This window comes from Monodelphis domestica, chromosome 3, assembly GCF_027887165.1.
Source record: "Monodelphis domestica isolate mMonDom1 chromosome 3, mMonDom1.pri, whole genome shotgun sequence".
Classification (NCBI taxonomy): Eukaryota; Metazoa; Chordata; class Mammalia; order Didelphimorphia; family Didelphidae; genus Monodelphis; species Monodelphis domestica.
The window spans coordinates 241,484,608-241,606,503 of record NC_077229.1 but is presented as its reverse complement, the minus strand read 5'-3'; the positions used below and the strand labels follow the sequence as shown (position 1 = coordinate 241,606,503).

At 36.4% G+C, this 121,896-nt stretch overlaps 2 protein-coding genes across 2 annotated transcripts; one reads left to right on the top strand and one right to left on the bottom strand.

Annotated features, from left to right (window-relative positions):
- Positions 1-5,387: 5,387 nt before the first annotated feature.
- LOC130458097 (WAS/WASL-interacting protein family member 1-like) lies at positions 5,388-35,109 on the bottom strand. Its single transcript, XM_056821063.1, has 4 exons — positions 35,038-35,109; positions 34,618-34,658; positions 33,232-34,215; positions 5,388-5,521 (listed from the first exon to the last, which is right to left on the bottom strand). The coding sequence occupies exons 1-3, from the start codon at positions 35,107-35,109 to the stop codon at positions 33,234-33,236; spliced, it is 1,095 nt and encodes a 364-aa protein (XP_056677041.1). The 3' UTR covers positions 5,388-5,521; positions 33,232-33,233.
- Positions 33,499-103,429, top strand: SOCS6 (suppressor of cytokine signaling 6). Its single transcript, XM_007487784.3, has 2 exons — positions 33,499-33,635; positions 97,634-103,429. The coding sequence occupies exon 2, from the start codon at positions 97,751-97,753 to the stop codon at positions 99,356-99,358; it is 1,608 nt and encodes a 535-aa protein (XP_007487846.1). The 5' UTR covers positions 33,499-33,635; positions 97,634-97,750; the 3' UTR covers positions 99,359-103,429.
- Positions 103,430-121,896: the final 18,467 nt, after the last annotated feature.

The window sequence follows — 121,896 nt, the reverse complement described above, 5'->3', positions numbered from 1 at the left end:
GATTTAGAACACTTTTTCATGTGCTTGTTAATAGTTTTGATTTCTTTGGCTGAGAACTGCCTGTTCATGTCCCTTCTGATTCCTTTTGTATATCATCTCTATGACAAGGAAATCACTTTAAAAGACTGATATATATTAATTTAAGGTCGCCAAGGAATTCAGCTATGTAATTCCTAAATGAAAACTCAAGTCAGCAGTCAACCTTTTATGGAGTTTTTAATTACAAACAGGAGGAAGAAAGGTATTAGAGAGAGAGAGAGAGAGAGAGAGAGAGAGAGAGAGAGAGAGAGAGAGAGAGAGAGAGAAAGGGGAGAGAAGGTAATAGGGCTTAAATACCCCTCTGTTTAGGCTGGGCCAAAAGGCCCAAGCCCTTAGATAGCTGAGGCAAAGAAAAGAAATCAGTCCCTATCACTCACGTGACCAAAATGGAGAAACAGTCTCAGGGGCCTCTACCTCCAACCTCCTTCAGAGCAAGCCCTCCTCTCAGACCTCTCCAGGAGCTCTCCCTCCAGGACCTCTCTCCTCTCAGACTCCTTCAGAGCAAAACTTCTCAGAGCACAACCTCTCAGAGCAAAACCTCTCAAACCCCCTAGTCCTCAGACCCCGCTATCTTTAAGGAAACCATCTAAGTTCCCTCCCCTCAGTTCTCACATCTACCAATCACTGTCCATGTCTTCCCTGTGCCAATGGTGGCTCTAGCTTAACCCAGGACCACCCAGAGGTCTGCCCCTTTGCACATGTCTGTTGAAGGTCATATTCTCAAATAATTAAATCTTGATCCTTTGCTGCAGCCCTTCCTAAATCCTGTTCCCTGAGTAGGGTGGAGATTGGAAGTTCCAAGACCTGGTTCTGTCATTCCAAGTATCTCTATTGTATCAATTCTAAAATCAATCATGACTCAAAGAACTTCCTGTTCTATGCTTAAGCATAGGTCAAAGCCCTTTCCATTGTTTAGCAAAAGGTTTCTGTCCTAAAGTAGTCTTAGGTAGGGAGGAGAAAGATCCTCCCATGCCAAGGGGGTTCACATTCCAATAGAGTTCTTACTATCAGTAGGAAATTTTTTCCAAGTATGAAATTTCCCAATGGTGAAATTTTCAACATTCATAAGTCTAAGAAATTTTAAGGTTTACATCTCCCATCCCTTCCCTCTTTCCAAGTCTTATAAGTAGCCAGTGCTCTTATGCTTCCCTACAACTCCAGTGCATCAACTGATCTAGACCATTATTACCCCCAAAGTGTTCAGAGCTCTAAAATTATGTTTCTCTCCTCCCTTAATTAGACTCCCATTTTTCTTTAGGGCCATTGATCTCAACTAAGTGTTCAAAGAAAAGCAATCTTAGCGAATTAATTTATGCAAAGTAATGTCTTCACCGAAGGCTTCCTCTGATCCCTTATCATAGTGCAGAGTTGGTCCTATATTGCTAGAGACTTCATCACTTGAGCACAGACTCCTATCAAGACCTTGCCCAACAGGATGAAGGACTTTGAATGCTGGCCCAGTGACGGAGCAGTCTAGCTAAGGTCAGAGAGACTTACTGCTACAAGGAAGGTTGGCCACTAAGTGAAGGCCTTTTTTAGTTACACCAACACAGGAAAAATAATACTGCTTAGGTTTGCATGAACCTAGGGAGTCCCCAAGGCACTCAGTCATGGATCTTTTGAAATGCTTAAGAAGTCTTGAAAAGCCTCTTTACCTTTGCAGAAGCATTTGCATTTTTAAAAGGGGATTCCCCTCCAAAAAATGAAATGAATAATTGGTATAATGAACTCTCATAAAAACTCAATGCTCTCATATAGTCCTAATACCCCAATGTATCAGCTGATCTGGACCATTATTATCCCCAAAGTATTCAATCCTCTAAAATTTTGTTTCTCTTTCTCTTTAACTGGAATTCCCATTATTTGTCAGTGTAATTAATCTCAGCTAAATGTAATGTGGGTAGTGGTATGCAAGGTTTAGGGGAAGGGGCAAATGGGAACCCTTTGTAAGTAACCTAAGAGCCTTTCACAGGCTACTACGAAGGTAGCCAGAATCTTTCCTGGGACTTAATTTCTGTTTTCCACAGTTTCCTCCTTTCTGCAATTCTGAGCTCATAGATCTCAAGTTCAAGCTTATTTATAACTTATATTTATTTATAATTTATTTTATTTTTTATTTATAATTTATAAAGTTCAAGTTTATTTATAACTGTTACCATGTGAGGGGCAGTGGAGGTACTGTAGGAGAAAGGTAGGTGAGTGGACACTTTCGTGCCTAAATTATGTGTAATTCAGGGGTTACCCTTGGAATTAGAACACATACTTCTATAGTTCAACTTTTATGGTGTGTTGGAATTTGGGATCATAACTCTAAAACAGTATACAAAATGCTCTCCCCATCCATGAAGAGGGGATTAATCGGATTACTCTGAAAGAGATTTTGTTTTCCAAAAGAAGGCTACATTGCTCTTTGTATTTTATTCTATTTAGCTTATCTCTTTTGACCCCAATCTCAGTCTGACTGCATAACAGGGGCTCCATGTCTCATTATAACTTTACAATTATGAAGTCTTTGAAGATATAAATGACTATAAAACTGAGACTCTACAAAAAACAGTAACTAAAGCCAGTGAGAAGCAGGTACAGCAGCCAAGACAGAAGTGCCACAGACTAACGTAAGAGGATAGAAGATTAGAGGACATAGAGTTTCTCTACTCATTTGACTTGCCATTGTATATATTCCATTTCCCCGTAAATGATAGTCTAAGAGTAGTTAGAAGCAGTGAGGAGTCCCGGTCAATGACAAGATATCAAATGGGAAAGTATAAACTGTTTAAGGAAAGTCTGTCTTTATTAGGATTCATTAGATTCTATACCTGAGCCATAATGAAGATCCAAGACCTGACTCTAGAGTTCTCTCTAGCCTTTCATCTAAAAACTGAATCTACTGGATGCCATGTGTCAAAAATCAGTTGGTAATTGTGTTTTCTTTTCTACACTCTTTTGCTGGCTCACAGGAGCTCCTCTATGGGAAGGAGAAAGAAGAATTAAACTCAGTTGAACTGAACTATGTCTTTATTGTAACTTTGGAGTTTGAAGAATACCGATGTATGCTTTTGTTAAGATTGAAATTCTCTGGAGATTATATTAATTTATAATTATTTATTAAATAATAAAAAGCAGGTTGAAGAAAGAAAAGGTATACAGCCACCTGGCCAGTCTCACATCATCTTTCCTAGCTAATAATCTGAGCTCTCTGCTTATCTTGCATCTCCATTCCCTCTCACTGTTTGGCCAGAAATACTTCTCATGAGAAGAAAAGCAACTGCTTGATCACATGGATCGATGGGGATATGATTGGGGACACAGACCCTAAATGATCACCCTAGTGCAATTATCAATAATATGGAAATAAGTCTTGATCAATGACACGTGTAAAATCCAGTGGAATTGAGCATCAACTTAGGGGGTTAGGGAAGGAGGAGGGGAGGGTAAGAACAAGAATCATGTAACCATGGAAAAATATTCTAAATTGATTAATTAAACAAAAATTTCCCATTAAAAATAAATTTAATTTAATTAAAAAAAAAGAACTACCTCCCATGCTTCCTCAATTTCACTAATTACAACCCCACCACACACACTTTTTGTGAGTCTCCCTGATTAAACTGACTTGACCTAAGTCCAGTTGAAAGTTCAGTCTTCCAGACTCCAGGAGTCATGTGGGGCAAGAGGCAAGCATCTTCCTGGACACCAGGGAGCCACTTTGAGAAAAGCTGTCCTCCCAGAGTGCACATGCATCTCTCTTATCCAGATAAGCCTCAGACCTTGTTTTAAATCCAATCAAAGGGTGAGGGTGAGACCAAATTGGATTTTCAAATTCAAAATGAAACTTTCCTTTTAAGAAGGAAAGAGAGATACAGATTTAGGTTAAATTTTCATACTTTCTGATAACAGCCTGGGTCTAAGAGATGCTAAACTATGAAGCTGTCCAGTAGACATTCTATTATTATCCCTTTATTAATTCTATACAAAAAGAACAAAACACTGAATATAATTTGATAGATCTGTTCATAAGGAGACTCATTCCTTTACACCAAGGTCTATGTTACTAGATTTATGTTACTAGACTCAGGGAGGATGAAGAGATATATGATAGGCCAGAGTTCAGGACTAATTCTAATTGGATAAATCCATACTAAATACTCTTTTTAGACTAAAGAAGACAATATGACCATTCAGAAAGAGGTAGATCTTGGGAAAGAAGATTGTCCATGCTCTGAGAATAGTAGAAGATTTGACTTTTACCCAATGCTTCCTTTCAGTGAGGGTGGAATGCTGGACTTGCCAGAGAATTACCTTTTTTTTGTAAATAGAATTAGGTTAATGATTAGTAGTATCACTGAGTAGTTAAAACTTCAGTATAGGAAGATGATAATGTCCATTTAAGCTGCAAATTCCAAATTAGGTGTCCCAACTCTCAGCCCTCAACTTCCCAGGAAATGAAAAACATAGAGTTGGATCTGATAATAAAAAAGACCCTTGGTAAAGTGTCAATTTATTGTTGATATATTTTCAGTTTATTTCTCCTCCTGCCACTCAGGTTTTTGAAGTTCAATTCTAGGATTGTTGGATATTGCCTGAGTTTTAAAAAATTACTAAACTAATTGGAATTAGCAATGTCTGACCAGGTGCAAATATTGGGTATATCCCCAAAGTCCTTGTGTATTTAAAGCTATTAAAACATTTTATACTTACATGTTTTAATTTTTTTTTAATATTTTCTCATTTTCCCAGTCTTTTTCTTAACTTTCACTTTTATCTTAAAGATGGGCACTGTTTTTAGAGTAGAGAAGGCACCCTCTTAAACTTCAGTTTTTCTTGCTATGACCCTCAGCTTTAGTTCTTGGTTTCTGCAAGTTGCAAGTTTCAGGTCTTCCAAAGTGGTATGACAGCCTGTGAGCTGAGGATGCTGAAAGTCACCTGTGACTGCTGAATCAGTCTTCTATAGGGTCTGCTTATGGCTTATAGGCCTCAGAGTACTGGGGGCTACCTTGTGCTGGGGCTCAGGGCCTCACCTCAGGCTTGGGCAGGGACTTTAAGCCTCAGTGTGGGCTTACACTGGCTGACTCCTGTGAGGTGTGAATTTTAGATTTTCTATGCCCTGATTAGTTTAAAAAATCCTAACAAACAGGAATGTAAACACCCCTACTTAAGGATTAAGTGTTGAGGAAGATGGCCTATGACAAACGTGCTAGCAAGTGACAAATAAGAAACAACTGACAGACCCCCTGGACTATCCTAAGTCAAGCTTAAGCTACAATTGGTACATGTGAGATGTAGGAAGTGATATTATAAAAAAGTCTATATATTCGCGTCACTTGCTCTTACCAGTCTCTCTTTGACAGCTGAGGCATTGAGCTCTGGATCATTCTCTGGTGGAGACCTTGGGTTCAACAGTGGTGTGACTCATGGCAGCATGCTGGGCTTCTTGGCTTTTTGGTGTGCTTGCAGCTCTTGTCTGGGTTTGGCGGTGAGTGTCCTTGGTGAAAAAAGTGGGAGAAACTCAGTACCGTGGGTCATGTAAGGCGTCTTCCCTGAGCTCTCTCTCAGAGTTTAGGCTGATTCCTTTTTCCTTTACCTCCTAAAAGCACTATCCTCTTAGGAGGCCCCTCGTCTCAGAGTAGACCTCATGGCTAAGTTCTCTGAACTTCCCTTGGCTTAGGCTAGACGAGAGAAATCTTATACCTCTTTCCCTCTCTCTTCTTAATTCCTTCCCTCTCTATTAATTAAACCACCATAAAATTCCCAATCTGACTTGAGTAGTTTTATAGGGATTGAATTACATCCCTGGCAACCTTTAGTATAATATTTTAGTCAAAACTCCAAAATTTACCCCTTACAGTCTGGCTAATCCATGAAGGTTGTGACCTGGTCTAACTCAGCAGGTCAAAATACAGCTACGAGATCAGGTGAGGATAAAACATTTTTTTTTCTCTTTTCTCCTTAATTTGAATTGAACACAGCCAGTTTTTTTTTGTTGTTTTTTGTTTTTGTTTTTAACTAAAAGGACAGGACCTTAAGGGGTCTTAACTGGGAAGCTGTTTCAAAATCTCCCTTCCCTTAGTGAACAAACAACCCAATTAGGCAACCCTTACTGACAATACTAGCTGGAGTACTCTTAACTAGTGGTGAGAAACCTGGAGAAAGTCCTGCTTCTGGAGGTCTACTTTAATTTTTTTTTTCCTTTCTTTTTCCAAGCCCCCACATGTCTCTAATTTTAAAATTAAATGATAAGTAAAAAACCTGGTGAGGCTGGCTTTTCCTAGCCAAAGCCTTTGAGGCTTTGCTCAAAGACAGAAATGGTTTTACCCTAAAGAGGAAGTAGAGGAGGCTTGTGACCCCTCTCAAATAAAACAAAAACTCAGCCTTAGCCTCAGGCAAAAGGCTTTGTTTTCTGTCTCCTTTTGGCCTAGGGGACTTGATTGAATTAAAAGGCTCTAAAAACAAAGTACACTACACCCACATTTTTTGTTTTCACTCCCTAACTTTAACCCCTAGCCAGTAGTGACATCTACTGACTAAAACCAAAATTATAAATAATTTATATATATATATATACATATATATAAATGAATACTACATTCTACAAAATTTGTATGACGTTTGATAAATTAAGGACATTAAAGATTTCAGAATATCTCTAATGTCTTATGTTCTTAGGTCATTTCACTTTTATACTCCTAAATACTGTGATGAGAAATGCTACCTTGAAAATTTTTGAAGATAAAATTCAGGAAAACATGTAAAACCAATTGGATAATTTTAAATACTTCTTACAAGATCAAGTGGCAAATACTGATCCCACCCAAAACATGTCTGACCCTGCTTCTAAACCTCTAAATGAGGAAATTCCTTCCCCCAAAATGGAGATGGAAAACACCTCTCCTATAGCTCAACCTCTGGACTCTCTTGTAGTCTGCAAATCTTGGCTGAACTTACTTCCCAAGACCCTTCTCCTGAAATCCCAACTTCTGAAATCCCAATTTCTCCTGTTCCTTCTCCTACCCAAAAACCAATTCCAGCCCCAAGGAAATCTTGTCCTTCTAAAAAAACTCTAATTAAGCTGACTCACAGGTACCAAATTCAACTAGAGGCATTTTTCCTCTAAGAGAAGTACCTGAAATAGGACGCAATAGGGATGTAGTGACTCTAAGGCACAATATACCATTTACTCCCCAAGAAATAAATGAATGAATTCACATGAAATGTTCCCACATATGAACAAGATCCCTTTCTAGTAATGAAAAAGATGACAGACATATTTTTTTCAGTATAATTCATCTCACAAAGATGTTGAAAACTTGCTACAGGCTTTTTTAACTGAACATGAGAAAAAATAAAATAATTTCTCATGTCAATAAAGCCTGGGGGCACAATGCAGCACACTGGCCATCTCAGGATCCTGAATGGGACTATAACAACTCTGAGGATTATTTACAACTATACAACTATATGTAGGGAGGCCATCTTAACTACCATGAAAAAGTGCGCTGACAGCATGGATAAGTGGACAGAATTTTAAAGAATTAAGCAAAATGATGAGAAGACACCCTCCAGATTCAAGGACAGAATAATTGAGTTTGGGGGTCAATACCTAGATTTTGACCTTTCTAAAGAAAATTGCATAAGACAAATTAGAAGGCACTTTGTCAAGAACTCTTACAAAGTGATCAGGGATTATTTTAGAACTCTTTGCCCAAGATGGTCTCAAATGGATCTTGAAGAATTAAGAAAAACTGCTCTATATGGTTCAAAGGGAAACAAAGAAAAAGAAGAGACTAATGATCTCATACAGAAAATTGAGAAACAATTGAAATATTTAAAGATAAGATTGATAAATTGGAAAAGGGGCATGATACTCAACCAATGGCACTTGTCCCTCTCCAAGAATCTAACTATCAATCCAATACCTGCCAATTCTGTGAGAAAAAGGGCCACAGAATGATAGAGTATAGAACTTTATTCAACGTAATCAGAAATAATATGCAGTTTAATAACAACTACAGAAATAATAATTATAGAAATAACTATAATAATGATAATGGAAACCACAACTTTAGGAATGATAACTATAAGAATAGAAATTGGGAAAATGATAACTCAAACCAAATGACTCCACAATAATATAACTTAAGTGGAACTCATCCAAAAAATACTCGGGGTGCTAATGCCCCTCAGGGGGTGCCCAAGGAACTTCCCAAATGGGGCACAAGAATCAGAGGATACAACCTTTGATTTTCTGGACCCTGATGTCCTACTACCCATTGTCCCTATTCACTGCCCCCCCCCATACTGATGAGCCCCATGTTACCTTTAAGGTGGGTAACATCTATTATAATTGTCTTTTGGACACTTGGAGCTTCTAGGTCTGTATAAAAGAGTATACCTGATTTACATTGCTATTCTATTGGCTCAGAGAATGTAATGGGAGTATCAGGGATATCCCAAAGAGTTAAAAAGCTTTTCCCTAGGATAGTGTCTGTAGGACCCCTAGAAGTACAACATTCTTTCCTCTTGATGTCTGACTCCCCTTTAAATTTGCTGGGGAGGGACCTTCTATGCAAACTCAGAGCCACAATAACTTGCTCCCCAGATGGTTCCTTATCATTGGAAGTACCTGAGGAATCTTTAAAATTACTCCCTATACTTCTTTCATAGAGCCAGGAGGGGAAAGAGCATCCCACCTTTGCAATACTTGCAGATATACCGGAATCTCTTTGGGCCACATCTTCTGCTGATGTAGGCTTACTTAAGTTAGCTGTTCCTGTGCATATAAAAACTAAATCTGGCCCACCTCCTTCCATTCCTCAGTATCCCCTCTTGAAAGAGGCAATTGAGGGTATTACCCCAGTAATAAACCCATTAATTGACCAGGAAATAATAATCCCTTGTAAATCTGAAAACAATTTGCCTATCCTGCCCATTAAAAAACCAAAAATAGGGTCCGATGGCAAGCACCTCTATAGATTTATACAGGATTTGAGTACTGTGTCCAATCACATTATAAAGAGATACTCAGTAGTTTCCAACATACATATGATCATTTCTTCTATTCCTACCATAGCTACATACTTTCTAGTAGTGGATTTGTGCTCAGCCTTCTTTTCCATACCCATTCATGAGGATTCCAGGCGTATCTTTGCTTTCACCTGGAAGGGCTCCCAGAGTTATCTGGGGAGTTATCTGCCCCAGGGTTACATGGAAAACCCAAGTTTATTCACACAAATTTTGAGCCAAGACAGATAATATAACATTTACAAGCAGTAAATTAAATATGTAGATGGTCTACTCTTGACTTCAACAGATACAGAAGCATGTCAGGAAGATAGTAAACACCTTCTTTTGGAACTACACAATAGAGGGCATAAGATCTCAAAGAATAAAGTTCAATGGTGTCTCCCCAAAATAGAATATTTGGGATTCATCCTGACTGCGGATACCCATTCTATTACTCCCAAACGAACTGAAAATATTCAAAAATTAAGCACTCTTACCACTAAGAAACTGTTAAGAGCAATTTTAGGAGCAACAGATTTTTTTAAACAATGGATTCCTTGCTATGGGGAAATTACTAAACCTCTCATGGCACTAACAAGGGATTCATCACTAAACCCTTCAAATTAGAGCCAGAACACCTGTCAGCTCTGTCAGATCTAAAACAGGCTATCCTGTCTGCCCCTGCTCTAGGCATCCCAGATTACAACAAGCCATTACTTTGTATGTATATGAGTGAAGAGGGGTAGCTTTAGGTGTTTTAACTCAGACTTTGGGACCTTCTCAGCATCCAATTGCTTATTAATCAGCCCAACTGGACCTAGTAACTGGACCTAGTAACACCATGCTACAGCTTTACTAGTGACAGAAACTGTTGATCTAGTATTGGGATGCCCATTAACAAGTATGTGCCCACATGATGTAGAAACATTGTTGCTAAGGCATAGAACACAGGCATTCTCTGATCAGCGAATTACCATGGTATGAAATAACCCTGTTAAATAACAAAAATATTATTCTGAAATGCTGTACAACCCTTAACCCTGCCACCTTGCTTTCAGATTTACCAGCTTCAGGAGAACCATTACACAGTTGGGAAACACTAATGTCCGTGGCTGAAAAGCCTTGAGATAATCTCTTGGACACTCCCTCAGACAATCCAGATCTGGTCTTATTTACTGATGGTTCTTCTTTTATGAGGGATGGCATATGCTACACTGGAGCTGCTGTAGTCACAGAACTTACCACTGAGTGGTCAGCTTCACTGCCCTCTAATATTAGTGCTCAAGGTGCAGAACTCATACAGGTCACTCTGACCCTGTCTCTCGGGGAAATGCCTGAGCAGATACTACTACAAAGCTAGCAGCCATAGAAGGGCTTGAATTAATTTTATCATTGTCAACCACTGATGACTTAAATTCATCACTTTCCTATAATGAAAAGGAAGTGGGAAAATGGAAGCAAAAATTTAAAGCAAAACAGATTAATGGATTACGGGTGTCATCTAAAGGAAAACCCCTTCTCCCTAGAAGTTTCTATCACCAAATTTGCCATTCTGTTCATAAGAATGGTCACTTTGGTACCCAGGGCATCGTGGACTATGTTAAAAGAGTATGGATAGCCCCTGACATAACTACTATAGCCTCTAAAGTGTGTATAGCCTGCTCTACCTGCCAAGCATATAGCCAATATGCCTTTCATGGCAAAGCCTCTGGTGGATGTCCTCTGGTTTACACACCTTTTGAGCACCTACAGATAGATTTCATAACAATGCCAAAGGCCAGACATTATAAATATTGTCTAGTCATAGTAGATCAACTGACCATATGTCCGAAAGCACTTCCTGTAGTCTGAGCCACAGCATCTTTTGTTGCTAAGGTGCTTTTAAAAGAGATTATTCCTCGCTTTGGCCTGACAGCACATATTAATTCAGATAGAGGAAGTCCTTTTACTGATTCTGTCCTAAATCAGATATATTCTTGCTTGGGGATAACTCCCAAATTCCATGTTCCCTATTGTAAGGAGTAAATTTAGGGGGTTTTGACTGAAATGTAAATTTAGTTGGTTTCCAGGGTTTAAATTCAATCCCAATAAAAATACTCAAGTCAGTTTAGGAAATTTATAGTGGTTTAATTAATATAGAGGGAAGGAATTAAGAAGAAGAGAAAGGGAAAGGGGTATAAGATTTCTCCAGCCTAGCCTAAGCCAAGGGAAGTTCAGGGAACTCAGGCATGAGGCCTCCTCAGAAGACTAAAACTAGCTCAGCTTCCTAAGAGGATAGTGTTTTTGGAAAGGTAAAGGAAAAGGGAATCAGCCTAAACTCCGAGAGATCTCAGGGAAGAAGCCTCACCTGAGCCATGCTACTGAGCTTCTCCCAGGACTGTATCAAGGAAGCTCACCGCCAAACCCGGACAATAGCTGCAACCACACCAAGATGCCTCCACCTCCCCACAAAAGCCAGAGCCACCTCTCTGCAAAAAGAGCCTGGAGAGAGGATGTGGCGTGAAATATATAGACCATTTTTTACATCACTCCCTGTGTCTCACATGTACCAATGGTAGCTTAAGCTTGACTTAAGATAGCCCAGGGAATCTGTCAGGTATTTCTGATTTGTCATTTGCTAGTACATGTCTGTCATAGGCCATCCTTCTCAACACTTAATCTTTAAGTAGGGGTGTAGACATTCCTGTTTGTTAGACTAAATAGGGTGGAATGAATCTAAAATTCACAATCCTCCCTGATGATGATTGGGAGACTAGTCTCCCCAAATAATCCCTAAACATAATCATCCTGAACCTCTAAATTTTTCTAACTACAGGTACATACAAAATTTCACCTTCTAAGAGGAAACTACAATAGTTAGATAAAAGAGGGGTATATAAGAGAGAGAAACAGCAAAACCAATGTTTGCTGGGAGCATTGATAAAAACTAATTAGGGGGCAATCCCCTTTTGGCATAAGAGTATACATTCAAAAAATGTTCAATCCAACTTTAGTTCAATCAACCACATCCAAAGTTCATTCTGGATCTTCTTGATGTAGTGCAGGTTTTCTGGCATCCTTCTGCAACAGTTCATTCTCTGGATTTAGAAGTTAGTAAGCTTCTTTCCTTGAAGATCTTTCTCAAACAAAATTTTAAATCTTGGATTTTTATTAAAATACAATATCATCCCCAGAGCTTGGGTCAAGTTGAAAGAATGAACAGAGGACTTAAAACTATTATTCGTAAATTATGCACTAAGACATTTAAAATGGCCTGAAATTTTCCCTCTAGCCCTATTTTATCTTAGAGGCAGGCCCAGAAGAGACCTACATATCTCACCATTTGAGATGCTTTTTGGACATCCACCTATACAGGCTCAGCCTTTCTCTTCTGCATATATATCATTATTAGGGGGAAATATTACTATTGCTTCCTAAATACAGGAATTGTAGCACAAACTGCGTGAACTCCATGAATCCGGAGCTGCAGTTTGCAAGTTGCCTGACCTTCATAGGTACTTAGCACCTTCCTAAAAATAGACTTAGCTTAAGGATTTTGCTTCACTATAAGTATGAGTTAAGTACTTTTTCATTGTTCAGTAAAGAGTTTACAACTTTATCTTCCCCTAAAGTATGCTAAGTATGGGTGGAGTAGAGTTCTCACATTCCTGACTAAGTCCCTTCATTCATGGGGAATGGTCTTAACCAAGTGTTCTGAAGTAGAGTCTGAGAATTTTTAAGATTCACACTATACTGTTGAAATCATAGGACCAGACCAAAAAGTGTTATCCAAGAATTATTTAATACATAATTTAAAATAATAAATATTTCAAAAGTGTTAAAGACATACATATTATCTTTTAGTGAATTAGTTCATGTTTGAAAACATTGGTATATAGAATAACATTAATTCATTTTAATCAAAGTAAATAAATTTTCAATAATGCTTTGAGATTACATTCAAGGAGACAGCACAAATTTTTATAGTTTAAGACTTTATTTTCTAAATAAATTTTATAACACTCAAACCAATGATAAATTTTAACTCATTATGGGAGAAACACCCTTAATAGGATTTCATTAGTAATTAAGGAAATTTTTTCTTACTTTCTATTTACTGGACTCAATTGTAATTTCATAGGATTTAGTCTTTTATTTTGGATAAGTTATAGTAAAGGTTGATTATAATTAGCAAAGCCTAAAGAGTACACATTTAATTATAGAGTAGCCAAGGTTTTCTATTTAATTGTTAGCACATTTAAAATATGTCTTGGAGTTATGACTGGCTTTATGGCTTAAGAATGTATCTGAATAGTGAATTGTGAAAGGTTGTTCTAAGATAATCTTTGCTTAGTTACTCATCTACCAAAAAAACAAAACAAAAAAAAAAACATCATGGTGGGGTGGGGCATATTGAGGAGAAAGAATAGAGAATTGAAATGAGGAAGGAGAATTAATTATTTTTTCCTTAAAGCATAAACCTTGGCCCAAGAGCCCTTTCTAATCTGAAGTTTTATTTATATATTAGAAACCTAAATGAGATTCCTTATAGATAAGTAAGAAACAAATAGTTTACTAGGAAAGCCTTTTGGTTCAATGTATAAAAATAATGGACTAAATAGCAAGCAATTTAAAAGCTGGTAATTTTAATGTCTTCTATACCACCAATTATTTGAATGACCTTCCAACAATCACTTATCTGAGGTTTTCAAATGAAAAATGATGATAACTTTACTTAAAAAGCTTTCTCAAGGGGTTATTGTAAGCAATAATATTCCTTCATTCATTTTTTTCATTCATGCCATCAATTTAATAAATACTTACTGAACATTTACTATGTATAAGTCAGTATGCTAGGAAAATAACTGAAAATATTTTTGAATAAAATTAATTTTAACAAAATTAAAATGAGGGAATTATGTATGGCTTTAAAAAACCATTTTTCTTATAGTTAAGAGAATATAGTTGAAGAAGTAGCTGTGGCATAATCAAAAGAATCTTTGGACTTAGAGTCAGACTTTGTTTAAACCCTGACTCAGCCATTTACTGTCCTTGTTGTTAGAGCTTCAGCTTCCTCATTTCTAAAATAGGGATAATAATATTTGTATTATATATTTCAAAGTATTTCTGTAAGTAAAGAAATTTGAAAGCTATATGTAAGGATAGAGTTAACAGAAATTTATTCAATCAAATTATCACACACACACACCCCCCTTCACCTGAAGCAAAAATTAATTCCATTTACTAATTGAGGGCTTGGAGTGATAATGATCAGACTCTCAAATTTTTGTTTAACTTCTTAAAACTCCCTAAAACATCAGAAGAACAAACCACGAGGCCCTGATGGCATTCCCTAGGCTTTAAAAAAGCAAATTATTATAATGTTGTCCTATGAAGGCAAGAGAATTATGTGTTGTGATTATATGAAGGAAAGAAGGAGAAAGGAAGAGAAAGATGAGAGTGAGGGGATCAAGGAAGGAAGAAGGAGAAAAGCACAATTAATAAAGAAATATTACAATGAGATAAATTTGATGGAATGTTCTCTGTAGAAGTGGGAAGTTAAAAGTCAGGACTATCCTGAATAAATTACTGTCTAAATAGAATAAATTGACTTTATTCCAGCTTTCAGGAAATAGTAAAAAAAAAATAGTTTTCTAGAAAGCACCATGTTTGTTCATTTCGTTATTTTTTGTTAATTCAGTTAATTCAGTTGATGCATGTTATTTCAATTAATTCAGAAATTTTCTTGTGTAGGAATAATGCTTTCGGGTTCTAATTTTGTTAGAGAGAGTATTCCCTTCAAAAATTCATTTGCAAGGAGGCAGCTAGGTGGTTCAGTGAATTGAGAGCCAGGTCTAAAGACAGGAGGTTCTGAGTTAAAATCTGGCCTCAGACACTCCTAACTGTGTGACCCTGGACAAGTCACTTAATCCCCATTGCCTAGCCATTACCACTCTCCTGCCTTAGAACCAATAGACAGAAGATAAGAGTTTAAAAAAAAAAAATCAGATGCAAATCCTCTGCCACTTTGTAGAGAGAATTCATGATTTGCTGTAATTAAAAAGCAGTTCATCACTTAGGAACTGTTTTTCTGGCATGAACCTCAGAAGACAGACAGGGTATTTTAGGGCTCTTAATGGAAGCCTTTTTAGCACAGTTACACATGTAAGAGTTTGCACTCTCCTGCCATATTCTTCAGGAATCCAGGGTCAATTCAATTCCATGACACATCAGAGTAAGACTTTGCTCAAGTTTCAAAAATAAACATAATGAAAATCAAATAAACCCACACCTTGCTCTATGCACTATAAGAAGAATTTAAGTAAAAGAACTTCTTTTGTGTGTATAGAAATAAAGTATTATTTCTCCAAAAAATGGCTTCATTCTTCATTATATATTTAGAAATATAAGAATGCCAAAAGAAAGAGCATCAGTGAAACATTTTTTAAAAATACACACAAAAGAGAGAAGGAAGTTTGCTTTGTTACTACCATGTTTAAATTGATATATACTTTAAAAACTCATATAAGTTCACAGTTTCACATACAATCTTCTTTTCTGTCATCCTTTGTAAATTCAAATAATATTGTATATGTGAAAAAGGAAAGCAATGTTTTCAGAATAACAAACGTTATTTATATTCTTCAGAGTGTAGTTGGTTTTGTCTAGCTACTCTTCCCAAATTCATCTTCTTGAGTGACATTTCCATATCCATATTAGCTAATGAGATGTTACAAATGTGATAGTTTCATGAGTCTCAATTATAAAATAAATTACTATGGAAATATTCTAAGGTCAATCTTATATATTTTTTTAATCCTTACCTTCCATCTTAGAATTAATATTATGTATTGGTTTGAAAGCAGAAGAGTGATAAGGGCTAGGCAATGTGGGTTAAGTGACTTGCCCAGGATCACATAGCTAGGAAGTATTTGAGGCCAGATTTGAATCTAGAACCTCCTGTCTCTGGGCCAGTTCTAAAACCACTGAGCCACACAGCTGTCCCCAATCAGTCTTATTTTTTAATTCCATTTTTTTAATTTTCCATTTCATCTGTGATACTCTTGGAATGACCTGGTTTACTTGTGGCTCATATTAATCTTTCTTCTTATTTTCCTCTATAATATTTTTACTATTTTGTGAAATGATGCTACTTATAATCTTCCATCATTCTCCTCCAAAATATTTTGTCAACTAATTTTTGAACTGGTGTTGTGGTTGGTTGTCATATCTCTATCTGGATAGGAGAACAAATATTTGTTAATTGAGGTGATTTCTCTGAATCTTTGGTCTCTTTGTTATGATGATTAATTAATATTATATTGGTTAACTTCTGTAAAAAATTGTGAGAATTCCTTTTATTTCTCACTTATTTAAATTAGCTAGTTTGGAACTATTATCAGTCAAATCAATAAACATTTATTAAGTTTCTACTGTGTACCAGATGGGTTACAAAGATAAGTAAAAGACAATTCTTGCTCTCTAGGAACTGACAGTATGAGAGACAACATGAACATAACTAAGTACAAACAAGTTATATACAGGACAAATCGAAAATATTCATCAGAGGGAAAGGCAATAAGAATTAAGAAGGATGAGGAAAAAGCTTCCTTTAGAACATAGGATTTTAGCTAGAACTTGAAGGAAGCATGAAATGTCAATCATTTCTTTCCATTTTCACAGATGTTGATCTTTTCTCTAATTAGTTGATGGTCTGATCAGAAATGTAATATGTAATGTTATATATGTATGTAATGTAATGTAATGTATGTAATGAAATGTAATATGTAAAATGTAATAATAAAGTCTTTTAGACTTTAGTTTTCTTCATTTTTAAAATTAAAAGTTTTGAACTAAGTGATTCCTAAATTCCCTTTCAGCATTACCAATCATGTCTGATTTCTATATTTTACATAAAAATGAACTTCTTACTTTAATAATAGCTGATATTGCAAAGGAAAGTAAAAAATGCTGGAGGGGATGTGGCAAAATTGGGACATTAATGCATTGCTGGTAGAGCTGTGAATTGATCCAACCATTCTGGAGGGCAATTTGGAACTATGCCCAAAGGGCGACAAAAGAATGTCTACCTTTTGATCCAGCCATAGCACTACTGGGCTTGTACCCCAAAGAGATAATAAGGAAAAAGACTTGTACAAGAATATTCATAGCAGCACTTTTTGTGGTGGCAAAAAATTGGAAAATGAGGGGATGCCCTTCCATTGGAGAATGGCTAAACAAATTGTGGTATATGTTGGTGATGGAATACTATTGTGCTCAAAGGAATAATAAAGTGGAGGAATTCCATGTGAACAGGAACAACCACCAGGAAGTGATGCAGAGCGAAAGGAGCAGAACCAGGAGAACATTGTACACAGACACTAATACACTGTGGTATAATCGAACGTAATGGACTTCTCCATTAGTGGCGGTTTAATGTCCCTGAACAATCTGCAGGGATCTAGGAGAAAAACACTATTCATAAGCAGAGGACAAACTGTGGGAGTAGAAACACAGAAGAAAAACAACTGCTTGATTACATGGATCAAGGGGGATATGATTGGGGATGTCGACCCTAAATGAACATCCTAGTGCAAACATCAACAACATGGAAATAGGTTCTGATCAAAGACACATGTAACACCCAGTGGAATTGCAAGTTGGCTATGGGAAGGGGTGGGGGAGGGGAAGTAAAGAATATGATTCTTGTAACCAATGAATAATGTTCTAAATTGACTAATTAAATAAAATTTTCTTAAAAAGAAATAAAAATACTTAAAGAAAACCAAAAAAGGGGAAAAAAAGAAAGAAATTGAATGTAAGAAGGCAAAACTAATTCTTGAAATTGGAATGTGGAACAAGTGGTCAAACTGATTAGAAAAGATATTTATTTATTTATTCAGCAAATATATATGAACTACCTGCTATGTGAAAAGCAAGATACTTGGCATCTGGGGTTTCAGAATTAGATAAAGGCATATTTCCTGAGTTGATGGGGTTTGTTCTCTAGTAGGGGGACAGGACTTGTAGGTAAATAACTATATCGTAGTATGTAAATGTACATAATAGAAGTACAAAGTAGTCCAAAGGAGGAAGCTATCTCTTCCCCCTGGGAAAATAGGGGAAAGCTTCTTGGGAAAGAAAACTTTTGTACTGGGTCTTAAAGAAAGGCATGACATGGATAGGTGGACTTGATTTTAAAATGAAGGACTGCCTGAACCCTACTTGGCTCCATGCCCATAGTAAATGCCTGGGTACATAAAGCTCTGATTAAAGCTGCTCCTTCTCTGCTTTAAATATAGTCACAAATTTCTCTAATGCAATAGTGACATTATGCCTGGACCATGACCATGGATTTTAAATAATAATAATGATAATAGTAATTTAGTTATACAGTATGTTAAGGTTTACAAAATACTTGTTAAAAAGGTGAAGTAAGTTCTAAAACTAGGTTTAATTTTAAGATATAGTGTTCAGGATCTGACAATCTTTTAAAAATTACAAGTAGACTGATGTACTACTCTTGATGAATTGAGATACTACTCTGATGTATATGAAAGCTTTTTTAAAAAATTTAATCTGACAGATCAAGAGTATGCTCAGGAGTGTCAGACTTAGGACAAGTCATTTGTTCATTTAAGTCTGACTTGAAAGTCACACCTCATCCCCCCACTTTTGACTATTAGATCTAATATATATTATTGTCTCTGAAACAGATACAATTTGATATGATTAATTCCAGTATGTCATGGGAGATAGTATTACCTAGAATTAAAAATATGTGTATGCATTAAAAGTAATATTAGGGGGCAGCTGGGTAGCTCAGTGGATTGAGAGCCAGGCCTAGAGACGGGAGGTCCTAGGTTCAAATCTGGCCTCAGACACTTCCCAACTGTGTGACCCTGGACAAGTCACTTAACCCCTTACCTAGCCTTTACCACTCTTCTGCCTTGGAGCCAATACACAGTATTGACTCCAAGATGGAAGGTAAGGGTTTAAAAAAAAAAAGTAACGTTAAATGTTTTGCATGACTACACATGCATAATCTATATCAAATTATTTGCCTTTTAAAGGAATGGAGGGAGGAGGAAGGAGGGGGAGAATTTGGGGTTCAATTTTTGCAAAAATGAATGTTAAAAATTTTGTATAATTGGAAAAAATTAAAAAGTAATATTAAAAATTATCACTTAATCCACTCAAGGTGACTATCTATCTTGCTTGCTCAATACTTGTAATTTATATCACTTGGATTCATAGTAGTAGATTCCAATTGCTATTTTTTCTTTGTAAGTTAGATAATGTCTTTTGTATTATTAAGCAGGGCAAACACTTACTGAAACCAGAAATGTTTCTAGCTATGCTTATATCTGTGGCACTCAGTCTTGTTCTGTTCAATATTTTTTTTTTCATTGCAATAATGAATATATGAAGGTCATTTTTTCTAAATCTATGGATGACACAAAAATGCTATGGACAGTTAAAGACTGGATAACAGAATTGGCACCCAAAAAATTGTTGACAGGCTGCAACAATAGGTCAAATCTAAGAAGCAATGCAAAGGACAGGAGCTGAATTTACCAGATGGAAATAGAGAGGTGATTAATAGTGAGAAAATGTGTAAATGGGAGGAGAGAGAATTTTTCTTGTCATCTATTTTGCTATTCTGTTTAAATATCTTTTGATCTGAATTGTTCATAGAATGAATGACCTGTGCAAGGACAGATAGCTAGAAAGTGTATGGGGCAGGATTTGATTTGATGTCTGCCTGATTTCACCTCTAGCATGGGATCTAATAGTCATGGATACCAGTCTATCTTGTAAAAGAATTACATCAGTAGGGTCCCATGAACTATGGTTTTAAGTGGATATTGATGACTTAAACCAATGCAATTGCATTACTGAAACAGAATATCTTTAGATGTACCTATGTGAGGGGAGCCCCAGTACTATATAAAGATGAAGAGGCTCAGAAAGTTTAAATGATTTACTCAAAGGGACAGAGTTAATATGTAGCACACATAGAATGTCAAGTGCCATAAGATAATAAATGACTAATAATACTTAAATGTTACCCCTCCCATGATAATTGACATTCTGAAAAAAAAACTCAAAGTTTCAAGGAAAAAGAAAGAAATTGCAGTTTGAATTTCAGGTATCAGTTAATAAATAGGGTATTTGAATCATACCTTCAGAAGTTATGATACCTACAGAAGGCCAATCCTATGTGAGGCTTCTATATGGCAAGAGGACCCTAATTAGATAAACTATAAATTCTTTTAGGAAAGAACAGAATAGAAATATCCTGAATCCTTCTATTCCTATCTAGCCTATCTGAAAGGGAAAGGTTCACTACAAGCCATCAGTGCCTTTGAATCAGGACATCCCTTAGATATGACATTTCTCCTTTGTTTGTAGTGCAGAGCTCTAGGGAGCACTGAGATGGACAGAATAAAAGGTTGGACATTGGTGAAGATAAAGGAAGCTTTTTATCATTTCAGTAGAAGCTTTGTATATTTTATCGAATAACAAATAGATATCTTCAAATATACATCATTGGGGAGTTACTGGATTTTACATCTATATTCATTTAATCTCATTCAACAAATATTTCTTAATCACCTACTGTATACAAGATGCTGAGGACATAAGATGAAAAAAGTGCCTTCACGGAACTTACAGTCTAATAAGGGAATCAGACATAAGCAAAAATAAATGATATATGGATAAATGGAAAGAATGAATGAATGAATGAACAAATAAGTATATATTGAGTTCTTACCATGTGCAAAACTCTGGGAATACATATACAAGATTGTCTCTATTCTCAAGGAACTTATATTATAAAATCATAGATTTAGATCTGGACAGGATTTTGGAGGTTATGAAGTCTGATCTCTCATTTTAATGATGAGGAAATAGATGAAAAAACCTGTACAAGGACAGATAGCTAGTAAATGTATGAGGTAGGAATTGAACTGAGGTCTCTGTGACTCCAAGCTCAGTATACTACACATTGTACAATCTAGCTATCCAATAGGGGAAACAATATATATAGAAAGTTTCAACTGAAATTCAGATGAAAAAGCCCAGGGATTGTAAGGTACAATGGGGAAGCTATTGGCAATAATAATTCCTAGCATTTATTAATGCTTACTAGGTTCCAGGCACTGTGCTAAATACTTACAAATATTATTTTATTTGATATTGATTCACAATAACTCTGTAAGGGAAATGCTATTATCCCCATTTTACAGATAAGAAAACTGAGGCAAACAGGTTAAGTAACTTGCCTAGGATCATATAGCTAGTAAAAGTCTGAGATCATATTTGAAGTCAAATCTTTCTGATTCCAAGCCCAGGGCTCTGTCCACTGACTTTGTAAAATTACATATGCTTCTATCATTGAATTGTTTGATAGTGATAAAGATTTTGGTGTCAAGTGATTGTCTTGGACCCCCAGCTCTATTCTAAAGATCAGAACTTATGTGTGGGGAATTTAACCTGCTGAGATCTAGGACATTCCCTTCCCTCCCTAGCTCTATACTGCCCCAATTCTCAAACATCTCATATGGTACCTATAAATTTGTTATTTAATTATAACTAGATCCCCACTGCAGCAAAGTAATCATTTTCCTCCTAAATATTTTATTCTCTTTCCCATTCTCCAACATGACTGTGAAATAAAAATCCTTCCTAGATGGATGGGATATGATAAAACCCACCTAGGAACCTCCCCAGGACCAGTAAAGCACAACCCTTAAAATTAGTAAAACCAAGTTTATTAAGGGTAGAGAAATGATAAATACAGTCCTAAATCTATCCAGCTATATCTCCTCCTCAATATATGTCCCCCCTCTCACAGGGCTCACTCTTCTGGTCTTCTCAAGCTCTTCTTTTATCTTCCTGTTCTTATCTAAGACTCCAAAAGCTATCTGACTATAAACTAACCTACTTAATATGGATTAACAAACAGAGGAAGAGGAAAGGACTCACAGGTGAATTTGAGCCTTTACCTAGAGCCTGGGGTTGACTTCACTAGATAACCCAAAGTTCTTGGGATTACCTTGGCTAAGTGGATTTCTGGCAGATGGATCACAGGCAAATGGTCTCTGTACCTCAGGGAAAACAGTCTACTCCAAGGCAGATTCTCAAACCAAGGAATCACTAATCTCTCCATGAAATTAAGACTACCAAGGGAAAATTTGCCAGATCAAACCTCCTTCCAGCTTAATGCCAGTACAAACTTCCCCAATCCTTCTCAGAACCCTCTCCCAGGGCTTGTATTCAAATTCTCCTCTTTTCCTCTTAAAGCTAAACCATAAAATGTACTCTATCCCTTACCTACATTCCTACAACTATTCCTAACCTTTTTTCTTTCCAGAGCAATCCAAAGGATGCCTTTTCCTACTGGTCCTCACCTCCTACTTTACTTTTAAGAAATCAAAACCATTCCCCAAGAGTTCTGTCTTATATTTTCCTCAGATGTCAATCCATGTACTTCATCTTGCAACTTCTTGATATCATCTTTGATCTTTTCTCCTTTACTTCAGTCTCTGATGAAGTGGCCCTTCTCTTTACCAATGCTAACCTCTCAATATGTGCCCTTAATTGTCTCCCAAGTCATTACTCCTCTGTATAATCTTTAATCTTTCTCTATCTACCGGTTCCTCCCCTGTTATCTACAAGCATTGCCAATTCTTTCCTTATCCCTAAAAAAACTTCAATTAGACCCCACCATAATGCAAGCTATTAACTTATATCCTTATTTTCTTAGCCAAACTCAACCTCTACTTCCCTTCCTTTTATTCTGTTCCAATTCAGCTGCAAATCTCTCTTCCATCCTCTTGATTAAACTGAAACTTCTTCTTCCAAAGATAGTAGTGATCTCAATTATTCATTTTTCTTGGCCTTTCTACTGCATTTGACACCGTTAGTCACCCTTCCTTCCTGAATACTTTATCTTCTTTCGGTTTTTGTACAATTTTCCTGTTTTTTTCTTTTACCTAACTGCTTTTTCTCAATATCCTAAACTCATTTCATCATTCACATCATGCCCCCTAAATGAGGGTGTGGTGTAGTCCAAGGCTCTATTCTAAGCTCTCTTCTCTTTTTCTTATACAATACTTGACTCATAGTCTCAATCAATTCTCATGATTTCATTGCTATCTCTATGTGGATAATTTTCATGTCTTCATATCCAGTGTTAGTCTCTTCTGAGCTCCAATTCCTCATCGCTAGCTGTTTATTGGATATTTCCGATTGGATATCCCCATGGCATCTTAAAGTCAGTATGCTGTAAGAGAGAGTTTATTATCTCATTATCTCCCCAGGCCCCAACTCAATTCATCTTTCTACAGAACTTCTCTGTTACTTTGGATAACATTACCATTTTTCCAGTCACCCAGGATTTTGCAAACTTAGTATATTCTTCCTGGACTCTTCACATTCACTTACCTCACTTTTCCAAAAAGTTGCCAAATCTCATCATTTTTACTTTTAGAACATGTGTTATATGTCTACTTTTTATTTATTACTCACATAGTTATCACTCTCAGTTTAGATAGTCATCTCTTGTTTGGATTGCAGAGCAATAGACTCTTATTTGAATAATCTCTCCTTTTCAGTCCATACTAGACATAGTCTCTGAAATGATTTTCCTGAAGTACAGATGTAACCATGTCATCTTATTCAGTAAATTCCAGGGGGTTCTAATACTTCTAGGATCAAGTATAAACTCTTTTTTAAAAATTTAAATCTCATCACAACTAAGATCCTTTTTTTACTTTTCTAATCTTTTTTACACATTATTCCTCAATAACCACCTCACTACTCTCTCAGCTTTGACCATACTAACCTGCTTGTTCTTCTGCACATCTTCTGCACATCTCTGTGCCTTTGCACTGACTGTCCTCCCATACCTGTAACATCCTTCCACCTCAACTTTGCCTTTCCGGATCCCTAATTTATTTCAAAGCTTACCTTCTATGTGAAGTCTTTCCTGATACCCTGACGTGCTATTCACTCCTACTTGAGACTATTGTGGGAAAGTGAGTTTTGTAGGAGAGTGAATGCTGGTTCTTGCCCAAAGAATTGCAGCTTAGGTCCCTTCATCTTGTAAAAATGGAGATTTGAACCCCAGACTTCAATTCCCAGAAGTGCTTGATACTTCCCAGAATTCCCTATAATATCTCACCGGAGTGTGAGAACACAATTTTTATTTAAAGGGCTCTCTGCCTCCCAAGACCTCTCTTCTTCTGCTTCTAAGCACACACGTCTCTCTACCTGGCATGCAAGACGTAGAGTAAGTGGCTGTGAATGGGCTATTCAGCCCTAGGCATGTGCTTTTCTTATTTTGTATTTTCTTATTTCCTTGATTACTAATAATCTTAATAAACCTCATAAAATATAATAAATTTTAGTAGAGAAACTAAATTAAATAAGGCATGAAAGTGTGTATTCAAGGATGTTACAAATAGTGTAGCTAGGGCAATGGAAAAAGCCATGCATAAAGGAGGAGAATTCATCTGCCCCTCCTCCACTGCTCCTCAGGCTGATCTGTCAATCAGACTGGCATCTCTCTTCCTTACTTTACACATGGTGATGGAAAAAGTCATAGTAGAGATTTTAGGTTTCTAGTTTTAATTATGTGTCTACAGTATTGCCTTTCTCCCATCTTAGGAATTCTCCACCTTCCTCAGGTTTTTCCTCTCATGGGCATTCCAGAGGTTGTTTCAGGGGAAGGGGCAAGGAAGGACTGCAAAGATCCCCAGTGCTCCTGAGTGATGTTCCCTCCCATGTTCTGTTTGTCAGATAGTTAAGGTTTTCCAGTCTTGCAAACTCTTATCAAAGGGGATAAAGTTAAAACATCATTCAAGTTAGCTCTGGTGCTCCCCTTTCCCTCAATGTCAGACAAGTCCTTTATTAACTGGAATTAGCCAGAAAGCAGAGTGACATATATTTTTCTATATTATAATTTACAATATTTGCTAACTAGTAAAATATTTAAACAGGAATTGTTTTACTTTTGTCTTAGCATCCCCAGGGGTTAACATAGTGTCTGGTACAGTTAGTGCTTAATAACAACTTAATAAATAATGATATAGACCACTATATTTAGCTGGTCCCAGCCATGTTTCACTTGAAACCTCAGTCAACCCTGTTGCTACTCCTGTATTCTAGATATGGAATCATAAACAAATCAATACTGTTGTTTGCCAATCTACACCTCTAGGTATACTAGGTATAATAGTTAAAATTAAATCATGAAGCTGCTAGTAGCTTTAGTAGCTTTATTACATCAAAGTAGTGATAGTAAAGAGAGGGAAATGTAGGATAGAGGTAAAGAGTTGATTAGCTTACTACCCTATATGCCATTTGATGGATTGAACCCTGACAACCCTGACAGGGGCTCCTTTAGGTTCCAAACTCCAGCCAGAAGAGCATGATAGAGTCCCTTGGTCTCACCTTATAAGCAGTTTTCTCCACCCACTAGGTCTCCCACTTCACATCTCAGGAACCAATCATAGTTCCTTAATTTGCTTGAAACAACCCAGGGGATTGGGGGGGCTGTGGAATCAGTTTCCTGTCTTGTTGGTTTTAACTTCCTTTCTCTGAGGGTTAGTCTATACTTGCACATCTCAATGGTCTTTGACCTCCAAGTTACTGATTGATGACATCAAACAATGCGACATAATGGGGAGGGGAATTTCCTTCCCACATATGGTTCCAATGACCATCCTGATCCCAACTAAAGTATCTTCCTGGCAACAATCTTGTATATGTTTTCTAGCCATATTTAGAATGTAAATTCATTGAGGACTAAAACTATCTTGACTTTTATTTGTATTAATAGCACTTAGCACAGTATTTAACACAAGCAATTAATAAATGTTTTTTCATTCATTCATTAGGGCCCCAAAGGAATCAATAGACTGAAGATTAGCCTGGGAAGGGAAAGGTTGGGGGAGCCAATCTATGAGATAGGAAGTGATGGAATTAGGTAGAGGGAGATTCTTTGGAGAAGAAGTTAACAGCATTAGTGACTATAGACATGGAAAGAATATAGCTTCACTGGAAGAATAATGGTATTAAAATATATATATATATATATTTTTTTTAATTTTTGTCTTTTTGTGGTAGGGAGCAGCTTGAGATCATCTTAAATATTTCCTAATATCCCAAACATAATTGAGGTCACTTTCTTATTGTCCTATGGGATCCATCTAAGATATTTGATATTAGACTCACTCAGGATGTTCATTTAACTACCTGTCACTTCTAGGCAATTGTACTTTATACAATCCCCCCAATATAGATTGCTAAACTAATCCCTTGAGTGATTATGGATCTCATTGGGGAGGTTCTATATCATTCTAAGTTTAAATGAAATCATTACAATGTCATTTGCAAACAAAAACATCTAGAGCAGTGGTGGTGAACCTATGGCATGGGTGCCAAAGATGGCACACAGAGAACTCTCTGTGGGCACTCAGCCACCATCCCTCCCCATCTCTCACTCCCCAAAGTTCATTACTAGAGAGACAGAGGGATGCAGGTGGAATTGCTCCCTTCCCCCTCTCTACTGTGCCTGATGATATTTTTCCACATCACCTACCACTCTGCCCAGCAGCCCAATGGGAGTGCTTTCTCCCTCCTTGGTGTGGTGTAAGGGAGAGGGCAGGGCACACCCAGCACTTGGTGGGGGGAAGAGGCCTGGCACACAGTTCCTTGGGGGGTGGGATGGTACTTGGTCTGGCGGATGAAGTAGGGGTGGAATCTGGCACTCCATCTCTAAAAGGCTTGCCCTCACTGATCTAGAGGGAGTCATTATCAGGGAATACCTTTTCAATCTGGGCTCTGACTACAACATGGTAGTGCTTTGGCTAATATTTGTCTAATTGTTTTTGTGCCTTGTTTAAATTGATACCCAGAGAATTATTGAACAAATCTAGCTCTATGAATGGGGAAGTTAGGTGGAATAGGGCCTGCAGTTAGGAAGACATGTTCAATCTGGCCTCTCTAGCTGTGAGACCCTGGGTAAGTTACTGAACACAGTTTGCTTCTGATTCTTCATCTGTAAAATGAGCTGGAGAAGGAAATGGCAAACTGCTTCAACATTTTGTCCCCAAAACACCAAATGGGGACATGAAGAGTAGAACATGACTGAACAAGCACAACATCTCTGCTATCATTTCTAGCAAAGACTCTTGTAGGAACTTAACATATGTATGGGAGACACTTTAGTGGGAAAGATTGTTAAAGGTTGCATTCTGCTCTAAGATATTAAATGTTGTCCCCTAATTAATAAGCAAAAAATATTGCACGATTCTGTATTCACTATAATTTTTAGTTGTGTGAATGAAGAAGTAGCTTGCTGTATAGAATTCTTTGAAAGCTTTCCTATTTCCTCTTATATTTTTACTAAGGATAGCCACCTCAAAAAGATTTTAGAAGGTTGAAAAAATAAGTTTCTGGATATGAAATAACTATGATCAAATAATATATAAATATAAAAATAACTAAAATAATAGTTTATTTTAAGGTAAAGGAAGGAAGGAAATTGGGATGATCTATCTAAAACCAAAATCAAGTTGTAAATCTACACTAATACTTTTCTACCTACAAATCTACTTTCTACAACTAGTTAAATTAAACCTCCTTTAGTTAATATATAAAGTGGGAAGGAATTGAAGGTAACAGCTACTGGGTTTAAAGGAAGGGTCTCACTGATAGTTGTCCTCTGGAGTCTTGAGTAGCTCTGTTGGCAATCACTCAGAGTATCAACAGGATTCACAGGAATAGGCAGATTCACAAAGTCATAGGAGAGATAATAATTAGCTCTCTAGATCCACCCCAGAAGAACCAGACTGAAACTCCTCCTGGCTGCTTAGCTGACTCTCAGAAAAAGAAGAAACTGCCTGTCCCTTCTCCAGAGTTCTGGAACCTTGTCCTTGCTTCTGCTCTGCAGGATTTCTTGTTCCTGCTTTGTAACATTGTTCTTGCTTCTGCGAATTTCCCTTTAACAGACAGCAGTCTTTGGCAACAAGCTGATATAGTACAGAGGTATTAATCTCAGAGGGCCCACTAAACCATACATAAGGATCCTTGTGGATTGAATATTTAGTTTTAGAAGGTATTTTCCCCCATATTTTATTGCATTTTTATTTATCTTAATAGTTCCAAATTACATTTTAAAATATTTTAAATTCAAAATTTATCTACTTTAACATACTTTTAAAAATGGAGTGTGCATATATATATATATTTTCCCTCTTTGAACCAATTCCAATATGAGTGAGGTTTAAGCATTGCCCACCCCACCTCATTCTCTGCACCCCCCACTCCCACCCCCCACTTTAAAAGCATTTTCTTCCATGACTCTTTTAGGTGAGAAAATATTCCCAAACTACTCTCTCCCCTCTCTTCCTCCAGTGAATCCCTCTTTTTCACACTTTCATTTTTTTTTAAGATCATTCCAACATAATTGAGTCATGTAAGGGGGAAAGGTGTTAATTATTTAAAAGGTTGGACTGGATTAGGTCATCAGGAATTTAATTTATTTCAAAGAGATTTATTTACAAGTTATTTACAAAATATAGAAAGAGTGAAGTTAGAAAATCAGAGAGAGGATAGGGTAAGATATCTAGTTTAAGCACTAAATAATTTACTTCTGGCCCATGGCTCAACCTGGACAGGGAGAGTTAGTTTCAGCTGGCCTCAGCAAAGCTCAGGGCCTGGGGAAGTCTCTCCTGAGGCTAGTCTCTTCAGAAAATCCAGTATGATAGGAGTCAGGCTTTCACTCACCATGTCTCAGGTCCAGCCAGCAGATTTTCCACCAGCCTTCACTCCAAAGAAAGAAAGAACTGAACTCAGGAAGTTGTCACTCCCTTTTAATGACACTTTCTTTTGCATCACTTTCTGTGCCTTCCCCTAATTCTAAGTTTACCAATCACAGCTGAAGCCCTGCTTTAGGACTGCCCAGGGGCAGTCAGTTTAATTCTGATTTGTTACCCTTTATTACACACATGAATCAGAGACCTCCCCCAGTCAAGTGTAGGGGTATTTACACCTTTGGTGATTAAATCTAAAAATGGGCAGATCTCTCTACTCAACTTTTTTTTTTTAAACCCTTACCTTCCATCTTGAAATCAATACTGTGTATGGTTCCAAGGCAGAAGAGTGGTAAGGGCTAGGCAATGGGGGTCAAGTGACTTGACCAGGGTCACACAGCTGGGAAGTGTCTGAGGCCAGATTTGAACCTAGGACCTCCCATCTCTAGGCCTGGATCTCAATCCACTGAGCCACCCAGCTGCCCCCAGCACTCTACTGAATAAAGAACTGCCAGTTGAACTCCAGCAGAACTTTCTCTCACAGGAGGTTCCACTCTAAGTGAGAGTTCCAAGTCCAACTGCCTTCAGGCAGTTGTTACTTTCTCTTTTAAAGACATTTTTCTCTTGAGTCACTTCCCCTAATTTTACATCTACCAATCACAGTTGACACTCTGTTCTAGGACTGCCCAGAAGTTTGTACTTTTTGTGATTAAATCCAAAATGGGCAGGCCTCCATACTCAACTTTTAAGTATGGTATTTACACTTATGGGGATTAAATCTAAAAATAGATAGGGGATTACAATTTAACTTTCACAATCAAGGAAGAGCTAAGTACCTTCATTGTTATAATCAGGGCAGAGTCAAATCCAATCTTCACACTTATAATTCTCTTTTCATCACTTTCTTTCATCACTCATGTTTTTTCCAAAAATTTTCTCCATAACTCATTTCATTCTTTAACTCTTCCAGGAATTCTTGTTGGGCTTAGGTTTAATTAGCATTTTATTTTGGATAGCTGTTTTGACATAGTTTTCTTTCTCTAAGTTTATATCTTGATTTTTCTTGCCATGATTGTAGCTTTTTATGATCAGCATTTTTGGTTCTTTTGTTTGCTCATTTTCCCAGCCTTTGAACATCTCTCTTTCTATATATATATCTATATATCTATATCTATCTATCTATCTATATTTATATCTAAAACCCATACCTACTGTCTTGGAATCAATATTGTGTATCATTTCCAAGGTAGAAGAGCAGAGAGGTAAGGGTTAGGCAATGGAAGGCAGTGAAACTTGTCCAGGGTCACACAGCTAAGAAGTATCTGAGGCCACATTTGAACCCATGACCTCCTGTCTCTAGGTCTGGTTTTTAATCCATTGAGCCACCTACCTGTCTCCTTTGAGCTTTATATTAAAGTTAGTCTCTGCTCAATTGGAAGTGAAGAGGAGTGGTCCAAGCTTTAGGCTTTTTTGTGCTATCTTTGTCTTGGAACAAGGACCAGGACCTCTGATCCTTTGTGACTCTCAGCAGTGTTCCTCTCCATCTTAGAATTGCTAACAAGAACTGTGTATGGGCAAAAGAGTTTCCAGTCACTGCAATCTGTACCCACCACCAGCTGCGGCAAAAGTTATTAATCATCAGAAATGGCAATAATAGAAGTAGTCTCCAAGCCAAAAAGAAATAGGTTTATTGGGAGAGGGCTGGTCTTACAATAAAGCCAGACTCTGGTCAAGACTAATGACCTTGAGCATTGTGAGTGGCCTCCTTATATACCCTAAAAGCTTGCTACTCCTTATATATTCAAGAGCTTGCTGCTAAAAATATACAGAAAAGTGAAGTAAAAGATCCATAGATGTGTTTGAACAGCAATTCCATAAAGAAAAGTCCTCTCAGTATGAAAAGTATTACTGGCTTGAACAATTGTATTGAATTGGTAGGCCAGGAATAACAGGATGGTGAGATAGGAAGAACTTGTGTAGCACAATGACTGATTTCTGCTTATGCTGATATAATCTTAAAGGGGGTTAGGTAATTTCAAATTCACAAAGCACAGGGTCCCTTGTAATCTCTTTCTGATCAGTTGTCTGATCCCTTACCAGATCTGAGATAAGAGCTACCAAAGCTATAGCTCCCAATCACATTTTAATCCATTTAGGTAGGGGCAGTCCTTGTTAAATTTGGGCAGCAAGTGTGAACATTTGATACCTATTGTGTGGTAGAGTGTTGGACAAAGAAGTCAGGAAGATTCAGTTACAAGACTACCTCAAAACTTACTAGCTGAGTGAGCCTGGGCAAATTACTTAACCATTTTTAGTTTCAGTCTCTTTTTGTATAAAAAGGAAATAATAATAGTGCACCTACCTCACATAGTTGTTGTGAAGATCCTGTAAGAAATATACAAAGTAAATTGCAAATCTTAAAGTACTATGTAAATGCTAGCTATCATTATCCATTTTTCTTCTCTCCTTTGAAATTTGTATCATTTTTTTTCACACTACATTGCCTGTATCCTTGTACTTATTCTTCTCTTCCTTGTGTCATAATAAGAATGAATATCCTCTTTTCTTCTTCCTTTCTCCAATTCCCTCCCCTTTCAATTCAGGACAGCAGAATTTTCTCCTTTTATCTTTTTGTAATCTATTTGTAATCCAAATACCATAATTAATGGATCCCCAGTGCTAGATTTTTTTTTTAAAAACAAACTGAATATCCCTCTATTCACTTCCATCTAAGGCCTCTATCCCATGCACTTAGTCCTCTTCAAAAGGTGTAGGAAAGTCAGAAGTTTAATACATGTAAATTGCTTTGTTTACTTTAAAGCTACATAAGTATCAGGAATTATCAATATTTCCCAGTCACTATGGTAATTTCTATTATAATCACCCTCTATTCTATGGTAGTTCCTTCTTTTGTGAGAAGCAGTGAATGAGGTTTGTAAGAGATGGAAGTAAAAGACTATCAATCTCTTGGTCTTTTAAGAGGATCCTAACCAATGAATTAACAATAACAGTAATCAGATTATCTTTAAATTATATCTGTTAACCTTTGAATGAAATGTAGCAACTAAGGTATATTTTAAAACTCCAAGAAACACTAAAGGTGATAGTGATCAACCTATTGATTAAGAGAAACTTCTATGCTCCAATAGTGACCCAATGAAATTAATCCTACATAAACTACTTAACTCCCTTCCGAAAGCTGCTTTAAGGATTTCTTCCTTTATTATCTTAAAATCATTATGCTTTATAAATCATTATGCTTTCAGAGTACTCGGTGCTATTGGTTTGGTAAAGAATTAAACCGAACATTTAAAAAAATAACCAGCCACAGTACAAAAGACCCATTTTTACACAATCATCATATTTTATTCAATCTTATGCCATTCAAGAAAAATAATTTTTAAATCAGTAATTCCCCAAGATAAATTTGAACAGTTCGTCTTTTATCAGCTTAATTAAAACTGTAATATCATCTTATTTATTCTTATTGACACCCCACATAAGAGCAGAAGTGCAGATTTGCCATACTGTATATCATGTAGTAGGAGCTCACTCCAGAAATAGATTAACAATTAAGAAAAAAGTAGACGACTAAAACAATGGAAGAAATCCATTGTCCCCCAGGGTTGAGGGTTGATCATTTAAAGGGATCTTAACCAATTAATTAACAGTATGTGTAAGAGGAAGGTTGAGAACACTAAAGGATCCCAGAAGAAAAAGGGAAGATATTCCGTGTGAAAGGGAGAAAAAAGTTACTAATTTACAGTTGTGATCCATGCCTGGAAATCAGTGACATATCTATTTGTAAAAATGCATTCGTATACAACTTTTGTAAAATACCAAAACAAAGAAATATTGGGCAGAAAACATCAAAGAATCTGCTAAAACAAGAAAGTGCTACGGCAGCACCCTGTTTCAAAGGCTATGAATTGTACAAGCAGTTGCTCTTCTCCTATCTCTTTCTTTCCTCTTAAGACTCAGGGAGTCAATGCCTCTTTGCCCAATCCAGCCAGAGCAGGTTCAGACTCTGGGCGCCGGTGCTAGAGGCAAGGGGATGTGGCTGCTTTTGAAGAAGTCTAAGAAAGGTGCGATGAACTTGGCATTGTAGGCTGGGGTGGCTCCAAGCAGCTGGAGGTGAGGGGAAAGGGCGAGGCAGGTAATGTAGGAAGGAAGTTTGAATTCGTAGACTGAATGAGAACGACTTTTTTTTTTTTTGGTGTGGCCGAGGGTAAATCCAAGAGAGAAGGGGAGAATGAGGTAGCAAGAAGTAGAAAGAGGCTGGATACAAAAGGAAGGCGGTGGTAGGGAAGCGTGTATGAAACGGGACGCTCCTGCCCGAGCTCGAGGAAGGGGCAGGCTCTCTCTCCTTGGCTCCCCCTCTTACCCTCACTTCTTTCCCAGCAGCCGGGCAGAGTTGCGGGCGCCCCTCCTTTCCTTGGCCGGGACTGTCCTCTTCCTTGTTCCCGGGCCGCGTGCCCGTGAGTGCTCGCGCTCCACCGTGGGTGCCTCCGCGCCCCGGGCTGAGCCGCTGGGAGGCGGCTGTGGGCTGCCTGCCTGCGTGCCCCCAGCGCCCCTTGGGACCGGAGGACGAGGACGAGGACGGGGAAGAGGAGGAGGAGTTGGGAAGGAGGAGGAGAAAAAGGAGGAGTGGAGAAGAGGGAGGAGAGCGGTGGCGGCGGCAGCGCCAGCGCCGGGGCGCGGAGCCGGAGCAGGAGGAGGCGGTGGCGGCGGCGGCGGCGGCGGCGGCGGCGGAGGGAGCCGGGCGCCGGAGCCGGGCCCCGCTGCAGGGTAAGTGTCCTCCCTCTCCTCGAGGAGCCGGGGGTGGGAGAGGAGTTCCCTCCCGTGACTGCTGGGACGCTCGCCCCGAGGAAGGATGGAGGGGCTGGAAGTCGGGGCGCCTGTCCGTAGGATCAAGGGAGCTCGGGAACGGCGGAGCTCCTTCACGGGGTTCTGGCCCTGTCCCGGGGAACCGGGGCGGCGGCGGCCGCCCGGCCGAGTGCGGCCTGGTGCGGGCGGCGTTTCCGCTGTTTGTTTGGGTTTCTCCCCCTCCCTCCCGGACTCCCTTGGAGGCGACCAGCGAGGCCCGTCGCCGCCGCCTTTGTGGCCGGCATGTGTGGGTCTGCGTGTGGCCCGCAGGCCCCTAAGAGAGGCCGGGGCCTCAGTGCGGCCTCTGGGCCGGAGCAAGCAGAGAGCCCCAGGCTGCGGTGCGGGGCCCGAGCGGCAGGATCCAAGGAAGGAGGAGGAGGAGGAGGAACAAACTCGGGGGCCCGAGTCTCTCGGCTCACCCTTCCTCTCCCTCACCTCATCCCTGGGGGTACAGGGAGGAGAAGGAAAGCCCGGTGAGGACGGCTTGTAAGTGGACTTAGTGCTGTAAGAAACCAGAAACTCCCTGCACCGCCCCCAAATACCTGTACCCCATATCTGCACCCCTCCCACTCTGTGCCTGCACGGTATTCCGCTCCTACTCCCTTTTCCTCGTTGGTGACCACCCCACCACACACAGATTTACTTTGTATTCAGTATTTAAAGTGCCCAGGTAAAATTGGCTGGGGATCGCGTCTCCGCTGAAATAGAACACTTTCTACAAAGTAAGGCTGCTCTCAGTATGTAACTGGGCAGACTTGGGACTAGGGTGTAGGTTTGGATTAGTTACTAGGAGCCTGTTCTGGGCCCTGAGGCAGGCCTTACTGAGTTGAATCATTGCCCCATGTGTGACTGAACGCTTGAAATTTTGAGGAAGACCTGGTACCTGGTTGTAGGTCAGTTTGACCTTTTGGGTCTCATGTCCAATTGGTGTTCCTCTGATAGGATCTAAGAAGAGAGGAAGAACAAGGTGGAACAGAAACATGAAAAAAAAAAAGTTCTTTGATTGTCCACTAAAGCACAGTGTCTGACATGCCTGCAATCTACCTATGATGGATTAGGAAGAGTTTTTTTGAACTTAGAAATTCTCTCAAAGGGAGAATCCATTTATAGAGCTAGTTAGGGATCTGTGCAGTTGTGTTCATCATTTAAAGTGCTATTTCTTGGATATCTTAGCTTCTTTTAAAACTTTTAAGTGACATATAGAATACCAGTTTTAAATATATTTAACTCAAACGCAGTCTCCGAGTTTCACCTGCAGATTTAGTTCTTTACTACTGTTATTTGTTAGATTCAGTCACATTGCCATACTTGGCTTTGCCCTCACCTTTTCCGACCAGTACCTTCTTCCTAATCCTTTCTTTGCCACTGAAAAGAGAACCTTATTGTTGCTGGTCATGCTGGGGAGTCAAAACACATTTTGATCATAAGGAGAAAGTTGATAAAAGTTGATAGATTGATGTGAGACCTTTCCATTTAAGGAATTTATTTCTTTTACTCATTCATAAATCATAGATTTGATATGAAAGTTACCTATATTCTAGGAGCTGTGGAAAGGTGTCTGTCAAACAAATAGACTTGAACAGGCTGTTAGAATGAAGTGGTTCCTAGCTGATACTTTTTATAATGAGCCTAAGGCAGAGTTGCTAAGGATATCTGGAAATTGCTTCCCACATTAGCAGTAGGTATAGAGGACAGCTTTTTTAGTCACCTAGAACTAACCTCATGCCCAGGAGGCAAATATATGACCAGACTGCTATTGACTGAATAGGATGTAACTAGCTAGATAGCACAGTAGATAGTGAGCTGGGCCTTGAGTCAGGAGGACCTGAGTTCAAATATGGCCTGAGGCACTTTCTTAATTCTGTGACCCTGGACAAGTCACTTAACCTAATCACACTGCTCAGCCCTTGCTACTTTTCTGTCTTAGAATTGATACTACGACAGAAGGTATGGGTATAAAAATTTTTAAAAAGTAGAGGATGCACCTTGCAGGAGTTCCTAACTTTTCTGTTCTAGAGAAATAAATCTTTTATTACCTCAAGTCTTTCCAGAGGGAGGAGTATTGATAACATAGAAGGAAGTGCCTGCCACATTTCCATAAGCAAGTAATAAGGAAGATAAAATTAGTAGAAACAGTTTTCCCTGCCCCTGGTAACTTGATGGCATTTCTGATGGCACAGTGAGCCAGAGCTGTCACAGTTTGGGGTGGGGAGTGTCCCTACTTGCTCAAGATTGACCATTTGGAGATGATTTGCTTTACTAGGTGTATGCAGGTTATTATTCATAGATCTGAGTTGTAAAACATTGCTTTACAGTATGAGATATTTTCAGGAATTGTTCTTTTTAATATAACAATACTAAAATGTTTTGCTTATGTAATGCCAGCTATGCATACAGTATTTCATGTGATCCCTTTAAGAGCTCTGTGAGATAAGTAAGGGGAATATTATTTCCAGAAACAGGAGACTGAAGCTAAGAGAAGTTAAGTGACCTGTCTAGGTTGATTGGCTAAACAGCTAGTGACCCAGTCTATACTCCTTGTCCTAAAGTCAGAAAGATTTGTTCAAATGTGGCCTCAGACACTTAATAGCTGTGTGGCTCTGTGCAAGTCACTTAACATCTTTTGCCTCAGTTATGTGCCAGAGTGTTTGTGAGGATTGAATGGGATAGTAATTGTATAGCTTTTAGCACAGTGTCTGGCACTATACAAATATTTGCTAAATATCATTATATCAATAGTTATAGTATTTTTTCAGAGCCAGGATTTGAGATCCCAAATCTAGTCCTCTTTTGACTGTGCTGGGCTGCCTATGTTTGGAAGATTAAATTAGTACTTTAGGTACTTCAGTATTACCTTTAGTAATTCTTCTTTTTCAACACCCTCTTTTAGTATTTCCTTGTTTTCAGAGAAAGGTAAAGCAATTTAATGCCCTACTACTTAGCAGAAAATTAGTTTTTCACAAATGTTTGTCTTCAAATTGGCATATTTATTTTGCTCGGCCAGGCAGCTTTAATGCAGCAAAATAATGACACAGTAAATAATACTGTATAGATATGAATTCTTAGGGGGAAAAAAACTAAAATGGTTTGATTTGGAATTTGGGACATTTTTTCCTCCTTGTTCTTTTAATTAAATGAGTTTCTATTTGTAAAGTGCTTAGGATAGTGCCAGTCACTAGATGCACTTAATAAATCCTTATTCCTTTACTGTCCCTCCTTTCTGTTTTGGTAATATTCTTGCTATATTAATCCAATTTGTAACAAATACCTTATAAATAAGAAATAGCAATAAGATATGTTATTTAGCCAAAGTCAAAGGAAAAAAAACATTAGCTTCACTTTCTAACAATGAACATTTATATAGTTTTTTTGAGTTTATAGAATGTTTTCCTCACAGTGTAATACAAATCAAGATAGCCAATTGACATTCAGCTAATACTTTACCCTTCACTTCCCCTGTTCTCCCAGCCCTTCCCCCATATATGCCTATGTACCCCAAAGACATTTTCTGGTGGTCTTGGTAATAGCCATTAACATCTTAGAGTTTCTGATGTCTGCAAGCATTTTTGGGAAAATATACTTTTTTTTTTTTAGGGGACCTAGATTGGATCTCTTTTCATAAATAATATAACGGAATCATTTCTTATGTTAACAGCTTATTATAGTATTTCCTATGAATTATAAGAGGAGTAGGGATTGGTGGGGAGTTTTGGTTTGTGGTCAAAAGAGGAATTCTCATGAACATTTTAAAGTAGTTTATTATGATTTTTTAACACATTGGATTATTAAAAAGACATTTTACTTTGAAATGATTTCATGGACAGCAAACACAAGTTAACTTGGGAGAATTTTAAATTAAACAGATTGCTTAATAAGACTATCTGAATTCTCTTAAATTTATCTGTTAGATCTTTCATAAGACTTAAGTCTTTTTTCATTGTATTAAAGGTAAACATTATTAAGGGTATCTAGGTGGCTCAGTAAAAAGAGAGCCAGGTCTGAGGTGGGAGGTCCTGGGTATAGTCTCATATACTTCCTAGGTGTGTGACCCTGGGCAAGTCACTTAAATCCAATTGCTGCCTTGGAACAGGTAGTATCAATTCTAAGTCAGAAGGCAAGATATTTTAAAAAGTAGATATTTTTATCTATTGCTATTGCTATTTCACTTTCCAGGTAAATAAAATTGTTATATTATCATACAGGGTTGACCTGAACAGTCTTAGTTTGGAGTTCTATTTGTTTATCCTGAGTCTGAATTCAACAGATCCTAAAGGAGGCCTGATGGAAAACTACTGAAACCAAATTTATCTTCATAGGGATAGTGTAATCTCAGTTATGTAAAGCCCAGCCATCCCATAGCCTACAGTTTCTGAGAAGCCATGAACCTATTAATAAGAAAGAAACAAAACCCCAAAGAATCTCTGATAATGAAGAAAAAACAATTATGCACAGAGCTTCAAGATAGTAGCCAAGAAAAGCTTGGAGCCTGGAAATGAGCTCTTTGGCTGGTAGTACCAACAACAATATATCCCTTTTGTGAGGAATCTGAGGTGCCAAGTGTAAGTTACAAAAGGCATAAGATGAGAGATGAGACAATAAAAAAGAAAGGCAAGATGCAGCTATAGACAACATGAAGGCAATGATGAAAGCAATATAAGTAGCTTATCAACATTTTTTGAGTCATCTCCAATAACAAAGAAGACAGCAAGTGACAAAGAAGACAGAAGAATTCTGAGGTTTGAGAATGGAGGTTGGAAGTTGGCCTCTTGTACTTAGTCCTGAGGGCATAGCTATAGCTGTCAGGCCAAAGGCAAACTGGCCAAAACAAATTAGCCCTAGGGAGAGGTGTTCATTGTACATTGTGGTTTAATTACAAACATAGTAAAATATACACTATCTCTAGGAAGACGGGAAAAAATGTCTTACAGTAAAAAGAAATTAAAAATGAATTGGTTTGGATTATAAAGCTATACAACTGCATATTCACTAATAACTTTCTAATAGAAGTCTAACTAGTGTCATTTTCATATAAAAATAAAGGAAAATTAATTTAATTATTCTTTTTTTCTCTTAGTATTACCTGGGCTGCTTCTAGAAACTAGTAATTCTAGAGCAGTGTTTATTAGGAATTTTTAATCTCCACCTCCCTACCCCCCCCCCCTTCATCTTGGTTCTACCTTGGTCCCCTCCCTTGGTGCCAGTCAGTTGATTGGCAGGCTGGAAGATTGAGCAAAAAACTTCCATATCCTTTCTTTATAGAGAGTCCCAAATGCTAGCTATATCTTCATTTGCTGCTAGCTTTTCTACTTCACCATCATCTTTTTATCATGTCTCTGCCACTGACCCTCTTAACTCCCTTTTCTGCTTATTTTTGTGTATTCTCTTCCCCCATTAGAATGTAAGAATTCTGTGGGCAAGGTTTGTCTGTCTTGTTTCCCTAGCTCCTAAGCACAGTGCCTGGCACATAGCACTTGCTTAATAAATATTTATCACATGGTAGCCCAGATTCAAGCCCCATGTGAATCTTCCATGAGGAAACTAAAAGTAGTTATTTAAATATTTTACTATTCTATACTGTCATCAGGGCTGGGAAATACTGGTTTAGAAGAAATAAAATAGAAACTAACCTTGCACAAAATAGATGCTCAATAAATAAATCTCGAATTGAATTAAGTAGAAGTGTACAATGGAAAGAATGCTTGCTTCTAGCACCTGTGTTTAAATTCTGCCTCTTTTACTTACTACCATTGTGACTTTAGGAAAGTCACTAAATCTTTCAAGACCATAACTTCTTCATCTGTAAAATGAGGGGGTCGACTCCAGATTTGTAATTCTTTGGACCTGCAGGTTATGAAGCCCTTGAAAATACAGTATAGGATATTATATGGGGGGGGGGGAGACACTATATCACTCCAATCCCTTATGAATATACTACAGTGAGTCATACAAGTGAATATAGATAGGAGTAGAGGTGAAATTTAATCCTTTGACCACAGCATTTCAATGACAAGCTAAAAGTATATACAGTAGGGACCCTGCATCCAAAGGGGATACATTCCAACCATGGATGGCTGAGACGGCAAATATAAGTGAACATCAGCTTTGGGGGTGGGGGATCAAATTTTTTCTATTCATAGAAATGTATCCCTTGCATATAGAAGAATACATATTTTTTGTGTGTATATGGTTTCCCTGTATATAGGAAAGTGATTATAGGAAGTACTTTGATAAAAAACAAAATGACTCATAGCATAATCATGAAGCAGTCTAGTAAACTAAAAAAAAGGCCCTTGCCTCTGCTGCCCCCAACCCTTAAAAAGTGAAAGTTAAAGCAGAAGAAAGAGGGCATACTGCCCTTCAGACTGTGTACACCAGAAACTAGTAACTGAAACTATGCAAGAACTTCCACTGCTGCCTTGGACACCTCTCCCCCCACTCCCCACATGGGTAGCTGAACCTCAGATAAGGGGCCCTATTTACTACCTTTTTTTTTTTTTAAGGAAAACTTAATACAGTTTTATTCATTCAGTAAGCATTTATGTCAGCACTTGTCCTATGCCAGTGTTGAGGATACAAAGGTAAAAAGAAACAAGTCCTACTTTAAAGAATTTATATTTGGTGGGAGGAGTTTTAAAAAGTTGAGTCATGGTCATAGAGATTAGTCCTCAGAGATTCTTTAATCCATAGGTTCTTAACCTAGCACTACCATGAATTTGTTTTTTGTAAAAATATTTATTGCTTTTGTTTTTAAATTTTTATTTAATTGATTAATTAAGAAAAATTTTCCATGGTGTAAAAATATTTAGATAACTGCAATTCAACATGTTTCTTTTGTAATCTTTTGTATTTTGTTCATAAAAAAAAAAAAAACACCATTCTGAGAAAGGGTTTATAAGTTTCACCAGACTAACAAATAGGGTCTGTGACACAAAATAGATTAAGAAGTACTGTTCTAGCCGAAGATCTTCATTTTACGGAAGAAAATGAGTTCTGGAGGAGGGAAACTACACTTAATAGTGAGGTTATAGCATGTTCAAACTTAGAAGCCATTTGTAGAACTCACGGATTCCTATGCCAGTGTTCTCTCTAATATACCTTAATCTTTTTGCATTTGAATTTCATTTTTTCTAGTAGTTGTAATATTTATTTGGAAAGGAAATGGAGGATTGGAAAACAGGGGAATAATGGGAGGTTTGTATGGGGTATGGAGGAGTTGAAGGGAGAGAGTGGGAATATTGCTCAGTGAGGCAAAGGAGTGAGATGCCCCCTGCTGAGAGGAAGCAGCAGGGGTCCAATAAGGACTGTTTGTCGTTGAATGACTGAACTGAAGTTCAGCTCCCTCTATGACCAGAAAAGATAGTCCACTTATCTGACTGCAAATTCAAATAATATAAAGTTTAACAACCAGTTGGGATTGGAGTTTTTTCCTTAGCTTCAGAGTATAAGGCCAGGTCCCACAGGCTAGTGGAGGTTCTCCCACTCCCGTCTACTCTATATCAGTCCTGCTTAGTCTAATTCAGAATCTTAGCAGTAGACAGAAAGCAAACAAGAACAGTTCTGACTTTCAGAAGTAATTGGGCCTGAATCTTCGGGCTGAACCAAAAAGAGGCACACCACAGCAGACTGGGCTGAATAAACTCCTCTCTCCTCCAACACCAGGAAGCAAGTCCCACACAGCAGGAAGGAAGTGCTAGGTACAAGACCCAACTGCCACTCCCAGATGCCCCTTCCCCCACCAACTGTCAGTCTTATTTCCTTTCCACATAGTCATTTCTTTTATTCACTTAAAAAAACATTTAAGGGGCTACTATTTGAAGAACACTGTTAACTGCTCTGGGAGATGCAAAGTTGAGATTATTGGCTCATTGATTTAGATAGCTGGAATGGATTGTAAGCCATCTAGTTGCTCTATCCTCTCATTTTACATTTTAATTCTAGTATTTGAGAGGAAGTGTAATATACAATAGGGGACCCCTTATCCTTAGATTCTCTTTCAGTCATGGTCAACACTTAATTCTGGAGGTCCACCTGCAGAGTGTCAGAAATCTGCCCTGATGTGGAAGACTGCCTGCAAAACCAAGGAGTGCTGGGGGTGGGGTACATATATACGTGGGGGAGGCAGCAGATGTTTGCTTATTGCCTGGTTTCAGCCATTTGAGGTTGGTTTGGGAATTTATACCCCACAAATGTGGACCCTACTGTCCTGGATAAATAATCTATCTTAAAATGAAGACTTGGATTTAATAAGTGATGTGAGTACTGCTTTGGCTGCATCCTATAGATTTTGCAGTCATTTAATTTCATGTGTCCCATATAAGATTCTAAATTTTAGAACACTTACAGATTGCATTAATAGGAGAAATTTCCTCAGGAGGAATTTCCTAAAGAAGTAGCTTTCAATATTTGATCCTAAAACCCCTGAGAGTCCCCAAAATCCTTTTAAGGGGTTCCCAAGGTCAAAGGTATTTGCTAATAAAAACCCAAGCTGTTTTAATTTCAAACATGGTAAATATCAATAATTGGCTTGAGTGGGGTGGGGAGGGAAGGTTTCCTCAGTCATTTTTAACAGTTTAAAGGGGTTCATAAAAGTTTGAGAATAATACCAACAACAGGGAAATGGGTTCGAGTCAAGAACACATGTGATAACCAGTGGAATCGTGCTTCGGCTATGGGAGAGGGAAAGGTGGTGGGAGGGGGGCAGGGAGGAACAGAAAATTATCTTTGTTTCCAGTGAATAATGTTTGGAAATGACCAAATAAAATAATGTTTAAAATTTTAAAAAAAAGTTTGAGAATAGTTGCTCTAAAGCAATGGAATTACAGATCTAAACTACTAATCCTCAGTTGTCTGGAAAATTAGAATTTCTATGCTTTTATTGTTAGTTTTTTAAAATTCCGTTTTCTAAAGTTCTACATGTAGTTATGGTATGATATGCTATCTGATTTTAGCAGTGGGAATAAATTTGTATATTTCCCTTGGAAGGAAAATAGTAACAATTAGAAATTTCTGCTATTTTCCATAATTTCCCTTTTTAGTTTTAGTTGCTTAAAGGGTTTTTCCTCAGAATTCCCTAACCATTAAAATCCTAGGTCATTCTTCCCCAGCACACTGCCTTTCCCTCCTCCCCCCTCCCCCCATTTTTTTTCCCTTGAAGCACATTAAAGTAAGAAAGCTAACCTAAAAACATAAAAACCAGTGTAACTTTTTAAAACTCTAAGTAACTTTGTTTTCACTAATCCAGAAAAACTTCAGAAACCCCCCCTTATGTCTATGTACTTGCGAATGCACATAAATACCACTATTTATAATATATGATACTATTGTTTTAGATCTGGAAAGGAATTTATAAGATTATCTTAATAGTTTACTTATTTATCTGTCCCTCACATTCTGCCCTTTCCAACTGATAAAATTAAAAAAAAAAAAGTTGAAAATGAAGCCCTTAATACATAGCTGCATAGTCTGGAAAGGCAAATTGCCTCATTGACTATGGCCAAGTGTATAGTCTTTTTTTTTTTTTGCATTTTAAGTTCATCACCTCTCTGCCAGAAAGTGCTTGGTGTCTATGTTTCATCCTTATTCTTTTGAACTTATCCATCATTATGTTGATCACAGTTCTTTAAGACTTTCAAAGTTGTTTTTCTTTGTAATGTAATTATAATATAAATTCTTCTATTTCAGCTCACCTTGCTTTGCATCAATTCACAAAGGTCATTCCAAATTTCCTCTGAAACTGCCCATTTCATTATTTCTTATGGCACAGTAATATTCCATTATATCCATATTAACACAGTTGTTTGACATACCCCAGTAGGGTAGTCTCTTAGTTTCCAATTTTGGCTCCCATGAAAAGAGCTGCTATAAATACCATAGATCATTTCCTTCATTGTTTGGGTTATAGGCCTAAGAATGGTTTTGCTGGGTCAAAGAATCTGTACATTATAATTACTTTTTGGACATATTTCCAGATCACTTTCTAGAATGACTAGACAATACTAGTTCTATAATGAGTGCAATACCATACTTTCTCACAACTTTTCTGTCAACATTTGCCACTTAAATCTTTCGTCTTGACAGCCTTGATAGGTGTGTTTTAATTTCTATTTTCCTAGTTAGTGATTTAGAATTTTTTTCATATGATTATTGATAATTTGGGTTTCTTTGAAAATTGTCTTTATCCTTTAACCATATACATATTGGGGAATGTGATAAGACTGTGACACAGAGACATTAAATTATTTGCTTAAGATCACACAGCATGCTAGGGATTGATCCAGAACTAAATTTGGTTTTCTTGGGTTTTTTTAATTGCTTTTCCTATTTTTTTCTCTATAGAATGAATGAATAACTCAGTGAACTAAAAAGCATTTAGCTAGCATTTACATAGTATTTTAAGATTTGCAAAGTGTTTTACAGATGTTATTTTATTCTGGCAATAACTCCGAAGTAGGTGCTATTATTATCCTTTTTGCTGATTTTGCTGATGAGGAAATTGAGTCAGAGAGAGGTTAAGTGATTTGCCCAGGAACATATAGCAAGCAAGTATCTGAAGCAGAATTTGATCTCAGACCTTCCTTATTTGAAGTTTACTATACTAGCCACTGCATCATTTAACTCCCTCATATTAAGCGTCAAGCATTGTGCCATGCCTTGAGGATATAAACAAAAAAAATAGTTTCTGTTCTCAAGAAGCTAACCTTCTCATCAGAGATACTGTACTTGAGAGTTCAACATCAGGGCAATTGGAAAGACCTCCAGAGGCCCTGGGGAGGCAAAGGGCAAGTGGCAGGGAGTTCTTAGGATACACTGAGGTGTTTGCCTTACAGAAGCAGTAAGGAATGGACTCAAGGGTTAGTGTTGAGGGGATTCTCTGGTTACTTCAACAGGGATGAATGGAACTCAGTACTTCTTCCTGGGAACTTGTAATCTTACTGCTATGGGTGCCCCCTCTCCCCAAGTGGTGATTATAACCCATAGAGACTTTTTATATTGTATAATTCTCATCCCTGCCTTTTTGAAGTTCTTACAAAAAGAATGTTCAAAGTGTCCTGGAGGATATCTAATGGTTTTTAAAAATATTATATGGCAGAGTATGATACTTGGTCTGCCTTTGATTCTAATTACTTGATCAAGTCACCTTCTTTTGCAGCTTTTAAATGTCCTCAATGTTTCTTAAACCATGTCTTAAGTTTCCAAAGAACACTTGGTATCAAATATTTATAAAAAGACATTACATACTACTTCAAAGTTTTTAAAGTACTTTTACAACTATTATCTCATTTTATTTTCACAACAAAACTGGGTGGTGGGTACTGATATTCTATTTTACAGATGAAAAAACCAAGGCATCTCAGAGTGTTTAAGTGACATTTTATGTATTTGAACTCAGGACTTTCTGATTCCAATTTCAACAACCTTTTTATCCATTCTACCATAAGCACTCTACTGATTATCATTATGCAGTAAAAATATTGCATAACTCTTTTTGTTATTATAACTATGGAAAAAAGCAATCCAACAGTTAAATGAACTGACATATCCAGTCTTACATTTCATAAATAATAACTACAATGGAAATGAGTAGAAGATAAACAGGATTGAAGACTCATTTGTCTTATACTCTCACACAAAAAAATGGTTATATTTATTATTACTTCTTTCTATTATCATTCTGGTTAAGATTTAATGATTCTTTAAAAATCTTCATCCTCTGGCTTAGAATTGATTCTAAGTATCTGTTCCAAGGTAGAAAATTAATAAGAGGCAGAAATCAGAGCTAAATGACTACTTGCCCAGGGTCACATAGGTAGGAAGTGTCTGCTACAAGCTGCCCCAATTTAATGATTCTTTCACTGGTATAAATTTACTTTTCCAGTGCCAGAAAATAAGGAACTGATTAATTTGATCCCAACATGTATAGCAATTTGTTATTGCAAAGTATATAATTTATTAAATGCAAACAATGTAGTTGGAACATAACATTAGCCATGCACCTTTATTTTTTTAAATCACAATTCATAAATTTCAGTTTTATGCCTGTAATTTATAGAAATTAAGAATTGCAATCACCTTAATGCCTTTAAATATCACTTTAGAAAACATTTTAGAATTGTGGTTTTCCATTCATCTACTTAAATTTCTCAGTAATACAAGAATCATTTAAACAATATTCTTATTAATTGTCATAGACCTTCTCATTGAGTACCTCATTTGGTAGAATCTCACTGCGTAACAAGGCAGCTAGCCCCTTCTGTTTTTGAGCAGAGTTAACAAAAATTTTTCCCTGAAATCTATGTTCTTATAACTTTTATTACAACTAGTTCATAGGATCATAATTAATAGATTCATAGATTTAGAGCTGGAAGGGATCTTTGAAACAGACCATCAAGTGGAGGCAGACCTATAATTTTAAACATTAGAGAACTGAAGCACAGAAAGGTTAAGTAGCTTGCCCAGGGTCACATAGGTAGAAAGCATTTAAGGTAGCACTTGCTTACTCTGCAAGTCCAGAACCCTAGGCATTTTTCTTGAAATTTGGTGTATACTTAGAAAGTCTGCCCTCAGACACTTCCATGCCTATCAGTTTCCCATCTTCTACCTTGCAACCCAATACACAGGATTGATTCTAAAACAGAAAGCATAAGAGTTTTTTAAAAAAAGTCAAGAGATAGGGATGAAGGTGAGGTAGCATTTCCTCACTTCAGACTATAAGTAGTAGTCATCATAACCATCTGGTATTAGTTAAAAAATACAGAGATTAATGGGATAAAGCCAGACAAGAAAATATCAGAAACAACAAATAACTCAATAATCTAGTGTTTGATAATGCAGAAAACACAAATCCTTAGGTAAGTATCCCCTAATCAATAAAAACTCAGAAGCAGTCTAGTAGAAATTAGACTTGGACCAACACAGTACAACGTATTCCAAAATAGATTTTAAATGGATACATGACCTTTAATAGTAAAGATTATGTTAAAATTTTAGAAGAGAAACAGATAATATACCTTTTACCTTGATCAGTTGGAGCTGTGTTCTTTTACAAAACAAGGGATAGAGGCCTTGATGAAAGATAAAATACATAGTTGTGATTATATGAACTTGAAAGCTTTTACGCAGTGTACCTAGGATTATAAGGGAAGCTGTAGAAAATGGGAACAAAAAATCCTATCAAATTTCTCTAAGATTTCTAAATACAGTCTTTTCTCACTATATTGTAATTCACTTAGCACGTTTTTTTTTTTAATTAATCCTGTATCACAGATTTTTCACTCTATCATGAGATTTTGTGGATGAATACTGTACTGTACACAATGGAAATGCAGTATGCCACTACCACTTGTTCAAGTTTGCCAACGTGAGATTGTACATGGCACAATATTGGCTGATGGAATGAAAGGTGAACAACCACAGCTCTGTGTTCTGTATCCTGGGCTCAGTGACTCTAGGTTAATGAGTGTGGAAAAGGTTTCTAGGAGAGTGGGAAGGGTTTATAAAGCCTTAAAATATATATAAATAATAAAATAAATATAATGCCGCTATTTCGGATTTTCACCTATCATGGGGGTCTCTGGAACATAACTCCCATGATAGGTGAGGGATCACTGTAGTTAACATATACATAAACATGACCAGTAGCCATACTCCAATAGATAAATGGTCAAAAGATATGAATAAACAGTTCTCCAAAAAGTGATTGTGAAAATTATTGACAACTACATGAGAGAATGCAACTACATGAGAGAATGCTCCAAATCATAAATAGTAAGAGAAATGAAAATTTACCCAATTCTCCTTATAACCTATAAGTTGACAAAAATGACAAAAAATGTTAATAGTCAATGTTGGAAGGTGCATTTTGGTGGAGTTTTGATTTGGTATAACTATTTTAGAAAGCAATTTGGAATTATACTTTAAAAAAATGACTGAAATGCCCATGCCCTTTTGCTGAAAGATTCTATTATGGGGCTTATACCCCAGGAAATTAATTGAACAGAAGAAAGTCCCCATGTGTACCAAAATAGTGATTGTAGTACTTTTTGTGATAGCATAGAATTGAAAACAGATAGGATGCCCTTTTATTAGGGAATGGCTAAACAAATTATGGTACTTGAATGTAATAGAATATTACTGTGCTATATGTGAGAAATGATGAATTTGATGAATTCAGAGAAACATGGAAAGATATATGAGAGGGATAATAGGAGGTCCATAGGTGTATTGTACAATGCACATTTTTAGACTTTCAATTTATTGAGTTAGTTGTAACGATTTTTTAACACTTTTAGAACATGTCTTTTTTCCCCCTAAAATCTTACTTTCTGACTTAGTAACAGAAGGACCAGTATAGGCAAACAGGGTTAAGTGCCTTGACCAGAGTCACACAGCTAGGAAGGCCAAATTTGAAGCCAGGCCCTCCTAGCTTTAGGCTCAGCACTCTATCCACTGAGCCACCTAGCAGTCTCCTAGACATATCTTTTAAAATTACTATTTTTTCATATGGAATGACTCTGGCAGAGAGGGGGAAGGATTCTGGGGAAACCTATGATGAAGTAAAAATAAAAGATCAATAAAAGCTTACTTAAAAAAAGTCATGTGGGAGTTAGCAAGTGATGGCTTTAGAGTCAAAAGACTTGGATTCAAATCTTGGTTTGACAACCTTATTGACTGTGTCATTGGGCAGATGACTTAAAGCTTCTTGGGAGCCTCAGTTTCTTCCTTTTAAAAATAGGGACAGTAAGACATGCCCAGTTTTTTTCTCACAGGATATGCAAGGATGTGAAAGAATGCAACAAAGAATTATGTAAATATCGGCTTTTATTTTGGAAGCATATTGGTGATGGAATTCCAACTGAGCTATTTGAAATCCTAAAATAATAATGCTTTTTAAAGTGCCATCTTCAATATGTCAGCAAATTTGAAAAATTCAGCAGTGGCTACCGAATTGAAAAAAATCAGTTTATGTCCCAGTCCTAAAGAAGGGCAATGTCAAAGAATGTTCAAATTACCAAACAATTGTACTTATTTCATATGCCAACAAGGTTATGTTTAAAATTCTTCAAGCTAGGTATCAGCAATATGTGAACTGAGAATTACCAAAAGAGCAGGCTCATTTTTGTGGAAGAGGAGAGATTTACAAGAGTTCACAGAGACTTTGTGGAAATGAAAAGAGCAAAGGTTCCAGCAGCAGTGGGGGATAGGCTGGAGAGATTTGGAATCTTGAGGGAATCCAGATAGTAAGCAGTTGGGACTCTGAATCTGAGACTCTCTCTGGCTCTGAGACAGCTGAGGTGACGTACAGTCTTAGCTGGGCTGATCCCAAGAAAACCTTCCTTTCCTGAATTCCTGATTTTCATCCTCTCAAAAAAAAAAAACCCACAAGTGGATGAAGACAAAAGAAGAAAAGCCTATAAAAAGAATCTCCATAGTCTCCCCACTTGAATTGAAGCTCCTACTGGGCAGGACTGAAATCAGGGTTAAGACTTTGTCCCTTTCTGGGACTTGAGGCCATGGAGCCCAAGTTATCCACAACTTTGGGGGGGAAGGAGAATTTAGACAGTTAATGACCCCTCCTTCCTTTTTCCTTTGCCTTAACTTACTTCCCTTTCCTTACTCTATCTTGTTTTATTACCCCATTAGAATAAACTTGTGATCTTTTATTAACTGGCTGAAGTCTGAATAAGGGGCATCTTAAACTGAGTTGGGAGTGAAGTGAAGTGACTTCTCTTCTAGGAAGAGGGACATGCTGACCGTAACAAAGTGATAGAGGGTAATAATCTGGCAGGCTAGGTGAAGGTCCATAATTAGGGAAGGTTGAAGGGGAAAACAGACTCACCCTCCTCCTTCTGGGTCAACCTTAAAAACAGAGATACCTCCTTTGCCTTGTCTTGAGGGGGAGAGCACTCTATTCTCCTTCTCTGATTCTTTACCACCTGGAAAATACCTTCTATTACATTTTCAGAGAAACAGAGGAATTGGAGAATAAATTGCCAACATTTGCTGGATTATGGAGAAAGCAAGGGAATTCCAGAAGTAACATCTACTTCTATTTTATTAATTACTTTAAAGCCTTTGACTATGTGGATCACAACAAAACACAAGTTCTTAGAGATGGGGGTTCCAGATCATCTTACTTGTCTCCTAAAGAACCTGTGTGTGGGCCAGGAAGCAGTTAGAAAAGGACATGGAACAACTGATTGGTTTTAATATTGGAAAAGGAATGTGACAAGCCTGTATATTATCATCTCATTTATTTAACTTATATGTAGAGTATGTCATGTGAAATGCCAGGCTGGACAAATCAAAAGCCCAAATTGATTGCCTAGAGAAATATTAACAATCTGAGATATGTATACAATATTACTCTGATGGCAGAAAGTGAAGAAGAATAAAGAAGCCTCTTGATGAAAGTGAAAAAAGAAAAAGTGTAAAAGGTGGCATGGAGCTTAATATCAAAAAAACTAAGGTCATAAGGGCAACATTTTTTTCTGTATTGTTTTGTCCGAAGTATATATAACATTATTGTAAAAATCCTTTTAAAATTTCATATATAAAGTTTTCCTTCCTTCTGAGTTTTAATTTTAGGTCTGTCTAGCCACTTAATATCCTTTAGTTGTAGAATATTAGAGCTTAGGAGGGACTTTTGAGATCATCTATTTCATTTTTATGGACAAAAGAAACAAGGCTCAAGAAAAAAAATTTTCCTCCTATATTATGCGCCTTTTATGATAGTTTCCCATTATCAACATTTTTAATCTCAGAAATGTTTGGTGGGTTTCATAACCATTTTCTGAAGCACTTTTTTTTATACTGTCTGGCAAAATTTAAAGCCTTTTAAACTTTGTTGCTTTTTAGTTTCATTATCCTTTTTCTATCTCTGCTAATTATAAAGTTTATATATTTACAGTTCTTTTAAGAGTCCCCTCCTTGGGGAAAGGCACCAACCTTCCTCCTCTTTTAAAAAAATCTATTTAATTACCATCTTAAATCCCTGTGGATGGTATTAATCAAATGGGCAGTGAGATATTCAGAGAACAGTACAGCAGGAATTCCATTTGAAAAATGCCACCATCTCTAAATTGAATTGAGGAGTGAGAAAATATATATGGTGAAGAGATTCTCAGTCATTCACAATATGACCTTTTTGGAAATGCTTGGAGTGGAAATTGAGGGGACCTTAAAATTCCAAAGTACACCCTCTCTAACCACTATTAAAATTGGTTAAAACAAATCTTTAAAATAGAAAGGATTTATTGAGAGAGAAATGTGGGACACTGCCTCAAGTCATTGACCTGAGAGGAATGTCCCCAAAGATTTACAGAGAGAGAGAGAGAGAGAGAGAGAGAGAGAGAGAGAGAGAGAGAGAGAGAGAGAGAGAGAGAGAGAGAGAGAGAGAATAGGCCATGCCTGCCTCAGACTCACCCGAGACAGTGTCACTGACTTACCCTACAGTGTTCCTGATAGGAAAATGTTCTCTGGTTTACACTCCCAATTTATAGGAAGATACAATAGTATTAACATTTTAAGGGGCTGGAGACAGAAGGATGAATAGCTTTATAATGGACAGATTCAAACAAATTAACATCTTCAAGAAATTGGGAGTAGAGCTTTTCTGTGGGTATATTCAGGCAAATTAATATTTTAAAGAAATATTTGGCGGGGTTGGAGACAAAGGTTTTTAATGCAGAAATAATAAAGGGCAGGGATATTATTATACAAAGAGAGGAGGAAATCAGGGCTGGGTGGGCCTGATTTGGCTTGGCTACCTGGAAGAAGCCTCTGATATAATGGAAGAGACTTCTATGACAAAAAGGTACTTAAGATTGATTCTTAAGATTTGATCAATAGGTACTTTGGAGTCCAAGAACAGTCCAGCCTGGGATTCCTGAAAATTCCTAAACAGACAAATTCCTAAACAAACTCAATTCAGAACATTCTACTGGGAGAATCTTGTCTTGAAGGGAGCTTGAAGAGAAATGGAAGGGGGGTAGGGAGGAGGTCCGCTTCTCTATTAACTTTTTGGAGATTATCAATGTATTCCTTATCTGCATATTGTAGGAACACTTCAAATGGGGTGATAAAGACTCAGACACAACTAAAAAATAACAGGAGGAATGAAGTGTTCTTAAAGGAAAGAGAAGTAGGACTTCAATGGGAAAACAAAGGGAATTTGAGGTAAAAATGGGGAATTGACTTTTGTCAGGATATAGGATAAATAAGAAGTAATCCACAGAGGGAAGGCACTAGAATTAAGAGGAATTGGGAAAGGTTTCTTGTAGAAGATGGGACCTTAGCTAAGACTTGCCAGGGAATCCAGGATGATAAGGAGAGAGCGCATTGCAGGTGTTAAACTGGGAAGAAAAAAAACAACAGAACTATTAAATAGTCAGAAAAAACCAAATCTTTAAATCAGGAGAGGGATGAGGGTACAATCCTTAGGTCTCTACTCAGTCACATACTCAAAACCCACACAGAGCCTAAGACTCTGGCTACTCTGGCTACCACATCCTTAGGAGAGATCACTACTCTAGATGAGGCTCCAGTGAACTATGAAAATTGAGAAATTTATATACCTTTTGGGGAACCAAGGGATAGGGAAATGTGATTGATTAACATTATCATGGCTTCAAGGAAATGGGAGTGTTCAAATTACACTGACTGGATACAGTCAGGCTTTGGAAAGGAACCATAGCCTGAGGCTAAAGTGTCTAGGAGTGGACTACTTACAGTTGACACTAAAAGGATGGTCCCTGTCCAAGTGTTAGTCTTCTTGGGAAGGGACCTCTGATACAATGGGGAAAACTTCTAAAACTAAAAGGGTATTTAGCATATGCTTAAGTCTGCCAGTTCTACTTAAGCAAGTATTATTTACTTTAAGGTCTATTGTTCAATCTGAGACTGGCAGAATCTGTGACCTCCCTAGAGGCAAACTCACTGGACAAAAGGGCAAACTTGCAGTTGCTAGATTCCAAATTGACACAAATTTTGAGGTCCCCTAGATTTCAAGTTGACACAGGTATGGAGGCTAGCCAGTGAAAATGCCCAGAGTTGGGCAATGGAGTGTTTTCTGTGAGGAATAACAAAGGGGCCATTATCACTGGAACCTAGAGTATGTGGAGGAAGGGAAGAGAAGAAAGAAAAAGGAATGATAAGACTGGAAAGTTAGGCAGAAGAGTTTATGAAGGACTTTAAGCTGAGTATTTTACATTTGATTCTTGTGATTTAGAGTTACTGGGATTTATTTGGGGCAAGGGAGATACCCTACTGGGTGTGATAACATGGTCAGACTTGGACTGTAAGATGATCACTTTAACACCTGACTGGATCATGCTACACATGATTGAAAGTTGGACTGGAGTGAGAAGAGCCTTGTGACTGACCAGAAGGATATTTTTGGTAGCCCAGGAAAGAGGAGTTGAGGACCTGGACCAGGTTGGTGGCAGTCAAAAGAGAAAATGGGGCATATTTTAGGAAGGCAAAACTGATAGACCTCGGCATAGATGGAATATGATAACAAAAGAGAAAGTGAGGAATCAAGGATCATGTCTAGTTTGTGAACCAAGTTGACTGGGTTAATGGTGATACCTTCAATGTTAATAGAGGATTTAGGAAGAAGGTGTGAAATAATTAGTTCAGTTTTGGACCTGTTGAGTTTAATGATGTTCACTGTGTTATGGGGTTCAGACATGTACCCTTGGGATTCGGGAAGGATACTTTTGCAAGAATGCAAGACTCTAAAACTTAGCTTAAAAACAAAAAGAGAAATTTATTAATTTAGGAGGTAATGTTGAGAATGGCCAGGAGGATAGCAAGGTGGAACAGCAAGATGGGGAGCAGTTCCCTGGGAGGACAGCATGGATGGAAAAGCTCTCCCCCCAGATGACATCAGTTCTGGGTTTTTTATACTTTTTACAACAGAGTGTTAGTCAACCAGGCATTTGGCGAGGTGGGGTGATCATCTGCCTGGGGACATAAAGATTCCTTAGTTTTAGGGAACAAACGATGTCTGATAGGATCGAGGTATGGCCTCAGGTGCCTCTTCCTGCCCATCTTAAATCTAGAGGATGATCAAAGGAAGATAGTCATCTAAGGACCCTAGAGTGGTCATTGGGTGTTTTTAGGCTCAGAGTCACGAGGATGTAAGGGAGCAAGGGAGTTTCCCTGATAATAGTTCGCCTGGGTTTCTGAGGGTACAGTGCCCATGTCAACTGCACCTTAGTTTTGAGATGTTCAGTAGGCAGTTTTAGATCCAAGAGTTGAGGTCTCTAGAGAGATTAGGGCTACATAAGTAAATTTGAGAATAATCAACCTAAAAAAATTTGAATCCATGGAAACTGATTATCATCATATCATATCATATCTCATTAAGCGAAATAACTAGAGAGAGTTGTACCCAGTATAACTTTTTGTGAGTCACCTTTGGTTAATGGCAAATACCTGGATGAAGATCCAATAAAGGAGATGGAGAAGAAGCTGCTCAACAGGTAGAAGAGCCAGAAGAGAATAGTGTCATGGCTACCAAAGGAGAAGAGAGTTCAAGGAAAAGTGGATGATTGGTAGTATCAAAAGTGAAAGAGGTCCAGAAGGATAATGTTTGAGAAAAACTTATTTGACAATTAAGAGATAATTATTGACTTTGGAGAGAATAGTTTCAGTAGAATGAGGTTGATACTAATTTCTGTTGATATTAGAAATAATCATTGCATAAGGTTAATGTTTTATAGTATTTTCTCATCATTATTATACTTTATTCTCTAAACAATAGTGTTATAACTGAGGCATACTAGGTTAAATAACTTGGCATAACTTCCCTAGTTAGTTTGTGTAAAGCTGAAACTAGAATCCACATATTTTGTTTTTAGTAAAAAAAGAAAGTTGATATATTTTCAGAAATGTTAGTTATCTTCACTTCTTAAAGAGAAGTTCTCTTATTCTTATCTTGTAACATGCGCAGATATATTTAATAAAATTTTTATATACATTTTGCCCTTTTAATCTACAACTTCTATGATATTCTATTTGTTTTTTATTTCTCTACATGTATTCTACCATTCATTTTTTTACACTAATCCTACTCTTAACCTTAACCTTTGATCCCTTGATACAGGGTTAGTCTCCTTATCTGTCTCCCCTACATTAGCTTTCCTTGCCTCATATTCAGCCTTAATCCAGTGGATATTAAGTTTAATATTTCACTGGTTATCATCTTAGAATCCTTTGTCCATCTGACATACTGCCATTCTTGACCTAATCTCATCCATAGTACCCCCCAACCCTATCTCTATACAGTTTCTTTTTGCTGCCTAGCTATTCTCTATTAAAAACAAACCAAAAAACCCTTTTTTTGATCCTTTTACCTTTATTTAACTACTTCTCCCCTTCAGTATTATACTTCTTGAAAAAGTTCTCTATCTGATGCTACCATTTCCTCATTGATTTTGTTCATAATGTTGCAGTTTATATCTCCTTTGCACCTAGTAATAAAACTGCTGTTTCTAAGTTCACTAATCACTTACCCAGTTTTTAATTCAATGACATTTTTTAAAGTCTTCAATCTCTTTGACATCTTTTAAACAAATCTAATCTCTTCCCTCTCCCTATACGCTATTTTCTGTTGGTTTTAGAAGCAATACTTTTTTTTACTTCTCTTTCTACTTTGTTGACCTCTTAATCTTCTGACCTAATATGGATGTTCTTTCAGGGTCTCTTATAAGCCCTCCTTTCCCCTCTCTGTTCTCTCCTTTGTTAATTTCTTTCATTGTCATTGATTTTTAACTACTATCTGATTTACTTCAAAATTCATATCTACAGGCATGACAGCCCATCTGTGTCGTCCCCCCCCCCCATTTTTCAGCTTTTTTTTCCCCATATTACTCTTCTCACACTGCATACTTCCAGCAAACTGGAGTACTTTCTACTACCTGAAAACTTTCCTGCTTGTGTGCCTGTGTTTATATTATTTTCATAAGCCTTGAATATTTCCCTCTTTGAATTACTACCATCTTTTGAAGCTCAACTCAGATGTTCTCTTTGCAAATCTCTGATTTCCAGTAACTCCTTTCTTTTTTCCTATCTAAACTTTGTATTTCACAGTATATAAAGTGATAAATTTGTATAACGGTGCTTTGAGCATAATAGGTGTTTAATATAAATTTTATTGCATGAAAGAAAAAGAAATTAAAAAGTATTTACTGTTTGTAAGAATATGGAGTCTAAGCAGTTTAGTTAAATTTTAAAAGGCCCTGCTTTCAAGAAGTTCACATTCTAGGAGTGGGAGAAATACTGATACTGTACAAACCAACAAACATGAAATAATTCAGCTAACATATTGGTAAAATATTGGAACATTTTTTCTTTTCAGAAGAAACTAGTTAATTCTGGTTTGCTTTAAGGTCATTACTTGGATTGAGAATTCATTTCCTGATTTGTATGCTCAAGCCATATTCCTCATTTTTTCTTTGTTCTTGCTTTCTAATAAAAGGATTCCTAGTTAGCTATATATCATAACTTTATATTTACTAAGAAAAATATAATAAAAATTAATTAAAAAACTAAAGCAGTTATGACTTTTTTTTGTCAAATATATTAGCATTTGGGTAATGAAATAAAGGGCAGCTAAGTGGTACAGTGGATAGAATGCCAGGCCTGGAGTAAGGAAGACTCGTTTTTCTGAATTCTTAATATAAGCTGGGTGACCCTGGGCAAGTCACTTAACTCTGCAGTAATTTTCCCATCTGTAAAATGTGTTGGAGAAGGAAATGGCAAACCATTCTAGTACGTGCTCAGAAAAAACCCAACCCAGGTGAGTTCATGAAGAGTTGGACACAACTGAATAACAACAAATGTATTTGATCTGGTATTAGATGTAATTAATTCCAAAAAAGAACTTGGGCTTACCAGTCTTAGTGCAATATGTGTCATTACCTATGGTACTGAAAGAATTGTTGGTATATTAAGCCAATTTGAATAACATTATTTCTAGAGACTGAAGGGGGTAAGAATTCTCCATTAAGAAGAGGGACCAGAAGAGAGCAGAGAGTAGAAGATGGGAAAACTCAAGCAGCTATGAGAATCTTCTCCAAAGTTAAGATAATGCCTTAAAACAAATACTGGAGTGAAATAAATTACTGAGTGAAACAGTTTTGTTGCAGAGAACAACTTGAAAGGTAGGCCAAGAGGGTCTGGTTCATTGGAGTGAGAGGGAAGCACAGCCTGCAGCAAGGCCACACCAGGGAGTAGCAGCACAAGCCCTGTCATCTTCCTTCTCCCCCCCACCCCCAAATTGTTCCAGGTTCTGAGCCTGGTCCAAGCCATCAGGGCCAGAGGCCCTGCCCAAGTCAACAGCAATGTAACACTGCCTACTTACTCTTAAAGTTCCAAGCCTGCAGTGAGGCCTTAAGCCCTAGTGTGCCTGACTAGTGCAGGCCGGGAAGGAGTCTCTAAGCCCCTGTTTAAGCCAAAAACAAGGCACCTGGCTGGTGGGTGCCCAAGGAGAGACCCAAATCCTTGCCCAAGCCTTCAGTGAGGTCCTGAATCCCAACACAAGACAGTCCTCAGTGGCCTGTGTAAACCCAGAGCAAGGGCTAAAACCTCTACCCAAGCTCGTTACACTTTACAAGCCCCAGCTCAAGGCAGTCCACAGTGTGCCTGACCTGATCGAGCCCAGAGTATTACCAAAAGCCCCTGTCCATGCTTAAGTTTAGACCCTGACCCCCTCCTCCCCCCAGCACAGGGGAGCTCATAGTGCTCTGAATTCTGTGAGCCTTTGGCATTACTAGGGGGTGACTGAATGAGCAGTGGGAGGTGACTTTCAGAGCTCCCAGTCCATAGGCCATCATACCACTTTGGAAGAATTAAAACTTGCAGAAACCCAAAAATAGAGCTAAAAGTAGCAGCAAGAAAACCTGAAGTTTAAGAGGGTGCCCTCTCTGCCCTGAGAACAGTGCCCACCTTTAAGATAAAAATGAAAGTTAAGAAAAGGCTGGGAAAATGAGCAAACATTAAAAAGAACCGAATCGCAGAAAATTTTTATAGAGTCAAAGAAGAGCAATACACAAACACATTGGGTGACAGCAAAAGCAAAACAAATACATGCAAAACTACAAAGAGAAATATGAATTGCTCTCAGGCTTTGGAAGAGCTCAAAAAAAAGATTTCAAAAATCAATTAAGAGAGACAGGAAAAGTGGGAAAGAGAAATGAAAGCAGTGTAAAAAGAAAATAACCACAGAATTGGTGAAATGAAAAAAGAGGCTCAAAAAATGGAAGGAAATCATTCTTTAAAAATTAAAATTGGCAACTAGAAACTAATAACTTCATGATACATCAAGAAAAATAAAACAAAATTAAAACAATGTAAAAGTAGAAGAAAATATGAAATATGTAATTGAAAATACAAATGAGTTGGAAAATAGATCCAAGAGACAGTTTTAAGAATTTATTGGAATACCTGAAACCCAGGATCAAAAAAAAAAAGGCTAGACATCATAATACAAGAAATCGTTAAAGAAAACTGTCCTGATATTCTTGAACAAGAGGGTAAAATAGAAATTGAAAGAACCCACCGATCACATTTGGAAAGAAAACCCCAAATAACAGCTTCAAGGAATATTATAGCTAAATTCAAGAGCCCTCAAACTAAGGAGAAAATACTAGAAGCAATCAGAAAGGATAGATTTATAGTCAGGATTGCACCAGATTTAACAGCCTTAACATCAAAAGATTGGAAGCCTTGAAATATGATATTCCAGAAGACAAAAGATTAAGGTTTACATCACAGAATCATCTGCTCAGCAAAACTGAGTATATTCTTTTGGGGGATCTGGTCATTTAATAATATGAGATTTCCAAACATTTCTTATGAAAAGAACTGACCTAAACAGAAAACTTGATGTTCAAACTCAAGACCCAAGAGAATCCTAAAAATGCAAACAAGAAAGAAAATTTAAGATATTCAATAAGGTCAAACTGTATATATTACTATTTCAGAGGAGGGGAGAAATACGGTGGGGATGAGCAATGCTTAATTAAACCTTATTCTCATTATATAATTGCCTCAGAGAGGGAATAACAACCAAACTCATTCAGGCATAGAATCCTACCTTACCTTATAGAGAATTAGGAGGAGTATAAGACAGGTGGGGTGGTAATAGAAGAGAAGGAAAAGTAGGGTGTGGTACTTCAAAGGAAAACACTTGTGAGGAGAGACCATGAAAAGAGCTAGTTCAAAAAGGGTAAAAATAAAATGAAAGGCAATACACAGTTGGTAATCATAACTGTGAATGTGAATGAGGTGAACTCACCTATAAAATGGAAGCAGAGTGGATAAAAAACAAGAATCTTACCATATGTTATTTTTATAAGAAACAAAATTTGAGGCAGGGACACACTCTCTCTCTCTCTCTCTCTCTCTCTCTCTCTCTCTCTCTCTCTCTCTCTCTCTCTCTCTCTCAGTAAAGTCCTGGAACAGAATTTATTTTGTCCATCATCTGAAGTAAAAGCAGGAGTAGCAATCATGATCTCAGACAAAAGTTAAAAGCAAAAGTAGATCTAATTAAAAGAGATAAAGGAAGGAAATCGCATGTTGTTAAAAGGTAAAATAATATCAATATTAAACATATGTATCAAATGGTATATATAATCCAAATTATTAGAGGAGAAATTAAATGAGCTTCTGGAGGAAGTAGTAAAATTATTCTAGTGGAGGACCTCAGCTTCTCTCTTTCAAATTGAGATAAACTGAATTTAAAAAGATAGCAGTAAATGAAATAAATAAAATTTTAGGAAAGTTAGAACTAATAGGTCTCTGGAGAAAATTAAATGGGAAAAGAAAGTACATGGCATTAAAAACTTCAGAAACATGGAGAAAAGCAGATAAAAATAAAAGTACCCTTTCAGATTATGAAACAACAAAAATAAATGAATACTAAAAAAGGGCTGGGTCAAAGAACAAATTATAGAAACAGTAATATCATTGATAATCAGAATGACAATGAAGAGACAACATTAAAATTTATGAGATATAGCCAGAGCAGTACTTAGAGGAAAATTTATACCTCTAAATGCTAATGTCAGTAAACTAAGAAAAAGCAGATCAATGAATTGGGCATATAACTTTAAAAACAAAAAACATAAAAGAACAAACTAAATATCTCAAATTAAAGACTAAATTAGAAATGCTAAAAATTAAGGGAGAAATTTAAGACCAGGAGTTGGGTTTATTAAAAAAGCAAATAAAATAGAACATTAATTTATTTTATAATTGCTTTTCTTTTTGTTAATCAGTATCAAAAAATGAAAAGGGTGAACTCACCAATGAAGAGGAGATTAAAGCAATCATTAGGAACTATTTTGCCCAATATATATGCCAATAAATCTGATAATCTAAGCTAAAATGATGAATAATTACAAAAATATAAATTGCCCAGATTAAGGAAAGAGGAAATAGAATATTTAAGTAATCACATCTCCGAAAAAGAAATTGAGCAAACCATCAATGAACTCCCTAAGAAAAAATCCCCAGAGCCAGATGGATTCTGAGGTGAATTCTATCAAACATTTAAAGGACATTTAATCTCAATACTGTTTAAACTATTTGAGAAAATAGACAGAAAAGGAGACCTACCAAATTCTTTTTATGACAAAAAATTGTTACTGTTATATAAACCAGAAGGTACAAAAACAGAAAATTATGAGCCAATTTAGTTAATGAATATTGATGCAAAAATTTAAAAAATTTTCTAGTTAGGAGACTACAACAATATCACAAGGATCATTCACTTTTACCAGATGGAATTTATGCTAGAAATGAAGGGCTGATTATTAATATTAGGAAAACTATCAACATAATTGACCCTATCAATAACCAAACTAATAGAAATTAAGTCATTATATCAATAAATGCAGAAAAAGCCTTTGAAAAAATAATGTGCATTCCTATTAAAAACACTAGGAAGCAGAATAACATGCCATTCCTTAAAATAAGTAATATCTACCTAAAGCCATCAGCAAGTATCATTTATAATGAGGATGTTAGAAGCATTCTCAGTAAGATCTGGAATGAAGTATGGATGCCCATTATTACCACTATTACTTAATATTGTACTAGAAATGCTAATCTTTAGGGGGGAAAAAAGAAATTAAGGAAACTAAACTGTCTTTGCAGATGATATAGTATTATACTTAGAGAAAACTAGAGAATCAACTAAAAACTTGTTGAAATAATAACTTTAGAATTACAGAATAAATCCACATAAATAATAACCATTTCTATTTACCAACAAAGTTCAACAACAAGAGATAGATAAATTCCATTTAAAATGACTTTAGATGATATGAAATACCTGGGAATCTGCTTGCCAAGAGAAACACAGTTACTATATGAACATGATTACAAATACTTTTCGCACAAATAAAGTCATATCTAAACAATTTGGAAAATATTACTCTTTGGTAGTCTTTGCTAATCTAAGTGACAATTCTACTTAAATAATTTACTGGTCCAGTACCATACCAATCAAACTACCAAATAGTTATTTTATAGAACTAGGGAAAAATTTTTTTCCAGTAAAAAACAAGAATATAATATGGGAATTAATGAAAAAAAATATGAAGGAAGATGATCTAGGAGTACTAGATCTCTGTCTGTAATGTAAAGCAGTAATCATAAAAACAGTCCAGTACTGACTAGGAAATAGAGTGGTAGATCAATGGAATAGATTATATACACCAAATACAGAGAGGTAAATGACCTTAGCAACCTAGTGTTTCATAAACCCAAAGATCCTAGCTTTTGGAATAAGAATTCATTGTTTAACAAAAACCACTAGGAAAATTGGAAAACAGTGTGGCAGAAACTAGGTATAGACCAATATCATACCCTATGCCAAGATAAGGTCAAATTGGGTATATGATTTACCAATAAAGAATGATACTATAAATTAGGGGAACAAAGAATAGTTTACCTGGGAGATCTATTGAGAAAGGGAGAATTTATGACCAAACAAGAGGTAGAGAGCATTATAAAAATGACTAATTTTGATTAAATTAACAAGCTTTTGTATAAACAAATGAATGTAAAGATTAGAAGGGAAACAACATATTAGGGGGAAAATTTATAGCAAATTTTTTTATAAAGGTCTGTTTTCTTAAATTTACAAGAATACAAATCATTCCCCAGTTGACAAATGGGCAAAGGATATGAACAATCAATTTTCAGATGAGGAAATCAAAGCTAGCAATAATCTATTAAAAAAATGTTCCAAGTCATTCTTGATTAGAGAAATGCAAATTAAAACTATGTTGAACTACCACCTTTCCCCTATCAAATTGGTCAAAATGTCAGTAAAAGAAAGTTATAAATGTTGGAGGGGACATGGGAAAATTGGGACACAAATGCATTGTGAGAAAGAGGCAGAACACAGAAGAAGCCTAAATTACCAGCAACGAGTTTTTCAAGCCACAATGAAAAGCATTTCACCAGCAAGGAGTCAGTCTCCTTTACTTATACCAGAAATTCTAAGTAGTAGCATTCTTGGAAAAAAATAGGTTTGCAGAGAACAAATTTGTTTCTGAGCAGCAGATGAAAGGGGTGATGGGATTACTGATTACCAAACTCCAAAGCAAAGGAGAACTCCTTCCCCCAAACATCTTTCCCCTACTCCACATCCAAAAGCAAGGAGAAGCCTTAGTAGCCAGATCTATTTAGGAGGTAGATGGTTCATTTGTTGGGTCTCCCTGTCCACCTGCTGACAAAATTCCATCACCAATTTCAAAGACAAGTCAACCCCTTTCTGCATTATCTGCTCCCAATATCTCAGTTCCTTGCTTACCAGGCAATCATGAATAGAATTCAAGTAATTCTGAGAAGCACACAGATCAAGATATAAGTGGATTTTCAGATGCAGAGAAATTAGACATTGAAGATGTTCAAAAATCAATCTTCTTTAGAATATGATGGGAACATTCCAAAGCAACTTGAAAGAGATGTGCTATATCAAGTGGGAGATAAGGTTCCCACTAACAATGTCATAAAATGAGCCCACAATAACTACTTTTCATCAAGGCCCAATAATGCTAGATTTAGAAGAACAGAACACAGAAGAAAAATGGGAAGATAAATGGAGAGAGAGAGAGAAGAAAAGCGACAGAGAAAAAGATTGAAAGTTTTTGAAAGAGAACAAAAAGAACTACAAAGACTGAAGAAATGATATTACTTGAATCATTAAAATGTGAAGTAGAAAAGGGTTAGAAATCATCGAAAAGGAATTGGAAAACAATGAAATTGTCAACCCTTTAGAAAAAATATATGAAAATTATCCAACAGAATAAAGAACAGGAATCATTTAATAAGAGCTCAAAAAAAGAAGTTTTGGAAGAAGCATCAATAGAAGAAACACTGTTATCTAATGATAAAGCTGAGAGTTTTATCTGCGTCTGAAGAACCAGATGACTTCTGGTGAGATATTTGCTTCCTGGGCTCATACTCAAAGCAGTATGATGTATCAAATGTAGGCCCAGGTTTTCATTGTTGAAAGCCAGAATATTTAATAAAGATTTTACATAAGAAAAAAAAAAGTTGTGAACTGATCCAACCCTTCTGGAGGGCAATTTAGAACTATGCCCAATGGGCTGTAAAATTGAGCATACTCTTCAATTCTGTAATACAACCACTAGATCTGACTCCTAATGAGATCATAAATAAGGGGAAAGGAGCTACTTATAAAAAAATATTCATAACTGCTCTTTTTGTGGTAGAAAAGAATTAGAAATTGAGGGAATGTATCAATTGGGGAATAGTTAAAAGCTGGAAAGATCTACATAAACTGCTACAAGTCAAAATATGAAAAAATGCTCTAAATCACTACTGATTAGAGAAATGCAAACCAAAACAATTTTGAAATATCTCACATCTGTCAGATTGACTAAAATGATAAAAAAGAGCAATATTACAAATTTTTGAGGGGATATAGAAAAATGAGGACACTACTGCACTTTTGGTGCAATTGTGAACTGATCCATACATTTGGGAGAGCAATTTGGAATTATGCCCAGAGAATTATAAAATAATGTATATACCCTTGTCTATTTCAAAGGAGCTGAGGGAAAAAGGAAAAGAACTGATACATTCCAAGATATTTGCAGTACTTCTTTTTGTGGTAACAAAGAATTGGAAAATAAGGGGATAGCTATCAATTGAGGAATGGCTGGACAAATTGTGGTATATGATTGTGATAGTACTGTACCATAAGAAATTATGAGCAGGTTAATTTTTTAAAAACTTGGAAAGACCTATATTAAATAATGAAGAATGAAACACGTGGAACCAAGAGAACATTATATACAGCTGTAGAATTAATATTTGAAGAAGAACTTGTGAATGTCCACCTCCAGAGAATGAACTGAAAAATAGAAACATGGCTCTTTCTCTGTATATATGCACGCATATATAAACACTCATATTTTTTGTAATATGATGCCTTCTATTGTGTGGGGAGAGGAGGAAAGACTGAGATACCTAGAAATAAATTCTATTAAATAAATTTTAATAATAAAGGCTTTTTGTTGTAAGTGCAAGGAAATTGCTTTCCCCATGGAGCTTATATTCTAATATGGAAAGATAACACATAAATGTTACTCAGAGTTGGTAGGGGGTCAGATTCAAGTTGTTATGGTTGGAGGAGGATGATCAGATAGCAAATAGAGTGGTTCAGAAATGGTTGGAAAGTAGCTTTTCTGACTGGGAGAATGTGACTGCCAACTACAGAAATGTGAAGTTAGTTGTAAGGGAAGGAAGGTGATGAGTTTATTTTGATGTATGTAGGGTAAAAAACTGGTAATGACCAAAATTCATTTGCAAATATGGATGGGAGGTGAGAGCTTTGAAAAGCATTGTGGCATGTTGGATAGAATGCCAGACCTGGAGTCAGTGATTATAAAAACTTGGGTGTGGCTCTTTTAAATTTGTGGAGGTTGTATGTTTTACAAAAATAAGATAATCTTAAGCTACTGTGGTGTAAAGCAATGTTTTTATTTTTGAAAAACATTTCATTTTTCAGTTAGTCACAAGAGAAAGTAGTTTTGATGATATCCAAATCTCTTGGTTATATTCTACATTTTGGGACATACCTTAAAAACACATTATAATCTAATGAAAAGTGATTGTTGTGCAATAACAGTTGGACTTTTGGTTATATTCCAAGCACAAACTGAGATGTAGTACAGAGCTATATCAAGAAATCTTATTCATATTATCCTCAGTTGGGTTCAGTAAAACTAAGAAAAGAAATACTTTTGTTTTAGTTTTATTCCTTCACAGTTATAACTGAAAATGTCTAAGTATCTAGATGAAAAGTATTATTTGATCTATTTATATATTTGCAGAATTGAGAAGCAGCCCAATAACAAAATATGCAATGTAAGATTATTTCTCTGAAGAAATATTTATTTCCTGCATAAAGTGTTAGATGGGGACCACTAAAAGATTTATCCTGAAACAAACTGGATAGACTTGCCTTGGAGTCTAGAAGATAAAAATTCAAATTCTGTATCTTTTAACATGTAGATCATGTGACCAAGTCACTTAAACTCTGTGTTTCAGGCAACTTTTAAAAACTCTAAATGATAGACAAAAGCTATTGATCTGTATTCCTGGAAGATATTTTCATAAATAGTTCCCACACTAATGAAATTATAGGTTTCTACCTCCCCACTTCACTCCCCATAAAGATGTCCTTTTTTCCCCCCAAAGTTTTGTATTATTTTAGGCTATTTAGCTTGGTACATTTTAGCATTTGTCAATCCATTATTCTGTACAAAACTATATTTATGTGGCATGTTATTCCACATAGATAACAGAGAAAGGACCCTAGATATTTTAGCACCTTTCACATAGTAGATGAATAAACTAGAACTCAGTGAAGCAAGAAAATTCATTCCACAAACCTGACCTAAAAATTGGTCTCCCGGCTTTGCAATTATACCTGTTACTCAAATCCCATTTATTTTTGAACATTTATGGACTATCTTCTAGGTGTGAAGCACTGTTTAAGTTGATGATAATGCAAAGACAAAAAAATTAGTCTTTCCTCAAGGAGTTTATATTCTACCAGAAACTAAGGAAATATTACCTGTTTGTTCTTTCTAGACTGCTTAGTGGCCTGGAGTATTTCTATCTATTTGTTAGCCAGCATTTCAAATATCTTCCCAATAGAAAATAATATCTTTGAATACCCTGTTCTGAGATTGGACATCTCACACACAATGCCAGAGGCATTTACTCTAGGCAAGATTTGTAAGATTTCTGTTGGCTAACATGATAATTTTACAATAACAACCAAAACAATGGAGAATAAAAGGCAGACTTCTTAAGTGACTACTTACCTCCTAATAAGATCTGGAAGTACAGTTATATTAATCATCTCACCCAGATAACTCCCTTTCCTGAGCTATACAACCAGTACCTTAGCCTCCTAATGAAGAGCCATGTTTTGTCAGCCCTTACTATTTTTTTTTTAAACCTCTTATCTGCTGTCTTGGAATCCATGCTAAGTTATCTGTTCTTAGGCAGAAGAGTGGTAAGGACTAAGCAATTGAGGTTAAGTGACTTGCTCAGGGTCACCCAGCTAGGAAATGTCTGAGGTTATATTTGAACCTAGGACCTCCCATCTTCAGGCCTGGCTGTCTAGCCACTGAGATACCTGATTGCCCCTACACTTACTACTTCTGAAAATTTGGTCCCCAAACATTCATTTAAACTCTTAATATGGCTGTAGGTACTACACTAAGTTCTGTGAACACAAAGGTAAGTCAAAAATATTCTGTCCCACAAGAAACTCACTATTGCCAAATCTCATCTCCTTAGAGACAGCTCTAATTGTAGGAACAGGTGAATAAAGGAGCTTTGGTTCTAGAGTAGGACTCAGAAAAATTTATGTATTTCCCTAGCATATTTACTTTCCACCTAACTTTATATGTATTTTGTTAAATATTATATAAACAGTTCACAGTTTATTTTTTCCTTTTTAGGAATAGTAACTAAATTATCAACTTGTCATTTTCCCCTTAGATGTTTAGGCTTCAATATATGAATGAATAAATCAAAATTTCTCTTAAAAATTAAATAAGATAATGTATACTGTTCAGGATAGCAACTTAAAATATACAAATGAAAATTGTTTTTCATTTGTTATGTTTTAAATATATGTGTAAATTCAGATTTTTGTAGTTAGAAAAGTCCAGTGATTACAGTGGCTTAAGACAACTAGCAAACCTATAAAAAGATATTGTATAGTTCTAGAAAAGTAAACAGAAAAACACTAAATAATTCCAAATAATCTTTTGATTCTCTAAAAAAGCATCAAGGAATAAAAAGTCCATAGTTAAAGTACTCATAGAATACTTTATCATTTCCACCATCATTCTAGGAATAGCCCATTTTATTTCTTAACTTTATTATTTGCTTACAGTACATATGAATTCCACATTAAAACATGTATAATTACTAAGTAACTGCTTAATCTATTATTGCATTATGAACCTTTATATATATATATATTTTTTTTTTCCCCTACCTGGATACAGGGTGAATCTGCCTGTGGAGGCAGAACTAGTTGAACCACAAGATTTGATTCATTAATATGTGAAGGTTGTTGGATAAGTAGGGGAAAGGAATACATTTCAACCATTTAGTTTACAAGGAAGATTCCTGATGGTGAATCATTATCTACAAGTTTTCCATTGCACTTATCTTATAGTTGTACAAAGTAGCACCACTACACAAATTTTCACATACAGAATATTTGCACATACTCCCAGGATTGAGCCTACCCAAAAGTGTGAAGCCCCCTAGGTTTGTATTCATTTTAAGTATGTTTTGATCCCTCTGTCATTCAACAAATACTTGGTTGTCCTTATACATTTTCTTTTTAACCCCTACCTTCTGACTTCTGTGAATTCTGAGACAGAATTGTGGCATGGGCTAGAGAATTGGGCTTAAGTGACTTGTCCAGAGTCACAGAGCTAGGAAGTGTCCATGCCAGCTGTAAACCTCAAAATTTCTCAGACTTATGAATGTTAGGGGTTTCCCCCATTGGGGTATCTTCTACTTAAAAAAATTCCCTAGCAGATGGTGAGAACTCTACTTGAGTGTGGGGGCTCTTTGCCTTGGGAATATCCCTACTCCACCCTACTTAGAACTGCTTGAGGACAGAGAGCTCCTTGAGAACAATGAAAAGTACTTTGATCCATGCTTATGGAAGGGACAGGAAGTTCTTTGAGTCATGACTGTTTTAGAATTGATACAATGGGATACGAAGTACCTATAAAGGTGGGGCAACTTGTAAACTACTTAAACCTAAAAGGGTGATAACTTATTCAGAGGTTTTTTCTAACGAAATCTGTCGACACAGCAGCATTGTTTTCCTGACTTACTAAAGAGATTAAAACTACTCAGCTGTGAATTCAAAATGGGCGGTCCTTTAGAAACATCTACAGTGATTGGTAGATGTAAGGACTTAGGGGAGGTGACAGAGAAGATTTTGCCCCTAAAAATAAGAGCTCAGGGAAGAGCTGGGAAGTCATTCTGAAACATTCAGATTGGAGAGACTCATTCTGAGGAAACTGATTCTGAAACATTCAGATGCAGGAGGGAGCTGGTGAAAGCAGCTGAGATGCTGCTGGCTTGGTGTCATTAGAAATCCTTACTTAGACAGATCTTATGGTGAGTTATAAAAAACTGACTGATTTCTCTTTTAAGACTCAGGTCTAGGCCATATTGGCTTTGAGGCCCTTCATACTTATTCCTTTTTTACTTTCTCTCTCTCTCTTTCTTTGATTACTCATTGTATTGTTAATTAAAATCTCTATAAAACCCAATTGACTTGGGCATATTCATAATTGGAAATATATTTCCCTGGCGACCACCTTATATTTGATTTTAAAACCCAAGACACTGTAGTGAAACATATTTCTGCGGTCAAATTTGCTCACCCTCTCTTATATCTATCATAATTTATATCTTCCACTATTTTAATCACTACAGTTTAAGACCTCAACCATTTTAAATCTCACAGTTTATGGCTCCTGCTCTTTTATCTACAACAATTTAAGCCCCACAACTAATTTAAATATTACACAGCTTTGAACCTAGGTCCTTGTGCTCTCTCAGCTGTGCTACCTAGCAGCCCCAGTTGTACTCGTCCTTCATTTGGAATCATCTTTCTCCATTTTCCACTTCACAAGGGTTTACTGTCCTGTGAGTTGCCTAGGGATTTATGACATTATATTATTGGTTTAGGGTAGAGACCACTGGACTTTGAATGTGTTGACCTGGAATCTGTTTCACATTCTGCCCCTAAGTAGAAACATTGTAGAAATTTGTTCCGAGTCTTGTTTGTTGATCATTTGAAGAAAGAGTTGGATTCTGACCAATAGATTTTATTTTTCTATGTTTTGTACTAGACAGGGAAACTTGGTAAAATTGGGAAATCAAAAGAAGTTACACCAGGAAGTAAGCAAAAGAAAGGCTGAATCTTGGGCCCCTCCTCTCTTCACTTCCTGTCCTTTCCTTCACCAATCAGACTTAATGGAAGGTTTCTTCATAGATGGTAAATTAATTCTTATCTTTAGTAACAATAATCCTTCAAACTAAATTCCTTAGTTAAAGGAATTTTTATTCTTTTGGGGAGAAGGGAATAGTGATGAGGTAGGGGAAAAGGTTTTCCTATTCTTTTCAATTGTAAGATTGATTGATTGAAGGCTTTGGCTAAGTCTCTTCAAAAAAAAGAAATGAAATATTTCCTCACAGAAAGGATGGTAATATCTCTGCCAGGTTCTCTTCTGGGCAAGACTGATTTTTCCTTCAGTTCACAGTAGATGTAGTAAGGTAATGGCCAAAGAGGAGATAAAGGGGTCTTTCTGCAAACCACCTTCAGGCAGAAGAAGAATGAACTTCAGGCAGCTGGGGATCCAACTGTCTCTCCTTCAAAACTTCCATGGAACTCTCTCTCTCTCTCTCTCTCTCCCCACGGTGATCTGTGTGTTCCAATGTGATTTCTTCCTCTTTGCTCTACAGACCATGTCTTCTGTCTGTGCCCAAATTTCTTCAATCACAGTTTCTACCATATTCAGGCCTGTTTTGCTCATTACTTTATGCTCTGAATCTTTTTTCTTATTATGAACTCCCATTTGTTTTTCAAGAAACATTCAGAAACAAAATTATTTTCTTTTTTTATTTGAATAAAGTAAAAAATTCATTTCTGTCCCCATGAAAGCCTAACTGTATTATATAGTATATTAGGTGCTAGAACTGGAAGAGACTTCAAGAGATCATCTGGATCAGATTCTGCCTTCAGGCAGGTATGGTATGATAGGAAGAATGACGCCTATTATTTAATAAGAGTAGACCATTATTAGTTACTGAATTTATTGGAAACGTCCAACAATTACAGCTGTCAAAAAGTGAAATGTCATCTTCCTACATTGGGAGGTTTTCAAGGATAGTCTAGTTTGGATGACCACTTGCCAGGTATATTATGTAGTGAGAATTCTTTTTGGTTATTGGTTCATCTAGATGTTTTTGAGGTCCCTTCCAGTTTTGAAATTCTATGATTCTCTGAGTAGACACTGAGAGAGACAGCATTTTATAGTGGATAGTGTGGGATTTGTAATCAAAGAAGACACAGGGCTGAATCATAACTTTGGGCTCTTCCTTGTCTGGTGACTGTGGACAAGTTACAACCTCTGAGTCTCAGTTTCTTCATTTCTAAAGTGAACGAGTTGAGCTTGTCCTATCTAGTTCAAAATCTATGATCCTAATCTAGTCAGTGCTCTTTGGACTAAATCAGATTGTTCTCACTTTTTCCTTAGTCTTGCGTTTTTAGGGCCAGATTCTCTGCTACTGCCATTTTGATAAAAGTTTTAAGATATTAAAGAATGATTTATAGGCTCATATGTTCCTTTTTCTGCACAATGTTTTAGCAGGAGTTTTCAGTATCTTAATAATACAGAAGAGAAATTGATAGAATTCTTGGTATCTTACCAATGGGTAAGACATTCTCAGGACTTGATGGGCCTGTTTTTGTGTGTGTGTGTTTCTTTAAATCCCAATGCATAGGTTGCTTTTTATTGTCTGTGCACAAAGCCTTTCTTGAATGTGTTTGTAGGTGTATGTGCACCAACATGCACAAGTTCTTTTCTATCTTGTGGTAAAATATTTCATCAGAATCTTCAATATGATTAATTCTTTTTAAGAACTTAGGATGAATACTTATTTAACTGTATTTTTATCTTCCATTTCTCATGGCTATAATTGTGATTATAGTGTTTTAAGGTAATGGCTTCTAAACTATATTTATCAATGAATGGCTTCCTCTCAACCCCCCTAACCCTTTCATAGACAAAAAATTGCCACAGGCTCCCACACTTAAAAAAAAAAAAACTTTTACGATTTTATTATGAATCCCCCACACATTTTTTGAAACAAATCTGTAACAATAATTCTTAGCTTATTTTATTTTAATGAAATTAAGAATTTATTTAAAATTTTATAGCAGTCAAATTCTAAATACAATTAAAACTTAATACACAAATATTTGCTGATAAAATGCATTGTACTTTTCATATTTATAACTTTAAAAATAACCAATGATAACATAAATGTGATAGATGGATTTTGGGGTAGTTTATCAAATAGTAGTGACATCGTTATTACTACTCATAATTATTTTTCAATACCTAATATAAATGGATATTTTTATAAATTGGAGTAGAAAACCCCATTTCACAAAATAATGCTAAAAATAGCAAAACTTTTATTACTTTTATAAGTCAGAGTACCTTTAGTTAACAGAGTCAGATTCTTTTAAGCTTGACTTCTTATTTCAACATAATATCTATCACAAACCTATTAACTATTCTTTGGATAGACTAAGAACAAGTATATTGGTCTATGGCAAATAGGTTTCTTATTATTACTCAGAAATATCTAGACTTTAAAAAGAAAAGAAGAGAATTGCTACTAGAGACTGAAGAGATTAATAAACAGGCCTTTAATATTTATATTTATTCAGGATAGGCATTTTTTAAATTGGAAATTTTTCATATCTGTTGATCTTAACCTTTTTTTTATACATTAAATCACCATATCCTTCTGGATTAAAAGTATGGATTCAAAGACATGGCAGTAATGTATTTAGGAAAAACATTTTTAATTCTGTACTATAGAGTAGAACACAAAAGGAGAAATCTGTAACAGTTTGAATCTCCTTGCCACATGCTTTTAAAAAAAGCTCATAATAAGTTCTCATGTTATTTTCATAGCTGTGCTGCTTCTCCATCTTTTCTTCTGAATTTCTTTCTTTTCTGTGTATTTTAAAAAACATTTTAGTGGAACTCTTTTTGGCACATCTGTTGCTAATCTCTTTTCTTCCCTGCCCTCTCCCTTCCATTAAAAATAGAGAAAGGTGGAGACAACTTTTTTTTTTTTTACAATAACAGTCAGGCAAAATGAATCTATTCAGTGAGCTTCGCCAAAATAAAATATATGTTCTTTTTGCTCTTCATGTTCATCACCCCTCTCAAGGGGGGGTGAATAATATTTTTTATGATTGATAGTCTGGAGATATAGTTGATCATTGTAATGATCAGAGTTCTTAGTCTTTCAAAGCTTTTTTTACCTTATAATTCTGTTACATAAATTATATTCCTGGTTCTGCTCGCTTTGCTGTGCATTAGTTCATATTGTTACCCAGGATTCTCTGGAATTGTTTCTTTAATAATTTCTTATAGCACAGTAATATTCCATTACATTCCTGTCATAATTTGTTTCAATAATTTCCCAATTAGCTAAGAGGCAATCTTAAGACAACCCTTTGAGTTTAGTTTTTTTTTTCTCATTTTAATGCCTCCTTTAGGATCATAATGTTTCTTTTGCTTGTGACTGCACTTTTTGTTCATTTTATATGAGTGAGGTTCACTTAACTTCTTTCATGTTTATATACTCTTCTCATGTATCCCAGTTATGAGAAATAGCAAGTTTTACAACTTTTTTACTTCTTTCTTCACTGATATATTCTTTTATCTTCCCTTCTTTTTTCCCTCTTCAGTGAAGCCCCCAAAATAGAACCATTTCAATCCAAGGGTCTCTGTTTTTCTCATCTTTCTGATTCCGTCTATATTCTTTTGAGACATTTGGTTCTGAAGTTACTTGTTCTCCTGCTATTAGGATATTAGCTTTGTGCCATTTTAGAGCCCCTTCCATTTGCTTATATAAATTTTTTTTTTCATTTCTCTTTGTGTTTGCATTTCAAATTTCTTGCTCAGTTCTGGGATTTTCATTAGCAGTGCTTGAATGTCTTTAAATGTGCTTTAAAAATTCACCCACCTTTTGTAGGATTATATTCAACTTTGCAAGAGTCAGTACTGTATATTGATCCTAAGACAGAAGAGCAGTAAGAATTAGGCAATTCAAGTTAAATGACTTGCCCAAGGTCCTACAGCTCAGAAGTGTCTGAGGTAAATTTGAACCTGGGACCTAACCTAACATCTCTAGGCCTGGCTCTCAAAACCTACCTGCCCCCTGCACAAGTTATTTTTTGTTTTAAGTCCATACATCTCTTCCTTTTTGGAAACACTGATCTTTTTTGGTGATTAATAGAAGATGCCAAGTTTTGTATAATCTTTATTTTGTAGTTTCTTGATACTCTTAACTACTTCTGGATACATGTCATAATTTTTATTTGTGATGATTTTAGCATTCTGGAGAGTTTTTATTTTAAAGCTCCCGTGAGGAAGTTATTGGTGCATTCTTTATGGACTTAATTTTCCTTCAGGTTTGATCTGGTCAGTTTTCACTTAGGATTTCTAAAAATTAAAGTATCCAGATTTTTTTTTTAAGTAATGGTTTTCAGGGAGTCTGGTGATTGATTCTTAAATTACAGATCTTTGACCTATTTGTAGGGTGTTTGAAAAAATATCATCTTATACTTTTATATTTTTTCCCCAGTGTTTTGATTTTGTTCTATTATTTCCTGCTGTGTGATGGAGTTGGTTTCTCTTTGGTCTATTCTAGTTTTTAGCAAGTCATTTCTTGAGTAAAGTTTGTTTACTATATCTTTAAAATAAAATTATGTTGATATATTTTGTTTGGGCCTACATTTTCCTCTGTATCCATTCCAGAAAGTCATCTTATGTTACAAAAGAATATTTTTAAAGAAAAAAAGAAAAGCAGAAGATAAAATTCAGCAAAACTAATCAATATATCAAAAAAAAAATACATAGTGTGATGTGTCTGTGACCTTTTACTTCTGCAAAGGAAAAGGGGTTGAAGAGAATTGTCTTTTGGGGCCATGCTTCCTTGTAAAATTGTCCTTCACTTGTTTGATATCATTTTGTCTTTAGGGCTACTCATTCTAATTTTTTCTCCAATAATTTTTTTTTTCAGTGTTTCTCCCTTACTTTCTTCTAGGTAGACCTTGTAAAAAAGTTTTCTTTTGAGTGTAGGTTTGTAGTAGTTAGAGTTACTTATAACTTCTTTGTGAGTATCATTAAATTCTTTTTTTTCCCCAAGATTCTCTAGCTTTAAATTTTTTTAAAATTTTATTTAATTAGTCAATTTAGAACATTATTCCTTGGTTACAAGAATCATATTCTTTCTGTCCTTTCCCCCCACCTCTTCCTGTAGCAGAAGCGCAATTCTCTGGGTTTTAGATGTGTCCTTGATTCTTTAAATTTTTTTTTAATTATTTAGTTTGTTTGTCTGTTATATAAAAATATGCAGTTAACTCCCTCCCTTCCTTCCCTACCCCCATTAGAAGAGCTCTCAATTTGACAAAAAGATCTATGTGTGTGTGTGTATGTATATATCTATATCTATATGTATATATATGTATGTATGTCTACTTATTTTTAGTTATTAGTTCTTTGAAGATGGAAATTTACAAGCTATTCTTCAAACAATATTTCTGTTGTATTTAATGTTATCTTGGTTCTGCTCATTTCACTTCATAATTTCACGTCTCCACATTTTTCCAAAATTAACCTTTTTGTCATTTTTTATTGTGCAACTTGTTTTATTAATCTTTCCCCCAATCAATGTTTCCAGTTCTTTGCTACCATAGCTATAAATACTTTAGAACATATAGTTCTTTTTCTTTTTTCCTGTCACCTTAGGAAATAAACTTAATAGGAAAAAAAATACTGCTGGGTCAAAAGGTATACACAATTTTTAACTCTTGGAGCCCAGAGTGTTCTCTAAATAAGGTTAGATCAGGCCACAGTTCTACCAACAGTGCATTAGTGTCTTCATTTTTCTACATCCCTTCTAACATTTGTCATTTTGCCCTTCTATCATTTTAGTCAGTCTGATAGGTGAGTTAATATTGCAGAATTGTTTTGATTTGCCTTTCTCTATTTTTTTTACATACAGTTACAAATAGCTTTGGTTTCTTCATCCAAAATCCAGTGGGGAATGTCTCATATTTGCACAAAAAAACTTCAATTTCATATAGTCAAAATTATACATTTTATGTCTCATAATACTTTCTATCTTTTGTTTATTAAAAATTATCCTACCTATAACTCTGATAGGTAATATGTTCCCTGTTCTCCTAAGTTGCTTATGATATCCCCCTTTATGCCTAGGTCATGTATCCATTTTGATCGTATCTTGGCAAATGGTATAAGATTATTGGTATCTAGTTTCTACCAAACTGCTTTTCAGTTATCCCAAAAGTTTTTTACCAAATAGTGAATTCTTATTCCAAAATCTTAGATCTTCACTTTTGTCAAATACAAAGTTACTAAAATTTGCAATATTATTTGATACTAGTCAGTATTTTCTTTCATTTATAGTACTCATCCCTCTAATTTCCTGAATAGGACCAGATTCTAAATCTGCCCCTTGATATACTTTTGCGTAAGGGGGTGGGGGAGTGGTTAGCTTTACTTGTCCCTTGAGTTCCTGTGATGACCTCTACCTCTTATTAGTACCTCCCCACCCCCAACCCCCTTAAATCTTAAGAGATGCACAGGGCTGGCTGGACTTGGAAAATCCAGTGACTCCCTGTCACCTTTAGGGTTTCCCTGGGTTATTGTGGAGATCACATCAGATAATATTTGTCAAGTACTTTGAAAATTTCATATAAAGATTATTCTTATTTTTATCTTTTTTAGATTTCTTATTCACTCTCACATAACTCTACTGCAGTCCAGTGAAATTAGCCTAGTGATCCTCACATAAGATACTCCATATTCTGGCTGCATTTTTACTGGCGGTCCCCCCATTCCTGGAATTCTCTTCCTTCTCAACTCAGCCTCCTGGCTCCCTTGGCTTCCTTAAATTCCATCTAAAATCCTACCTTCTATATTAAGTCTTCCTGACACCCTTTAATGCTAATTTCTTGCTTTCTCTCTTTTGATTATTTTCTGTTTATCTCATAGTTTGCTCATGCATGCTTATAATACCTTTAGATGTAAACTCCTTTAACAAAGACTGTGACTGGCATTTACACTTTGTTTTTCTTTTTATATATCCAGCACTTAAGTACAGTGCTTAGCACACTGTATTCATTTAAATATTTAGAGTATACATTCTCAAGCTTCGGGTAACATGAAACCTAATAAATTGGAAAGATATCCTGATTCTTTTAATGAGCAAAAACAAACAAGTATTTTTTTGAATCTCAGTGATAAATATGGTGGTTAGTTTCTGGATTTGAACCTTTTATTTTTTACTTAACTATTTCCTCTTCTTAAAGTAAACTTAATTGTAGTTTGGCTTACAGTTATTTTAGCAGTGCTTATGGATTTTTTTCATAATATAGTTTTTGTATTTATCCATTGTAAAGATATATTAAAACTTTTAAATTAAAAAAAGAGAAAACATTTAAAGCAAATTTGCTTTAAATTTAAATTTATTTATTGAATGCTCCAAACTTATTTACAAAATTCTTGAGTTAGTTTAGTTTTTAGTTTGTTTTTTTAACTCTTCAGACTTAGAATTGATGCTGAGTATCTTTCCACAGCAGAAGGAGTGATAAGGTCTAGGCAATTAGGATTAAGTGACTTGCCTAGAGTCACACAGTTAGGAGTCATTTGAAGCCAGAGTTGAACCCAGGTAACTCCCTTTTTCCAGACCTGGCACTCTATCCACTGAGCCACCTAACTGCTTCATTAATTTTTCATAATGTATTGAAGCCTTGACTTCTGATAGAAAACTTTTCTTTTTAAAAAAATAAGCTTTTATTAATAATTTATGTTTCTTAAAAGTATCCCATGTAGCTTTTCCTTTACCCCTCCTTGAGAGCCATCCCATATGAGTAGTATTTTTTTAGATTAAAAAAAAAAAGCTAGCACAGTCCATTCTTACAATGAAAATGTCTGAAACCGTACACTATAAAACACCTGTGGACCTCCCACCTCCATGAACTGATAGATTGGGGGTATCTTCATAATTTTGTTACATTTGATTTATTTTGATTTGCTGTTCTTTGCATTATATTGCTGGACTTACTCTGTGTTCTTTGCCCTGGTTTAGTTTATATAGATCTTTCCATACTTCTATGTATTCTCACAAATAACTTCTTACAACATAGTAATATTTTATTCCATTCTTATACTGAAGTCTACTTGATCACCATCTACTTTCAATTTTTAGCTGTCAAAAGAAGTGATGCTATAAATATTTTGGAATATATGGAGACTTTTTTATCAGTAGCTTCCTTGGGATATCAATACTGGAGCCTCTGGTTCAAAGAGTAAGGACATTTTAGTCATAATTTACATAAATCCAAATTGCTTTCCAGAATGGTTAATTAACATTTTACAGATATCAGTGAAGCAATCTTTCCACATCCCTGTAACATTGACTTGCCATTTGTTGTTGTTTTTTTCTGGTTTGCAAAGTTTGAAATGAAACCTTGTGGTTGTTTAATTTGCATTTCTTTTATTATTGATTCACTTTTTTTTGGTGTAGTAAATTCTTTGTAGTTCTCTTGAAAAGTGTTCATATCTTTGGACCGTTTATCTATTGGAATTAAGCCATTGGTTTTGTGTGTGTGTGTGTGTGTGTGTGTGTGTGTGTGTGTGTGTGTGTGTGTGTGTGTTATTAGGGGTAAAATCAGAGGTTGAGATTGAATATATTATATTAGTGGTCGCCAGGGATTTAAATTCAATCCCAATGAAATACTCAAGTCAGTATGGGATTTTATGATGGTTTATTTAAAATAGAAGGAAGAAATTAAGGAGAATGAGAAGAGGGAAAGGGTAGAAGATCTGCTCTGGCCTGGCCTAAGCCAGGGGGGAGTTCAGAGGCCTCTGCCAAGGGGCCTTCTCAGAAGATTAAATCTAGCTTAGCTTCCATCCACAAGGCCTCCTCCAAGATGAGGGGCCTCCTTGGAGGATAGTGCCTTCAGAAGGTCAAGGAAAAGGAGAGTCAGTCTTATCACTCACCAATATCTATTCAGGGAAACCGCCTCATCTAAACCACCCTATAGAGCTCCTCCCAGTAAAATCCACTGCAGAGTCCACCAAAGCCGAAAGCACGCCAAAAACTCCCAATGCTGACAGGAGGCACTCTCACAGGAAGTGACACCAAATATAAAGGCAGTTTTTTACCTCACTTCCTGTGTCTCACATGTACCAGTGGTGGCTTAAGCTTGGCTTAGGACAGTCCAGGGGGCGGGTCAGTTGTTTCTGATTTGTCACTTGCTAGCACATGGGGGTCATAGGCCATTCTCCTCTACAGTTAATCCTTAAGTGGGGGTGTATCCATTCCTGGTTGATAGAATTCTAAAGACTAAGCAGGGTAGAGTAAATCTAAAATTCTCAGTGTATATATAGAGAGAGATTAATTGATTGATTGTTTATATAACTTAGGTAACAAACCCTTGTCAGAAAAAATTGATGCAAAGTTTTTTTTTCTCCAGTTCAACCACTTTTCTGATCCAACAATAATTTTCTTTGTGAAGAAGCTTTTCAGTTTTAAGTTCTCTTCTGCTATAAACACCTTATATTACTTCATTTATTTTACTTTAATCTTTTTATAAGGTGGTCTTGTTCCCATTGGCTTTATATCTCTGATCCCCCTCTTCTTGTTTAGTATTTGTCCTTTCCTCAGCTTCAGTTTGTCTTCTTAATAGTTTATTTTTAAAAAGCAGTCTTTTTAAAAAAATTTTTGTAACATTTAAAATATAAAATAATCAATTTACTTTCTCCTCTCCCCCATTAGAGAAGCATAATTTGAAAAAAAGGTAATATGTAAATATACAACTATTATTAGTTTTTAAATTTTATTTTTTTGCATTCCTTTACAAAGGGATTGTTCTTACTCTTCATTTAACATCTTGACTTTATGTTTACATTAGACCTTCATTTTCTGATGGTTCATCCCTACAATTATCTGATCCCTTTCTTTTCTCTGTATTCTTCATGCAATCAAAGTTTCCAAGGTGTCCATTCTAGATTATTCCCTCAAGGTGCTTTCTGCCACTTTCTTGTAAGACCTGCCCCTAGAATTCTCCTTTTCCAAAATGCCTATTTCCTGACCAATGCATGGTATTTGAGAGGACATTGCCCAGTGTTAGGGCCCCTCCCCTAACATCCCTAATGATGCTGACTGCTATTTATATTTTCTCTTTTTGACTTCCTCTCAAACCTCTCCTACATTTTCCTGAAAATCTCCCTTTATTTATGCTCTCCTACTCTTCCAGGGGCTAATTGCTTCTAGAAGTTCCAACTCTCTTTCCCTGGGCACCAGTAGACTTTTCAGCCACCAAATCCCCCAGACCTCATCCAGTGTAAAATCATCTCCTTTCACCTGCCATCTCTCTTAACTCATGGGAGCAGTCATTAGTAGAATACCCTCCCATGTCCAAAGTAAGGCCTCTATCCTTAGTCCCTTTTTCAAACACTCTCACTCTGATACCCATTCCCTTGTAGGCTCCTCTGTTTTTAAGATCAGAGGTCACTTTCCCCTCTTTGCTAGTTCTTGATTTGATCCTAGCTTATCTATTCACTCCTCTTTGTCCTTGACCCCCTTACATACTCTCCCACATTGTAATGTAGGACCCACAAAAGAAGCATTTATCCTTCAGGTCCTTGACTGTGCCTTCACTGTTATTTTACCAGATTTCTAACTGACTTCAACCTTCTCCTTATGTACATTTAAAAGAAATCTCCTTACTGTTTTCCATGTTGTCAGTATTCTTGCCTTCTCTGTTTTATTTACTTCTCTTGCGTTTCTGTTGTTTAGTGTGTTTGAGAGGCAAATAATCTCTTTAGTTCTAGTATATGTTCCAGGTGGGCAACTGGATAGCTCAATGGATTGAGAACCAGGCCTAGGGACTGGGAGGTCCTGGGTTCAAATTTGGATTCAGACACTTCCTAGCTATGTAACCCTGGACAAGTCACTTAACCCCTTTTTCCTAGCCCTTACTATTCTTCTACCTTAGAACTGATACATACAGAAGGCAAAGGTTTATTTTTTAAAAAAAGATAAAATTTTTTTTAATGTTTCAAATTCTTCTCTAAGATTGAATGTACTTGCATCTTTTGTCCTATATGGTATGGAAAGAATTCTTTATTGTCTATCCTCAGTTAACACTAACTTAAGTACCTCACTAGATTGTGAAGACAGGATTAACTCTCCTTTGTCTACCTTTTAAATTGAATCAACAAAAGATTGAACACTTTACCTAGTGCTAGGTAAGAAGCCAACAAGATACTTGGAGAGCTCTACCCTTTTTTTTTTTTTAACTGAGTTCACAAAGGAGTTCAAACCCTCAGAAACTGTTCAATCAGGAAACTGTGAAGCTTTTTGATGAGAAATTGACCTTCAGAAGTTGATCCCACAGACACTGCTCCCTGGGCAGTGCTAGACAATTTAGAAACTGTGATTGGCCCCTGTGAAGGGGGGAAGAAGAAGCCACCATAAAAGCAAGGCCAGATCTCCCTCAGAGCTGAAAAGATTGTCTTCTGGAGACAGTCCTCTAACTGGGACTTTGTTGGAGACTTCGGCTTGGATCCTAGATTTGGAACTTGGCTTCAACTTAGACTCCGACTTCTGGACTACTTCATTGGGTGAGTGAAAGGCTGACTAGTTTCCTAAGAGACTAGCTTCCATTTTGGAGGAGGCCATGTGATAATTACTCAACACCAGCCTTCCTGGTTGAAAGCTAATTAATCTCTGCCTGGATTAAGCAGACCCAGAGTAAACATTTAGGCTGATAGGATAGATAACTTCTCTATCCCCCTCACATTTCTCTTCTTTATTGTTTCCTCTCTTATTTATGAATATAAAATACTTGTAAATAAATTTCTGGATTGAGATATAATAAATATTAGTGACTACATAATTTCATAAAATTACTGTCCAACCATTAATTTTCACCTTTACATTGGTTATGCTCAGATTTGCAAGATAGGTCATTCCAAACTGCATTTTGATCTCCAGTGTTCTTCAGAACCCATTATTCTGTTGCCTTTTTTCTAGTGGGTATGAAAGTCTTGTGTTATTTGAATGGCCTTTCTTTTGTATTTGAAGGGCTTTCTCCTGATAACTTAAAGAATTTATTTCTGAATTGAATTGTTAAATTTAACCAATATATATCTTGGAGTTTGCTTCCTTGGTTTTTTTTTTTTTTGAGGCAATCTGTGAATTCTTTCCATTGGAATTTCATTTTCTATGTTTAGAAATTCTGAGCAGTTCTCTTCTATTATTTCCATCATTATGGTGTTAAAAAAATTTTTTTTTCTTGAGTATTTTTGGGAAACCTAGTCCTTAGGGTATCTCCACATATCTTTGAGTTTAATATATTTTGCTTGCATAGTGACTATATTTTCTTTTATTATTGTTTTTTGCTTCTGTTCTTCTGACTTATCCCTCATTTCTGTTCAGTTGCATTCCCAGGCTATTATTTTCTCTTTTGTAGTTTGGTTAGGCTTGCCATTGCAGATTAAAATGTTTCTGTTCTGTACTTTATTTTTTTCAGGAAGAACATTAATTCTGCTCTCATGATTTTCATTTCTGCTTGGACCACTCAGGAATAGTCTTGTGTAGTTCCATATTATCAAATTCCACAAGGTCCTCTGTCTCATCAAGTGTTGGATTATTTTCCCTTTATTTAGCAATATGTATTCATTGATGCCTCAACTCATTTACTAGATCTAGAGGTCATATTTCCTTTTATTATTATGGTTTTTCCTGTTGATTTATCTCTTTTAAGTTCAAGGTCTTTGATTTTTCTTCTTGAAATCTTGTGTACTTTTTTATCCCCTTATTTTCCTTATCATTCACTTCCTAACTCCCTCTCCTCAGATTGGGGTTTCCTTATGGACTGGATCTCAAAGAATCTCAATTTTCTCACTCACTGGGCATTTCATGGTTCATTAGCCTAGATTTCCCAACAGACTTGGGATTTCAGCTGGATACTGTGTTCTTTTCCTCAGCTTGAAAGAGTGCTTGCACCATTCTTCACCCAAGTGATTTCCTCTCCTGATGACCTGTCCCATTTACTCTATTCTTTAATTCTCTAATCTGTAATAATTAAAAATAATAATATTTCTACTACTCGTGTGTGTGTGTGTGTGTGTGTGTGTGTGTGTGTGTGTGTGTGTTTTATAAAGTTTATTAGGAAGGGTAGACAATATTTCTAAGTAACCTGACCACGTGGGGCCTAAACTGCCAGTCTTTTCCTTATTCCCCCCTCACCTGCCTGCCCTGTTTCTTCTCCTCATGGTTCCCTCCTTGGTCTTATTGTCAGTCTCCCCTGATCCTGCCCCAAACCTTAACTTTTATTGACATACAGAACTTATACCAATGCAACCCTGGCGCAACTGTGGTCTGTCAGGAATGTTTGATAGACAGGTAAAGTTACTGAGGAGGGGGAGGGGATGAGCTTCCTTGACACAAATCAGACACTAGAAATTCAGGACTTTGCAGCAACCTTTTGCTCCTCAAAGGCTATGGCCAAGATAGGTATCAAAGTCTGAATAAAATTCCATATCCTAGAGCTGGTGTCTCCACAGCACTGGAGAGAGGGAGTTGGGTACCAAGTTGCTGAGGGAATTTTGATGGAAGCCCATGTCATGTTTTTGGGTCTTAGCCTTTTTGCTAAGTAGTATGGAAGTTCAGGGAGGGTGCTAAGTGAGCTCATTGTCAGTGAGCATCAGTTCCTATGTTGTGTTGTTTAAAAACTTCTTTTGGATTTTGGATGTTCTAGGCCAAGAAGACAGCTGATGTTGTTTTATCTTTGGTACATAATTTTTATTTTGGAGCTATTGGAGAGATTATGAGGATCAGAGGAAATGTCTAGGCCAACTTCTTGTTGCCCATGTGAACTGGACATTCTGACACCTTGTTTTTAGTGTAAAAAATAGCCTCATTACAAGCTTTATGAGACTGCAAATTGATACCATATTTCCCCTTTACTTCACATTTTATATACATATGACTAAATGAGCCTGGTTAAATAAAAATATCATATTCATATATTTTGAGATAAAGGCAGAATCATGAAAAAAGCTTGTGTAAACAGTACTACTCAGGGTTTTTATGGAGGTAGTTGCTGTATGATAAATTCAAATATGGTAGATCTGTGATCCTTTCTAAAAATTTTTTTGATTTGGTATGATATATGTTTATAACATAAAAAGCCTGTATAGTTCAACTTTTTGCATATTTAGGCATCCCATGCCCTTATCTGTTTCTTTCTCTTTGTCACATGCCTACAGACATATGTATATATAGCACCTTTACAATAGTAAGTTAAGTGTTTAAGGAATTTCAAAACTGGGGTCTTGCTTTTTTTTTTTTTTAAACCCATACCTTCTGTGTGGTAAGGGCTAGGCAATGGGGGTCAAGTGACTTGCCCAGGGTCAAACAGCTAGGAAGTGTCTGAGGCCATATTTGAACCTAGGGGAAATAATGTATATACATACCTACAAGTCAGTCTGTCTGTCTTTAGTGTCATTTGAAAAGTAGAGACCAAGTTCTATAGATGATTAAAGGAGGGAAAGAGTGCTTCTGGCTGTTGATCTTTGCATTTTATTTTCTTGACATCAAAAGGATATCAATGGAGTATAAAAGCTGTGTATTTTTCATTTTCACTCTAGGACTAGCCCTTATTTTTTTTACCTTATCTGTCCTTATTAGCATGTTTTACTTCTCTTGCGTAATACCTTTTTTTTAATGTGTTATGGGTCTGCTCATGCCTGCTATCTGCAGTCAGTTGTCCTTTGGATTATCCTCAACTTCATTTCTTTGGAGAGAATATTTTTTCTGTGACTCATACAATGATCCAGTAGCACTGGAAATATCATGAATTAGAGTGCTGGGCTTTAAATCAAGGAAGACTGAAGGGTGAGCTTTCTTGTCAGGTAAAAGCTTTAGGTCATTTAAAAAAAAATGGCCAATTCCCAAATACTCCTTTTTTCTTCTTTCTCAGTTCTGGGCCCAATTCATTGTCCATTTACATTGTCCATTCATACATCATTTACCTGATGAGCTGTGTTCTAAGACTTGCAGTTACCCATAAATCAGGAGAGTCTGGAGGATCTTATTTATGTAGAATCTTTTTTACTTGAATTATATGCTGAATCTTTTCCATGCCAGTAGAGAACATGTTCAACAAACATTAAACTTCCCTGTTTTATATTTTGTTTGTTGTTAAAACCACCATCAGGCTAACCACTTGATGGTGAATTCTTTGGGTATAGTAGCCATGGAAAAAACCCAACAAAGTTAGTCCTAAGTCCTGTGCATGTTGGTTTGTTTTTTTTTCTCCTTGCAATGACAGTGGCAGATGGGTGGAAAAGGGGACCAGAAGGGACAGTTTTTAGATCATCTATAAATATTATGGCTGTTGGTATTGTAAATGTAAGAGAGAGAACCGTGTTCGAAGAGCAGCAGTTGAGCAAACTCTGGGAGGAACTTAATCATAACATTCTTTAGACAACCAACTAAACCAGACCACAAAAGGAAGTTGCAGGCAAATGAAAAGAAGACTCATGGGTTCTTCATGGACAGAGACAAATAAAAGAGTTGATGGTGGACTTAAGTTTTATTATTCATCCAAAGGCAAGAAGAAGCATATAGGGGGAGAGGGCAGGAGAATTTTTGACCTTGAGTTGGGAACATGAGTGTTCTTGAGTTCAAAATTTGTCTCAGTTTTTTAGTTTTGGGACCTTGGGGAAGTCACTTAACCTTGTTTGCTTCAGTTTCTCATTTGTAACATGAGGTGGAGAAGGAAATTGGAAAATGGTTTTTTTGCAAAGAAAACCCCAAATGGAGTCTTTGAAGAACAGTTGAACGTGACTGAAAAACAACTGAACAAGAAATACTATGGGAATACTTGTAGTTCATGCATCTGTTGCAGTTAAAGAAAAGTAGAAACACTTTACAAAGAGCTAGAATTGAACTTCCAAATTAAATGTTTGGCATATCATCTGGCAATTTTAGTGTAGAGATCAACATAGGGAAAATGTTTGAATATGGTTCAGGAGTAAATGAGAAATAAAAGGGAAAAAATATTAGGCTATATAGATGTCCAGATACCTCATGTCTACATATTTTGAATACTTTCTTTGAGAAAAGAATTGGAAGGCTCTTGATTTTGTGAATCCTCTGAGTAACATCATAAAAGTAGAATTGATTATAGTTTATCAAATAGAAAACAACTTTTTACTGATATGGTAGTTATTCCTGAATGAGTTGGGTCCATATACAGATCACCTACTTGTTGGAATTGTCAACTTTGAAAAACATTGATCCACAAAAGTAGTCAGGAAGAACAAGATGCTACCACACACAGTCAAGTGCTTAATACACACAGCCAATGCTCTGGGATTCTGGGAATGGTGTGTTTGGGAGAAAGATGATTCTCCAAAGAGTAACAGAATTTGGAGTCTTATATACCTTTTGGGGAATTGAGGACTGGGAAGTATGATTGATTAGCTTTATAATGGCCAGGAGGAAATGAGGAGTCCAGGTCTGGATTATCCCAGAGAGGCTTTACAATGGATACAAAGTCTGTGATCAGGTCAGTCTGGGACTTTCCTTAAGGCAAGTTCCCAAGGTACAGGGGTTCCAAAAAACACAGTTGACAGAATACAAATAAAAGTTAGTTCTAAATATATTAAAAAGTTATAGTTTGAAATCAAAACAATTCCCACCTGACTTATTTAAACATATTATTGAAGAAAACAAAGATAGGAAAAACAACTAGATTAAACTAAATATATGCAAAGAAAGACCATGCTAAGATAACAAAAATTTGAAACTATTTAGGTATTCATTCTCTAGGTACTTGAACTGGGAAGATAACAAAGATATGAGGAAAAAAATTCTTTATTACCCTAGAAATAATGACCATGAGAATATCAATAACTACCACCCTATATGTCTAATTTAACAATCATATAAATATTTTAATGAAAACAATTTACACACAATTGAGGGCATTCTTAATAAGGATATTAGAAGTAAATAAAGCAGTTTTTAAAAAATGACGCTTAGTCACTACACACTTAAAATGTACCACATTTTCTACATAGTTGACCACATCTTTACTGCCACAGAATTGACCTAAAGACATAGAGCATTTAGATCTTTGCACTTATTATAATTGTTGTGTTATGGGGGTGAAGAGGTGCACCCCTATGGTTTAGGAAGGTTATCTTTTGGAAGAATGCAAGACTCCAAAGCTTAGCTTAAAAATAAAAAGAGAAATTTATTAACTTAGAGAGTAATGTTGAGAATGGCCAGAAGGATGGTACAGGTGGAACAGCAAGATGGAAGGCTGCTCCTTGGGAGGACAGCATGGATGGAAAGGCTATCACCCTGGGAGGACAGTATGGATGGAAAAGCTGTCCCCCAGACGACATCAGTTCTGGGGATTTTATACTCTTTACAACAGATGCTAGGTGTGTATGGCACTCTAGAGTGGTAAACCCTCAGGCATTCAGTCAGGGGTTTGGTTATCTGACTGGGGTCTGCCTGGAGACATAGGGAATAACCCTCATAAAAGATTCTTTAGTTTTAGGGATCAGACATATGTCTGAGATACAGCCTGATAGAATCGAGGCATAGCATTAAAGGAGGATCAAAAGAGGACAATGATCTCAGGGTTCTATAGGGATCATTAGATGTTTTAGGCTAGGAGTCTTGAGGATGTAAGGGAGCAAAGGAATTTCACTGATAATAGTTTGCCTGAGCCTTTGGGGTTACAGTGCCCATGTCAGTAGCACCTATGAACTCTGGGTACTCTTATTTCCTTCAGGGGTATAGGAGTAGCTGTGAGTGGTTGAAAGTCTATTTCTAATGCTTTAGCTCTTGAGTCTCCACAAATGTGTTCCCCCAAAGAGTATCAATTGATTGAAATTAGTCAGACAATCTTAGTTCGCTTTAGAAATGGCCATTTTACTAAAGTGAAATAGTTAAGAACCTTTGAAGCAAAATATTCCCTTATGATTCCATGACACATTCCTACTACTTCATTAAAAAAATACATGATAGATTAGACCCTACAGACTTTATGGGGCAAAGGGCTAAATCTCAGTACCTGGTTGCTACAAGTTCGTTTTTTGTTTTTTTTTTCTGTTAGAATATTCGGGTTCTCCTTAGGTACAGAGTAACTTTTCTTTGGGACTTCTCATAGAACTTCTTGTTTGCCTTTACTCATTGCATCTAGATTTTCCAGCTTTCAGATATAAACTGTTATTGTCCTTGTAACACTATTAAGATACTAGGAGAAAAGTCTCAATTTTTATGTCTCTAGTCTTTCAAAGACCATTTTCTTTCAAAGATCATTTTCTGTGAAGGGAGAGAAGATGGGGAAGGGAAAGGAGGTCAAGACCAAAGTTGTTGTTCTCTCCCCAAGTGGATTTGGCTGGAATACTTTCAGCTCACTGCCTGCTCAAATACCTGTTTCTATTTAGCTCAGTAGTTTTGAAGAAGCATCAGATAATGTGACCAAGTTCCTTAGGTAGTCTGAACTAGATTCCTGTCATACCTATCATATGACATACCTGCCATAATCGATTCTTTGTGACCCCAGTTTGGATTTTCTTGGCAAAGATATTGAAGTGGTTTGCCACATTCTCCTCCAGATCATCTTACAGGAAAAAAATTCACTGAAAAAAAAACAGTTGTTTTATAGGGGTCTTTCAGGATATTTATAAGGATCAAAAAGAAGTGGGAACCAGCTAAACATTCCCCTTATACCTTTCTGTCTTCCTCCATTGCAGCAAGTGGGGAATGAACATAAAGTTCAAGAGGGTTCAATTTTTTAAATATCTATTTAAATATGCATTTAAATTTAAACTATTAAAACATCCATTTAAAATATCAGTAAGAATACCCTTAAAATATATCAGATCTATGAATAAGGAAAATAAATGACAGCAGTATGAAATACAATTTAGAGAGGGAGCAAATGGAAATAGATCGCCAACCCTGACAGAATTCTAATTAAGTCAAGAGGTGGAGCAGATTTTAGGGTTTTCAGCTGAGCTTCCAGTGATAGGTTCAGATAGAGATGTCTTCTGGGAAGTTAAAAATATCTGGAGGTCAGGAGAAAGGTCATTTGAAAAATGATATTCCTTCAATTCTGAGAAATGGGTAGGTAGTTACACCATTATGAGCATGACAATTGTTTCTTGTTTCTACTTGAGTACAGGCTTAATTACCCTGCTGTTGAGACAATTTAGTTTAAAAATGATTTATTGAATTCCAGTATAGATGTTGCCTTAGGGAAATGCTATATTGTATCCTTCCTCTCTTTGTATGCCTAACCAATATACGTGCTAAATTGATTAGCACTTATTTATATGTGGGAAGGGGTCTAAATTTAAACAAAATTCTTGGTAAGGATACTTTCAGCTTAGACTCTTGTAACTGTACATATTTAATCATCTTTAAGTGGAAGTTATTGTGAAAAGTATCTTTAGGTTACTTGCCTACCTTTATAAATAAGACACTGGATTTATACATTTCTTGATGTCTTAGCATCATTGTTCTTTACATTAATGGTTATGCCCTGGTATTTATATAATTTTATACATATATATTTATAACATGGTGGTACCCTCAGGCTGTGGTACATAGTTATCACTATATCAGAACAATTTATTGTTATGTATTTTAAACTTATTACCTAATTTAGGACTTCCCAATTTCATTTTTTTAGTGTACTATTTTATGTAGAAAAAAAATGAATGGACTCTGAATGAGGAAATTAGGAAGTTTTCTGTGAATGATATTGTCAACTTGGACAAACACAGAACTACTAAAGTAGTCATAAAAACCAAGTCTTTGATCAGGAAAGAGAGAGATCCATAATAATTGGCCACTACTGTAAAAATTAAAATTTTAATCTGTGATAATAGAAATATTATATTTTATGAGGTTTATTAAATGATTAGAAATCAAGGAATAAAGAGGATACAAACTAAAGACCATGTGGGCTTTGGGGACAATATCTCTGGGAGGATCAGCATGATAGAGAATTCTCCAAAGAATGTTAGAACTTGGGGATCTTATATTCCTTTGGGGTAATGCCAGATCAAACCTCCACTGACAGATTGTAAGCAGGCTTGGGAAAGAGGCTGAAGCCAGAGGCTAAGGTATATAGAAGTGGACTACTACAGTAGATGTTAAAAGGATGGTTCCTACACAGGTGTTGGTCTTCTTGGGAATGAATCTGATACAATGGAGGAAACTTTTAATACTAAAAGGGTACTTAATATTTGATCTTGTCTACTGGTTCCACCGGAACTGGGACCATTAATTACTTTAAGGTCTGTTGTTCAGTCTGAAATGGGTGAGTTCTCAAGGAACTCTAGTAAGTTTGGCCCCCACCCAAAAACCCAGTTGACAACATACATATGCTTTAGGACAGTTTTTGTGGTGTCAATTTTGACTACTGACAGGTCTCATGGGTTCTTCATAGTTGAGGTTGCTAGTCAAGTAACCTAAAGATAAATGAAGTATCACTGTATTTTTAAGATTTTTCTGAGTAACCCATATGTATTGAAATGGTTTTCATGGAGAAGTTTGTATTTGCATGAATCTTAAAGGACAAGTAGGTTTAAAAAATTTAAGTTGTGCAAGCTTAATAAACAGTATGAATAAAAGTTAGAAACTTTTTTAGGGGAAAGGAAAGTAGATTAGTTTGGGTGAATGGTGGTTCATGGTTTGAAGGGTATAATGTGGAAAAGTTAGATTGGTACCAGGTTATACAAAGTCTTGAAAACCAAGATAAGGAGGTTGGACTTTATTTGTTAGGTGATGGGAAATGATTGAAGGTTGAAGCAGCTAGGTGGCATAGTGGACCTGAATTCATGAAGACCTGAATTCATATCCAGCTTCAGACTCTTTAATAGCTGTGCCACCTTTGAGGTACCTCAGTTTCCTCATCTGCAAAATGAGGATAACAATAGCACCCACCTTGTAAGGTTCTCAAGAGGATGAGAAGATAATATTTGCAAAGCACTTTGCAAGTTTTACTTAAGTGCCAGGTATTGTTTTTAGTATTAAGTAAGGGAGAAAGATGATGAGAGCTAAGTACTGAAAAGATTGATTTAACAGCATGTTCAGGATGAATTAAGAGGTAGGGAGCTGAGTTAGTAGGCTGTAGTATAATAGGTATCTCTGCAGTGAGATTTAAACCACAAGATAGTAACAGAAGATAGATGGAAGTAGTGAAGAAAGGAGATTTCTGAGGTAAGAGTTAATAGAATGTAATAAGTTTTAATGACTAAGGCATTGATTACGGAGAGAAAGGAGGTTCCATTAACAGAAATATGGATTCAGAAGTAAGAACAATGATGAGTGATTTTGCACATAATGAATTTGAAGTGCTGTTGGATATGTTGTGGTCAAATGGGCAGTTAGAAATGTGGTTCAGAGATAAAGTAAAGCAAGCAAAACCATGAAACAATATAAACAATGACTGCATCAGTGGTGGGGCAGCTAAATGATGCAGTGTTTAGAATGCCAGGTCTGAAGTCAGGAAGACTCATCTTTTGAAGTTCAAATACAGTCTCAGACACTTAACTAGTTGTGTCACCATGGGCAAGTCACTTAACCTTGTTTGCCTCAGTCCTTATCTGTAAAAAGAGCTTGGAAAAGGAAACCACAAACCACTATAGTATCTTTGTCCAAAAAACTGAAAAGGGGTCAAGAAGAGGAAACAATTGAAACTACTGAATAGTAAGAAAAACAACAATATTAGTAGAAAGAAGTTAGATGATGAAGTAGAGTGCTGGAACTGGAGTCAGTCTCGAATTCAGATTCAGTCTTAGATATTTGATAGATGTGTGTTATTTAAATCTGAAGTAAATAGAACTAGGAAAACCGTACAAATTATGGCTGAATAAATTATAAAAACTCATGTTGCCAACAGATACTTAAAATGTTTAACATTATCTAAATATTCATATATTTAATGTTTTTTAAGAACTGTACCAAAAGGAGTTCTTCATTATATAAATTGGTGGTCAGACTAATGAAAGTATCTTCTATTTTAGGAATTTTTAATTCAACTAGAATCTCTTATATTCACATCTGCAAATTATGTATGTGAGCAGACCACTATGACATGGAAAATGAGTTTTTTCATTAGGACAGGGCATTATAAATGTGCTTGTTAAAACAGGAACCTTCCTTTTCAAGGAAAATATATGATGTTAGGATAACAAAAATTAGAGATTTACCTGTAGCTTGATAATCAGCAGTTTCCTGGGCTCTACTTTTTAAGTTTTTCTGCATACTCTGGTATTATTTAATGCTTCTTTTTTGCATCTTTGAGTAATAGATATGCTGCTTTTATGGTGTACTTTTAGTAGCAACATCTGGATTTGCCTATATTATATTTAAATTGCATAGGATTTTATTTGAAGGTTTGCGATAAGGCACTTCTGGAAGCAAGAAAGCAAATAAAAAACAGCCTAGTGAAGATTGGAATAAAAATGCTTATGTTATTCTGTTCACTGTTCTGCTTCTGTTGTCAGGATATGGGGAAGGGAGGTGGGAAAAACTGATAATATGGAATTGCAAACATTATTGGCACAACTTAAAGGGTCCTTTAATGGAGAGATGTAAGAAAAAGGTGTTGGCATCACAAATGGTAACCTGTTTTCTTTAAATGTTAATTGCCACCAAAGGAGTCTTGGTACCTGCTTATAAAGCTTGCATATAGCAAAAAAAAAGTTGTTAAATTCTATCAAACTAAAAATATACAATAGTACCAAATAATGTTATGAATCATTTAAAAAGTATTAAACTTTGATTTTGCAGGTGAATTGAGAGGTGTAGCATTTGTAAATTATAAACTACTATCCAGATAGTAACTGTTGTATATAAGAAATATACTTTTTAACTTCTCATTTCTTTGGAAAGGAATAAACATAATTACTACATGGCTAAATTTTAAGTGACTGTTTCAATGAACTGTGTTAGGGGAAAAGCATTAACAAATATTGTTATGACTATGGTGGCAGATTTTTCTTTATGCTACAATTTATCTGTTTTTAAAAGTTTAATTGGGGGATTAGAAGTACTGTAGTTTTTGTAAAAAATTATAGCCTTAAAGGTAATGCTTCTCACTTTGAAAATATCTCACTGATCCATTATGATTTTGACCTTCAGATATTTAAAGTTTTAGTAGATCCAGAACACAACCATTTTCTTACTCTTTTTTTTCTTTTTTTTTTAAACATTTTATTTGGTCGTTTCCATACATTATTCACTGGAAACAAAGATCGTTTTCTTTTCCTCCCCTCCCCTTCCCCCCCCCACCCCCGCCTTTCCCTCTCCCATAACCGACACATGATTCCACTGGTTATCACATGTGTTCTTGACTCGAACCCATTTCCCTGTTGTTGGAATTTGCATTATAGTGTTCATTTAGAGTCTCTCCTCAGTCTTATCTCCTCCAACCCTGTAGTCAAGCAGTTGCTTTTCATCGGTGTTTTTACTCCCACAGTTTATCCTCTGCTTGTGGGTAGTATTTTTTTTTTAGATCCCTGCAGATTGTTCAGGGAAATTACATTGATACTAATGGAGAAGTCCATCACCTTCGATTGTACCACAATGTATCAGTCTCTGTGTATAATGTTTTCCTGGTTCTGCTCCTTTCGCTCTGCATCACTTCCTGGAGGTTGTTCCAGTCTCCATGGAATTCCTCCACTTTATTATTCCTTTTAGCACAATAGTATTCCATCACCAACATATACCACAATTTGTTCAGCCATTCCCCAATTGAAGGGCATCCCCTCATTTTCCAATTTTTGGCCACCACAAAGAGCGCAGCTATGAATATTCTTGTACAAGTCTTTTTCCTTATTATCTCTTTGGTGTATAAACCCAGCAGTGCTATGGCTGGATCAAAGGGCAGACAGTCTTTTATCGCCCTTTGGACATAGTTCCAAATTGCCCTCCAGAATGGCTGGATCAATTCACAACTCCACCAGCAATGAATTAGTATCCCCACTTTGCATCCCCTCCAGCATTCATTACTTTGCATAGCTGTCATGTTAGCCAATCTGCTAGGTGTGAGATGATACCTCAGAGTTGTTTTGATTTGCATCTCTCTGATTATAAGAGATGTAGAGCACTTTTTCATGTGCTTATTAATAGTTTTGATTTCTTTGGCCGAGAATTGCCTGTTCATGTCCCTTGCCCATTTGTCAATTGGAGAATGGCTTGATTTTTTGTACAATTGATTTAGTTCTTTATAAATTTTAGTAATTAAACCTTTGTCAGAGGTTTTTATGAAGATTGTTTCCCAATTTGTTGCTACCCTCTTTTTTTTTTTTAATATATGGTAGGAATGAAAAAAATCTGCTTGAGTTTAATCTTAACTCTTGTGTCTTGCAGTTTGTTTTTGTTTTGAGTCATGTCTCTAGGAAGGCAGAAGTAAATAAGGTATAGCAGATAAAGAGCTTGCCCAGGAATCTGGAAGACAGAGTTAGGGTCTTTCTTCTGACACATTACTTATATTACCTACAGGCCTGTTATTTTTTACACTTCAGTGCTCTCTGGACTAGTCCTATCAAAACTGAAAGAGAAATATATCCTTATGGGCTTCTTTAAAACCTCTTAGAAAACCACAAATTAACATTATCTATGATTTATTCTATTTTTATTTGTTTGGGTAAGCATTTCCCAGTTACAGTTTAATGTGGCTTAGATGACTGTTTTGGAGACTTTGGCCTGACATCTCTGCCTTAGACTCCCTTCTAAAACTAAATTTCAGAGCTTGTGCCAGTTTCTTCATGGAGAACTCCAGATATCTGTGAAATTTCAGATTTATTCCATAATTTGTCCACAGTTCTGTTAATGTTTTTTCCTTGAAAATTGGGTTTCAGTTGTAATGTAATTTGTGGAAATGATAAAGTAGCTTGACAAATTATGATTTCCTAAGCACCCTTGAGCACTCAGTATATATTGAACTAGGTAAAGCTGTTAAAAAAAAAAGATAAGAGCATATACAAGAGTACCTCTGTTCTATATATATATATATATATATTTTTTTTAAACCCTTAACCGTCTGTCTTAAGACTCAATACTGTGTATTAGGCAGTAGAGTGTTATGGGCTAGGAAATGGAGTTTTAATGACTTGCCCAGGGTCACACAAATAGGAAGTATCTGGGGTCATATTTGAACCCCGGACCTCTAGTCTCAAGAGGTGGCTCTCAATCCACTTAGCCACCTAGCTAGCTAGCTCTGTCTACTGGTTTTTGGTTTTTGGGGGGGTTTTTTGGTTGGTTTGGGGTTTTGCAAGTTTCAAGTTTGCCCTTGCCCCCTGAGAACTCAAAGGGAAGAAAGTCCCAAACTCACCTGTTTCAGACTGAACAATAGACTTTGAAGTGTTTGGTGACCCCTGTTTGGGTGGGACAAGTGGACATAGTTAAATGCTTAAGTACCCTTTTTTGTCTCAGTAGCTTCTCTCTTTGTATTAAAGTTTCTTCCAGGTAGCCCAGCCCCTGACTTGACCCTTTTCTTTTTGTATACATTGTATCACTCCCTGATACCCCAGCTGCTGGCTGCAACCTCTTTCCCAAGTCTGCTTGCAACCCATCAATACATGTTTGCTGTACCTCATTCCCCAAAAGGTATAAAAGATCCCCAAGTTCAATTATTCTTTGGAGAATCATCTAGCACTGTGTGATTTTTAAATTTCCTCCACCTTGCTTGGTCTAGCACCCAGGAATGTGCACACCCACACTACAAGGCATGTGCTAGCTAATGACAAATCAGAAACAACTAACGGCCGCCCCCCCCCCCCCACCCCGTCCTAAGCCAAGCTTGAGCTACCTTTGGTTTATGTGAGATGCAGGAAGTGAGGTAGAGAACAGCCTCTGGGGTTCTTGTCACTTACTATATAACTGTAATCCTCCCAGAGATACTATCTCCAGGCACCAGGGTTCAGATTCTGTATAGTGTCTTTGGCTCCTGGCTCTGATAGCTGCCTCTTCTTTTCCTTGGGTAAAAATATCTTCCTGTTCCTGCTCTAATCCATTCTCAAACTGTCTTAATGATTTTCCTTGAGCATGGGTCTGACCCTGTCAGCAACACTCCCCATTCCATAAACTCCAGTGGCTTCCTATTTATTGTATCAAATCAAATTTAAAAGAAAAATATTTTTTGCTTTTAAAATCCTATTTAGCCTAATTCCTTCCTACCTTTCCAGTCTTCTTATATATATATACTTTCTTCTCCATACTCTAGTCCAGTGAAGCTGGCTCCTGTGCTTTTACTCACATACCATTTTCACTTGTGTGCTCTGTCTTTACCTCTTGGCTTCCCTGAATTCCTTCAAGTCTCCCCTTAAGTTCTACCTTTTATACGAAGCTTTTCCTGATTCTTTTTAATGATTATGCTTTCCCACTCTTGATTATCTCTAGCTCATCTTGTATATATTAAGCTTCTTTTTAGAGTTTGCATGTTGCCTTCCCTAGTGAACTCCTTGAGAACAAGGACTATTCTATTCCTTTCTTTATTGAGTACTTAGCACATGGAAAGCACATAATAAATGCTAGTTGATGTCCTTTCTCTTTACAATAAATAAGTGTAATTCTTAACTTAATTTTCCAGGTTTTCAATTCTTACGATTTTTCCAAATATTTATATGATACTCCCAGCATTCAGGAACATAATAGGTAATTTGCTGTTAGTTGTATAACTTATACAAGAAATTTATAAATGAAATTTTCGTAAAAACATTGTTAAATTTTAAACTTTCAGTACCAAATGTAGAATTGCATTTTCCCTTTTTCTTTTAAACCCTTTACCTTTCATCTTAGAATCAATATTGTGTATTGGCTCTAAGGCAGAAGAGCTGTAAGGGCTGGGCAATGAGGGTGAAGTGCCCAGGGCCATACAGCTAGGCAGTGTCTGAAGCCAGATTTTGAACATCTCACCTCAGTCTCTGGGCCTGGTTCTCAATCCACTGAGCCACCCTACATTATTTTTCATGAAGATTTTATATGTGGCCACAAAGCACAGTAGAAAGACTCTTCTAGTTTCCAGAAGCCTCTCCCAGTATATCACACCCTGCTTCTGAGGAGCGAACTCAGGACCTTCAACTTTTGAGACTGACACACCATCTACTGCACCAAAGAGTCACTAGGCTTTGGCTTGGGTTTAGTCCCCATCTGAAGTGGAGTGTTATTCACCTGAGGGTCCATTATGCAGTCTGAAATTGCTAGCCTGGGATTCTCATGGGAACAGGGAAGAAGTACAACTTTGGGGTCTCCAACTTACAAAATCTAGTCCTGAAACTTGGAAGGGGTTCATCAGATCTTACAAGGCTACAAGTTCGGGGTTTCTAGATTCCATGTTGATGGAAGAAAAAGGATTTTATTTTTCAATTAATGAGTGAATAGAGGAAGATGAAAAATTGTTTAAGCTGAATGGGTAAATATAAGATGTATAAAAAAACCAAATTGTATAACAATGAATGACTAGTGTTTACATATACTGCTTTAAAGTTTGCAAAGCACTTTAAAGATATTATCATTTCATCCTCACTACAACCCTGAAATAGGAAATAGAATAGAATTTGCTCTGTGAAGTACTAAATACACATTGTGGGGAAAATTCTATTAGCAGAAATGTAAATAAGAGAAACAAAATTTCCAAGCCAAAAAGAAATAGGTTTATTGAGAGAGGACCAGTCTCACAATAAAGCCAGACTTGGTCAAGACCAAAGACTCATAAGAGGGCCTCCTTTATACCCCAAAGACTAGCACAACTTATATACCATTTAAAAAATAATGAGAATAAAAATAACTCATGATACCAGTCATTAGACTTTGATAGCTGCGGAATGCATTGTGACTGCCTAAACACTCCCCCTTCACATTACAGTAGAGGAGATGATATACAGTGGTGTAAGGGTGCTAAACCCTACATCAGGAAAGATCATCATGTGTCTAAGATGATCAGTATACCAGGATGGAGGGGAGATCCTGAACCTCAATCTGAGTGAAAAGACAGTCATATGATTAAGGCTGAATAATGCTCAGAAGGCTAGGTTACAAGTTCAAGATCATATTCACTAAATGATGAGTAACAATGATTAGATAAAACTGAGGCTTATGCTAACAATGATTATATTAAAATAGTTATTTACTTAATTCAGACCTTAAAATTTATACTAAAATAATACTAAAAACAGTACCAAACTCCTAAGGAGCATTATAATGTTAATCTACTTATGCTAACAGTATTTAATTATCATAAAATCACAATTATGATTACTGCTAACATTAAAGTCTGATCCTCATAAAAGGGGTAGGGGACTTCTCACTCACATACATAAGAGGCTTCTTAGTAGACCATTAAAAAATGAATAATGGTGGTCAGAAAAATTAGGGGAATGGCTAACTTCTGTGAAATTAACTACCTTTTTTTTTTTTTAAAGGAAATGGCCCTGAAGGTTAAATGAAGCCAAGAAAACATATGAACAGAGTATTATTATATATTTTGGGAAGAGCATATCAGGAAGTAATTGATCAACTGTTTTTGGTAACCAGTCATAATGAAGAAAATCAGTCTTAAGACCTTTCGGAAGTCTTTCAACTTGAATAAAAGTAAGGAAGAGAATGATTTTGTGGTGGTTCAACAACCATCGCTAACCACTGACTTTGGAAAAGATGATTCCTTGTTTAGTAGCTGCTATGGTAAAGATTTGGCCAGCTGTGAAATCAACAGTGAAGATGAGAAAAGTGGAAAAAATCGATCCAAAAGTGAAAGCTTAATGGGTACATTAAAAAGGCGACTTTCAGCAAAACAAAAGCAAAAAGGCAAGGGCAGCCCACCATCTGTGAACTCAGCAGATGAGGATACCTTCTCCTCTTCATCTGCTCCAATAGTCTTTAAAGATGTAAGAGCTCAAAGACCATTAAGGTCAACATCCCTTCGTAATCATCACTATAGTCCTACTCCATGGCCTCTTCGTCCCACAAACTCAGAGGAGACCTGTATCAAGATGGAAGTAAGAGTCAAGGCTTTGGTTCACTCCTCCAATCCAAGCCCAGCACTGAATGGTGTTCGAAAAGATTTTCATGATTTGCAGTCTGACAGTGTGTTCCAAGAACAAAACAGTGCATTAAAAAGTACAGAATCTCAAAATGGAGACCTGCATCTTCACATCGATGAACATGTGCCTGTAGTTATTGGACTTATGCCTCAGGACTACATTCAGTATACTGTGCCTTTAGATGAGGGAATGTATCCTTTGGAAGGATCACGTAGTTATTGTCTGGACAGTTCTTCTCCCATGGAAGTGTCAACTGTTCCTTCTCAGGTAGGAAGGAACTCATTCCATGAGGATGAGAGCCAAGTAGATCAGGACATAGTAGTTGCCCCAGATATCTTCGTGGATCAGGCAGTTAACGGCTTGTTGATTGGCACCACGGGAGTCATGTTGCAAAGCCCAAGAGTGAATCATAGTGATGTCCCTCCACTCTCACCATTGCTACCTCCAATGCAGAATAATCAAATCCAAAGGAACTTTAGTGGACTGAATGGCACAGATACACATGTGTCTGAAAGTATGCGTTGCCATTTGAATTTTGATCCTAACACTGCTCCTGGAGTTGGAAGAGTTTACGACTCTGTGCAAAATAGTGGCCCTATGGTTGTGACAAGTCTTACAGAGGAACTGAAAAAACTTGCAAAACAAGGATGGTACTGGGGACCAATTACACGATGGGAAGCAGAAGGAAAATTGGCAAATGTGCCTGATGGTTCTTTTCTTGTTCGTGATAGTTCTGATGACCGTTACCTTTTAAGCTTGAGCTTTCGCTCCCATGGTAAAACACTTCACACTAGAATTGAACACTCAAATGGTAGATTTAGCTTTTATGAACAACCAGATGTAGAAGGGCATACTTCTATAGTTGATCTAATTGAACATTCAATCAGGGACTCTGAAAATGGAGCTTTTTGCTATTCACGGTCTCGGTTGCCTGGATCTGCAACCTACCCTGTCAGACTGACCAATCCTGTATCACGGTTCATGCAGGTGCGTTCATTGCAGTACCTATGTCGTTTTGTAATACGTCAGTACACCAGAATAGACTTGATTCAAAAACTGCCTTTGCCAAACAAAATGAAGGATTATTTACAAGAGAAGCACTACTGAAAGTTTATGGGAATCTTGCATCTTGCACTTTGGGAACAAGAAAAAGAGATTGAAATACAGTTTACAAACTTTCATTGCTATCAAAATCTTTTGCTGCCATAACTATTTCAGTTTTATGTGTAAACAAGAGTATGCATTTGTTTTGTTTGGGTATGGGGCGGTGTTGGCAAGGTGTCTTAGATTTATTTTTTTCTTTTAAAAGGAAAAATCTTGAGGTTATTAGAAGTGTGAAATCTTTCATCAATGTGCAGAATAATCACAATGTGAATTATCAGATTATCCTTAGTTTCCCCCAAATCCTTTGCTGCTATCCACTGTGATTTTTATGCATTAAAAAGCACATTTCATGTGTATTCAACCATAAGTAAAGTTGAATGAAACTTGTCACTTGTCTTTTTAAAATGACCCATGTTCAAAAGATAGTCTTCAAGAAACCAGTACCAAAAAAATGAAAATTGGTATCTCAGAATATATTATATTCTTAAAAAGTACTCTTAATTTGGAATGTATAAAATTATAAAAGTTTTAAGGTAAATGAAACATAATAATGCAGCATCTTTTGAAACAGTCATTTTTTTTGTTAATTATCTCTGAGTTTTTATTTATCTTTTGGTTCCAAAAAGTTGAATACTTAATTGCTTCCATCTTCAACTTATGGTTTGCCTGTCTTGTCAAAAATGGCATTCCTTTTAAAAATCTTGAAAAATATGTAATTACTAATACAGAACATGCAGCCTCTCCTTACTTAAACATGGGCACAAATTGGCATAACAAACTTCACTATGAAAGTAGATCTATTGAAAGAAGAAATACTGCATAATAATAGATTACATAGTATAGTCTTTGCCAGCATCCATTTTTATGTTACCTACATTGGCCTCTGATAAAAATGTTTTATATATAATTTAATTTGTTTGACATTTTCTTGGTCAGAACTTGATTACACCAATTATTCTTGTTAATTTGATTCTATTTCAACTCTAAAAGTGATAAAAAAAATTTTAATGTACCATTTTGTAGAGAAATATTTTTTTCACATGTAATTGTGGAACGGTGCTTGATTTACACAGAATTTCATTAGATGATAAACTCTGTGGGAAGGGTGGAGTGTATGTATTTAAGAATTAGCAAGCCCTTGTCAGGAGTACTGAGGTCCTAATGCTTCCCCATTTTTATTTCCATTTGGAAAGTGTTTTATAAATTCAGCAATCTGGGCTCAAAGAATTTAAGTAGCATTTGCTAGTAAGTCAATTTTTTTTCTCTTAGACCCTATACTACTCTGATATGAAATTATACATTTTGTTTAAAGAAGACCAGTACTTAATTATTTTATGTAGTTATATTTTACTTTGAGAAGTTCATCCCTTTCTTCATAGATGCTTTAATGTCCAATTCATAGCAAATCAAAAAATTTTCATTATTCTTAATCAGTAATGATGAGAATTTCTTTCCCTTCCTATTCTTTTTCCTTCAATTTGTAATGACTTTTGTTTTATCATTATTTGGTGTTATAATATACTGTTCTGGAATTGCTTAAAATAAACTTAATTTCTTTTCCAAGTTAAAAAGCTTTTTAAAGGAAAACAATGCATTATCAGATGAAGACTTGGAGGCTTTTCTCTTGGTATTAAGCTATCATTTTTCTTCCTCCTATTCCCATTTACTTGTAGAACTTACTGACTTTGTTAGTCATCTATTTATCCTGATTTTTTTCTTTGCTTTTGGAGAATCAGAACTGGCAAAGATTTTACCCAGAAAAGGCACCATGCTATTTGGCTTTTACTTGGAGGGAGAGAAGGATAGTATTTCATTTTTGTGGTATCGTACCCTTTTGGGAAGAAGCCTCTTTAATTTTCTTTAAATTGTTTTTCACTTAATAAAATTGAATTAATTGTAATTCAGATGTTCACTATTAGCCACTGGAATTAAGAGTGATAAAATGATATTGAAATTATGCAAAATACTATTATGGTGGATTGTTTTCTCCCCAGGGACTGGTTTTTAAACATCACATTTTAATTGATGCAAAAGGCCACATGCTGAATTCCTGTTGATGGTTGGCTTTATTGGAGAAATAATGCAGAGAAATTCTTTAGAGAAATATTGACAATGCCTTCCTCTTAAATAAACATTTTCCCATCTTGCCACAAAGATTAGACCCCCTCAGCAGATGTACCCAGTAACTTTTGGACCACTCTTGTATTTCAATTTGGTTACATGGAATAATTTCGATCATAGTCAAACGTCTGCATTTTGAAATGATTTCATATATTTTACTCTGTTTAAGATGTGGTCATTGAATTCTGCATTCAGTGTTGTTGTTTTGGCTTGATTTACCTGAATGTTTTATAGTCCTCCTTTGTGTTTTTGGAAGACAAGTAGTAATAGTCTTCTGATTCATATTGCCACTTGTTGATGTGCTTTCACATGTGTCCTTAATATAAAAGAATATTTTAAAGTAGTTTTATCCTTAAAGCTGTCCTAATTTGAAATTACTGTAACCTACCCATAAAATTAAAAACATGTGCCAAGAAATTAATGTGTAATCATAAACATGGAGATGAGTGCATTGCAGCTGTTCAGTCATTGTAGCTTGAGGTAGCACAATATAACTAAGAAGGTTGTGTCTGTGATGTTAAATAAAGGAGGCTGGTTGAAAATGGTAAGATAAAGCCATCAGTCACCCAATTATTGGGCTTGCATGATGCAGTTTTACTGACCACACACATTGACTGACTTTTGGAGGACTGTATTAAATGATGACTTGTGTGTCATATAAGCATAGTCCAAATTTATGCCAACAAAACTTGCTTATGAGAAGGAAGTAAATAGGAAAGTTGTGTCTGCTTTTGCCAGTAATAAAAAATGAGGAAAAGTGTATCTTCACAAAACATGTGAAATGACAAAAGCTATTCTCAGACTTATAGTACATTACTATGAAAAATGAAGAATAACAGAATGCCATTTAAAGTACTTGAAAATATCTTTAAAAACAAACCACAAAGGAAAAAATTTTCTTATTCTGGTGCAATACTCTTAAAGTTTAGAAGGCAAACTCTTGGATTAGGAAATGATTATTAAAAGTAAAATAATTTTGATCTAGAATTTTGAACCAGCCATTTACATCAACCATCTTGCTCTTAAAGAAAATAATGTGCCAAAAGGCTAACTTATTGGAATATGATGAATACTGTAAATTATACATTAAACATTACTTTATAATTGCTGAGCCAGTATTATTAAAACAGGATGGAAATTAGTAAAGTCTTAAGTAGGGAATGAATATGCAATGTCTCAATTTTGCTGGTGCCACAAAAGTCTAAATATTTTTCTTAAGATCACTGCTTTCAGAAATACCAATTTTAAAATATTGTATATTTCATAGTTTTCATAATAAGAGATATTACTTTATGACTGATTCAGAAGAATAATTTTTATTTTAATCCTAACTGCATTTCATAGTATGTGAATTATGAATTTGAAAATGGAATTACACTACCAGCAATAGATAGTATTGGTGAATACACTAATAAGGAACAATCCCCTGTTCCAGGAATAACTTTTAAATCCTAAACTAAAATCATTGGTACGGTAGTAATCGCAAATTTGGTTTCTTTTAATACTTTTTTAATCCTGTAAAGAATGTTTTTATAAACATCCTTTTTATTAATAGTTAATCATAACATGGGAAAATGTTGTGTAGTTGCTCTATCTGAAAAGTGTTCCAGACTCTACACCCACAGATCATGAAAAATTCTTATAGAATTTTGTATTAAGTATACATGTTGGGTTAAAGAAATTTTATAGTGGTGATGGAGTGCCATGAAATTAATACTTGCAATCCAGATTGCTGTAGTTTACACTTTTCTGTATGTTTCAAATCAGGTGTGTACCATTTGTACTAAGCACACCATAGAATGAGAATTATCCAAAGTCCATTGATTTTAATATGTGTTTTGGTTTGTAAACAAAATTATAGTAATTTCTTGCACATTTTTGGAAAATAATTGTATAAGAACTTATGTATCTGCTTATAGATACAATGTGTAAATAAAAATTTCATTCACAAAATAGTCTGCTTAGTATTCTATATTTAATCATCTGAATGAAGGAAATTTTGAATTTAATTTGTGTGGTTGCCCAAATTATTTCTGAATGTGTCCTGATCAGGAAATTTACAGTCAGGAGATGAATTCAACTATGTTTTTATTTATTAATTTGTATAGAAAAATAAAAACATAATTCAACATAAGTAAGCTAATTATGGCAGCTGGATGGCTTAGTGGACAGAGCACTTGGCCTGGAGTCAGAAAGACCTCAATTCAAGCACTTCCTCAGACACTTACAATCTCTGTGAACCTGGACAAGGCAAACTACTCTTGTATCTTTGCCAAATAAAACCCATGTGCAATATCAGCATTCTGTGGTCCATGTGATCATGAAGAGTTGGACACAATTGAACAACAACAAAGCTTATTATTGCCTTTTTTCATAATTATGTATTTTTTAAACCTTTAGGTTCCATCTTAAAAATCAATACTGAGTATTGGTTCTAAGGCAGAAGAGTGGCAAGGGAAAGAGAATTGCGGTGAAGTGACCGGCCCAGGGCCACACAGCTTGGAAGTGTCTGAGGTCAGATTTGAACCCAGGCTCTCCTCTAGGCCTGGTTCTTTACTCACTGAGCCACCTAGCTCCCCCCCCCCCCCCCCATACTTACATTTTAAATTGAACTTTCAAAACATTTTGTTACCTCTTATAAAGGAAAAATAAATTGAAAATATTTTAGGAAAAGGAAAATTTTATTCACTGAAAGAAGAAAAAACAGTTGGGTTTTTTAGGAGTCTTTCAGAATTTAAGGGTGAAAAAGAGTTGGGAATCAGTTGAACTTGCTCTTATACCTTTTAACTTCCTCCACTGAAGTCTCATTAAGTGAGGAGTGAACATAAATAGCAAGAAGATTTGGTTTTTAAAACATCTATGTAGCAAAATCCTCACTGATTAATTGAGGAGAAGACAAAATGGATGCTAGCCTGAGTGAATTATGTTATGAATTACAGGACACTGAAATATAACCTATTACTTTCAAGTTGTTTAATTATTTCTGACCCTTTGTGATCCCATTTGGGATTTTCTTGGCAAAAATACTCAAATAGTTTGCTGTTACCCTCTCCAGTACATTTTATACCTAGTTGTGGAAGTAATGCTCCCATAAGGAAATAGTGAGGTTGAGACTAGAACCCAAATCATGTAACTACAAGTCCTGTCTAGCAGGAATTCTTAACTTGAGGTCTATAAACTACTTATTTTGCTATTTTAGTATAATTGATATATGTATATATGAAAATATGATAAATATGCATTTTATGTATTTAATGAAGCATTATGTGCCATGCATAATGCTATGTCTAGGACTGTGATGGCGAGCCTATGGCACGTGTGTCAAAGATGACACATAAAGACCTCTCTATGGGTATGCGGGGCCATCCCCTGTAGAGCCATCCCTTGCAGAGTTGCACCCTTCCCTCTCTCCACCACTTTTCCTTTGAGCAGAGCACTCAAGCCACACCCCTCCCTATCTCCCATCCCTGTCTGGGATGAGGGGCTGGGGAGGGGCGGGGTTTCTTCTCTCCCTAAAAGATCTCCATTTCCTTCCCTGCCAGCCTCCAGTCTGGGGGAAGACTCAACCTCCACCAAGGCTAACTGCTCCCTCTGCCCCCTTCTCCCACCCCGACTGGGGTCATAGCCCCAGGGAGGCTGGCTATAAGAGGCGGCTTCCCCAGGTGCAAGTTAGAAGCTAGCTGGGAGCTGTCCCCCCCAGAGTGGGGGCCACTGGGTCTCTGAGCTCCCTACCCCCTAGCCTTGCCCCACCTTCCCAGCCCATTGAAGCAGCAGCAGCCCTGTTCATCCAGCCCCCATCTCCAATACAGGGGCAGAACACTGCAAGCAGTCTGGGGGGCAGAGAATGGCACAGGGTCCCTAAAATGTTCACTGTCCTAGGAATAGAAAAAAAGGCGAAAGATCGTTTTTTGCCCTTGGAGAGCTTACAGTGCTGTAATGGGGAGGCAACATGGAAACATATATATATATATAAAGCATAACATACAGGATAAATAGGAGATAATCAATAAAGAAAAGGCACAAGAATTAGGAGGAATTAGGAAAGGCAACTTGTGGAAGGAAGATGGCATTGGGGATGGATAGAGAAATCCCTGGAGCAGAGAGGTCAAGTGTTTTGTTCAAGGAACAGCAAGAAGGTGAGGGTCGCTGAATCTTTAGGCCCATGATACTGTAAGCATTAATATTGCATAAATGAAAAGTCTTATGGGTGAATCAAACGTTTGCTTGCTATGGTGGGTTTGAATCTTGCTCCTTTTCTAGAAGTCTCTTCCTTTCTGCTTCCTCTCCTGGAGCCAGGTTATAAAGCAGGGCCCCTGGCTCAATTAGTTCTACTGAGCCCTACCAATACCTTGATTTGCTAATAGAATCGGTTAAATGAATATTACTCCTACCCATTCTTTATCATCAGCAGACCTCACCTATTTTTTTGTGTAGATACAAGCCACTCACTGTGGCCTCCATGTTGGATTATTGCTCAGACCCTTTTACATGATGCCCCTTTCTTTTCTCCTTGACTCCAGCCTGGACAAAGAATGTTCTTTGCCAGACCAAGTTCAGTCTCTCTGATAGTGCTCTTAATTGTAGTTTAGCCTTTCTTATCACCCTCCTAATTTATTGAGATCTTTCCCTTTTCCTTACAGACATTCCCATCACCCTCATCTTTAACAAACCTTTACTTTCATAAGCGATCATTCTGTATATACCCACATTCACAGCCCAGTTTCTATAAAAAGTTACTTCGACTCTACTTTGTCTTCTTCTTCATATTATCATGCTTTTGTTTTCTGTATTACTCTACTCTACCAAAACTATTCCCTCCAAATTTACTAATAATATTAATTGCTATATCCAGTACTTTTAGCAATCCTCCTCCTCCCTGGGTACTTCAGCTTTCATGAATCTTCATCCTTGTTCTATCTGTCATTCTGCTCCTCATCCTCCTTTCTTGGATTGTGCTCTGGGTTTAAGCATGGGTATCCCTTGAAGTTCTGTTCTGAGCCCTTTTTGCTTTCTAAATGTTTTCACTTAGGGATCTGATTGGTTCCCACAGATTCAATTATGTTTGTGCAGATAACTAGCTCTAGCCCCTGGTCCTGTTTCTCCAACTTCTAATGGGCATCTCCACTTTGTTGACCCATAAGCATGTGTAGAGCAGAAATCATCTTTCCCCTAAACCCACGCCTTTACTATTTTTGTTGGAGGCCTGACCTCAGAGTCCTTGACACTTTCCTTACCCTCATGTTCCACCTCCTACATTCCAGTTAGTTGCCAACCTTCATAAATTCTACCCACACCACATTTCTTGCATACATCCCCTCTCTACTTGCATAGTAACCACTTTAGTTCAGGCCCTTCTCATCTCTCACTTGGAGTAATTGCAACTAATTGGTTTCTCTAATAACAATCTCATGTATCCAGTCTTCTACACAATTTCCTAAACAATGTTCTTAAAGAGATCTGACCATGGTATTAGTTTTCTCAAAAATCTTCAATAATTCTGTTGCCTCTAGGGATAGAATAACTCCTCAAAGGTTTTTTTATGCCCTTCACAGGACAAACTTCAGGCAGCTTTTTTATGCTTGTTCCATATTCCTAGCAAACTGAAAAACTTAACTGTTCTTAAAACTTGATATCCCATCTCCTGCCTCTTTCTTAACTTTGCCCTGACTGTGCATCATGAGTGGAATTCTCTTTTCCCTTCCACCTCTTTTTATTTTTACCTTTCTTCAAGGCTAGGTTTAGGTGCTACCTCCTTCCCATCTACTAACAATGGAAGAGAGTGATGGTGAAGGTGATTCTAGTGAGGATTCCTAACTCTATCAACTGTATTCTTCCAACTCACATTCTGTGATTCTGTAGGGGTGGGAAACCCCAGAAGGAGGACAAGAAAACAAGTGTAGCAACAAGGAAGTGTCTACAGGCTGAGGGGTGACGAAACAAACAGCAGGGACATTCAGCACAGAGAAGCCCCAGAAGAGGACACTGTCCAGCTCCCCTTCTCTAGGCCTGGGGTCAAAAGATATCCTGTGAGAAGGGGGGAGGATTGGATAGGGGAGTGGCTGTGCCCTCCAAGGGCACTGGAATGGTAGTCATGGACTCAGAGAAGGGGATGCCTTCCAGTCAACATTATGCCCTCCGGATTCATGTCACAGGATTCTGGGCCAGTTATGTGAAGGTGAGATGGACAAATAGCTGGTCATTTTTTTTTCTTAAACCCTTACCTTCCATCTTAGAATCAATATCAAGTATTAGTTCCATGGCAGAAGAGTGATACCACGTAATGGGGGCTAAGTGACTTGCCCTGGGTCACAAGGCAGCTACTAATTAGTTCATTTTTGCTGAAACTTGTTGGAGAAAAAGAGCAGTATGAAATAAGGAAAGATAGGTTGAAAACAGATTGTGTAGTATATTGTATACCAGGCAAAAGAATCAGCATTTTCTCCTCTAGACCAAGGGTCCAGAAACTTTTTATTATAACCACCTATAAGTAAAAACAAACATGAATTCATGTACATTTGTACTGTGAGTTTTAAAATTAATATTCAATAACTTATATTTTTAAAGTTTTATTAATAACTAGGGCAAAAGAACTGCCTGGATTCAGCCTTGATCACAGGTCCAAAAAAAAGAGAGAGGGAGGAGTTACAGCTACTTAAATAACAATTACACAAAACATGGGGACACAGGAAAAGGGAATTTTGGAAAATATTAAGGGATTTCTGGGGAAGCCCAAAGGCTCAAAATCTCCATTTATACTGTATATATTTTCACTAATGTAAGTACATTTGCTATTTTTAAAAATTACACACATATTTAAGAGGCAGATGGAGTGGTAGATAGAACCAGCTTTAAAGGAAGGGATCCTTGGGTTTAAGTTCATCTCTAATACATTCTGGCTGTGATCCTAAACAAGTCACAATCTCTCAGGGCTCCGGGCAATTCTCTAAAATGATAAATTGCAGAGAAGACACCAATCTGCATTGGTAGAGGAAGATTCCTCATTTGGGGGGTTCTCTATACCAATGAAATCATAGGTAATCCCTGTTTCTATTTAAGAACTACCATATTAATAATTATATGCACTAAATAGCATATAGAAATAGAAATTTAAAAGGATGGTATATAGAAGCTATTGGGAAATCCCCTTGGCAGCTATGTGGAAACTGGGTTAGAATGGGGAAAGATCAATTAGAAAGCTCTTATAATCCCAGGCCTTCTCATTCCAAATGCTCTTTCCAAGATACTTCAGTGCCTTGAGGTCGAATTGAAAAGGAATTGAGATGCAACTGTATACTGAGACATTTTTGTTTCTATATTTTCAATATGGAAGATTTGTTAGAAGATTATACAGGGCAAAAATGAACCAACTACTTCATTTTGAGAGAGTTTGATAGGATGATTCTATGCCTGATTTCTCTGAGGAGGATCTATTCTGTTACATAGTAAGTGTCTGATAAATGTTTGTTGACTTCTTTAAAATGTGGGAAAGTGGGTGCTTTTTAATTATAATAACAAATATATGAGAAAGCATACACTTTTATACAAAAATATGAAAGCTTTTTACACACATTATCTCATTTGAGCCTTACAAAAACTCTAAGAAGTTAAGTATTACAGGTAACTCCAGTTTGTAGACAACTTTTGGAGACAGAATGCAACCATAGCATTTCCTGATAAGGTCTAGAACTCAATTTAACCAGCTTCACAATCTTCCATTTGAGCCTGTGTTTGCAATATTATACTTATTTTTGATATGCATTTTGTTTCAATATCTTTGGACCTAAATATTTACCTAATGGTTTCTCTTGTGGAAAGAGTACTGAAGAATTCCTTGACCTCCCTCCCCTCCTGAAAAAATTTTACCAGTTTTGAATCTATATACTCACATAACAGGGTAGATCATAATGTGACATGGTAAGACAAATGCAGGGAGGGGTGATTTTGAAAGAGAACGTTGGCATAGAGGAAGAAAGCAATGGCAGACTTACAAGAATCCATTAAGTGGATTTTAATAGTCAGATAATGCTATTTATTAAGTATCTACTATGTGTCAGGCATTACTCTAAATGCATTACAAATATTATCTCATTTACCCCTCACTACAGCTTTGGGAGGTCAGAACTAGATGAGTTGAAATAGCATTCAGCTAAATGCTGAAATCTCAGATTCACTGAAGTAAATGCAAAGCAATTATGATATGGATGAAGGGAATGGAGAAAAATACTAACTAGAGAGATCAAGAAAGGCTTAGAAAAAGAAGTTGAACTTGTATTTAGCCCTAAAAGGAACTAGGGATTCCAAATTGAGGAAGTGGAAAAGAGAGCACTCCAGTCTTAAGAGATACATTATGCAAAAGAAAGAGATTAAAAATAACAGTAATTGGTCAAATTTGAATGGAACACTGAGTTTAGGAGGGAGAATAAGGTGGAATCAGTTTGGAAAAATTGATTGGTGGTTGTAAAGGGCATTAAAAACCAAACAAATTTTTATTTTATCTTAGAGGTGTTACAGAGTTGAAACTTCTTAAGAGTAAATGACAAATAAAATTAAGGTAGCCAAGATTATATATAAGAAAAGCAGTAAGTGGGAGGAAAAATTTATAGACAGTTTTATGGATAGAGATCTTAAAATTAAAATATATAGAGAACTTTGTCAAGTATATTCAAATCTGAGCCATTCCCCAAATGATAAATGGTAAAAAAGGTATGAACAGTTTTTGAGTGAAGCAAAGTTATATATAACTACAAAAAATGTTCTAAATCATCATTGATTAGAGAAATGAAAATCAAAACAACTCTGAGATATTATCTCATACCTATCAGATTGGCTAAAAGGATAAAAGAGAAAAAAGACAAATGTTGGAGGCAATGTGAGAAAATGGGGAAACTAATACACTATTGGTGAAACTGTGAACTAATCCAAACTTTTGGGAATTATGCTCAGTTATAAAACTGTATATCACTTGAACCAGCAATATTATTATTTGGTTTATTTCCCAAGGTAATTAGGGAAAAGGGGGGAAAAACCTTGTATATTCTAAAATATTTATGGCAAGTCTTTGTGGTATCAAAGAATTGGAAATTGAAGGGATGTCCACCAGTTGGAGAATGGCTGAATAAGTTATGGCATATGAATGTTATGGAATACTACCGTGCCATAAGAAATGAGAAGCAGATTAATTAATATTTATCTAGTTCTGATAGGGGAAGGTTGAGGTCTCCCACTAGTATGGTTTTACTATCTATTTCCTCCTTAAGCTCCTTTAATTTCTCCTTTAGAAATCTGAATTCTATACCATTTGGTGCATATATGTTGAGCAGTGATATTTCTTCATTATTTATATTGCCTTTCATTAAGATGTAATTACCTTCCTTGTCTTTTTTAATCAGATCTATTTTTGCTTTAGTTTTATCTGAGATCATAATTGCTACTCCTGCCTTCCTCTCAGTTGCAGCTCAGTAAATTCTGCTCCACCCTCTTACCTTTACCCTGTGTATATCTACCTGCCTCAAGTGTGTTTCTTGTAGACAACATATGGTAGGATTCTGGTTTTTAATCCATTCTGCTATCCACTTCCTTTTTATGGGTGAGTTCATCCCATTCCATTCATAGTTATGATTACTGTCTGTGTATTCCCTTCCATTATGACTTCCTCCTTTAATTCTACCTTTTCTCTTATCCCTCTTACCCTCTCCTCCAACTTTTTGCTTTTAGTAAGCCTCCTCCCTTTCCCTTCCCTATCCCCTCCCCTCTTACTATATTACCTTTTAAGTGACTGCTCCCAACCTCTCCCTCCCTTATATTTCTCCTCTGCCCACCAGCCCATTTATTACCCTTCTACTTCTCTATAGAGCATGATACAATTCTCTAACCCAATGGATCTGACTATTCTTCCCTCTCTGAGCCAATTCCTCCCATCTTTTTTTTTTTTTAAACCCTTACCTTCCGTCTTGGAGTCAATACTGTGTATTGGCTCCAAGGCAGTAGAGTGGTAAGGGCTAGGCAATGGGGGTCAAGTGACTTGCCCAGGGTCACACAGCTGGGAAGTGTCTGAGGCCAGATTTGAACCCAGGACCTCCCATCTCTAGGCCTGGCTCTCAATCCACTGAGCCACCCAGCTGCCCTCTCTGAGCCAATTCCAATGAGTGTAAGATTTAAGTATTACCTGTCACCAACCTCTTCCTCCCTTCCATTGTATTGGTCTTCTCCTCCCTCCCTCCAGTGAGCCTCTTTATGAAATATATATTTACTGCATTTTACCTCTCTTCCCATTTCTATTAGTATTATCCTTTATTTACCCCTAGTTTTTTATACATATTTTTGACATATTATCCAGTACAGTTTACCACTGTACCCTCTAAGTATACTTCTTCTAACTATTCTGATGATAATAACAATTTTTGAGAGTTACAAATATCATCTTTTCACTTAGGAATACAAATTATTTAATGTTGTTGAGTCTTTTAATTTTTTTTTCTTTCTTAATTACCTTTTGGTGATTCTCTTGAGTTCCATGTTTGGGCATCAGAGTTTTCTGTTTAAGTCTGGTCTTTTCTTTAGGAATGCTTGGAAATCTTCTATTTTATTAAATGACCATACTTTCCCCTGTAAGAATATAGTTAATTCTGCTGGGTAGTTGATTCTTGGTTGTGCACCAGTTCCCTTGCTTTCTGAATTGTTTTCTGAGCTCTTCTAGAGCCTGAGTCCAATTCGCTAGAGTTTCTGAGTTTTTGCTTGGTGTTCCTTGGTCCTCTTCTGTTCCATTTATTCTTTGTTCATTACCTGAATAGAAGCTGTTAATCATAATTTCTTTTTTCTTTTTCTGTTGTTTACTGATATTTCTTCCTTCTTTACCCCTCCTTATTGGTTGTATTCTTGTTCCTCTATTTGCTGGATCTACGAGTTTTGTTTTTTCTGCCCTGAAGAGGCTTCTTCTCTGCTCCACCACTGATAAACTAGATTTACCAGAGTAATGTAAGATTTAAATTAGTATGCAATAACTCCAAGTATTATATTTTATAAAGTTTATGAATAATCACTTGAAGTAGAAAGTAAATAAACTAAAAGAGATAGAAGTTCAAACCTAATTATCTAACAAAAAGTAAACCCATGTGAGTAAAGCCTCCAGCCCACTTCCTCCACAATCAAGGGAAAGAGAAATAGAGGCGGGGCTACACAAAACTTATATCCTCTCTACATTAGCACACAACATGAGAAGGAAAGTGGGATGCTGGGAATTGGAGTCCAGGGAAGTAGATTCTAATTACACAGAAAAGAGCAAAATAGAGATAATAAAACAAATTAGGAGGTGGTTATAATAATTCAGGTAAGGTAATGAGTACCTAAACTAGAGCAGTGGCTATATGAGTATAGAGAAAGGGATGAATGCAAAAGACCTTAAAGAGATAAACCATTTGGTTATATAATATATGGCTAGTCAGGAAGGTCACACCCACCTACACTGGGGAACTGGAGAGAGGGAGAGAAAGAGTTGAGAGAATGAGAGGAGAAAGGGATGGATTTTCCCCTTGCTTCCTGATAACCCGGTTAGGTCTCCTTGAGGAACTGAATATGTCTCCTCAGAGAGTGGGTCTGGAAAGTGGAGGTTATCTTATAGGCAAAAGCTTTGGTGAAGTGATTCACTGCCTCCCTTCTTGACCTCAGCTATTGTGGAGAGGCAGGATAGACTTTCCTGTCTCTGAGTTCCCAAATGCCACCTCTTCCCTTTAAGACCTGAATTTACTACTCAGCCCAAGGGAGAGAATTGCTCTTTGGATATAGTTGTTGGTTCCCCAGGGTTTTGAGCTAATCCTTCCTTATGGGGAGAAGTATAATTTTCCCCAAGTCTTCAGTCTCCTTCTTTAGTGTCAGACAGCAGACAGACCTGATCTAAATAGTAACACTTTTAATTGGGATCACCCAGGGAAGGGAGGAATGAAGGTATTGAGTGAGGAGAGTGGGTAGTAAGAATCCTGATTGGCTAGCAGACTGACCCCCCCCCAAATCTCAGGGGGTTCAGGCTTTTGACCTCAACCCCTCTTCTGGTCAGCTGCTAAATTTGTCCCTACTCCTGAGCTAATCTGGTTAGGATAATGGAGTTCAGGACAAATTAAGGATACAGAGGTGGAGAATAATCCGTGGAGAGGATTTCCTCAGCAGATGGTTTCTTTCAAAGTCCATTCTATAATGTTTGAGCTGAATAAGAGATTCAGGGGTTCACTAGGAACCAGTTGATGTACAGGGGGATCCCCAGCCTCAGAGATCCTTTTCTCAGGCTCTCAGCTAGAGGAGTGCAGTTGAGCTGGCAGTTTTGAGTTCCCACAGCTTCTGTTCTCTCCCTGGAATCTTGAGTTTTTTTTCCTTTTTGCCCCTCCCCTGCATGGGCTGCTTCTTGTTCCACTGGCTCTGATTTCTCTCTTTTGTATTTTCTTCTCTTACAGTTATCAGGGGAGGGTGATGACAGAAAGTGAAAAGTTGAGAACAGCTCTAAAGTGGTGAATGTGGTTCCTGGAAATATTGTTCCTGCTAGAGAATTTAGAAAGAAGGATGAGTTTCTGGAGAACAATTATGAATTCTACTTTGGACACATTGAATTTAAGCTGGCTATGGACACTTGATTGGAGACGTACAAGAGGAAGGTGATGATGTGGGACCTGGAGCTTAGGAGAGAGTCTAGAGAGACTTATAGATTTCAAAATCATTTGCAATTCAGCCTGTTGAAGATAATGAGATCAAATGTAATGGACTTCTCTACTAGCAGCAATGCAATGATCCAGGACAATTCTAAGGGACTGATGAAAAAGAACACTATCTACATCCAGAGAAAGAACTACGGGAGTAGAAACAGAAGAAAAACATATGATCGATCATGTGGTTCTATGGGGATATGATTGGGGATATTGACTTTAAAGAACACTCTATTGCAAATATTAATAATATGGAAATAGGTTTTGAATAATGATATATGTAAAACCCAGTGGAATTGCTCATTGGCTCTGGGAGGGGGGAGTGGAGGGGAAGGAAAGAACATGAATCATGTAACCATGGAAAAATAGTCTAAATTAATTAATTAATTAATTAAAAAATGAAAAAAAAAACAAAGACAATGAGATCACCAAAGGTATACAAAAAGAAATGAGGAGGGCTTCAGATAGAACTTTGGGGGATAGCCACAGTTAGGGTTTGGGACATGGATGATGATTCAGCAAAGGAGACAGAGAAGGAACAGAGAAGGGCAGGAGGAGAAACCAAAGAGTAGTGTTACACAATCCCAGGAAGGAGTGACTATCTAATAAGAGGGAGTCATCAACAGTATTAAATGGTACAAAGAGATCAGGAAGAATGAGGACAAAAAAAAAAACATCAGGTTTAGCGACCAAAAGAGACTTGGGAACTTTTCAGTTGAAAGATGAAATCAGAAGTTGAATTGCAACAGGATGAAAAGTATATGGGATATACCTTTTGATAATACTGCCAATGGGTGTAGACCCAAAAAATATTATACAAAAATATTAATAGCAGTTCTTTTTGTGGTGGCAAAAAATTGGAAATTGAGGATGTCCATCATTTGGGGAATGACTGAACACATTGTAGTAAATGTTGTTGATGGAATACTATTATGGTATAAGAAATGATAAGGAAGATGGTTTCAGAACAAGCTGGAAAGTTCTACATGAACTGATGCAGAGTGAAATAAGAACTGGGAAACTTTGATCCAACCATAGCACTGCTGGGTTTGTACCCCCAAAGAGATGAGGAAAAAAGACTTGTACAAGAATATTCCTAGCCACACTGTTTGTGGTTACAAAAAACTGGAAAATGAGGGGATGCCCTCCAGTTGGGGAATGGCTGAACAAATTGTGGTATCTGTTGGTGATGGAATACTATTGTGCACAAAGGAGAGGAATTCCATGTGAACTGGAACAACCTCCAGGAATTGATGCAGAGTGAGAGGAGCAGAACCAGGAGAACATTGTACAGAGACTGATACACTTCGGTAAAATCAAATGTAATGGACTTCTCTCCTAATAGCAATGCAATGATCCAGAGCTATTCAGAGGGGCTTATGAGAAAGAACACTATCTATATTCAGAAGAAGAACTGTGGGAAAAGAAACACAGAAGAAAAACAACTGCTTGATCACATTGATTGATGGGAATATGACTGGGAAAGTAGACTCTAAACAATCACCCTACTGCAAATATTAATAATATGGAAATGGGTCTTGATCAATGACACATGTTAAACCCAGTGGAATTGCATGTCAGATACAGTAAGGGGGCAGGGGGAGGGGAGGGAAAGAACATGATTCTTATAACCATGGAAAAATATTCTAAATCATATAATTAAATAAAATTTAAAAAAGAAAAAATACTAATAATAAAAGAATTGGGAGAACATTTTACACAGTAATAGCAATATTGTATGCTGATCAGCTGTGAAAACTTGACTACTCTCAGCAATGTAATGATCTGGGACAATTTTGAAGGACAATTCCACCTCCATAGAAAGAACTTTTGGAGTTAATTGAATGTGGATCAAAGCTAGACTCTCTTTTACAACTGTGCATTTATGGTTTTATTTTGGAGTTTTAGTTTTGTATGTGTGCTCTTACAACAATAACCAATAGAGAAGTGTGTTTTTCATGGTAATACATGTATGGCTCAGATCAGATTGCTTACCATCTCCAAGTGGGGGGAAGAAAGGGAGAGAGAGAGAGATGATTTGGATCTTATGATCTTGGAAAACATATGGTGAAAATTATAATTATTTGTAATTGAAAAAACAAAATATTTTGAATTAAAAAAGAAATAAAAGTGGATGAGAAGAATAAAAGTTAAAGCTCAGATTGTAAATAGCTTTTTCTGTGAGTTTGGCTATGAAAGAAGAGTGAGATAGGGATTATAGGGTCAAATGAAGGTTTTTGAGGATGGGAAAGTCCTAGGCAAGCTTCTAAGCATCAGGAAAAGAACCAGTAGACCTGGAGATAGCAAAAATTAGATAGAGATGGTTGAAGGGGCAAACTTGATTTCACAGCCTTATGAGGCAATTGGAAGAAATGCAAGGTACTATATTTTTCCTAAATTAATAACTGCCTCACATATTGAGCATCTCTCATCTCCTTCAAGTAAGTTCAGCTACATAGATCTGGAATAATGGATAGAGCACTGGGCTTAGGGTAGAAAAGACCTAGGTTCAGACCCAATTCAGCTGTATAACTTTGGGAGAGTAACTGCTTTTCTGGGTTTTGAGTTTCCTTTTATCTGTAAAATAAGGAGGTTGGGCTAAATGGCCTGTAATGTCCCCTCTAGCTTTAAATCTATGATTCTGTGATTTAATAATACTTCAGATCCCTTATTAGTAGAACAAAAACTTTCAGATTTCCCCAAAGGGAAATAGACTGCCAGGTTCTCAAAGCCCTTTTAAGAGCACTGGTTAGGCCTGGGGCTATGCCCTAAACCTGAGCATATTCTGACTGACCTGTGGGGTCTTTGACTTTGGACATTGTCACTTTGGAGCTATGTTAACATCATCCTGTATGTCTCAGAAGATTGAGGAACTAACAAAAATAAGCTATTATGAAGAGGAAAGTAAGAGAAAAGTCACTGTGGATTCAACTTAAAATTTCCTCCAAACAATGAAAAGTAAAATAAATAATTCAAGTTATTGAACTTTTGTATTAAGATTTTAAAACAATTTTTCCTCCTTTGTATAATACAGTATTCATGCACAGATGTCACAGGCACTTTCCTCAAAAGAATAAGCTAAGTTAAAGAACAAAGCCAAAATTTTGCGTTTTCTTTGTGGTCTCTAGGTCTTCAAATAAAATGCCTTTGCATATCTCTGAATCACTTACTAGACAGTTTTTTAAAGCTTTGACTGCTCTCTGAACTATCAGTATGGAACTTGGCAAGGACTCCTTCCATTCTTGTTTTTTGGTGGGGACCCTGTTCCCCCCTCCCCGTAGCTCCATGAGGATACCTTTCCTGAAGTCCATAAGGATGCAAAATTAAACTTTATGTTTCTATCTTTCTCTTTTGATAGTGGAGAAAACACAAATATAATAAATAGACTTATGGGAAAGCATGTAATTTTTGAAACCAACTGAAAGTACACTAAAAGAATATATATATATGTATGTATATGTAAAAAAAAATATATATATATAAGTTTTAACTTACACTTTTTGACTCACACTGCAGCAACTTCTACTTCCTAACCCTTTTCATTCAGAGGTTATTATCTGCATCCTAGCCAGACTTTCTCCAATAATGATGGTTGGTATGTAAGTACTTTTAGAAAAGTAGTTTAGTTTCCTATGTTTTTTTCCTACCTTCTGAGGAAATTGTTTCTCATTGTTTAGATTTTTAAAACAATTGGTGGAATCCAGAAATATAGCAATGTTAAATAGAGGGGAAAATTTGAGCTTGTTTTTTTTCAGACAATTAAACCAGATATTGATTTTTTTCTCCCCTTTTTGGTCTTTATTACTGAGCAATGTATATAGTTTGTTGTTTCTAGTCACGCACTACATTTCAGGGCAGATAATATATGCTCTCTGTTATAATGATTCAGTATGAATTGTACATTTAATTCATTTCCCAGCCTAGAATTATGACCAGGGATATGAATGAGTGCTGGGCTATTTTGTTTGTAATTCAAATATCTAACTCATATTGATGTTTCTTGATTTCTGAACTCCCTCACCAAATTTCTGTGTTCCTTCAGTATGGCACAATAGGATAAATGAAATTAACTTGTATTTTAACTTTCATCAGCATAAACAAAAATTATTTAAGCATAATATCAAATTGAAGCTAATAGAAAAGTTGCCCTTTATAAACTAAGAAAGTTACAAGAAAACGGGAGTGCATTCCTATTATTCACAGAGGAAATTAAAATTCAAGGCAGGCTCTTAATGTATATGTAACTAAAAATGAATTGAAAACTCTGCTAGTAAACAATAAGATAAATTCATTGCTCCTGGGTTTATTCCCATATTGATTCTCAGCTCCATACTCCATTTTACCATGCCAGGTATTTGTCACCAGTTGAACAGGTAATGGGAGCTAAGAGGTTTGAAACCCATATCTATCCTTGGTTGGGCATATATTGAAAAGGATATTAACCTTCTCTCTCCTCTCTCCTCAAGTGCATCACCTCCTCATCCTTGGCTCATGACTAATCCTTCTCACTGTGCAACTCATACTTGAGAGAAAATTCCCCAAGGTTCTAGGACTTTGTCTGAGATATACTCAATGGCTACTTTGAGTATTCCAGGGTAATTCATGAAGTGTTGCCAGCATTCAATATCAAAATCCCACAGAGATGACGGAATCATTTTTTCCTTCCCTTCCAAAGGCTTGAAGTGATTGCCAGAAATCTTGCCTTGCTCTCGTCTCACAGGAATGGCTTTTGCAGGCCTCCAGGAAGACTGGCAACAGGATGCTTGTCGCCATGAGAAAAGGACTGGGAAAAGCCAAGATTGTTGATTGTGGGTTAGAAGAGAGAGAAAGAAAGACAAAACTGCGGAGGGGAGTTGGAGGTAGCTTACCTTGGCTTGATTATGTAGCAATCTTTTGGTAGTCGGATTTTTTTTTTAAATAAAAAATATGTTTGGCTTTCTTTTATTTTTTTTTCAAGATCTCTCTATGTCTATAATCTATGGTGTCAATGTAGATAAATCTTCTGAACTTCAAGACTTTACTCAAATCACTTCATTTCCTTTGTGTCTTGGCTGGAGAATTAGATTAAAACCAGAACCTCAGTGAAAAGCAGATGGTGTGTTTGATCTGAGCTTTCCTGGATGAAAGAAATTAAAGATTTCTCTCCTCCCACTTAGTGAACTCCACACAATGATGCCTTATGCCAGATCTGTGTAAACAACTGAACACTGTGCATAGAGTAAATGCAGAACTCATCCTTGAGCACAGAACTGGCTCTTCCTTGCAAAATGAATATTTTCTCAGCATGAATTTTGTGTGGGAAAAGATTAGGTAGGGCTAATATCCTCTCCTAAACGCAGCTGATTTGGTAATGGTGGGTAGAAGGCTTATCTTGAAGTTAGTAAGACCCAGGTTGAAATCTTGACTTACACTTAGTTATTTCTAAACTTTGAACAAATCACTTCACTTTATTGATCCTTGGTTTCCTCACTTTTAATATGGGTTTGATAATAAATGTAGTGCCTATAGGGTTTGTTGTGAGATAATGTATATAAAATGTTTCCCAAACTATAAAGCTACACATGTACACATATTAGATATTAATATTATTCTTGAGAGGCAATGAGGAGAAGTAGGACACAAAATCATCCTGGAAATAAAAAAAACCATGAGTTCAGGATCCATTTTTTACATATACTGCCTTAACAAATGCATAAACAAATCATTTCACCTGTAGATGGACCAGGGAGTTCTCTAAAATTCTATAATTCATAATAATCACTTTTCTCTATTAATAGAAGGAACTTCCTCATATTTCCCTAAATCAGTGAAATCACGGATCCAAACAAAAACGAAATACTGTTATGTTATTTCAATTTATTTTTAAAAATATTTTAATATACTGTAAGAACATTGGCAATGAACTTCTATTTGAACTACACTGCCTTCCAAACACACTTCATTCATTCCAAACTGTGTCTTAGTTCCCCCTAGAAATGCCCTTTTTCCCTCCTTTCTCTGCTTGAGTCCACCTTAACTCCCAAGTGCTATATGTTCAGTGAGCCCTTGAGAATCTCCTGTGGATTCCTACAGCATTTAATGTCTCTATCCATCATCTTGGCACTTAATGCTATGCTCTCTCCTGCTATTTAGCATTTTCCTTTATGTAAGACTACTTTCCCCAACTATATTGTAAGTGCCTCTAGAAGAAACTTTGCCCCCCACCATGTTTCCTTTTATATACATATATAATGGAATAACCATAGTAGGAAAGCAATAGATCAGTAACTGTTTGTTGAATTCATGAAACGGGATGCTGAAGAACTTTCCCTCTGGCATAGAATAAAGCTAATTATCAAAAATAGTGTGTTGAATCTTGAAATTTAGACTTCTGAGATCATTGTCCTCTCTTATTTACTGAATCCAAGAATCACCAACTTTTAGAAGTGGTTGGAGTCAGAGATCTTTTTCAGTGGTCTCAAGATGCCCTTCAAAAGGGGAGGAACCTTTCGATGTCCTGCTCTGGAAATACATGGTAGAAAAACACTGGATGACTGATTTAGAGCTGAAAGGGAAATTGAGGCTCTTGCATTTTACAGTTGAGGAACCCGAGGTACAAATAAATTAAATGACTTCTTCAGATTCACATAGCTAGTAAGGGTTTGAGGCAGAATTCAAACTCGTCTTCCTTATCATTTATGCCACTTACACTGGAGAAGAGTAATTTAAAGATCAGAAATAGATAACTCAGAAGCTTTGAACAGGGGTTCAAGCAGCGCTGGAAATAATGGGGAAGGGCAATGTGTAGGTTAGTTTTTATGACATGGATACTCCTCCATCAATATACCAATAATTTAAAGCATGAGAAAATATGAAAGAGCTGCTTATATTTATTCTGTCCTCTAAATTCTGTAGGCTTTCCGGTACCATGGTACAATTTATCTCCTATCTGTAATTTTGTGTATTGTATATAGTATCTATATACTTAGATCTATGTGCATTCCCCGAGAGAATGTAATCTTTTTTATTTTAGTTTTTGTATCCCTAGCACCTGACATAATGCCTGACACATGGCGGGTGCTTATTAAATGCTTATTGGGTGATTTTTTTTATAGGAGAAATTATTCTGGTGTTTCCTGGTCATGTGTATATAGTTATGTCATTTTAATTGATGTGTTTTGGAGTGTTCCTAAAACATTTCTCTTGGCTGCTCTATAATAGCTAGAATCCTTTTAGTGCACTATGTTGAAGATATATGCAGTTATTCTTAAATCTGAAGGAATCACAAGAGCATAGTTTAGAGTGGTAAGGGATCTCAGAGGTCACTTACTCCAATCACTCCATTTTATAGATGAGAAAACTGAAGCCCAGAGATATTAAGTGACTTATCCAAAGGTACCAAGGAAGGCACCAAGGATCTGAACCCAGGTCCTCTGATTCCTTCTACTATACTATGTTTTCTAACTTAATTGGAGATGCTGCTCATTATGGAACAACATGGTTCACAAAGAGGTGGCATGACATAATGGATAAAATGCTGATTTTGAAGTTAGAAAATTTTGGCTTTGATTTCCACCTAAAACCCTTCCCAGGCAGGTAACCCTGAGCAAGTCAATAGCTTCTCTACACCTCAGTTTCCTCATCTGTAATTTGGAGTGATTGTACTAGATGACCCTTAGAACCCTGAAATCTTTATTGTCATAAGAGATTAAAGATAAAGAATTAGCATACTAGGACTTTGTATCAGTAAAAAAG

Bases quoted from the DNA above. Each gene is read 5' to 3' on its own strand.
- LOC130458097 (XM_056821063.1), bottom strand. From the start codon at position 35,109: ATGACCAGCAACAATAAGGTTCTCTTTTCAGTGGCAAAGAAAGGATTA. The intron at 34,659-35,037 runs GTGAGGGCAAAG...CTCTCTTCTTAG, and splicing joins GAAGGTACTGGTCGGAAAAG to ATCCTATCAGAGGAACACCA. The intron at 34,216-34,617 runs GTCAAACTGACC...GGTTTCTTACAG, and splicing joins TTGGACATGAGACCCAAAAG to CACTAAGTCCACTTACAAGC.
- SOCS6 (XM_007487784.3), top strand. From the start codon at position 97,751: ATGAAGAAAATCAGTCTTAAGACCTTTCGGAAGTCTTTCAACTTGAAT.